Source organism: Chanodichthys erythropterus, chromosome 13 (genome assembly GCF_024489055.1).
Source record: "Chanodichthys erythropterus isolate Z2021 chromosome 13, ASM2448905v1, whole genome shotgun sequence".
Taxonomy (NCBI): domain Eukaryota; kingdom Metazoa; phylum Chordata; class Actinopteri; order Cypriniformes; family Xenocyprididae; genus Chanodichthys; species Chanodichthys erythropterus.
The window spans coordinates 38,966,341-39,109,460 of record NC_090233.1 but is presented as its reverse complement, the minus strand read 5'-3'; the positions used below and the strand labels follow the sequence as shown (position 1 = coordinate 39,109,460).

The window sequence follows — 143,120 nt, the reverse complement described above, 5'->3', positions numbered from 1 at the left end:
AGCATGGCTTCGTTTCAGATAAACATTACAATTCTGTCAAACAGAAACAAAGCACAAACATTTGCTTGACCATCCGCAACAGCAGCACATTGAAAAGTTATTTATTTACCTCCAACTCTTGTTGCAGAACACACAATCCACAGTCTCCCCAACCATTTCCTTATTTTTCTTTTCTTTTTCTTGTTTTCGCTGCAAATCAGCGCACAGGCAATTCGTATTGCAAGCTTCTTGCGAGCAACTGTTTTTAATGATAGTAATAATAACACCGGTCTTGTTTCCTTGTCACATCTCGCGTATGTTTGGTTGTGAAACGTAGTTTGCGTGCCAGACAGAGTTGTCAGCGATTCTTCCTATTGTAAAGTCATGCAGTGTGAAACCTTCTGTCGCCGATCCATCGTGCAGTGTGAACACAGCAGCGACTGAATGCTGGCCAAGATAGTCATGCAGTGTGAAAAGAACAATGACCCGACTACTTTGAAAATCGTGCAGTCTGAACTCGGCTTAAATTGCGAGCGGATTTTTGATATCTCGAACAGTTTGGCCGTAGTGAGGCAACGAATTTATGGTGAGAATAGGGAAACAGGAAATGAGTTATAACTTCTGCATACATTGATTGATCTTTATGAAACTTCAACCTTGTGTTCGTTATAGGATACTGATCACATGGATGTGACTATTGTGAGTCGAAATTAAATTGCCACCAATTGGCAGCAGGAAGTGTGTCACTTTCAAAATGCTTTGAGATCACCCTTATTTTTACCCGTTTTGTTTCAAACTTCATCAGAATAATGTTAAAACATGGCAGATTTAGACCTGTGAAAAGAATCATGATATCTCAAACACTGTTGTCATGGCAGCACATCAAACTTTAATTTTCGTTTTGGATGCTTTTGAGACGCTTAGCATGCTTCAAATTGCATGAAACTCGATACAAACATAAGAGATGTCAACCAATAGACATGGACAAAACCGTAGAAACAGGGGGGGAGGAGGGCCTCTATAGCGCCATCTTTTGACAAAAGTGTGTGTGTGTGTGTGGGTGGGGGGGGGGGGGGACGGGGGGGGGGTTAGTTTAAACTACAGTCACCAAACTTGTTACATATATTGATCTCATTAAGCTTGACAACTTTCTAATTTACAGTCATTAGCTCCGACCAACAGGAAGTCAGATATTTTGGTTTGAATGTGAATTTTTCACACACACACACACACACACACACACACACACACACACACACACACACACACACACACACACACACACACACACACACACACACACAGAGAGACGTAGACTCTCTGTCCAACCCCCCTACCCCCTCCCTCCTCCTCACACCTCACAACAGTCTGTGTGCATGTGTGTATTCCCAACCCTTGATCAAAATTCTGAAGCAGCTAATCAGGTCAGTTCATTTATAGGCCACTGACAACATAGCATTACATTATTAGTTTGATAATTAGGTTAATTCAAATATAAAAATACACTGCAAAAGATAACTTCACACTCGAAATTGAACTATAACACTATATCACTATTGGTGCAGGACTAGTTTTCGAAATGTTTGGGTTACAATTATTATTTTTATAATTACATTTATTTTTAAAATTAATTGTTTATTGATACATTTCAAATTATATAATTTTAAGTAAATTTCACAAGATTATAAAAGTGTCTGTTTAAAACAAACTTGCATAAAGTGAGTAGAAAAAATCTAGACGTACCTTATTATTAACTGAGACTGACATTAAAATTGTCTTTGCAGATTCTGTGATTTGGCTTTATTTTTTATTTTTTTCATTTTATATTTAATCTTATACCACACATATTACAATTAAATGAAAGCATGCTTTTGGTGCATAAGATTGGTGCACAAACAACAGCTCAGGGAGGTCAAAAAACATGAAGAGAAGTGTGAGGATTATTGACCTTATTCCTGACTAGCCTACTGCGTTTCGAATTATGGTTTGGGGAACTTCCATTCAAAAAGACTGAAACTTATCGTTTCAAATCATATGGTTGCCCTACAAATAAAGCTTATCTGTCAGCTTGACTGAATGAGCTGTCAGTTTTTCTTTCATGTTTTATTTTCAGACATCATGAGAATTACGTAACGCTTGGTATTGTAACATAACATGTTATAACAAGAATATCTATGGCAAGAGCTCTTTTTTAGCAGATGCTTTCTATCCTCCCATTTATTTTATTTTGTCTCTTTGCATACCGCTGTAATAGTATGAAAGAGGACAACATATGCTGCACATTTGTGGTCTGTTCTCTCTATATAATTTACAATATATCCCATTAATAATTCACTGGAATGCAGAAAGAATCTCTCGTTTTTCTCCTCAAAGCCTCACGTCTCTTTCCAGGTTTGTTTCACAGGTAAATACAATTTGTTAAAATGGAAATCACTATAATTTAGTATCACGCAATGCTAAAGCTCATGAACATTTTTATTAAGGTAACGTATTACATAATGCATATATATATATATATATATATATATATATATATATATTTATATATATATATATATATAATCACTATAGTATATGTTCAACCCCGTCCATTATTGCTGTGGAAAGAATTACACTTTTTCATGGCCTGTTGAAAGTACTTTGTTGATGCTTTTACACTTTTAAATGTCCTTTTAATGTTCGTTGGTTGAAGGGTGAGTAGAATAATGTCATCTCATTGTACCCAGTTTAAAAAAAAAACCGCATTACTGCGTTCATAGAGTCTATCACTGACTATTTACAGCTTAACGGAAATTACTCCCATAATTCGCGCAAAGCGTCATGGGGTGGTGGAATAAGGTGAATACAACATCAACAATCACAGACATTCGCATTAAGGCTGGATTAGATTTCTTAGAGCACTGTGGAATTTGCACAAATAACAGTATGTAATTTGCTCTAGAATATTTATAGCGGTTGTCTGAGAAAAAACAGACATGGCAGATTATGATGATATTTTGCACTCATTTGAAATTGACATAACATTCTATGACATGAAAGTCATCTCAATTTAAACGATCTCATGGATGTGGCTGTTGTGGTTTATGATCATAGGAGCATAAGCCGCTGCAGTAAATGTGGTGTGAAATTGACATAGTCCTTTTATGTTTAAATGTTTTAAATGCCCATTGCCCGCTGTGCACAGTTGCCCTGAAGCCACCGGGGTGGCAGTGCCACCGGGCTTTGCTGCTTGCAGCTATATTTTAATTTTATTATTTGTATCAGCAACAAGAGTATCTTGCAGATTTATTCTAAAATCTGCAGTGAATCTAGACTTTTTTTGACGATGAAAAAGTACCACAAAACATATTTAGATTATAGTAAAGAAGATTAGGTGCAGTAAATCAGATACACAATAACAGCATTCATGAGTGGTCAGAGCCAGAACTTCTGGCCACCAGATGTCGCCATATGTACCCGAATCATGAAACATCTGTGTAATTGTTGGCATCTGTTAAATTAATAGTAATTTTTTTTGAAGAAGAAGACAGCCAAACTACGACACATACAGTAATCCTTTCTCAGATGAAAGTTAATTTGTTGGAAAACTGTCAACATTGTATCTGTGGTAGGCCTATTTATTTTATTTTCTGTATAAAAACTGAAAGTGAAAGCAGGACTATTGGTAATCCCCTTCAATCTGTTTAAGTTTACAGGAAATTAACAGAAATGTTTTGTGTCTCAACGCACAAAGAAGAGGACAGAACACTGTGGGTCACCGGTACGTATGAAGATCTACATTTTACTTTTAGCTATTTGCTCTTCTTCTCATACATACTGTAGTAAGAGTCCCTGAATATAACTCAAGACATTTCGAATTCACACTTGTAAGACAAAATAAACTTTTCTTGCTGGCAAAAACATTTATGTTTGAAGTGCATGTTATTTTACACCTTCTTCTGGTGTTCTAAATTTTTATAATGTGGATCATTCGTGGTACAATGGCTGTGTCAGTGTCCTCAGTTTCTCTGTCAGCACAATTCTCTCTTTTTTGTTTCTAATCCGCTGACCCTTGTCTACTCTCTCTCTCTCTCTCTCTCTCTCTCTCTCTCTCTCTCTCTCTCTCTCAGGTTTGTCATCTGTGAATGTGGTCCAGGAGGATTTGAGCCATGAATGCTCCAAAGGTAGATTGACCGCGCGAGAGCTCTAAGATCCATCGTGATGTCAGACATTTCGCACATACTATTTTTAGGCACTTTAGGTTCTGACAGAGTAGTATAGGAGGGGAATTAAGCTCTTAGACTTCATTTAGCAAACTATGTCAAGGGGTCTGATTAACTGTGATGCAGTTTTCCACTGATAAGTTTCTAGAGGAGCCTTTATGGGTTAAAGGGTTAGTTTACCCAAAAATGAAAATGCTGTCATTAATTGCCGTTCCATACCCGTAAGACCTTCGTTAATCTTCGGAACACAAATTAAAGGTGCTCTAAGTGATGTCACGCGTTTTTAGGCCAAAACTTTTTTTGTCACATACAGCAAACATCTCTGTCCCATGAACACACTGTAAAAAAAACGTGGTCTCTGTAGTCACCACAAGCTCCAAAATGGCAATAAAAACAAACTGGTGCAGCCTGGACCACGAATCATAACCGACAAGAATGATTTTAAATGCGCATTCATGACTGTTTCAGGAAGCACGGAGGGGAGGAGGAGGGAAGGCTTCTGTTTTGTTTGACAACACTTTGAACGTCAACAGGAAGTTACTCCACCCAGGATCACTTAGAGCACCTTTAAGATATTTTAGTTGAAATCCGATGGCTCTGTGAGGCCTCCATAGGGAGCAATGACATTTCCTCTCTCAAGATCCATAAAGGTACTAAAAACATATTTAAATCGGTTCATGTGAGTACAGTGGTTCAATATTAATATTATAAAGCATCAAGAATATTTTTTGGTGCGCCAAATAACGACTTATTTAGTGATGGCCGATTTCAAAACACTGCTTCATGATGTTACGGCTGGTGGTGTAGAGATGAGGCAGATAACAGATTTCCACAAACATATAAGACTTTAATATAAACAAAGGCAGCGTACACCAAACTAGCGTCTAACATACAACGAGAATGGAACAGGAGTGAATGGGAACACAGGGTATAAATACAGATGACTAACAAAGGGAGCTAAACAAGGTGATGGGATGATAAACAAGACACAGGTGAATCAAATGAACTAATCAACAGAACAGGGAAACTAGGTCACAGGGGAAGACAAACATGGGGCTCTGTAACAGTTCGCCCCCTCCCGAATAGGCGCGTCCTCGCGCCGTAAGAGTCCAGAGGAAGGAGGGAGGGGGTTCTGGAGGAGGGCGGAGTACAAACAAAACAAAAGAAAAAAGAGTCCATAGAACATAACAATGACAGTCCAAGGGGGAGTGGAGGGTGGGAGGAGCCAGGGGGTAGCCAGGAGCAGCAGGAGCCAGATGTTACCCCAGAAGCCAGCCAGGACGAGGCCCCAGGGTAGAGTCGCAGGTGGGAACCATGGTGGAGTCGGCTTGGGGGCAGACGACACCCTGGGGACGACCAACGGAGATGCAGCTGGAGACCTGGGTGTAACTGTAGAGCCGACGAGTCCACGCGCAGCCGATGGTCCTGGAGACCGAGGAGGAGCCATGGCGACGAGCGTCCGAGGAGGAGACGGACCTCCAGAGGGCAGAGGCTGAGCCGGTGGGACCGAGGATGTAGGCGGAGCTGGAGGGAAGGAGGAGCCAGACGGAGCCGTAGATGCAGGCAGGTGGACGACTGACCAAGGCGGAGCCGGAAAGACGAGGGAGCCCGGAGAAGCCGTATGGCCGATGGTATCCGGTGGAGCCGAGGGAGGGAGGAGCCAGGGTGACGCCGAAGTGTCGACAGGCCGAGGTGGAGCAGGGGGCGTGGAGGCTGGAAGTGGAGGCAGGGGATCTTCTTGAATGGATGGAGTGGAGGGCCTGAAGATGCTTGACATCCCCACCTGGCATGTGGGAGATGTCAAGTGGCTGAAGGGCAGAAATGATGGTGGGGCTGAGGAACTGGCTGTGAGACTGGGTGACGGAGGAGGCGGGAGAGGGAGGCTGGGTGGGCAGACAGGGAACTCAGGAGACGGAGATCTGGAGAACACTGGAGATTGGTCCTCTGGAGGCTCAGGAGAATCATTAAAAACAGGAGAATCACGGGAATGGGAAGTCACCTCTGCGAAAAAATCAATTAAATCAGCTGTAAAAATGTCTTTCAGTTCCTCAGCATAGTTGCCAGTGTTAGTCATAGTTTTCGTCGTGGTGGTGTTGTGGGTGGAGCTTTTCTCCCAGCCCTCGAGCTCCACAAGCACTCCCACGACATCAGATGATGTTACCGGCTCACGCACCTGGTCAGAACCTTGCTGTGAGGTTGGCTCCGGGGCGATGGTACGGTCTGATCCTTTCCTCGGTCCTGGCTCATCCATCGCGGTGGGCTGGCCTCCTCGGTCTGCGGTGGGCTCGTGAAACATCTCCGTTGTGACGTTCGTCGATGGTGACTGACTGGCTTCTGGCAGTGGAGTGGGGCTGGCGGCGAAGTCATCCTCCGCGGGGCAGATGGTAAACGGAGAGTTGTTGTTTACCAGCACCCACTCCACGAGTGCGGCGAAGTCCTTCTGAGGACCGCTCCCTGGGAGGCGTGCCCGGGACCGCTCACTAAGGCTGGAGATGTAGAACACGCAGAGCGAGCGGTCTGGATAGTGTGTGAGGCACGCCAACTCCAAAAAATCCAGGGTGTGTGATTCCAGGGAGCGGTCCCTCTGCTCCAGGCACAAAAGGGCAACAGCAGGGTCCATGGTGACGGAGAAAGGGGAAAAAACAAACAAAAAGAAAATCGCCGCAAAAACTGTATGGGTCCGTTCTTCTGTTATGGTATGGTGGTGTAGAGATGAGGCAGATAACAGATTTCCACAAACATATAAGACTTTAATATAAACAAAGGCAGCGTACACCAAACTAGCGTCTAACATACAACGAGAATGGAACAGGAGTGAATGGGAACACAGGGTATAAATACAGATGACTAACAAAGGGAGCTAAACAAGGTGATGGGATGATAAACAAGACACAGGTGAATCAAATGAACTAATCAACAGAACAGGGAAACTAGGTCACAGGGGAAGACAAACATGGGGCTCTGTAACACATGAAGCATCGGATCATAAATGAATCGGTGTGTCGAATCTGCTGTTCGGAGCGCCAAAGTCACGTGATTTCAGCCATTGGCAGTTTGACGTGCGATCTGAATCATGATTCGATACACTGATTAATTTTTGCTCCAATGCTTCATGAAGCAGTGTTTTGAAATCGGCCATCACTAAATAAGTCAGTGTTTTTTTTGTTGTTTTTTTGCCGCACCAAAAATATTTGTGTCGCTTAATAATATTAATATTGAACCACTGTACTCACATGAACTGATTTAAATATGTTTATAGTACCTTTATGGATCTTGAGAGAGAAAGTGTCATTGCTCCCTATATGGAGGCCTCACTGAGCCATCGGATTTCAACTAAAATATCTTAATTTGTGTTCTGAAGATTAACGAAGGTCTTACGGGTGTGGAACGACATGAGGGTAAGTAATAAATGACAGAATTTTCATTTTTGGGTGAACTAACCCAGTTTGGGTGAGCTATAGCTATCATTTTAGTTCTATTTTAGATGTGAAAATTGAGAAAATGTACCCCTAAGGATACTAGTTAGATTAGCCCTGATACATTTTTTTGATTTGATTCAGTAGTTAAATGAATAAACTTATGATGTAACTGTGTGAGGGGTAATGCTTCAGATTTGGGTTGTAAAGTACATGAGTCATTGTACTCTAATACTGCTACTAGAGCATTATTTAAGGAAAATTGTACTTGAAGTACTTTTAAAGCAAAATACTTGTACTTTTATTTTTTTTACCCCTCAGAATGTTATTGGACCTTAAGTTACTGTTGCACCATCAATTAGGCTAAATATTTCACTACTCATTGTGTGTATTAGTGTGTGTGTGTGTGTGTGTATATATATAATATAATATATATATATATATATATATATATAAAATATATATAACTGAGTTTTATCATCTGGTGTGTCCATAGATCTCCAAATAGTGGGTTAGATTTGAGCAGTTTGTTCATCAAAATTACTTTAATGATAAAAATAATTTATATTAATTTAGAAGTGTAAATGTAGTCAATTTATAAAGTTTATAAAAAAAAAAGATTTATACTTTAGCTGGATATGTTAAGTGGAAAAGCAAGTGAATTGAATCTGTTAAGCAGAGCCCCTCTTTATTTTATTGTGTGACCAAATCCCACAAATTCTTTCTCCCTTTTCCAGTGTCCCATTTGTCATCAGTCTGATATCGGCATTCTGGATGGTCAGTGTGCGGTTTGCAGGTCTTGCTCTAAATCGAAACGGTGTGTGTTTCAGTTCTGCTTGGAATGTCAAAGAGAATGGCCACGGGACGCTTCGACCACCGAATCCTGCATGCTGCCGAACTGTGCGCTCCGTGCTGCCCTCCTCAGGGACACAATAATCAGTGACCCAGAAAGCTCGGTGAGAGGATGCCCGTACTTCAGGGCCTGTCCAGGATGTCATGCCCTAATAACACACAATGGTGAGGGGTGCCCTAACATAATTTGTCCCAATTGCAACCAGGAGTTCTGCTTTCGCTGCCTGCGTCCAGAATGCTACGACAATGAGGATGATGAGTACTATGACGATTACGACCAAGATGATCCTGAGCCAGAGCTCTGTGTGATAGTGGATAACACTGAGATCCTTCAACATCTAGGACTGTAGTGGATAAACAACATAACTCTGAATAACTCTGTGAGGATAAACTACTAAAAATAACATTTAATTGATTTAATAATGAGCTAGGGAAAAGATAACTGTATTTTAATTTCTAAAGAGAATAAAAATGTTTTTACTCAAAGTTTTTGTCTTTTCTTTTTAAGCCTCAGGTGCAGAAATAAACATCATAGATCAAATTATCAATATGATGTTTCAAATTAGGCCTTTATTGCTCTAAAGTGAAGCAGCGTGTGTTTCAATTCTGCTTGGCATGTCAGAGAGACTAGCCATGGGACACTTCGACCACCAAATCCTGCATTTTGCCGAACTGTGCACTCCATGCTGCCCTCCTCAGCGACACAATAATCAGTGACCCACAAAACTTGGTGAGAGGATGCCCATACTTCAGGGCCTGTCCAGGTTGCAAATCTTTTGCAGCTGAATTCGAGCGCTGCGTTGAACTTGGGCACACAGTCGCATACTATTTTGAATAAGTATGTTCTATGTAGTATGAATGTGTGTTATATGAATGTAATCTGGACGTACTACATTCACCATGTTGGCCTTATTACGTGACCTACCAGCATCAGTTGCGTCACTTTCTGCCGTTCACAAATCTTCTCCTGTGGCTTCATGGGATAGTAAAGTAAGTGTCCTTTTTGGTTGCTTCTTAAATCGCATACAAACAGTATGCAACAAAAGAAGTATGACTGAATTGACAGTACTCATAAAAGAGTAGGCAAAAGTACCCGGACAACCTATACTTCTGGTGAGATTCTGAAGTGTGTATATGATGGACACTTTACTATCCCATGAGGCCACGGGAGAGGATTTGTGAATGGCAGTGAAGCGACATAACTGATGCTGGCAGGTTACATGATAATGACTATTATATAGTACATACTTTTTAGCGTATATAGTATGTAAGTATGGCATTTCAGATGCAGTCAATGTCATGTGCGAGATGCGAGAATAAAGAGCAACCAAACATGTCCATCTAGCTCATATTTACATGGTAAAACTATGGAAAAGCAGCTCAGTGGAGTGTATAACAACCTTCTGTCATAAATAACTGTGTGTGTGTGGGTGTGTGTGTGTTTCATGAAACAGGTTTTGAAGGAAACGAGGGTAAGTAATTAGAGGATAACCATTGTTGAGTGAAAGATTTTTTAAACATTACTGCAGTTTTACTCAAATAGGGCAAAATACGCTTACCATATTATACACAGGCACATTTTTGCTGTATTTGAGTATTTATGTAATAGTTTTACTATGTCAGTGTGCTAATTATTCAGTACACAGTGAAGTTTCACTACCCTCTGTGACAGTGTTGCAATGACTCATCCAACATAAACTCTATGCCAAAGCCGAGAAATGTGAGTTTCATCGCATTTCCACATCTTTTCTGGGGTATGTTATCAGTCAGGAGGGAGTGGCTATGGATAATGGCAAAGTAAGGGCAGTACTCCAATGGCCACAACCACGAACCCTAAAAAGAGTTACAATGATTCCTGGGATTTGCCAATTTCTACAGGTGGTTCATACGAAACTTCAGTGGCATCAAAGTCCCTTTAAGACAAGTCATTTCACTCGGCGGCCATCTTTGAAACGCCTCTCGGGCATCCTGGGCATCATGCCCAGGGCATCTCTTTGAATAGAGAAACATCAAATTCTCCAAAACTGTTCGCCAACCTTACGATTACGTTTCATATTTGAAATCACCAATGAAATCTGACAACAGCTATCTTATAAATGTTTTATCCAAGCGCTCGAATCATGACAAAAAATTGTATTTTTTTTAGGCTGGATCAAGCTAATGCGCATGCGCAGACCTAAATGCACGTCTCTTCTGCCATGTTTCAGAGGCGTGCGTCTGGCTGTTTCTATAGAAACCGGTGCTTCTAACAGCTGCTGCAGTGATGCGATGACTTTACCAATTAGAAGGCGGGACTTATTCCGCCATATTGCGCATTACACTTTCTCCCATTCAAAATAATACGAGTGACATGTCTTGTGTTATTCTATAGTCTTTGGTGGCATAGTGGATCCTCTAACCTCCATGACAAAACAACACTTCACACGCCTCTCCTGGTCCAACGAGGCTATACACGCTTTTCAAGAATTGAAGAAGCGTTTCACCACAGCTCCTTCTCCATCATCCAGACCCAGAGCTCCCTTTCATCATCGAGGTCGATGCCTCCAGCACAGGCATCGGGGTTATACTCTGTCAACGGCAAGGTAATCCTGCAAAAATGTTCACATGTGCATTCTACTCCAGAAAGTTATCAGCAGCGGAGCGTAACTACGATGTAGGCAATCGGGAACTACTGGCAATGAAGGCGGCATTGGCTGGAGGAAGCACAACACCCGTTCACCATACTTACTGATCACAAAAATCTTGAATCTTGAATTCTGCTAAACGTTTGAACCCCAGGCAAGCTAGATCGGCCATGTTCTTCACTCGTTTTCAGTTCACTGTAACTTATCAACCAGGGTCAAGAAATATCAAAGCAGATGCACTGTCTTGCCAAACGGAAGAGGTAGAGAGAACAGAGAACGAAGAAAACATCATTCCTGATAAGCTTCTGGTTGCTCCTGTACAGTGGGACATCATGACCGAAATCACTCAGATCAATGAACAGACTGCACCAGAATGCCCACCAAATTGCACGTTCGTACCTGCAAACCTCCGAAACACATTGCACCAAGTTCACGATATTCCCAGCTCTGGTCATCCAGGTATTACTGCCACACTTCATCTATTACAAAACCAGTTCTGGTGGGACACCATGCTAATAGACACCACCCAATTCATCAAAAACTGTACAGCCTGTCAGACTTTAAAGACCCCTCATCAAGCACCTGTCGGCCTGTTACAGCCTCTGCCCATTCCTCAATGTCCTGGTCGCACATAGCCATTGACTTTGTCACCGACGTCTCTGAGTCCCGTGGCCATACCACTATTCTCACGGTCTTTGACCAGTTTTTCAAGGCATGTCGATTCATACCGCTACTCACCGCTTTTGATCCCTGCCTGTTTATCGGACTGTGTTTGCTTGCCGACTGCCCTGATCTCTGCCTGTATCCCGACTGTATTAACAGGTCAATTGTTCACAAAAAAGATGGATCTTTAGTAGTCTCTCGAAAATGGTTTGAGTTAGTCGGGTTACTCCACCAGCATGGGACAGTCCAGGTAAAGGTCAGTTAACGTTTGTGCCCCCTTGGAATGGCACCACAAGATGCTGTTCACTTTCAGAGCACAAGCTTCTGGAGGGTGTATAAGTCTGAAGCAGAGAGTTTAGGTACAGGCTTGCAAGCTTGTCTTTCTGTTGTGTAGCATGTTCTGATAGGAATGGATTGATCTTTCCAATGTTGTACTGGGCAAATCTGCAAGTCAGGCAGTTCCAGCACTGTGGTCTGTGAAGTTTAACTGATTGATTATAACACAAAGGATGGATGGCTGAAACCACAAGCACTTCTTTCTTTGCAAGGTGGAGTTGAAGGTAAAGGTCATCCAGGTGAAAGTCGGAAATTTCCATCAAGCAGGCTGAGATGAGAGCAGCTACTGATTGATCATCTGGCTGGAATGAAAAATAGAGATGTGTGTCAGGATAGCAGTAATAAGAAAAGCCATGTTTCTGAATGATTCTAGTTACAATTACAACAAAAAATACTGTACAGAACAGCAGCATGTAAAGATGTAAATAAAAGAGTTTGTTGTATAAGAATAGTACTCTTTCCACACCTGGACTGCAATGCTGCTGTAGATCTCCAGTCTTTCCACATGACCTGAAATCATTATATATATAAAAAAAAAAAAAAAAAAAAAAAAAAAAAAAAAACCATGCCAGGATGTGTTTTACGGAGACTGAGACAATGCAAAACCTCAACCTTCTTTGATCTGGAATTTTTATATCTAACTATCCAATGTATCTTATGATTCAATAATGACAATTTACTCAGGCCATGTAAGATTTTATTTTTATCATCATCTTTTATTATTATTATTATTATTATAAGATTAATATATGCATACTATTCATGTTTGAAAGCTGATACGCTCAGAATATTTAATTTATTATGTTGTTCATATTGTACTCTCATCTGCTTTCCTGAATAGGCCTATAGTAGGAGTTGTACATGTAACAACCCCACCAAATAATAGGGGTAATACACAGGTTCTCTACTGGATCTAAATTAGCCTATATATGGGCTCAATAACCAAGAAAACACAAAGACCACAATATCAATTAAATACAAATAAAAGTTTTATTTTTGTACAATCATAATATTAAAACACAGGGTGACGGCAGGTTAAGGCAATCATGACAGGTGACAACTGACCATGTATTTGAAATTAATGATATTCAGCAAACTCAACTCATGAAAGTATACAGCATCAACGCTCAAGGCAACCTATTCAGCGCAGGGGTTCAAAGGTTGTTGTGAAATACATTCAGTTCATTCATGTGAACACCTGACATGCATAATTTGTACGCCCCCAATATTTGCATATGCCAGCCCATGTTCAAGGCATTAGACAAGGGCAGCCAGTAACGTCTGGATCTGCACAGGTGAATCATCAGACTAGGTAAGCAAGCAAGAACAATAGCGAAAAATGGCAGATGGAGCAATAATAACTGACATGATCCATGATATCAAGATATTTTTAGTGATATTTGTAAACTGTCTTTTTAAATGTTTCGTTAGCATGTTGCTAAATGATGTTTTATGAACGTAGTTCAGGAGGAACAAGTCAAATAAGATACCCAATCATTACATCATCTTAATCATTACATCATCTCAACCAGCTGTCAAAAATCTGTAATCAACGTATCTACCCAATCGGCATGAGTTCAGGCCTGTATATAATCACAGTCAAACTCACCCAAGGATCCTCAACAGTTTCCAGAATCCCTCCACCACCCCATCTCCTCACACTCTCTGGATTACTTCATATAATCTAAAAGGAGGGGGGGGGGGGTACTCTGTGTTCAGGCCGATTACCGAGCTCAGAGCCCTCTCCCCGGACAGCATGCCAAATACGTTTACCAATTAATTTACCTGACTTATTTGTAAGTGTGAACTCGTGAATGTACTGTTAAATGTGGTTAAAGTTACCATCGTTTCTTACTGTATTCACAGAGACAAGAGCCATCGCTATTTTCATTTTTAAACACTTGCAGTCTGTATAATTCATAAACACAACTTCATTCTTTATAAATCTCTCCAACAGTGTAGCATTAGCCGTTAGCCACGGAGCATAGCCTCAAATTAATTCAGAATCAATGTAAACAATATAACAGTATACAATACTCACATAATCCAATGCATGCATGACGAACACTTTGTAAAGATCCATTTGAGGGTTATATTAGCTGTGTAAACTTTGTTTATGCGCTGTTCAAGGCAAGTGCGAGCTCCGTGGCCGTGGAGCATGGGATTTAAAGGGCCACACACCCTGAATCGGCTCATTTATAATGATGCTCCAAAATAGGCAGTTAAAAAAATTAATTAAAAAAAATCTATGGGGTATTTTGAGCTGAAACTTCACAGACACATTCAGGGGACACCTTAGACTTATATTACATCTTTTTTTTAAAAAGTTCTAGGGCACCTTTAAAAATTCAAAACAATGTGTGAAATGAAGCAATGCTAAATGTGAGGTTCTGAGGTAAATATTAAAATAGGGCCTTGACACTCGGGAACAGCCTTTATGTATGTCCAGATCACACACTGCCAGAGCTATCCAAGAGGTCTGAAACAGACAGCGACTTTACAAGATGATGAGTATAATGTGGAAACATCACAAAAGCGAAACAAAACCATGTTATGACATTGGTGATAATAACAAGTAGGCTATAACGTCATCTTGTAAAGTATCTGTCTATTTTTTTTCGGTGCATTCGTGCTGTATTACCGCACAGAAATAAATTAGATTATTATCAGAATTATTTTATTTGACTGCTTTTGAAATTGTTTTAAATCAGGTACATAAGGTTGTTTGAATATGTGTTATATTTGACACACTTCAGGGTTTTGTGCTGCAATATCATGCCTGGTCAAACTGTAAATAAATGAAACTAAACTATCATTTTCTATCATAATTCTAATATTCTAAATAAAAATAACATTCTTTAAGTGGCTGCTGGCATGAAGACTGTCATCAAAACAAAGCTCCAAAGATTTATATTCCAAAGGAATATTTTATTACCTTTTCGAAATAATCTATTAAACAAGGTTATAACAGTTGTGACTCACTGTTAGTGTCAGACAGTTAATGTGATCACACCCTGTCATATAATCAGTTGGAAAGCAATGAAGAAAAAGGTCAGATGAGGTTGTGCTTAAGATTAGTGAGTAAAGACAAAGTGAAAGCTACATGGTTCTGTGGTATTCCCCTTCAGTCAAGCTGTGCTTACAAACAGGAACATACAACTTCAGGCACAGACAAATGTATATGATAGTGTTTATTGTGATCTGCCAGTGAAGAAGGTATTTGTTTGCTTTTTAATGATTTTTTTCTGTTATTATTGTGAACAACTGGCTCAGTGGAAATTGACATTTGTGAATTTATGACTAGGAATAAATACATTTTTATCTCATTGTATTAAAAATTAAGCATTGACTAATTGGCCTTTTCCTGACTGATTTGAAAACTGTGACTGTGTTGAATAGGAATGAGTTCAGTGGCTTAAATAACACCTTATTTTACTCTAAATGACCAGTATTTCTCTGTATGGTTTATGTTTCTCAGTCTATCTATGTGGAACAGAAAAATTTAAACCATGAACAGTCCAAAGGTATAGTGCTTTTATTTTCATTTCATTTTCATTTTATTTTCATGAATTTGTGCAATCTGCCCTGACTATAACACTTTAGGATGGAAATTTAGCGCACTCAAGGGATCAGCACTGAGTGTAAAACTATTTTTTCAAAAAAAGCTGCAATATGTATTGCAATATGTTGCTATTCAAATTATGCAGTAATGCAGTGAATATTTATACACTTCAATCATAGATATAATAATAGGTGCATAATAATATTATAATAAATAACTTTTAGGCACAAATTTACCTTTTGTTCTTTATTTGTTTTTTTTTTTGTTTTGCAGTCCCACTTTTTTATTTAGTGGCCTACTATGTCCTTACATTTAAAATTAATAATTTGATACAATGCACTTATTGTGTACATACATGTTTTTACATTGTATTTATATTTTAAAAACACCTGCATGTAATTACATCCGTAATTAATTTCTGTAATTACATTCATAATTACACTGTTGACCCATCCCTTACACCTTAAACCTGCCCTTACCACCAAAGCTTTCCCTAACCTTACTCGTATCCCACCTCAATAGCAGCAAAAGTGTTTTGCAATTCAATATGAACCCAATAAGTACATTGTACTTATTTTTGATTTAAGTACATAGTAGTTAACCCTTGTGTATTGTTCAAATTTACTACCCTTTCATTATGTTCGTGGATGAAAACATCCACTAAATTAAACTGCTGTAAAAATGTATCAGATAAATATTTTTTTCAAATTTTTTTTGCATAAATCTGTTATCTCTCTCACACACACATATACTATAATATACTGTTATACTCCATATAACTCCATATAAAAGCCAGAAACTAAGCATTTTTTTGCACAAGCCTATCTAAAGGGTTAATGGTGCCACCTGGTGATCAACTGTAAAAATGAGAAATTTTACCTCTTCCCAACAGGGAAAACCACCATCAATCAAGAATGCATGATTATATGGTGACATGGCTTTGCAATCAAAAAATGTCATTATAATGGAAGTCAATGGGGCAAAAACAGCCACGAACAGTAAATGAGGGAGAAAAAAATTAAATCTGTTGCTGCACAAAAACTAACAATGCATCAAAACCAATGTTGTTACTAATCTTTCACATGTCCAAGACTGTGATAAAAGGTAAAAAAAAAAAAAAAAAAAAATCCAGTCCACAATCACTTTTTATATTGAAAATAAGTAATTTTGTGTGTTTTTTTCCCCAAATCAGTGACATCATTTCATAAACTTGGCAATAAAAGAGTAGAAATCCTGGATTTTTTTCAAACATTTAGTAGTTTTGATCAGGACTGAGGTTGATTAACAGATTTATGCAAAAAAAATTAAATAAAATATTTATCTTATACATTTTTTCAGCAGATTAATTTAGTGGAAGTTTTCATCCACGAACATAACGAAAGGGTAGTAAATTTGCCCACAGTGTATTTTTGAGGTTTTGAAAATTTTCAAAGCATTTTCCCAAAATATGTATCAAAATAAGATTTGTCACCAAAAATCATTCCATTTGCTGAAACAGAGAAAGTTGTTAAGACTCAAAAACACCCCATAGTGGATGAAAACATCCCCAACAACACGAGTTAAGGCCACTTAATATGGGACAAAAATATTTCCATTGAAGCAAGCACAATTAATCAATGCATTGCCTTGCCAACCAAAACACAGTAACCCTGTTACTGAATGATTCAGTGTTTTGAACGAATCAGTTGAGAGAATAATTCAGTGACTCAATCATAAGGACAGTGGCTGTGTTCAAAACCGCATACTGTATAGCAGGTAGGCCTACTACATTTGGTTTTAAACTTCCTTCACAACCATTAAAAAGTATGTTCTATATATAGCATGAATGTGTATAGTACTTTATGTGTATAGTATTTACCATGTTGTCCCTGTCATGTGACCTGCGGAGTTAGTTGTATTGCTTCATATTCATGAATGAAAAAAAAAAAAAAAACATTTCAAATGACTGTAACCTTCTGCTTGTAATTTAATTTCATTATTTGTATCAGCAACAAGAGTATCTTGCAGATTGGTTGTAAAATCTGCAGTGAATCTAGACTTTTTTTGACGATGGAAAAGTACCACAAAACATATTTAGATTATGGTAAAGAAGATTAGGTGCAGTAAATCAGATACACAATAATACAATTCATGAGTGGTCAGAGCCAGAACTTCTGGCCAGCAGATGTCGCCATATGTACCCGAATCATGAAACATCCGTGTAATTGTTGGCATCTGTTAAATTAATAGTATTTTTTTTGAAGAAGAAGACAGCCAAACTACGACACATACAGTAATCCTTTCTCAGATGAAAGTTAATTTGTTGGAAAACTGTCAACATTGTATCTTTGGTAGGCCTAACTATTTTATTTTCTATACAAAAACTGAAAGTGAAAGCAGGACTATTGGTATTCCCCTTACAGGAAATAAACAGAAACGTTTTTGTGTCTCAACGCACAAAGAAGAGGACAGAACACTGTGGGTCACCGGTACGTATGTAGATCTACATTTTACTTGTAGTTATTTGCTCTTCTTCTCATACATAGGGGAAAGTGGGGTGAGTTGTGCCAGTTTTTACTTAAAGTGACTTTAAAGTGAGTCCATGGCAGTAATGCCTTCAACTTAAGAATGTACATATATTTCAGGATGTGGTGCATCCCTGAGAACAATAACTGTAGATCTGAAATAAATTGTTTCAGAAATAAAGCTTGGTCAAAAAGTGGTCTCATGGCACAACTTGCCCCTGGTGCGGGGTAAGTTGTGCCTTTGGGGAGAATGCGTTGGGGTAAATTGTGCCAGTCATTTCTGAAGTAAAACAGAACATTTTAACGATATGAACTGTAATGCTATATGAAAACAAGACAAATTCAATAAAAAATTTCTCATTTCAAGTTTATTTAGATATTGTCACCCTATTAAACTGTTGGAATAGGCCAAGTCATATTTTGTAGTTTTTGGGAAAACACAAAAAACTTAAATACACAATATATGATGTTTGTTAATCATTGCAGGCAATAGATTCCTGTTGACATACATAGAACGCTGTTTGTCAATTATGTAACATATAAGAATACACTGCGTTCCAAATTATTATGCAAGTGACATATCTGTAAGATTTCAGTAGAATAAACATTCAGATTTTAGTTTTTCCTAAGAAAATGTTTGTTTGTTTATTTATCCATGTCTTTTTAGATAACTGGTATCAATCTCAGACAAAATAATTTGCTATGGAAACCCTACTTAGAGGTTGGTCCACATTATTAAGCAAGTCACAGTTCTCATGCAATATGGGAGGAAGAAAAATCCTGTTTACTACATGGTCTACAATCAAGAATGTAATATAGTTTAACTGCTAAAATGTAAGAGTACAATTACAAATTAATAATATGTTTAAAATAATCATAAGTTAAACCAGGCCCTTTGGCACAAATCACCCCGGACCCACAAGTTTGAAAAACTAGCATGATCCAGCAGTTAAGAGTTAACATACTGCTAACTGTATAGACTCATTGTGTAGCCTGCTAAAGCACTAAAACATGTGTGAAATGTTTTCAAACTTGTCTATAATTGTTCAGACACTATAATCAAAAAAACCTTGATCATAGAAATTTTACTTCGAAAGGGAAAAAAATGTTTTTTGAGCTAAAATGTGCTTTCCTCTCATGCCATGTGTCTCTCTTCTTTGGAGGATGAGTAAAATGGGTGGCTTTTCAAAATTATGTGGTCACATGACCAATTTCTTCTATGGTTTTCCATAAACAATGGGTGGAACTACTTTCCCCCTGGCACAAATCACCCCACTCTCCCCTACTGTAGTAAGAGTCCCTGAATATAACTCAAGACATTTCGAATTCACACTTGTAGGAAGAAATAATCTTTTCTTGCTGGCAAAAACATTTATGTTTGAAGTGCATGTTATTTTACACCTTCTTCTGGTGTTCTAAATTTTTTTAAATGTGGATCATTCGTGGTACAATGGCTGTGTCAGTGTCCTCAGTATCTCTGTCAGCACAATTCTCTCTTTTTCGTTTCTAATCCGCTGACCCTTGTCTACTCTCTCTCTCTCTCTCTGTCTCTCAGGTTTGTCATCTGTGAATGTGGTCCAGGAGGATTTGAGCCATGAACGCTCCAAAGGTAGATTGACCGCGCGAGAGCTCTAAGATCCATCATGACGTCAGACATTTCGCACACGCTATTTTTAGGCACTTGTTCTGACAGAGTAGTATAGGAGGGGAATTAAGCTCTTAGACTTCATTTAGCAAACTATGTCAAGGGGTCTGATTAACTGTGACGCAGTTTTCCACTGATAAGTGTCTAGAAGAGACTTCCTGGGTTAAAACTTTTAGGATCATTGAGCTATAGCTATTCTATTTTAGATGTGAAAATTGAGAAAATGTACCCCTAAGGATACTAGTTAGATTAGGCCTGATACATGTTTTGTAGTTTTGATTTTGTAGTTGAATGAATAAGCTTATGATGTAACTGTGCGAGGGTAATGCTTCATGAGTCTTTGTACTCTAATACTGTACTGAATTAGGCTACTAGATTAGGTTACTACATTATTTAAGGAAAACTGTACTTGAAGTACTTTTGAAGCAAAATACTTTTATTCCTTTTACTCTTTAGGTAGGGGAGAGCGGGGTAAGTTGTCACACTTTTCACACTGTCTAACATTCACGGAGCTCCATTAGCCTACATCATCATCATAATCAGTCCCATGACCTGGTGTGGTCGTCAGGTCGCTGCGCTGTTGAACATCTGATCAGGTCCCTCCATTTGTCTCGGTCATGTAGTGCCTGTGTCTCTGCAAAGCTTTTCATGGTCCATTCTATAATGTTGTCCACCCACTTCTTTCTCTGTCTACCTCGTCTTCTGCCACCTAGGACGCTACCTTGGAGGATTGTTGTGGACAGGTTATTGGCTCTGACAAAATGTCCGTACACTGTAAAAAATGCTGGGTTAAAAACAACCCAAGTTGGGTTGAAAATGGACAAACCCAGTGATTGGGTTGTTTTAACACAGCAGTTGGGTTAAATGTTTGCCTAACCTGCTGGGTAGTTTTATTTAACTCAACTATTGTTTAAAAATTACAGTATTGCTGACTTAAAATGAACCCCAAATATATTGAAAATTAACATTTATTAATATGTTTAATAAATGAACATTTTAATTTCATTTTAGATTCATTTTAAGTCAGCCATATAGTCATTTTCAAACAGTAGTTGGGTTAAATAAAACTACCCAGCAGGTTGGACAAACATTTAACCCAACTGCTGGGTTAAAACAACCCAATCGCGGGGTTTGTCCATTTTCAACCCAGCTTGGGTTGTTTTTAACCCTGCATTTTTTAGAGTGTACCATTTCAGCTTTTTCTTTTTGCAACTCTGCTGTAAGGGTCGAGGACTCACAGGCATATAAGAAGACTGAGAGGACAAGTGCATGCAGAAGTCTAATTTTTGTTTTTAGAGAGATATTTTTGTCTCTCCATACAAGTTTCAACTTTGACATAGCTGCTGTTGTTTGCGCTGTCCTCACTAAAACTTCTAGTTTTGACCCCTCTTCACTGATGATAGAGCCCAAATATTTGAAATGACTCATCATTTACCATTCATTACCATACATCACAATGGTATAAATGTCATACCAAATGAAAGAAGGAAGTCTTGGGCACATATGTTGTATTCATTACATTTTCATATCTTATCTCATTACGGAGTTGTAGACTGTTGAATAGAGAATGTGCACTTGTGACAATTTGCCCCATCGTCACACTAAGTCGTCACACTAGATTATCTAAAAATAAGAACACAACTACTAAATTGTTATCATTGATTTTAATTTTTAAATTCAAACCAGAACTGGAAATATAAACAATCATGCCTAGAGAATTTGGAAAAACAATTATTTCAATCCAAACAATACACATTTCAATCAAAAACACATTAAGTGGCAAGACCACTTTACTTTGAACTTTAAACTCAAACTTTCTCTGGCTTGCACATAGATCCATGATAACTGAATGGAATGCTGCAAATAACTCGCTTAACATGTTTAATCTCTGAACGTAACTGACTTAACATGTTGAACCTCTTTTTTGAGCATGTTCTACGTGTTTATTTGTACTGTTTATTTGTAAAATCATTGAGACAACTTGCCCCAAACTGACATGTGTGCTAATGTCGGCTAAATCTCAAGGTGAGCTCAACATATCATGTCAGCTAAAGAATCAAAAGACACATTATTGTCTCCTCTATGTTGTGCAAAATAATAACTTTTAACATTCATATCTAACAAAGTTGTATTGCATTGCAAAATTTAAAGTGCAAATCTTTTACTTTTTAAGACAAAAAATAAGATAATTGTGCTAACCTCAGATTAGAGCGATCTTGACCACATGTGACCAGGAAGTTGACTATAGAAGAAGAAGTCACACAAAGTGGCTATTGATTTTTGAGATAGAGCCTCTAGTTTTGGAGTTATGAAGAGTGTGACAACTTACCCCGCTCACCCTAAGGAAAACATACTTTTTTACCCCTCAGAATGTAATTGCACCTTTAATTACATCAATTAGGCGAAATATTTCCATACTCATTGTGCGAGTGTGTGTGTGTGTGTGTATGTATTCCCAGTGTCCCATTTGTCATCAGTCTGATATCGGCATTCCGGATGGTCAGTGTGCGGTTTGCAGGTCTTGCTCTAAATCGAAACGGTGTGTGTTTCAATTCTGCTTGGCATGTCAAAGAGAATGGCCACGGGACGGTTCGACCACCAAATCCTGCATGCTGCCGAACTGTGCGCTCCGTGCTGCCCTCCTCAGCGAAACAAGAATCAATGACCCACAAAGTTCGGTGAGAGGATGCCCGTACTTCAGGGCCTGTCCAGGTTGCAAGGCCCTGCTTACACACAGTGGAATAGGCTGTCCCAACATTGTCTGCCCTCACTGTGATACACACTTCTGCTTCCGCTGCTTGCGTCAATGGTGTCCCGGGACATGGAATATTGATGGCCTTGAGTTTCTTACCCGCCGACTGTCCTTCTCTCTAGATGATGAAATGAGACCATGTAGAGTGGTGGACAACAAGCAGAGTCTTACAGTTTTTGGACTGTAGTGAGAAAGTTATGATTATGAAAATGATGAATGACACTATGCTAAAACTGGCCAAATAAAAAATGCCCAGGGCTATTCTATGTGATTTATAAAGTAATAACTTACTGTTTAACGTTATTGTTACTAACAGAAAAAGGTAAATAAAAAATCCTCACTATTTAATGAATGTATCCTGGATGATTTAGAAATTATTAAGATTATCTCTCTTTTTTTCAAATCTGAAATGCTGATTACATTATACTGTATAACAATATCAATAAACATCTTTTAAAAAATTATAAAATCTTTCTGTTATTACAACAATTTTATTTCTGTAAGGAACAACAGAATTTAAGTTGTTATTCACTGAAAATCTTTTGCTTTTAAAAAGCTGAATTTGAGCGCTGCATTGAACTTGAGCACGCAGTCGCATACTCTCTTGAGTATGTACTTATTTTGAATAAGTAACTACTTCATGACCACAAAAAAAAAGTATGTTCTATGTAGTATGAATGTAATCTGGAAGTACTACATTCCCCATGTTGTCCTTATCACGTTGCCTTCCAGCATCAGTTGCTTCGCTCTACTGCCATTCTCAAATCTTCTGTGGCCTCTTGGGATATTAAAGTGAGTGTCCATCATATGCACACTTTAGACTCTCGCCAGAAGAAGTAGGTCATCCAGGTGCTTATTGGCTGCATCTGAAATCGTATGTCATAAGAAGTATGTTTGAATTGACAGTACTCATAAAAAAGTAGGCAAAAAGTACCAGGACAACCTATACTTCTGGTGAGATTCTGAAGTGTGTATATGATGGACACTTTACTTAGAATATGCTATTTCAGACGCAGCCTTTGATGAGTACTGGGAATTTGGACATATATGTTTTGTCACATACTGTTCGTCGCCTACTGTATAGTACGGAAGCATGCGTTTTTGGACGCAGCCAGTGTCACGCGCTATATGCGAGTCAAGCGCAACTGTAAAACACGTCCATCTAGCTCATATTTAGCTACAGGGTAAAACTATGGAAAAGCATCTCAGTGGAGTGTATAGCAACCTTCTTGATAACCATCTGTCATAAATAACTATTTTTGTGTGTGTGTTTCACAAGACAGAAACTCATACAGGTTTTGAAGGACATGAGGTTAAGTAAATAATTACAGGATTACCATTGTTGAGTGAATTTTTTTTTTAAACATTTTACAAAAATGATGCAAAATACTCTTTACCATATGGCACATTTTTGCTGTATTTGAGTTTAAAATTTAATACAGTTTTTACTATGTCAGTGTGCTAATTATTCAGTCAAACTTTGATTAACAATTCTCTTCAGACAAATTATGTGGCTACCCATCTCCCCCCACCTCATCTCGCTCTGTCTCTCTCTCTGATCAGAGGTAAGAGGCTTGCCGGTTGAAGCTCAGTACAGCACGACCCAATCTGACTAATCTGATTATCTTAAAATGGACTCCAATCAATCATGCGCTAACATGAGACACACACACACAAGCGGGCCTAGTGCTAGTGAGATCAGAGAGTTACTTGTTCCAGTCAGCAACAAGTTAAAAGTGTAGGGCAGGAAACCATCATGACCGAGTGAAAGCCTTCAAGGTTTGTTTATGTGCCTTCCACCTCTTGACACTATTATGACCTTGATCAAGACACTTGTGGTGCTGTAACACATCCTGATGTACCATAAATTAATAGGTAATAAAAAAGCAAATGGGGCCTTAAGGGTGAATATGGAGAGTGAGACAAAAGATATATGCACTTCGTCTTCTTTGTCTGGCACATAAGCATGTGTTGGGTCAGAAGGTGAACTTTGTTTCCAGTGCTCCATTAGAAGAGGCCAACAGCCCTCTGATTAATGTGAGCCGACCACATAGTATTTAATAGGGCTGTGGTCAAAGCTAAGCCAATATTGCCAGTGGCTGCACAGACGTCCTCTTTCTGTTAGGGCCATTAATGGGGCCAGTAAAAGGGAAGGAAAGATTTAACTAGATCAACTGGAGAATATTTTTGGAGTACCCAAAAAACAAAATAACGACTTATATAGTGATGGCCGATTTCAAAACACTGCTTCATGAAGATTCGGAGCACAAATTAATCAGTGTATCGAATCATGATTCAGATGGCGTGTCAAACTGCCAACGGCTGAAATCGTGACTTTGGCGCTCCAAACAGCTGATTCGATACACTGATTCATTTGTGCTCCGAATCTTCCTGAAGCAGTGTTTTGAAATCGGTCATCACAAATCGTTATTTTGTTTTTTGGGCGCTCCAAAAATATTCTCGTCGCTTTATAATATTAATATTGAACCACTGTACTCACATGAACTGATTTAAATATGTTCTTAGTACCATTTATGCCTCTTGAGACGAAGTGTCATTGCTCCCTATGGAGACCTCACAGAGCCATTGGATTTCAACTAAAATATCTTAATTTGTGTTCCGAAGATTAACGAAGGTTTTATGGGTGTGGAACGGCATGAGGGTAAGTAATAAATGACAGAATTTTCATTTTTGGGTGAACTAACCCAAAAAAAAAAGGGAAAAGAAAAGTGCAAAACATACAGCACCGTTCAAAACTTTGTGGTCTGTATTATTTTTTTAAATGTCTTATGCTCAGCAAGGCTGCATTTATTTGAACAAAAATACAGTATAAACAGTAATATTGTGAAATATTATTAGAATTTAAACTAACTTTCTATTTTATTCCTGTAATGGCAAAGCTGAATTTTCAGCAGCCATTTCTCCTGTCTTCAGTGTCACATGATCCTTCAGAAATCATTCTAATATACTGATTTGGCACTTAAGAAACATTTATTATTATTATCAATGTTGAATTCAGGATTCTTTGATAAATGCAAAATTCAAAAGAGCATTTATTTGAAATAGAAATCTTTTGTAACAATAAATGTCATTAGTGTAGTTTTTTATCAATTTCATGCATAGTTGCTACATATTCATTTCTTTCATGGAAAAATCATATTGACCAAAGATTTCCAAACACTAGTATATAACAATGTCCATATATATGTATTATAAATAAATAAAATATATCATATAAATCCTACAAATTTTCCTCCTTCCATTTTTGCACTTGTTTAATAAGCAAAATAACAATTTAAACATAAATTCTCTTCATAAATCTTTTTCTAGCCATTTCCAAAATAATTCTCTTTATGGGACTATATGGTGATTATTGCAATGACCTATCATTGTAACCATTGTAATCTGGCAGTGTGTGACTTCATGTACGTTAAATCATTGGCCGAGCCACTGTTATGTGTCTGAGCTCTATGGCTAAATGTCATGTTTTCAAATGTAATTGTTTATTGCCTTGGGTCATTTCTAATTAAAGAATTTGTATAAATTAGTTTGTATAAATTTGAATTAAGTTCAGAGCACTGCTCCAGTTCTGGAGGACTCCTCAAGGATATAGTCGTAATCTTCACAGGCTTTGACCTTAGAGCGCTTACCACTCCAAAAGCTCTGAATGACTACCTAACAGCTCCCTCTCTCTTGTTTCATATATCTCCATCCTTTCATTTTTTTTTTCCTTTTGACCACAGCTTCTCATAATAACAGCTTGGTGAGCTTGTATCCTTTTATCCAGGAGGCTTTTAAGTGCTTCTGTGTCTGACCCACAAATATCATGCTGAAATGTAGTTTTTATGTCAGCAAGCTATAATAAAAAAAGTGTAATAGTGTTTTGCTATAGGACACAATGTCACAATGATCAAAGGTATCGTGGCTTAGGGCTTCCTGGGAACTCAAATCTCCTTTCACCTGTTGGGCTTTCCTTGCCAAGCTTATAAACTCAAGAAAGATCAAGAAGAAGGGAGGAGGAGCAGGAAAGAAAGAGGGACACATTAACACTTGGGATTTTTTAATGTGACACGAGGACATGTTACACTAATGGTTTAACACCATCATCTTAAACCTCTTGCAGGAGTTGTGCTGTGTGATCTTCATATTGTTCGCCTTTCTGTCCATTGTGTTAACTTGATAGTCTTTTACTGTCACACAGATATATGTAGAGACATTAATATTTGTCCTATTTAAAAAAGTTTTTCCCCAAATTAAATAAATAGTACCTCTGAAAAAATGAGATTTTAGTCATGCCAGTAGCCGAACAAAATCTGTTTATTTAACCTCAACAATGTGGCTGCCATTAGATCACATAACCAGCCAAATACCACTCATTTACTATTATCTGACAATTTTAATTTTGGAATATTAATCATGGTGGACTGTGTGAATAGTGCATTTCGGCTGACTGCCGCATTGGCCCGTGTAACAAAAAAATTACAGAGTGCACCTGAGGAAACAAAATGGAGCAGGACAGTACAGATACAGTACAATCTGTTACATTTGTTGGCTCACTGTTGATCCTACACAGACAGTGGGATCAAATGCTCAGCTTAACTATAAACAATCACGCAACATATTTATTGTAATATCTGTCTCAGTATTGAATTTAAAATAGTCTGCCAACCATTTACAGTAAGACTCTTCTAGAGAGTATAGAGATAGCTAAAATGATTTTAAAAATCAATAAAATGGTTAATGTTTAATGCTGTGACTGAGAGTGGGAAAATATATTTTGGTGAATATTTCAATCTACTTCAAATTGTCAATCAATATGTTACTGGGTCACAAGCTCACATACATACCGAGGAGAAAATGCCTTTTGCCATGTATGTGTGGATTATAGGCTAAAGAGGGTTAAGAAGTCACCACTTTGATTCCCAGCCTGCCCCTCCTTTCTCCTCTGCTCGTTCCTTGTCTCTTGCTATCTCTCTCTCTCTCTCTCTCTCTCTCTGTGTAAATCTGCTTGTTCCCAGTAAGACCCAGGATTCAGAGAGGCTCTTGTTCCATTGGCCTCCCCCATTAGGCTCTCCAGATTGGGGCAGGACTCAGTCCAATAGAGGGCCTCCAGGAACCACAAACCAAAAATCACCTCTCCATTGTAAAAAGAGAAAGGTGGATTTCTACTTCTATACTTTTTTATACTATTCTTTTCAAATACATTTTTTAAAAACTGCTCTTCTATCTGTTTTTTTTTTTTTTTTTTGCATGGAATATATGCCTTTTTTTCACCTTCAAATTGGACTTTTACATTTTTAAATTGGATTTTGTTATTTCTTCTCTGGGAGTGCAGTTCTGGTCTCTCACTGGCTCTTCCCAGACTCTCTGTGTTCTAATGGAACGAGCACTCATCATGGCTCTCATTTAGCCACACACACCAGGTTAGCCCATCTTTTGCTCCTCTATTAAACCATCCTTTATTAAGAGTAAATGTAGTTTTCGATATTTGCTTGAGTAGTCCTGGAGGCTTAGAGAATTAGGATTTCCCTGAGGGATGCCAAGTAATCTTTGGTTCTTACAACATCATTAGAAAGACTGCATTTCATGCTTTGGCTTTTTTTGTGCTTTGTATAAGTTGTATGAGTTTGTTAAATAATTTTTTAGCATAAAATATGCATTGTTTTATTTATCTATGTTGTTTTATCAAAAAAGTAGTTTAGATTATCTAATTTTATTGGGCCTATTTAGTTAAATGTCGACTGTCTGTATTAATTTACTAAAGATGTCAAATGCTAACTATGCTAATTCCATTAACATTCATTTACATACAAAGTTAGGGTTCTTTGTGGTGAAAAAATATTTTCTATTACATTCACTATAATGTTTATGTATGTTCAATCGCTTAAACTAACGCATTACATACTTAACATATCCGGGTAACCAATGCCTCCCCCCAAAAAATAAAAATAAAGTCCAAATGCTGAAAGAATGTGACATCATCAAATTACACTCTAAAAAATGCTGGGTTGTTTCAACCCAAATTTGGGTCAAATATGGACAAACCCAACCGTTGGGTTAAAAAATGCATTTAAAAATTTAACCCAATGGTTGGGTTTGTCCATTTTTGACCCAAACTTGGGTTGAAACAACCCAGCATTTTTTAGAGTGTATATATAAACTTGAACGTACTGAATATATGTATTTAATATGTGTAACCCTGGACCACAAAACCAGTCATAAGGGTCAATTTTTTTTAAAATTGAGATTTATACATCATCTGAAAGCTAAATAAATAAGTTTTCCATTGATGTATGGTTTTGGTTTGTTAGGATAGGACAATATTTGGCTGAGATTTGAAAATCTGGAATCTGAGGGTGCAAAAAAATCAAAATACTGAAAAAATCGCCTTTAATGTTGTCCAAATGAAGTCCTTAGCAATGCATTTCCACTCACAAAAATACATTTTTATATATATTTACGGTAGGAAATTTACAAAATATCTTCATGGAACATGATCTTTACTTAATATCCTAAAAATATCCTAAAATCATTTTTGCATAAAAGAAAAATCAATAATTTTGACCCATACAATGTATTGTTGGCTTTTGCTACAAATATACCTGTGTGACTTATGACTGATTTTGTCATCTAGGGTCACTTATGTCATTGACTATAAAGAGAAAAGAGGTTATGATTAGACAGCTATAAAAAACTTTCCACTATTCTGGCTTCTATATGAAGAGGGCTGTAATAAAGATAGCCGTTTATTGAGCGGCTTAATATTCATAAGAGAACACAAAATGTGAACACAAGCAGTAATTTTCAGCAGCCAATGATCAACTATAATAATAACAGTGGCACATTTACAGTATATAACAGGACATCCCCTTTGAACGTAACAGCAGAAAGCAGCCTTAACAAATCTTATTAGCAACTAGGAATATCTAGAGATTTAAAAAGAAGGCAGCCTTTAGTGTGTACATGTAGCTGACATAACCATATTAACATACCACAATACTTATATTAGCTTTGAAGACTAATTTTACAAATTTAAAAACTAAAAGTGAAATTTTTAAGCAGTTTGTATAAGGCCCAACAATGAAATTTCTTTAGCTGTGATGTGCCAGTTATCCAGTATCACAGACAGTAAATCATTCAAACACAGGAGTAGCATGAGTCTGACAGCAAGGTCCCGTGCAATCCGCTGTAATCCTGAGTTATTTCAGTGCTGGCTAAAGGTCTAAAGAAAGAAAGAAAGCCAGACGCTTAAGATGTGATTGGTAAAGAGGAAAGTTATACAGAAGTAATACATGATGGTAAAGAAAATAATGAAAAATCAAAGAAGAGAAGACTTCTGACAGGTCAAGAGATACAGAGCGATGATGGTGTAAAGAGATAAGGTTGATTAAGATTAAGATTGAATAAGCCTCACGTTATTGGGCAGTTATTATGGCCAGGGCTAATGAGGGCAGAGCTCTTTAATTGTAATCTGCTTTCTGCTTGCTGAACAATGGATAGAGACAGAGAGAGGGAGGAATGGGCAGACAGCCTGGTATAAGTTGTGTGACATTTCACCCCAGTTCCACCTTTAAACACAGATGGCACATGAGTCAGGTGAGGTTGTGGTTGGTCAGCAAGCCCACATTGAGAGATCAGGTCTCTAGGATCACATGGAAAAGGACAGTATGAGAAGAGGGTTGAAGAAGACTTTAATATCCTGCTTCTTGTTTCTCAGTGTCACTTTGGTCACCAAAAAACTCTTAGTAGCAATCCAAATAGCATTTAATTGAGAATTTTCACACTGAAAAGAAGTAATAGATAGATATCATTGTGTTAAAAGAAATAAATATGATGAATATATACATATATTTCATCTTCAATAAAAACATCATCCAGGCAGGAACACTATTACTGCCCCAGAGCAAAAAATAAAAAAGTAATTTGCAAGATTAAAGTTTAAAATAAGAAATGAAGTCACAAAAAATCTGCAAAAGCAATATATAAAGTCATAATAATTTTAGGTGGATATGGGCTTTTCTGTGCATCATGATCTGCTTTTATTTTAATTATTTTTATTTACACTGCTTTACATGTTGTTGTTTTTTTGTTTGTTTTTTAAATAAGTCTCTTATGCTCACCAAAGCATTTATTTGTAATTTATTCCTTTATAATAGAATTATTAATATATATTATAGATATAATATGCCATTACTCTAGTCTTCAGTGTCACATGATTCTTCAGAAATCATTCTAATATGCTGATTTGCTGCTCAAGAAACATTTCTTATTATGATCAATGATGAAAACTGCTTAATATTTTTGTGGAATACATGATACATTTTTCAAGGATTATTTGATGAATATAAAATTCAAAAGAACATAATTTGAAAATCATTTGCTAAATAAAATTTAAAAAAAACTTACTGACCTCCAACTTTTGAACCGTAGTGTAGATCTGTTGACCTTGGAACCATAATGATTTATATGACCCTGATGCTGATGTTTGAGCCACTGTTACACTCTCGCATCACTAATGAATATAGTAAACGATGGTGAAAAGAAATGCAATGTATTGTATATTAATATTCTAATTATAGGAAGAAAGACTAACTTTTTCTGTTCTGTTTCTGTCCCTTGTCTTTTCCCCTTTCTCTCTCGTTCACCAACCCTTTATTGTTTATCTCAAACACAACTGCACACATTTGCTCTATCTCTATAATATACAGTGATGGCTGGTTATTGTGCAGTAGTTTTGGGCTAGTGCCCTTCAGTGGGTAGAACCCAAATCGAGAGCTGAGGTGTTTTGAGCGCGTTTTTAATCAGCCTTCATACTGTCGCTGACAAAATATTCCTATAAACACACAACATCTCTCAGTGCCACCTTTTTTTTCACTGTCCCTGATATTTAACAGTAGAAAAAAAATGGAAATGGATGACCACAGAAACTCTAGCTTTCTTTGCCAGTCCCACCACCCACGATGGCAACCAAAGTCTTCAGCAGGAAAGCAACGACGGAAACCAACCTCAAAGCGAAAAGCAAGAAGCCCTGATGGCCCAGCGAGTCCCGTGTCCTCGACCCGAGTGCTACGCAGCCACAACTGGTGGGGGAACTGTTTTCTCCTTCCTTTAGTCATGCTATCATACTTGCCCTGTGAGGCCTGGGGCACCACCTTCAAAATTGCCATCGTAGGACCGTGGGCGTGCGACCCTATGTACTCCAAAGCCCTGCCAGACCTGGCTGCCCGATTAGCCATTAGCCGCGTCAACAAAGACCCCAACCTTAACAAAGGCTACTGGTATGATTACACACTAATTAGTGAGGATTGCTCGAGCTCGAGAGGCCTGGCACGCTTTGCCGAGCTGGAGGGTTACGGTTCGGCCTTTCTTGGACCGGCAAACCCTGGCTACTGCACTGCTGCTGCACTGCTGACAAAGAATTGGAACAAGGGCATCCTGTCCTGGGCTTGCCTGAAGGCTGACATGAATGAGGAAATGTATCCCACTTTTCTGCGGCCGCTCCCGTTGTCTTCTCGTGTGCTCTTCTCAGTGCTGCGCTTTTTCCGCTGGGCACATGTTGGGATTATAACAGCGGAGAACGACATGTGGGAACAAACTGGGCATGAACTTGCAGCATCCCTGCGTGCTCTTGGTCTGCCAGTTGGCACGATTGTTACCATGGAAGCGGACAAGGAGGGACCACGACGGGCCCTAAAGGCGATACGAGAGACAGATCGTGTGAGGGGTGAGTTCTGCTTGAATTATTCTTAAAAATGAATATTTAAAATGTAATAATTTTTTAGAACAAAGAGGATTACTGAATAATGATTAGAATGATCTGCTTCTATATTCTCGGTTATACTAAGAGAAATTAAATCTGTGATTAAGGATTGAAAATATTATTCATATAAAAGAAATTGTTAGTAATCTAAAACGTTTGTCATCATCCTGTGTTATTGTGTTTTAATAGCTATTAACATCAACTTCTTCTTTTATTTATTCCTCTATTCCTTTTCCTCCCTTTTAAATTTTGTGTGCAGTTGTCATCATGTGCATGCACTCTGTTCTGATTGGTGGAGGGGAACAGTATCAGTTGCTAACCACAGCAATGGACATGAGAATGATTGACAGAGGATACATCTTCATTCCATATGACACACTGCTGTATTCATTGCCATATAAAAATGTGAACTATCCAGTCCTGGCCAATGACACCAAACTGCGACGAGCATACGATGGGGTCTTAACAATAACCATGGACCAAGGGGAAGAAAACTTCTATGAGGCCTTTAATGCAGCACAGGGATCCTATGACATCCGCAGCAGCACACCAGCTGAAGAGGTAACACTGAGTTTGAACTCGTGATATCATTTTAATCAAGCCATATAGGGACAGGGAGAGCAAAAGCAAATGCTATCATTATTAGAAAGAAGCTTTGTCACAATAATGACACTTAAGATGTATTTTATCACAGAAAAAAAGGCTTTTAGAGTTATGTATTTAAAGGTGCTAAAGAGGATGTTTTGTTTTATACATTTTTGCAATATTACTTGAAACTGTCTTTACTAACTAATAAAAGACTATTTATTAGGTGCACTGAAAGTAATAATATTAATATACATCATCTGTGCACGAGGTAGGGCCTTAAAACATCAGCCAATCGATTGGCCCTCTGGCTTGTCAATCACTGCCGTGACGTTCCTTGTGAGAGACGAGCGCGGCTGCACTCTCCAGTAACTTTCCACACTCCACAGGCGCTGCATGCAATGTTTTTGTCCGGAGACAGGAGTAACAACTGCAGATTCAGACATAATAATGAATCCAAAAAACACGACACCGGTGGAAAACACTCGTTTTCCAATACTCGTGCACGAGTTTTGGGAGGCGTTCCTTTGAAATGAGCTGTGAAGGAGGGGGGCTGTTCTTACGCATGCGCTCATTTCAAAAACTCAGTAACAGTCTTTGGATTCTCAGTCGACGAAAAAATCCTCTCTATCACCTTTAATATGTCAAGTCAAGTCACCTTATTTATGTAGCACTTTATACAATACAGATTGTTTCAAAGCAGGAAAATTATGCATTTCGGCTGTTGTTCAGCTGAAGTCAATTCAGTGTTGATTGAGTTCTGTTGGAAAGATCATCAATTATTAAATTAGTTCATTTCATCTATAAAGCAGTTCTGCAAACTTATAATTATATCAAAATTATATCATCATCCAGCCCAGTTTCGTTCTCATGTGACAGCGTCAGGACAGTCAGATCAGAGATCAATAATATTGCTGAATATTAAGTGTCCGCAACTAAGCAAGCCAAAGGTGACAATATGTACATAATTTGTGTATGCAAAGACAGGTTGGTGTTTTGTCTCTAAATGATTCTTATAAAACAAGGTTATTATAGTTAACTAAAACCATAAAAATTACTTGAAATCAAATAAATGTTACCTGAAATCAAATAAAATATTAAGAAAACATTATATGTTGTTTACAGCTAGTTGTCAATGTAACATTTTCATTTTGTTTAACTTGATGTACTAAAATAAACTGAAAAATTAACAAAATGGAGAATATAAGAATAAAAACATTCAACAACAATAACAGACACTTATTAAGTTTTTCATGGTATGAGAAATTGCTTAGAATTACGATACAAATCACCTGTATTTTTGTGTTGTTGTCTTTTTCTTTCTTGGCAGGTTTCTCCATTTTTTGGGACCATCTATAACATGATCTATTATACAGCCATGGCTGCAGAGCACAGTCGTGCTGCGAGTGGAGGGCGCTGGGTATCTGGTGATGCACTGGCTAAAAACAACGGTGGATTTGAATTCAATGGCTTTAACCAAAGGATATCAGCAGGCACTGATGGAGAAGGAATGCAGGCACGCTACGCTGTCCTGGATTCAGATGGCTCTGGCTCCAGCCTATACCGCACGCACGCCCTGGAAGCGCCACACACTTATGGAAAATATGGAGGGTTGAAGTACTTGGGGAAATCGATTCATTTTGCTGGAGCATCTCCGAGAAGTGACTCAAACTGCTGGTTCAGCCCTTATATCACTTGTAGTGGAGGTGAGAAAACAGAACTTCATATGCCACATGAATTTCATTACATTACATTTTATGACATCAACATCACGACTCATTCTGTTTCTCATTATTTCTTTTTGTTTCAGGCCTAGATGGAGTGACCCTTTTATTCCTCTTCTTGTTCGTTGTGTTGGCAGGTGGAGCAGGTGTCCTTTTTCTCCAATTAAGGTATGGATTGACTTGCTTGAGTTGTAGCAAATCACCTTGTGTTGAACAAGTTTATAGTATTACTGATAAACAAATAAGTATATGAGTGTGTTTGTGTGTCCAGGAAACAGGGTCAGGTGGGGATATTAGGAGCATTTGGTGGAGGAGGTGTCGGAGGCCCCTCTAAGATAGTGCTGACACTGGATGACTTGGTCTTCATCAATACCACACTCAGCAGGAGGGTCAGTCTCTCTCTCTCTCTCTGTCTTGCTCATAGACTTTATCTTTATCTCACTCACTTTCCATTTCTCCCTCTGTGTTTGTCTGTAGAAGCTAAATGAGGAGAGTATGATAATAATTTAAGATAATTTCAGTTTGTGCTCTGCTGCGAGTGTGATGGTAATAAATATGACAGGAATGAGTCTTTTCATAAAAATTACTCTCTCTCTCGTTCACAGATTTTTGTCGATGCCTCTCTCATTATCAGTTTTTCTCTATGCTCTCTGTAGAAGCTGAATGAGGACAGTATGTTGAAGAGTCAACTAGATGTTAAAACCCCAGGCCACTCAGTTTCTGGTCGCAGTTACATTACGTCGACTCCTGAAACGTCCAACGTTGCTGTATTTGAGGTGTGTGGAATCTGCGTTTTTGTGTACAGGTATAGATACGCCTTAGTAAGGTGTTAGCAAAGTGTTTTGGTTTTATATTAAAGCAATATCACATAAACAAGAGGGATTTTGTACTGAATACCAGAAAGTAATGAGAGTTTCAGACTAAATTTGACCAGTTAGTTCATATGAAAATAGTTCCAAAGGAAGCCTAATGCACCAAACTGGAACAGCAATTTGAGAGTGATTCAGCGGCTTTAAGTGTTAAGTAATCACTCCAGGTTTTTAAAGTTTTACTCAGGGTTTTCCATTTTCTACTCCACAGCACACCTGCTTAAAAAATCCAGCATAATCCAGCATGTATAGTACTGGTCCAAGCAAAACCGGCTGGTACCATCCTGGTGACCAGCAAACCAGCATACAGGTCCCAGCATGCAAAACATATCTTGTGCTGGTGACCAGGAGCTGGTTGCATAAAATAATAATACAAAAAAAAAAGTTTTACAAGGTAGTGATCAAATTTCTTTAAAACTGTTCATAACTTTATCCAAGTCAGATACATAAAAACATAGATTGGTCTAATTAGATTCCAAAAAAAATAAGACTGATTAGCCTTAACTAACTGCTTGTTAGTCATACTAGTTCTTAAGGCACAGTCTGAACATAATGGCTATGTTTATGCATTTGGTCCCAGCAGGATGTGCGCTGATTAAAGCAAACGCTAATGTTACAACTTTCAAAAACCTGTACGTTATTGCAGGCAAACTAAGCTTAAAATCAGATAAGAGGACTGTGGTATAAAGTAGCATTTATATTATTATGAACAACATACAGCAATTATTTGTGAATCAGATGTTGTGGAAATGTATTAGTAGTCTGCAGAATCTGCCGAAAGTTCTGCAGATGTCCACAGTAGACTTTTGCGAATGACTGTATTTCACAAAATTTTGCACATCACTTGTCCCTTGCGTGTTTATCAAACTATACACTATACTATGATAATTATATTACATTATAATATTATATAATTAATAAAACAAACATACCAATAAAAGTATAGTACTTGCAACGCCATCTAACCCACTTACAGTACCGTATTTAAATTAATTCCATAGAATTATAAATATTTTAATCTCAATTCAGTGTAGCAAATGTGAAAAACAAAGTCAGGATATTCTGTCTGAGCATGTGGTTATGTGTTCAATTGTATTATTCTGTGTTGTCAGGGTGACTGGGTCTGGCTGAAGAAATGTCCCTATGGAGATTCTGTTACAGAAATCAATGATAGCACACAGGCCACCTTTACCAAGGTAAGAGAGAAAGTGAGAGAAAAGAAATGAAAGTTCTGAAAGGAAACCTGAATGCTACTTTACCTCTGTACCCTCTTTTTTCTTTCTGCTCGCCTCTCTTTCTAGCTGAGAGACATGCGTCATGAGAATCTGAACTTGTTTCTGGGTCTGTTCTTGGATACTGGCATATTTGGCATTGTTACGGAGCACTGCACCAGAGGCAGCCTGGAAGACCTGCTCAACAACGAGGAAATGAGACTGGACTGGATGTTCAAATCCTCTCTCCTCCTTGATCTGATCAGGGTGAGCAATTGAAGCAATGGAAGGAAAGTTTCATTAACAAAGGGTTGAATGAATGCATAGATGAAGAGATAAGTAAGAACAACTCAGTAAGAAGAAGATGATATGGATGAAAATGTAGTTAAATAATGAATTGTCAAAAATGTCACCTACTTCCATCTCTTCATACATCTCTGTTACTTTCCTCTCAATGCCTTCTTTATCTTTACCTGTCAGGGAATGAAGTACTTGCATAATCGTGGGGTTATTCATGGACGCCTGAAGTCAAGAAACTGTGTGGTGGATGGTCGCTTTGTTCTGAAGGTTACAGATTATGGCTTCAACGAAATCATCCACTGTCAAAACATCATCTTGGAGGACAGCAAACCGGAGGGTACGTGAAATATATGTGGAAAGTGCTATGAGAACCAGGATATAGAGGCTCCTTTCCTCTTCTTTGCTTTTATGTATTCAGTCTTTCTAATTCACTCCGATCTCTGTATCTTTCTTACAGATCAGCTTTGGACGGCTCCAGAGATCCTGCGGAATCCTAATATGAAGAGGAAGGGGGCGTATTCAGCAGATGTATACAGCTTTGCTATTATCATGCAGGAAGTGATCTCTCGCTGCGCACCCTTCTGCATGTTGGATATGCCTCCTGAAGGTTAGACACCATCACATACCAATTCATAAGTACTTACCACTCCCGTTTACACTTTTCCATGTTTACCATGGAAAAGCAATGATTTAATTGAGCTTGTTTGGAGCAATTCAGATTTGAATACAGTGAATAAAAGTTGTGTATCTGTGTGTGCAGAAATCATAGATAAGGTGCGCTCTCCTCCACCGCTGTGCAGACCAACTGTGTCTGTGGATGAAGCTCCGCTGGAGGTGATTCAGATCATGAAGCAGGCCTGGACTGAGGAGCCTGACAAGAGACCCACGTTTGAGGAGATCTTCAGACAGGTGCACCTTCTTCATCTCTCTCATGCGCACACACACAAATTCTCATGAGACCAGTGTCTGAAGATCTTTAAACCAAAGATCCTTGCATCACTTTGCATCATCCTTGCAACCACATAATGGTTTTTATACTGTACAAACTCTATTTTCTATCCACCTACACTACCCCTACCCCTAAACCTACCCATCACAGGAAACTGTGCACATTTTTACTTTCTCAAAAAAACCTAATTCTGTATGATTTATAAGCCTTTTGAAAAATTGGGACATGGAGTCATGACCTCATAAGTCACCCTCTTCTTGTAATACCTATGTCATACCCATGTCATTATACAAATTTGTGTCATGATGTCACGCGCACACGCACACTTGTTGGGTTGTTTTATAGGACCAAAGACATAATTATTTTTATACTGTACAAACTGTATATTCTATCCTCTAACCATAACCATAACCCTATCCCTAAACCTACCCATCACAGAAAACTTTCTGCATTTTTACATTTAATATATATATATTTTTTTACATTTAATTACAAAAAACACTGCTTAGTATGATTTATAAGCTGTTTTCCTCATGGGGGCCAAAAAAATTTTTGATACTGCCATCTTTGTGGGGTCATTTTGTCCCCATAACATAGGGTTACTGTTACGTCCCTCGTTAATTAGATGTAGTTTGTCTAGGAATATTATCAGACATAACAAAACAGTGGCAATGTGTGTATAATGGCAGTAACAGGATGGCAAAAAGAAAAGGGACAGACAAACCAGCAATTTCGTTGCAAAGGTTTAATTTCAGTAAATATAAGTGAAGTAATATAATAATAATAATAATAATAATAAAGTAGATATTTACAATATATACAACGTAACAAGAATAAACAAACAGCAAAAGATCTGGAGGAGAGGAAGGAGTGAGAGAGTGGAGCTTAAATCAAAGAACTAAGTATAACAAAACAAAACTAACTAAAGTTAAAGGGCTAAACTAACTAACAAAAGAAAATGCAGAAAGAAACATCTTCAACGTTCAAAACGCTATAACTAAACCACGCTGTCTAACCAAACAAAACATACAGAAATAGCACCACTCGTTAAGGCTAGTGTGTCTAATACATATTTCTTCTGCGTGTGTAAATGTAGGTCGCGACCTGCTTACCTGACTCGCAACCTCTCCAGCCAGGCTACATAGCTTTAAAACAGAATATGAGATGAAGGTTTCACGGGTCAGCTTTGAACCGGAACATGAGATGAAGGTTCCGCGAATACAGCGGTCATAAACAATCGGCATCCTAGATAAAGCATGTATCGAACACACGAGCACAAACGAACATAAGCACTCCCAACACAAGAGAAACTGACCCAACTGCAAGATAATAACAGCAGTAAAGTCGCAAACACTGATCAGTCTCTCAAACTGGTCTCTCGAACGAGAAAACCATCCTCACAGAGAATGTCCTATCTCCCCAACCCAGAGTCTGTTTTCGAGCTGCCGCCATTGAAGTTTTAAGCTGCTCACAAGCCGCTCCGTAACCCGCGATTGGTAGCGCCGATCCCTGACGTCAGACCCTTACGCCAGCAGATTGACAGACGGATCGTCCAATCAGAAGTCACACCTGAAATGGAGTACAGACACGCACATATATGCAGCGACATGAAAAAAAACAATTACATAGCGCAGCGTACGTAACACTCTCCCCTTAAAAACTTAACATAAAGCAGCTTCATACTCTAGATAAAGTATCAGCAATGATATTTTCTGAACCCTTTTTATGCTTTATGATCAAGTTATAATTCTGCACAATCAACGACCAACGCATAAGACGTTGATTGTGATTGTACATTCTACACAAAAACACCAAGGGATTGTGATCCGTGTACACAATAACAGGCAGAACAGATGAACCAACGTAAACCTCAAAAAACTGTAAGGCCAGGATCAAACCTAAAGCTTCCTTCTCAATGGTAGAATAATTTCGCTGATGTCGGTTGAATTTTCGAGAGAAGTAACAAATTGGATGCTCAAAACCAACGTCATCTTCCTGGAGAAGAACAGCTCCCATGCCTACAGCACTAGCATCCACTTCCAACTTAAAAGTACGTGTAAAATCTGGGGCAGCGAGAACAGGTGCACTAGTCAGCAACAACTTTGCACTGTCAAAAGCATGCTGACACGCATCACTCCAAATAAAAGCATTTGATGGGCTTAACAAACTGGTCAAAGGATGTACTACAGTTGAGAAATTTCGGCAGAAACTTCTGTAGTAACCAGCCATTCCTAAAAACCGACGTAACTCGTCTTGTCGTTGGAACGGGAAAGTCAGCAATAGCAGATACTTTGGCACTAACAGGACGGACTTGACCTTGACCTACTTCTTTGCCCAAGTAAGTAATCGTTGCTTTACCAAATTCACACTTGGCCAAGTTAATTGTCAAGGAAGCGTCAGCTAACCTTTTAAAAACTGTCCCGAAGAACAGTCAAATGCGCAGACCAATCAGACGAATAGATAACTAAATCATCTAAGTATGCATTACAGTTCTGAATTCCTGACAGTACAATGTTTACGAGGCGCTGAAATGTGGCGGGAGCATTTCGCAGCCCGAACGCCATAACCCGGTACTGTAGGAAGTTATCCGGAGTAACGAAAGCTGAAATTTCGCAGCTCGAGCGGTCAATGGCACTTGCCAATACCCTTTCAGCAAATCTAATTTCGTCACGAACTTAGCAGAACCCAAGTTATCTATACAGTCTTCCATCCTAGGAAGAGGATAGCTATCTGGTACAGTCACAGAATTTACTTTTCGATAATCTGTGCAAAACCGAAATGTGCCATCAGATTTCGGTACAAGAAGGCAAGGTGAACTCCACGGACTGTAGCTAGGTTCAGCCAAGTTGTTTTTTAACAAGTAATCCACCTCAGACTTCATCACAGAACGCTTGATATTGTTCACTCTATAAGCATGTTGTTTAATAGAAGAACTGCACGTCACTTGGATATCATGCTGTAACACATTAGTTCGAGTCGGAACATCACCAAACAACATAGGAAAATCTCGAATTAGTCTCATAATATCCTGTTTCTGTGACCCAAGCAAATTATCAAGGTTTTCTGGCAAGCTTTTTAAAACTTCAGAATTTGAAAGTCTACCACACGTTGACAAATCATTACGAAGTGTAACACCATCGTCAGTATAACACTCACCAGGAGATGGCAGCAGAACCTCATCATTCACTGCAGTGGAGTCAGGCACAGCAATAGCAGCAACGGCTAAAACCTCCGTAGGAACAGCGACTGGCTTTTCTTGTTCCTCCAAAAATTTCTCAGGTACCTTACGAGAACAATATGATTTCAACATGTTAATATGACATGTTCGAAACTTTCGTTTGCGATCAGGCGTGTGTATCACAAAATCAGTCTCGCTCAATCTCTTAGATACCCTGTACGGACCAGAAAAACGGGCGGTCAAACTGAACCAGGTACTGGTAACAGTACTAAAACTTCGTCACCGGGTTGAATCTCACGCACAACAGCTTTCTTATCGTACCGTTTCTTCATGCCCTCCTGAGCAATTGACAACGATTTTTGTGCAAATGAACACGCATTATGCAATCGTTCCCGAAATCGGCTGACATAATCCAGCACATTTTGTTCGGTTGGCTTTTTGTCATTTAACATCCTGTCCTTCACGACTTTTAGCGGACCTCGAACTGTGTGACCAAAAACTAAGTCTGCAGGACTAAATCCCAGAGATTCTTGAGTTGCCTCACGAACTGCAAATAGTACAAGTGGTACTCCCTCATCCCATTCTTTCCCAGAGCTTAGACAATACTTTCTCAACATCGACTTTAACGTCTGATGGAAACGTTCGATCGCACCCTGACTTTCAGGATGGTAGGCGCTCGAAATTCGGTGCGTGATGCCCAAGGTTTTCAACACTTGTCTAAAAACATTAGAAAGGAAATTCGTCCCCTGATCTGTCTGCACGACTTTTGGCAACCCAAAGGTGGAGAAGAATTTAAGCAAAGCTTTAATAACAACAGGTGCAGTTATTTTTCTCAATGGAACAGCTTCTGGAAAACGTGTCGCAGAACACATAATGGTTAACAAAAATTGATTTCCTGCCTTGGATTTCGGCAACGGACCAACACAATCCAAAATTATGTGTTCGAACGGTCCGCAAATGACAGGAATCGGAACTAACGGAGCTGGTGGAATCTTTTGATTCGGCTTACCCATCACCTGACATTCATGACAAGTACGGCAATGCTGAGATACATCTCTCTTCAAGCCAGGCCAAAAGAAATGTTGGAGGATGCGGTTATAGGTTTTTGTCACGCCTAAATGACCTGCTAACTCGTGATCATGTGCCAAACTCAACACTTGTTTGCGGTAGGCAGTAGGCAAAACGATCTGGCACACAACCTCCCACTCATTCTCCCCATCTGAATTAGGACGCCATTTCCTTAACAGTAGCCCATTTTCAATCACGTATTTTACAAAACTGGTTTTATCAGAGTCTGTACTTTCAGCAGCAGAAAAACATTTAGTCAGTGACACGTCTTCTCGCTGTGCGATCTTAATCCGTTCATGAGAAAACGGTTCAACTAACAATTCAGACTCAGCGGAATATTTATCATGCTGAACATCATCCGCGCCCCTTCTGATCTGACCCTGAACTTTCTTCAGTGAACACCGGTGACATAAAAGTGTCAGACAGAACAATGTCATCTCCAATTCTGCGTTTTTGCGCACGAGTAACCACGCTAGCAGCAAATACATCTGGAAAATGATCAGCGATGTCATCCGCATGGATAAAACAGTCAGGTTTATCAATAACTTCTGGCACAGGTGACACTTTACCTCCTGCCAAATCATTTCCAAGAATGAATGCCACACCTTTGACAGGAAAAGAAGAACGTATACCCACCCTAACGAAACCTGAAACCAAGTCACTCTGTAAGTGTATCTGATGCAATGGTACCTTAATTACGCCCATTTCAATCCCTTGCACTAGTACACTTGACCCACAAGATGTCTGTTCCGACAACGGAAGTACATCAGATATTACAAATGATTGAATTGCTCCCGTATCCCTCAAGATCTGTACCTCTTTCTGCTCCTCAGGTTTACCATTTACGGAGATTAACCCCTTCATCAAGAATGGCTTAAACCCTGCATCAATTTCATCCTTCTCTAGAACAGTTTCAGACCCAGCCTTCACAAAATTAACAGGTTTTACCTGTCCTTGCTGGTTTTTACGTTTAAGCATCAGGCAATCAGAAATAACATGCCCTACCTTGTGACAATAGAAACATTCTCGTGTTTCTTTATTCTGTGGGGAACTACTTTTACTACGGGTATTCGAATTTTGAGTTGAAGCCGAATTCAGTGCTTTCTCTGGCCGACCTGAAACAAACACACTCTTATGCGTTAACACATACTCATCCGCAAGAATCGCGGCTTGTGACAATGACGTAACTTTTTGTTCATTCAGGTATGTGACTACTCGTTCCGACAAACAATTCTTAAAATCTTCTAAAAGCATTAGTTCTCTCAACGAACTTAAATCTTGCACATTGTTAGTAGACAACCATTTATCAAAAAGAACTCCCTTCTCCCGGGCGAATTCCACAAATGTTTGCTGAGCTACCTTCTTATGGTTCCTAAAGCGTTGCCGATACGCTTCAGGTACCAACTCATATGCACGAAGTACAGCATTTTTTACGACATCATATCGCAAGCTTTCCTCTAAAGATAGCGCAGAGCAAACTTCCTGTGCTTTTCCAACGAGTCGACACTGTAGTAACAGACACCAAACCTCTTTCGGCCAATGAAGTGCAGCAGCTACTCGCTCGAAAGCAGCAAAGTACGTGTCCACTTCGGATTCTCTAAAGTGAGGCACCAAAGCGATTTGCTTACTAATATCGAATGTAGTGGTCGAATCACTCACAGAATTTGCCGAATTTACTGACGCAACAACAGGGCTAACAGGATTAAGCCGCGCAGTTCGGTCAGAGACAGCCTTCGCTGACTCTAACTCGAGCTGTCGCAATTTTACCTGCGTCTCTGCCTCAATTTCCATTTTACGGATCTCTAAGCGTAACTTCATTTCAGCTTGGCGCGTCTCAGCTCGCTCCTGCACTTCCATCTGGAGTCGGGCTATGCGAACCTTAAGTCGCGCGTCACCCCAGACTCTACGGAAGACGGAGACAGTGGGTAGAAGGGCGGTAAGACAGCCTTGGGCTCGGCCTCCGCCTCCACCTCAGCATTCTCACCTGTTGCCTCCTCCAAATTCCCCACGCTAGGCGTACGCTTTTCCACAGCCGAAGTGTCAGCTCGCTCACTTTCCGCATCTGGAAATAGAAACACTTTTAATTCGACCAAACGTTTCAAAATCTCATTCTTAATAATACGCTTTAGAGACTGCCTCACCACAGGAATGCGATAGTGGTCAGCTATCTGCAGCAACTCATCTTTTCTACATCGCTCAAACACTTGCAAAGTTGGATTAGCAACAAATGATTGCAAGTCAAAAGTACTCATTGTGTCCAATTATCACTATACACTTCACAATGCACCAAACAATGCCCTTTTCATTGCCATTTCCTGCACCATACAAAAACACACACATACAACTATCCTCCGAGATATTGAAAACAATATAAAAACTTGAGATCCCTTCCCCAAAAAGAGAAAGGGATCCCGGACGAGCCCCCAAATATGTTACGTCCTCGTTAATTAGATGTAGTTTGTCTAGGAATATTATCAGACATAACAAAACAGTGGCAATGTGTGTATAATGGCAGTAACAGGATGGCAAAAAGAAAAGGGACAGACAAACCAGCAATTTCGTTGCAAAGGTTTAATTTCAGTAAATATAAGTGAAGTAATATAATAATAATAATAATAATAATAATAAAGTAGATATTTACAATATATACAACGTAACAAGAATAAACAAACAGCAAAAGATCTGGAGGAGAGGAAGGAGTGAGAGAGTGGAGCTTAAATCAAAGAACTAAGTATAACAAAACAAAACTAACTAAAGTTAAAGGGCTAAACTAACTAACAAAAGAAAATGCAGAAAGAAACATCTTCAACGTTCAAAACGCTATAACTAAACCACGCTGTCTAACCAAACAAAACATACAGAAATAGCACCACTCGTTAAGGCTAGTGTGTCTAATACATATTTCTTCTGCGTGTGTAAATGTAGGTCGCGACCTGCTTACCTGACTCGCAACCTCTCCAGCCAGGCTACATAGCTTTAAAACAGAATATGAGATGAAGGTTTCACGGGTCAGCTTTGAACCGGAACATGAGATGAAGGTTCCGCGAATACAGCGGTCATAAACAATCGGCATCCTAGATAAAGCATGTATCGAACACACGAGCACAAACGAACATAAGCGCTCCCAACACAAGAGAAACTGACCCAACTGCAAGATAATAACAGCAGTAAAGTCGCAAACACTGATCAGTCTCTCAAACTGGTCTCTCGAACGAGAAAACCATCCTCACAGAGAATGTCCTATCTCCCCAACCCAGAGTCTGTTTTCGAGCTGCCGCCATTGAAGTTTTAAGCTGCTCACAAGCCGCTCCGTAACCCGCGATTGGTAGCGCGATCCCTGACGTCAGACCCTTACGCCAGCAGATTGACAGACGGATCGTCCAATCAGAAGTCACACCTGAAATGGAGTACAGACACGCACATATATGCAGCGACATGAAAAAAAACAATTACATAGCGCAGCGTACGTAACAGTTACCAGGACCACACATCCACACACACGTTTACTTAGCTATCTAAATGGGGACATTGCATAGACTTTTATTGTTTTTATATAGAGCTTGTTTAAATGTGAACTTAAATTTTATACTGTTTTACAAATGAGGACATGCACAAAGGAGATTTTGGGAGATCTTGTCTGATTTAGCTTATTTTGGGGTAAAATTTGTCCCTAAAATATGGTTAAGTAGGTACACACACACATTCTTAACTCAAATGTGGCTGAGGAGCTTTAAAATATTTTTTAAATACTTATTTGAAATGAATGTGTCCTTTAGTCCATGCGTGTCAGCTTTGAGGTCATAGTGTACTAAATGTTTTTAACATAAAGCAGATATATTTAAAAGGTAAAATTGTAAGATCTTTTCCCGAAGAGGAAAGCTAACAAACAAACAAACAGAGGGGAGAAAACAAACAACAACAAAAAATCTGTTGTCTGTATTTTTCTTTCTAACTTACAGTTTAAGAATGTGAACAAGGGAAAGAAGACAAATATCATTGACTCAATGTTAAGGATGCTGGAGCAGTACTCCTCAAACCTGGAGGATCTGATCCGAGAGAGGACTGAAGAACTAGAGGTAGAGCGTCAGAAAACTGATGCTCTCCTAGCTCAGATGCTGCCCAAGTGAGTCCCACTTCAGATTTCACCCTTCTTTTCCCAATATCTTCTTCTTTCTTATAATGCCATTTTGTCTTTCAGGTCTGTGGCCTTGGCATTAAAGACGGGGAAGCCAGTAAAACCAGAGCACTTTTCAGACGTCACACTGTATTTCAGTGATATTGTGGGTTTCACCACCATCTCTGCTCTGAGTGAACCTATCGAAGTGGTCGATCTGCTTAACGACCTCTACACACTCTTCGATGGGATCATAGCAATCCACGATGTCTACAAGGTCTGCATAAGCTTTATACACTTATACTGTTGTGGAAATAGAGTAGATTCTTTCATGATGCTGATCTCATTATATCAGATTTAGAGGGGTTTTGCTGCAAATTCCTTTCAAATTTTGGTACACTCTCAGAAAAAAAAAAGTACAAAAGCTGTCACTGCGATGGTTTCCTTTCAAAAGATGCACCTTTGTACCTTATTTAGCTCTAAAGGGTGCATAATAATGCCCTGAAGGCACATACAAGTACTTAAGGTGTACACATTAGTAGCTAAATGGTACATGTTTATGCTTTTGTAAGGTGTTGGACCATTTTTTCTGAGAGTGCATAAAAAAGGGGAAATAAAATATTTGTTTCTTGTAATATTTTGATGGAATAAATGAAAATAATAAATTATTTATATAACATGAGGTAATTTGAGGTCATATCTATGGCACATACGAACAGTTTCGAAATTTTAATATGACATATATCAATAGGTAGAGACCATTGGTGATGCATACATGGTGGCATCAGGAGTTCCAAACCGTAATGGTAACCGTCATGCAGCAGAGATGGCCAACATGTCTCTGGACATTCTGCACTGTATCGGAACATTTCAAATGAGGCATATGCCTGACGTCAAAGTCAAAATCCGCATTGGACTCCATTCTGGTAAGAAACGCACAATGCACACAAACAACTACACCAATAACGTTCAAAAGTTTGGGGTCTTTTGCCTCTGAGATAGGATAGTACAGGAAACTAAGTGGGACAGAGAGGGGGACAGGATCGGGAAAGATACCCAAGCCAGGACTCGAACCACACTACATGTTGGATCAGCTTCAACGGGAGTTTTTTTATGTTCTTGTAAGAAGTCTCTTGCTCACCAAGGTTGCCTTTTTTAAATAAAAAACAGCAATATTGTGAAATATTATTCCAAATTTAAAATAATGGTTTTCTATTTTACTGTAAAGCACTTTAGTAGCACATTATGCCCTTCTCACAAAGATAAAAATCAAACATAATTTCCCGTGGACGTAATTTTCATTGCCAAAAATGGTGTAGTCTTACATCACCGAACTGAACGTAGTGCTAAATGTAAATACGTTTTTACACTTGATCCTCTGATGGTGGTGTATTTCTAGAACAAGTGAAATGTAAATCCACGGCATCATCCAATTAACAGATTCATCCAATTAGTAAGCATGGTTCTGGACCTTTCCCCCACCCCACAACTCAACATGATGCTTGCACAAGTGTGACTGACACAACGATATATAACTCTTGAAATTGAATGCAGTTGCTAATGTGCTAAGTTAATATATATATATATATGTGTGTTTGACAGGTCCAGTGGTGGCGGGTGTAGTTGGGTTGAAGATGCCTCGGTACTGTCTGTTCGGGGATACAGTAAACACAGCCTCCCGAATGGAATCCACAGGATTGCGTGAGTTTACCTAAAACGTTTGTGTTGTATATGTATATAATACATCAGCACGTGTCTGACAACTAACAATGCAAGCTTTTGTGGCTGTCTCTGAAGTCGTGATTCCAGGAATTTGTCTTTGGCTAAGGATCAGTAGTTAGTACTTTGTGTGTGTGCTGATCAGTGAGTGCATGTCAGTGAGAAGCTCAGAGGGCTTAAAGTGCAGAGTTCCCTGTAAGCTCTTAAGAGTATAAGCCAAATTAGAAAGAAAATTCTGCTTTAAAGCTAATGTCCTCTTAGAACTCAGCCTTCGCTATCACCCTGAACTGTCTCACCTTTAATCAGACCTTCTGTCACATTTATCCAAGAACATTTACTTCACGTTTCATGCTGCAGAACACAGAAAAAATGTGTGAAACATGAATTAAGATTTGCTAATGCAATGCCATTCAAAAGATTATTTAAAAAAGAAAAGAAAAAAGAAATCAATACTTTTAAGCAAAGATGCATTCAACTTAACAAAAGTTGTATTAGTTCCCACCAAAATATTAAGCAGCACAACTGTTTTCAACATTGATAATAATAAAAAAAAATGTATCTTGAGCTCCAAATCAGCATATTAGAATGATTTCTGAAGGATCATGTGACACTGAAGACTGGAGTAATGATGCTGAAAATTCAGCTTTGCATCGCAGGAATACATTTTTAAATATATTAAAATATCAGTAACACTTCACATAAGGTTCATTAGTTAAAAATTAGTTAATGTATTAACTAACATGAACTAACCATGAGCAATACATTTGTTACTGTATTTACTAATGTTTGTTAATGAAAATACAGTTGTTCATTGTTCATGTTAGTTCACAGTGCATTAACTAATGTTTTGATTTGCATTAACATGATTTTAAATTAACATTAACAAAGATTAATAAAGGCTGTAAGTGCAGTTCATCATTAGTTCATGTTAACTAATATAGTTAATTAATGTTAACTAATGATCCTTATTGTAAAGTGTTACCAAAATATCAAACAGTTAATATAATATTTTAATAATATTTCACAAACTTTTGAATGGTAGTGTACATTTTAGCGTTGAATTAGCCTGCCTCAGAATTATTGTAAATATTGTACAAAAGAAGGCTTTGTTTGAAAATCAGGTTGTTTCAAATTAATCTTAAATAAAAGATTAAGGATGTTTTCATCATAAATTAGGCCACATAAGATCACAAGTTTAGTGCTGTGTGATTTCATCTACACAATGAAATTACTAGAACACAGTTTCCCAGATTATCTGAAGGGAACAGGAAAGCGACATAACATCTTGAGTGATGTAACATGCATGCCCAGTGCGTCATACTGAAATGACTCAAAGTGAACTGTCAAGAGTTAGGGCCATACTGCCATCTAGTGGTTTCTCAAGGAACGCCATTACCTTCAAGTGGAACTCTAAATAAAGTACTTGATGACCCGAGTCTGTATGAACTCATAACAAATCAGTGTGGTTAATGATCAAGTGATACATTTGTAAAAATGTATTATGATTAATTAATTAATTAATTAAAAAAAAATATATATATTTTCTTTTTTGCTTCCCCTACAGCTTACAGAATTCATGTGAACCAGAGTACTGTTGATGTCCTGAACAGCCTCAAACTTGGCTATAAAATAGATAGTAGGGGCAGGACAGAGCTCAAGGTATACACACACACGTTTGTTTTTGTGAATTGTGGGGACATTCCATAGGCCTAATGGTTTTTCTACTGTACAAACCGTATTTTCTATCGCCTTACACTACCCCTACACCTAACCCTACCCATCACAGAAAACTCATTCTGTATGATTTATAAGCCTTTTGAAAAATGGGGTCATGAATTAATGTCCTCATAAGTTATCCTCTCCTTGTAATACTTATGTCATACCCATGTCATTATACACATTTGTGTCCTGATATGTCACACACACACACACACACACACACACACACACACACACACACACACACACACACACACACACACACACACACACACACACACACACACAAAAGTGCTTTTTATGTCTGATGAGTTTTATTAAAATTACTATATTCCTAATGATCTAAACGGTAAAATAAGCAATTAAATATTTTTTGTGTGAAAGTGATTATATAATAAATGCATATTTCCACAATTACTATTATTCTGAATACATTATTTGAAATGTGATGGGGGGAAAATCTATAATATATAATATATAACTATAAAGGCTTGTGACTTTCAGGGGAAAAAAATTACAAAAATAATTTTTCACTGTTGCTTGTATGTCCACCATATTTTTTAGCAATTCCAAAGAAACACCCAGGGAACACATACTACATTATACAGTACTGTACTGTACTAAGTGCCTCGTAAATGTCTTGAAGCCTCTCATGTGAGCTTCTCTTATTCTCTAACAGGGTAAAGGTGTAGAGGAAACATATTGGTTGGTTGGGAGGGATGGATTTAACAAGGCACTACCTATACCACCAGACCTTACTCCTGGGTAAGAAAGAAACCACTTCTCTCTTTATGTACATTTTTAAGATGATGTCTGTAATGTAGGGAATGATCTAAACATGTTGTGTTGATATGCTGATATATTTCTTTCTGTTGCCACAAAGGGCGAGCAACCATGGTATCAGCTTGGATGAGATTCCGACAGACAGGCGGCAGAAATTCCTGGATCGACAGAAGAAGATGGGGTAGAGAGGTAGAGAACAGAGACGTTTCACTGATTTCAGTTTTCTGACGGATGAAAGTGTTTACAGTTCACTAATGTAGTTGCTGTAGCACCTATACCTACAATACGTGACTTGAATGAAAAAAATTCAAGTTCATTTACTCACCCTGATTCTTCTGTGGAACATAAAAAAGATATGTTGAGATCCAGTGTTAATTTGGACACCATTTAAATCCTGTTGTGTTACATAGAAGAAAGAAAACCATACAGATTTGGAAACATGAGAGTGAGTAAATGATGATAGAATTTTCTTAGGTGTCTGTCCCTTTAAGTCCTGCAAATTAAGGTTGTTCAAACTTTTGTACTCATGCTGTTCTGTTTCTGTGCCTTCCAATAGGTTGTGATGCTCATGTTTCCGTACCAGCCTATCGAATTTAGGAGAAAGTGGGGCAAGGGGATGAAAGGAGTGGATTGAGGTGTTCAAAAACCCCTCAACTACCCTTTTCTACTTGAATCATTCCTTAAAAGAGTGGAAACCTCACTAGGACATCTGACAAGAAGCACAAACACTTGAACTCTGAACACCAGTCCATCAAAACCATCAGCTCAACAAGATGGCATGTACCAACTGCTATGGATGGTCACAGAGAACTATTTTTTTAACTGTATCGAGTTTATATTGCAGTTCACCCAATATTAAATGAAAGACACTGCTGAGATCACAGCTCATCAAGACATGAACATGAGAAGAGCAACACATGCTTCATTCATCTCTGCAGTTATGTGATCCCTCCAGTTAATCAACTCCTACAAAGAGATGTCTTTTCTTTATTTCATTGTTTATAAAACAATGCTAAAACAACAAATTGATGGTGTATGGTATAATGGCACCTGACAATTTAGTTATAATTCTGTGGAAATAACAGCAATAATATCCATGTGTCGGAATTACTTGAAATACTGTGTTGAATTTAATGGCTAGGAATATCAGGCTTTATTAACTAGGTGTTAGTTCAAAAAATAACTTCTTCACATTCTACACATTTTCTTTTTGAAAATGCTTTCATTCAGTTTCATTTCATGACTGTTTGGCCTTTATTAGAAAGTGAAATGCAGTCAGAGCAGTTTTCATGGCCAAGAAAACATTTGGTCCCACTTTATATTAAGTGGCCTTAACTACTATGTACTTACATCAAAAATAAGTATACTTATTGGGTTCATATTGAATTGCAAAACACTTTTGCTGCTATTGAGGTGGGATACGGGTAAGGTTAGGGAAAGCTTGGGTGTTAAGGGTAGGTTTAAGGTGTAAGGGATGGGTCAACAGTGTAATTATGAATGTAATTACAGATGTAATTACATGCAGGTGTTTTTAAAATATAAGTACAATGTAAAAACATGTATGTACACAATAAGTGCATTGTATCAAGTGATGAATTTAAATGTAAGTACAAAGTAGTAAAGGCCACTTACTATAAAGTGGGACCAAACATTTTTCAAACCAGATTATATGGCAGACAATAACTTGCTATCATTTGAGTAGCTTACCTCAATTGTCCCTTTTGAGTAAGAGATAGTTTAAAAAGGAAATTTGTGAGCTGAGACACAAATTGTCAGGTTTATAACAGCATGGCGCATTATCCTGATACTCGGCACATTCCATGTCAAAATCTGCTTCAGAGTCCTGAAATAATACCAAAGAAAATGTATCAGAGATTTATCCAAAGATCTTCTCAGCACTATTTTGCCTGCTCATACTCTCTGACTCAGTAAATATAGTACGTGTCCCAAAAGGGTCATTATTTGAAATAATGCCATGACGGAGAGAATTTTAAATGTGTGGTCTGGATATCTTCATTAAGATATGAGTGTTCTGGTGCCTGTGGCTGTCCAGGATGACGTTCTGTCACCTGATACCTAAACCACAATCAGGGGAGCTACAGTCACAGCAGGATGTAGCTGAATTTCAATTGCAAATCTCACCATTTTATTCTGTTGTCTGTGATTATGTAAATAAAAGCTGGTTTTAGTGAGTGTGCAGATTCTTTCTTAGTGTATACTTGTGCTTATTTAGCTCCATATCAGTAAGTGAATCCTCATTCTATGTAAATCTGAATTACACAGTAAGTAGCTGAGGTACCTCTCCACTACTGGAACTTCAAAACTGTATAAAATAATAATAATTTTTATCAGCAACAAAAAGGTTATACGGTTTTCTTATCATATAGTTTGTTTGTTTGGACAGTTTCAGATAACATGTCAGTACAAAGTCTTCTTCCAGCACACAGGAGTAGCAAATCTACAGACACGGATGTTTCTCCTACAATGAACAAGAGTTACAGGTATAGTGAGGATGTCAACAGAAGAAACAAAAGATCCTAGTGTTAATTCTACCAAGATGGATTACTGTTATTTTAAACATTTAATTAACTTGTGTATCCGTGTTATGATAAAAGGAGGACAGACAGCTCTGTTTTGCTTGCATATGTCAAGGCTAATATGACTGATTGATAAAGACGCACGGAGGATTGGGTGTCAACTCGCGCTCGGGTGACTCGAGTAAACGGAGTCTGAGCTGAATTATAATTCGCCTAGAACTAGGACATGTTGGCTCCGCCTACTTATCAAAAACCATCTCGCTGATTGGACACAGAAACGTAAACGAGGCGGAGTCCATGGGTGTGTCACGGAGCGTGACCAAACTATGATTGGCTTTCGTCTCCCTCTATCAGAATCCGAATAGCGGCTCCTAGAGCCAAACCACATTTTACACATTCAGGAACTGTCTCTGGTAAAGTGTCGCTGATACTAACACAGGATAAATAATATTGTGCTGCCTTGGTCATTGTTTTCAAATCGAAGAAGTTTAAATGGTCCGTCAAGAAACAAAACGCCTTAATTTGACCATAGATCAACAATTTCCTTGTTTTATTTGAAATATTGTGGAAAATGATAAGGGTCTTTCTTCTTTGAAATAAGACGAACACAATTCCGATTAAATCGACGGAGAACTCACTTGACATGCACTTCACGGACTTCCACGGAGTACAGTGACATAAGGTAAACATCTGGAAACATTGAATGTTTCAGTTATATTCAAATATTTGATCAAACCTGATATTTCTTCATGTCTGAATTGTTGTCGTCACCTTGTATTAGCTACTTTATGTCTGTTTGTAACGACAGCTGCCTGAAAGTGCTTATTTTCTATTGTGCTGTCCATGACAGGTGTAATATTTTACAGGGCAATACGTGGCTTAATAAGAAGTCACAGTTATGTGTATATAGACAGACTGACTCATCTTTCTGTATTAGCTCGTTGTGTCTGCACGCGCATATTTTTCGTTGGCTTGCGCTCTGTTCTGCTGTCACGCGCGTGTGAATGCTCTGTTTGTCTACATGTTGCGAGGGCGCATCTAACTGCTTGGCAGCGCTCGGGCTCTCAGCTTCAAACTGTGCGAACCGTCGCTCTTCCCCAACCCCCGTTGCACTGCTCAGGCAGCGAGGGCGGGGCCAGCCCAAATAAATGTGGGGAGGGGAAAAAAACGAAGACAACAAACCTTAAAAATGTAGGCCACGGCGCGTGACCCAGTTCCTCATGAACAACACAGCGAGTGTGAATGTGGAGCACGGTTATTATCCCCCACGCCCGGCACGGTTCCAGGGCGGGTTCTACTGTGTGTTTTTCTCTGTGCCAAGCAATGTTCGGGGGCCTTTAGACTTATGAAAGAGAAGAAACAAGTGTTACATTTATCCAATTGCTATTTAAAATGGTAACTTGTATCGAAAGTTTTAAAGTATTTTTGCATGCCTCTTCATGTTTTTATTTTCTCTGTTTTTATTTCTATAAGTAAAAGAAATTAGTAAAAGTGCTATGTTTTTAACATTTTATATGTATACAAAATGTTTTTTAAAAAAAATCTTACCTATTTTACTTATTTTTTTGCCTCATTTGTCCAAACATACATTCATAACATATATATATATATATATATATATATATATATATATATATATATATATATATATATAGACTTCAGATGCAAAAGCCTCTAAGTGCCATCTGAATTTTTCTTCTAAAATAAGCATTTTTATCAAGCTTGTATGTTTACGTTCAGTTATTTCACTTTAATAGCAATGAAAATGACCTATTAATTGCCATTAAAGTAAAATTACTGAACATAAACATACGAGCTTGATAAAAAATGCTCATTTTAGAACAAAATTTCAGATGGCACTTAGAGGCTTTTGCATCTGAAGTCTTCATATAAATAGATATATAAAGACACACGGAGGATTGGGTGTCAATATACAGGAAATATTTACAACTGAAGTTGTTTCACTAGGCAGGCTCATTTCTTGCCTGGGAGGTTAATCTTTTTCCCTAATCTTAAATCAGTTTTGTGTTTTTTCTCATACAATAGATAACGCTTGGGGTGTGGTTGTGAGAGATCAGAAAGAAAAGAAAAAAAAAGAATTTTCCATTTATGCATATTGCCTGTGGGATGACCAGGTGGTAAACTACATCTCTTCACCTGTTGATTACACATGGGGAGTGAGCCAGTGTCAGTTTCAATAGGTGTGTGTTGTGATCTGAAGTCAGGGTGGGCTGGGCTGCTCCTATAGGCTTTTGTGTGGTTTTGACCATAATGAATACAGAAAGAGAAGATTGTAGTGTTGTGTGTGTGCGTGTGTGGCAGATATTTTGTTTTGGGCCCCCTGGAGAAGGCGATCAGTCTGAAGCTGACCTACTTTTCTCCTTTACTCCATACCTGCAGAGCTATTTATACCCATGGCACAGGGCTACAGGAGCAACTCAGACCATCTCTCCCCTCTCAAACTCACACATAGACACTTTCTGCTCACACACATATATGTACACATCTCCTGCCATCTTACAGTTTTTATATGGTTTTTTTATTATTATAATTTTCCAAGTCTGGCCTGTGGAGAGCAATCCAACCCACCCACACAATGTGAAATCCACACCCCCTCAGGGGTGCAGTGAGGGTGAGCTGTATTCCTTTAAAAGGGTCTGGTCCCAGTGTGCATGTGAAAGCCTGTTTCACATATCAAAGCATGTATGCCTAATGAATGCTTTTCTGTTTAATCTGTGTAATAAGGATCAACCCACATCTGTAATTATTTGTTTGTCCCAGAATGTTTGGAGACTGAATTACTTTTGTTGAACCATAACTGGGTTACTTATCACAAAAGAAAAAGTCACGTTGATTCTTGCTGAGTTGCTCAGTGAACAAAAGATTCTTCGACAGAGTATTTTCAAGTTCACCCAAGTGCAAAAATGTTCTTTGTGCAAATTTGCAGAGTTGACAAACAAGAAATCTACTTGGTTTGAAAGTAACCTCTGTGTGTATGTGCATCACTACAATACTGTCAGTAAAAAAAGAAGTAAACTTTATGTTAAACTTAACGCTTAAATTTTGCTAGTGACAGCACATTAATGCTGTCGACTCAGCTTAACTTGTATTGAACCCAGAGTATTCCTTTAACAAGGAATAGTCCAGTCTTTCACAATCTTTGGACACTTATATTTCATAAGATGTTTATAACATTTTATATCTCTTTATGGTCACAGGAGACGAAAACACCATTGTGCAGTTAGAGGGATGGAGGACAGGAGGCACCTGCCTCCAGATGGAGGTGGCAATCTCAAGCGCTCCGCCTCGGCAAAGTGCGACACGGAGGATAAAGCGGTCAGGAAGGAGCAGGGTGACCCAGAGACCTCGACACAAATGCGTGTGAGGAAAGACGATCTCTGTGATGTTCCTCGCAAGGTGCCTCGTTTCCAGTATGTGGATTTCCCTTCCCTGCACCAGTGCATCCAACAGCTTTCGGTGCCTCCGCTGAATGGTTGGCTGGGATCCTGCTCGTTGGCAAAGGCAGCAAACTATAGGCCCGCCAGTCCTGAAGAAAAGGTGCCCAAGTTTAAATATGTGGACTACCCATCTCTCCACCATTGCATTCAGCAGCTGTCCGTGCCTCCGTTAGAAAGCTGGAGTGCAGGGCTGGTCAGCTTTAATGCAGAGGAGAGACAGGAGGGGTCTGGATTGCAGAAGAGGCCCTCTCAACCTGGGACTGTGAGGAAGAACCAGAGGAATGAGGCAGGAGATAAACACAACGAGGACAGGAGTAGAGTTACATCACTTCCTTTCCCAAGAGACACACACACTTCAGTCTCAGGCAAGCAGGAGAGACCTCAACATGACTACACCTTAGAGGTGCCACAAAAGTCCTGTGCTATGAAACCAGAAGCTGGTTTGCGATCAGATTGTGGCTCCAGGTTGGAATCTGGTTCTGGATCTCAGAGCAACACAGCGGTGGTGAGAAATGACAGGCCGTCCGTTATTAGCATGGTGCACACGGATAAGCAGAAGCACTGGACAAAGGCAGATCACCTGGAAGAACAATTGAACTCTCCGGAATCGGTCGGACGGGTACCTTGGAATACCCTCCCAGAGTCAGTCTGCCCATTCTGCCAACAGATGTTCACAAACCCCGAGCAGTTCAGGGCTCACCAGAGGAGCCATAAAGATAAGGTGACTAATGCTTACTGTTAAATATATCAAATGAGTCAGTGATAACATCCAACACACTTTGTCACTTTCTTTTGTGACATACACTATATTCTCTATATGGCACCACCCAAAAATGAAAATTATACAATTTACTCACCCACACAAAATTTTCATTTAAGGGTAAACTTCCCCTTAGTTTTAAAGGATTAGTCCACTTTTAAATAAACTTTTCATGATAATTACTCACCCCCATGTCATCTAAGATGTCCATGTCTTTCTTTCTTCAGTCGAAAAGAAATTAAAGTTTTTGATGAAAACATTCCAGGATTTTTCTTCATGTAGTGGACTTCAATGGGCACCAAACAGTTGAAGGTCAAAATTAGTTTCACTGCAGCTTCAAATTGTTCTACACAATCCCAGACGAGAAATAATGGTCTTGTCAAGAGAAACAATTACTCATTTTCTAAAAAAAAACAAGAAAAAAAACATTTTAACCAGAAATGCAAAATTCATCTTGAACTAGCTCATCTTGAACTAGCTCTCTTCTTCTTCTTCTCTATTAGAGTTCCAGCAGTGTAGACCCTGATAAGTGTATTACTGCCTTCCACAGGTCAAAGTTTTGAACTAATTTTTATATGCAATATGCTAGTTCAATAGTATATAACAATTAGTTCAAACTTTGACCTGTGGAGGGCAGTGATACACTTAGCAGTTTCTACACTGCCGGAACTCTAATAGAGAAGAAGAAGAGAGCTAGTTCAAGATGAGCATTTATGGTAAAAACTATATAATTTTCAATTTATTTCAGAAAATGAGCGATGGTTTCACTAGATAAGACCCTTATTTCTCACCTGGGATCGTGTAGAACAATTTGAAGCTGCAGTAAAACTAATTTTGACCTTAACTGTTTGGTGTCCATTTAAGTCTACTATATGGGAAAAAAATTCTGGAATGTTTTCATCAAAAACTTTAATTTCTTTTCGACTGAAGAAAGAAAGACATGGACATATTGGATGACATGGGGGTGAGTAAATTATCAGGAACATTTTATTTAAAGGTGGACTAATCCCAAAGTAGTGTGTTACTGCATCTTGCATTCAGCTTCAGCAATTTCTCATTCAGCATCCATTATTTCAAATTAATCACAGTGTCTTCTTATCTTCACAGAGACCAAATTGATGTGCAGAAGTACTGAGTGACAGCTGCCTTTGCAAACAGTTAATGCCACATCATATGGAATCTCATCTTCAGAGGCCTTCTTGTGACTGCCTTTAGTGGGGCTCGCTGGCAGGACTATAGGGAGATCAAAGACACTCTAAACACATTAGACAGTTTGGGTTCAGACCTTAGGGAGAATGCAAGCCTTTGTCTTGATTTATGGTGTGAAGTCTAAAAAGGCAGAAACTGGCAGACAGAAGCACAAGCATACAAGATGCATGCTTGTTTGCACACACACCTAGGCGTGTACACTTGCAATGATGCTGACACACACACACACAGAGAGAGAGAGAGAGAGAGAGAGAGAGAGAGAGAGAGTCTTATTCATGATTTAGAACAGGTCAGTATTTACTTCCCCACAAGGACCATCAGACATAATGGGGTTTCAGCTCAAGACAGGAGATTAGAACCAGATTTGTAGTCTCTTCCACACATATATCAGTGTGTTTAAAGGGGCGGGTGAAGCTCGATGAACTGGTACATAAGAGGATGAATTTTATTACATATGTGTTCCCCACACTGTGTGCATGGTGGCAGGCTAAATATTTAGCTTTCGGTGCCTACAAAATAATGGCTATTGTTAATAATGCACAAACAAACAAACAGGCTTGTTAATGATTTGTTACATTAGCTTTTTATTGTTTTGTATTTTTTTATGTTTTTGGAGATTAATGTCTATAGTGGCTTTGAGCTGGTAGCTTTAAATATATATATAAAAAATGTACTGCTTGTTTTCAAGTGTTTAGCTGTGTGAGTAAAAAAATTTCATACAGAAACAAATGTTTGACTTTTCAGTACAGATATGCCCTGTGCCAAGAAAACCTGTTGGGCAGGTTACCTCTCGGCTTTAATGTTTTAAGCTTTATGTAAACAAAAGAGCTAAACAACTACAGTAACAAAACTCACTATTTATATTTTAAACCTCAAGTCTAAATGTTATAGCCTATATATATATATATATATATATATATATATATATATATATATATATATATATATATATATATATATATATAATAGCATAAAAAGTGTTTTATTTTTTGTTTACTTAAACTTTTAAGGTACATATAGTATTTAAATTATAGTGATGTTCTGTCCAGCTAAAATCATCTGTTCATAATTAAGAACTATACATTCATAACTCTTAGTTTAAGACAAATAATTTACATTTTATCAGATTTAAATCTGGTCAGCATGTAAAAAGAAACAGTAACGATAATTGTCTTTTTATGAATCTCACAAACCGTTCACAAACCAAATACAGATTTACATAAAGGAATCCCTCTTTTAATTTACAAATAGACAAAGGATTTCAGATATGGTTATCATGTCATAAACCTTCATAGTAATTTCAGGGGGATATTCCAGAAGCAAGGTTAATTTACCGTCACATATAGGCTGAACTCTCGGTTAATTAACCCAAAACTTGCTTACTCGAGGTTACAAAAAAGTGTCCGGGTTCAGCCAACCCACAGCTAAGAGTATAGAACCCAGGAGGCGACACTCTGATACTTTTTTGCTAACAGCCACTAGATGGCGCTCCGGTAGTGCGGCCGCCATTATGGGGTGAAAATATTTTTTTACAGTCTATGGTGAAAATACTAACTGGACCATAGAGTCCTTCACATCTTATACGCACCCAAAATCGGACTTTCACTGCCAAATCAGAAGCGCAATAGAACATTTTTCAAATCAAGCCATCAGTAAATTTTATGGCACCTACAGTAAATGCTGTATTGTCGTATATATGTTTTTATTTGACAAGTTGTGGAATCCAACCATTCATCCATCTAGTTAGCCTACTTTATTGAATATTTCCATTTTATGCAACTTTACAAATTTATTAATAGTAAATAAATAATTAAATAAATTTAAGATCATCGTGTTTGCAGCGAACAATATATTTCAGACCTAGTGGAGTAAAAATAGAATATATATATATAATTCTATTATTACTCCACTAGGTCTGAAATATATATTTGTACGTTTTAAAGGATCATGCTATAAACATAACGATCTTATAATACATTATGCATTGCTGTGTCCAAAATTCCAAATTTCCAAATCTTTTCATTTAAAGGTGCCCTAGAATTGAAAATTGAATTTACCTCGGCATAGTTAAATAATTAGAGTTCTGTACATGGAAATGACATACAGTGAGTCTCAAACACCATTGTTTCCTAAAACATAACACCGACTGTGACAGTTGAGATCATTGATATGTACGCCCCCAACTTTAGCATATACCAGCCCATGTTCAAGGCATTAGACAAGCCAGTATTAAAGACCCCCTGTGGTGAAAATCAAATTTTTAACTTTGTTTGTATGTCTATGTGGTGTTTTTAATATGCATTAAGACAAACCATGTGCAAATTCATAAGTCAGCACCATTGCTGAGTATTTTATGTTTGGAACTGCAGTAAACCAAAAATCCGCGGTTTGAAATCGGTGGTGGTTGTGACGTCACAGACTACCTTGTAACCAATCACAAGAACGTGCCGGCAGGCTTTAGCATATCATTAACTATGACTGTTCCGAAGCAGGAAAGTCTTGAGAAAAGCCAGGTTATCCCGGTAAATTTTCTGTTGATATGAAAAATTGTGTAGATTTATCAATATAGCGAGTCTATTACGATGTTATGATGAACTATATGTCTTTCTCCACTGACGTTCTGAGTTGTTCAAAGCATTTGTAAGGATATTGATTGCTAGAAGGCAGCTGTCTGACTCTGACTGGGATGAAGATTGGGAACGGTGTGTGTAACATTAGCAACACATTATTAGCTGTTTGATAGTCAAGCAAAAGGCTATTTATATTAATTCATATTAATTAATGACAGAACCGTCGCAAGGGCTGTGCCAATGTGCGAGCGCATCGGGCAGCTGACTTGAAGTAGGCTAAAGCCAATAAAGTTCATGTTTTTATCCTACGAAATACTTTAATACTATAAAACATAGTTAAAACATTATTGCTCTGAGCGTGTGCATGTGACCGTGATTCATGTGCATATTCAGTCAGTGTGGCATCGCACGTCAAGTTCTGAGAGAGCTATTCAGTCCATTATAAATTCTGATTTTGGCCGCCTCTGGAATGGATCAAACCTTAGATACCTGATAACTTCAAGTAAATATGCTGGAAATCCGTGCTTATTCAAGGATGTGCATTTATTTCATGTAGCCACAACACAAACATCAAATTGCCTCATCGTCACTGCAGCAACAGTAGACTCTGAGCTGGTGTGAGTGAGTGGAGGCGGGGCTAATTTGCATATTCATTGATCCGTGTATATTAAATGAGGCAAGGTTGTAGAGTTACATTCAAGCTATTTTAAGGCATGAAGAATTGTTTTTCTCTTGAATTTTTTTTCAAATATGTCATTTTGGTGATCAAAGATGAGTTTTAAGGGATAAAAAAATAATCGACTACAGGGGGACTTTAACGTCTGGAGATGCACAGCTGGATCAACAGACTTTATACAGGTAAGCAAGCAAGGACAATAGCGAAAAATGGCAGATGGAGCAATAATAACTGACATGATCCATGATATTTTTAGTAATATTTGTAAATTGTCTTTCTAAATGTTTCGTTAGCATGTTGCTAATGTACTATTAAATGTGGTTAAATTTACCATTGTTTCTTACTGTATTCATGGAGACACTTGCAGTCTGTTTAATTCATAAACACAACTTCATTCTTTATAAATCTCTCCAACAGTGTAGCATTAGCCCCGTTAGCCATGGAACACTATCAAACTGTGATTTTTGAGCTCTTAGACGGCACTGCATCACATACAGGAATGCTACTGTAATGGAAATCACAACATGGGCTCAGGAATACTTCCAGAAAACATTGTCGGTGAACACAATCCATCGTGCCATTCGCCGTTCCCGGCTAAAACTCTATAGGTCAAAAAAGAAGCCATATCTAAACATGATCCAGAAGCGCAGGCGTTTTCTCTGGGCCAAGGCTCATTTAAAATGGACTGTGCCAAAGTGGAAAACTGTTCTGTGGTCAGACTAATCAAAATTTGAAGTTCTTTTTGGAAATCTGGGATGCCATGTCATCCGGACTAAAGAGGACAAGGATAACTCAAGTTGTTATCAGCGCTCAGTTCAGAAGCCTGCATCTCTGATGGTATGGGGTTGCATTAGTGTGTGTGGCATGGGCAGCTTACACATCTGGAAAGGCACCATCAATGCTGAAAGGTATATCCAAGTTCTTGAACAACATATGCTCCCATCCAGATGTTGTCTCTTTCAGGGAAGACCTTGCATTTTCCAACATGACAATGTTAAACATACTGCATCAATTACAACATCATGGCTGCGTAGAAGTAGGATCCGGGTACTGAAATGGCCAGCCTGTATTATAGAGTCATGAACTTGGGGGCGGGGAGCACGAGCATTTAATTATATATAATTAAGCATTTAATTATATTTAATCATATTTAATTATGCCCCAAAATAGGGATTTAAAAAATTGAATAATAAAAAAATCTATGGGGTATTTTGAGCTAAAACTTCACAGACACATTCAGGGGACACCTTAGACTTATATTACATCTTGTGAAAAAGGGTTCCAGGGCACCTTTAATAATTATCGTTTATTCACTGATGCTAATTATTTCATAAGTTCACATATGTATTTTATTACAGAAATTATAGCATAGAAAACGTCCTGTCATAAAAAGGAAAAAAAAAGCAGTGTTTTTTTTTCCATGTTTAACCTTCTTTCTGGAATTCCCCAGGACTTTCCAGAACTCAGCTGTGGGTTGTTCCTGAAAACAAATACTGTAAACAAAACACTTTCATTTCTACACGGAACAACAAATCGACAACACAGCACAGATATTTACAGTGAGAATTTTTTCCTCACTCAAACAGATCAGATGAAACGTACTAGAAGAACCAGGAAAACTTTGAAAAATGCTGGTATGAACACAAATAAGGAAGAGCCGCGAAGTGTGAGACAAACAGTTATACGGTGGGGTGCAAGAAGAAAGACAACAATGGGAGCTGGTAATTGTTTTGTTTATTAATTTACCATTCAAAATGTACAACTGATTATAAGTTTGTTTAAAAATATATCCACGATCATCAAAAAATGACTTTCACTTTCACTTTGTCCTGAGTAAAGTACGACGCAACATGCCTAACAAATGCTTTAACCAATTTGCCAATAACTGTTCTGTAGGTAATTCACAGGAGTACAATCTGACTGATGATCTTGGCCAGGAGGGAAATATTTTAAAGGTGAGAACACCTTTTACATTAAACACATTCTGTTGTGAGCTTATAATTATAATGTTGCATCATACCAATCTAATATAAATATCCCTAAAAGCAGTTTAAAAATTGCAGTTGAGCATAAAGACAGTAAAGCCTCGTGCTGGCAGTGCTATTGGTTAAGTCATTGGATTAAAATGATCAAATTATTCATTGTATCTTCTGTCTGGTCTGTAAAGGCATGTTCTCCTCCCTCACAAACAATATCACTAGTGGATAACCAAACCGTCAACACTTCTGCATCTCAAAAAGATGGAAAAAACTCAGATCCCACAAACACAGTGAGCACTGCATATTAACTTCATTTAATTGTCATCAACTATAGTCTGAACCAAAACCATAAGAGTCAAGATGATGCAGATGTTTATTAATTAGCACCCATGTCTTTTCCAAAGTGCCCGGTTTGTTCCTCTGCACTGAAACCTGCATGTATAAAAGGGCCTACTACTAGTGGACTGCTTCACTGTACTCGATGCCCGACCACTCAGCTCCTGTGTGGCTCCTGCCACTACCCCTGCACTTCTGCTGGCTGCACCAACAAGCTGTGCCCCCTCGTCTCCACACTGCTAACCTGTGAAGTGGTATCAGATCCAAAGAGTAAAGTGTACGGTTGTCCAATGTTCAGAGCCTGTCCCAAGTGTCACAATCTGATTATGCATGAAAAAGGATGCAAGTTTGTAACATGCACATCATGCTATTATAGGTTCTGTTTCATCTGCTTACAAGATGACTGTAGCAAGGACACAGCAAACTACTGGTCACTAACTTGCACAAAGCAGAGAGCAGAAAGACAGAGATTTTTATTGCCACAATCCTGAACAGGGATTCATCATAACTATTTTCGAAAATGCAAATCCAAGATTTGTCAGTTGCTATACAGAAGTGGGCAATAACTGAATTACTTTCACAAACTGATTCAGGCTACAAAAGTATAATATAGCATTGACCCCATACCCCTGTACTTTGAACCTATGCTTTGCCTAACATCTGACCTGGACTTCGGTTAGCAGACATAACAACTCAAGTATGGAAATTATTATTAAACGGCACATTCTATACAACACAACGTCAATTAAGTAGCACTTGTTGACACTAGAATACTTGCATCTGTGTAAAATATTGTTATTAGTAAAACTGACTGTACAATATCTCTTGCTAGGACATTGTGCCACTCTACTTCTTTTATACCTAAAAATGTCAGATATATTGTCATATAAAATTGTATGGTACAATATAGAATCCATACATGATTTCATTTAAAGTATTTAAAGGATTAGTTCACTTTCAAATGAAAATTACTCCAAATTTTACTCACCCTCAAGCCATCCTAGGTGTGTGTGAGAAATATTAATAAATATCCTGACACATCCAAGCTTTATAATGGCAGTATGCACTACCAAACGAGTATGAGCTGAAGAAAGTGCCTCCATCCACATCCATCCATCATAAACATATTCCACATGGCTCCAGAAGGTTAATAAAGGCCTTCTGAAGCGAAGCGATGCGTTAGTGAAAAAAAATATATCCATATTTAACAAGTAAAAAAAGGAAAATATCTAATTTCCACCAGACTGCCTTTTCGTATTCAACTTAAGAGGAAAGTTTCATAAGTTGGTGTAGGATGTAGCGCAAGCATTTATTAATATAATGCCAATTGTATACGTATGAAAAATGAAAGTCATATTCACCTAGGATGGCTTGAGGATGAGTAAATCATAATTTTGATCTAAGAGTGAACTAATCCTTTAACTTTTTGTTCATTTTTATATTACTTATTATTTTACTGCTTTTTTATTTAATCTTATGATTGTGGGGTTTTAAGGGATATTTGTCTGTACAAGTTAGAGATGAAAGATCAAAGATCAAGAGATTTAACATCACAGAACGATGTTGTGAAGCAGTAATTTTCCATTGCATTGGTTTGTTATAATTTGTGGTGGTCAGACAAAGTACAGGAAGAAAGTCCAGACAAAGACTGAAGTTCAGAGGAAGTCTGAGAATTGAAACTTACGGAAGTTGAATTATTCAACAAACCTTGTTAATTTTTTTTATCATCACTTCATCTCCTGCTTTCTGCTATTTCATGCCTCTGTCAACCTCACAGACAAGACTTATAGTTTTGTTCACCAGACAAAATACCGTTTTGATAACTGATTTTATGCATCAGAATTTAACTGGTTTGGGGTATCAGACTGCTGGTCGTTTTGGCGACCAGACAAAATGAATGTCTTCTGACGCAATCTGGTAGAAAGACTGGAGCCAATATTTCTGGAGTGGCGATTCAGTCTACTGGTCATATTAAAGACTTGCACAACAGAGTACTGATTCTGGGTCCTATTGTCAGGCACTTTAAATCATAGGGAAAGAAAGACATTTTTGAAAGGTATTAAGGATGAATAGTGGATATTCATTTGACAGATGCCTTTCATTCAAAGTAGGGACATTCTATTCAGGGATGAATGTAGGAATATTATCTTAGGGACAATTCACCTAAAAATAAAAATTCTGTCATTCCACCAAATTAAATCTGTTCATCATATAAAGTAATCATATCTCTTAACAAGATTTGAATGAAACTGCTTGATTTTGAATTTGAAACTGCTTGATCTGACAACCGCACCGCTGTCAGAGCGCGTTCTCGCACAAACTCGCGTTCTCACACAAACCGATCTTTTTTTGTCTTAGGACATCACTGTGTCATCACGAGCCGCAGGGTTTAATTTGGATTTGTCTATGCAAGTTTTTTCAACTCTTAGAGTTCCCATTCACTCGCATTATTTGACTGACAGACGACAACGGTTACAGTTAAAAATCATCATTTGTGTTCTACTGAAGAAACAAAGTCACCTACATCTTGGATGCGTTGGGGGTAAGCAGATAAACATCAAATTTTCATTTTTGGGTTAACTATCCCTTTAAGAGCTGCACGGATCCAATATACTGGTACACAATTTTTATTTCTGTTTACGTTTATATAAGATATAACTGAATATGTTTACAAGGATACTCACTGAGACTTTTTGATATAATTTAGTGTGAATTAGAAGAAGTTAAAGAGAACTCAAAACAGTTTGTGTTGCCGGAAATAACGTGTTCTTTGGATGTGTGCGCATACAAAACTTTTCACACAGTGAGTAGAATTGACTTCTCTATCGCATCTCCTTGCGCTTGAATGTTTAAATTCACAAGGTTTAAAAACAAGTGCAAAGGATAAACTTTTGTGAAGATGCAGTACTGGCCTGATCGGGACAGTGACAGTTTCGTCAATTGTCCCAAGCATTGTTCACGCTAGCCCCAGGCAGTCCTTATTGTCAAGCCCTGCTGTATTTTGTACATTTTTTTTTAGCAAGTATTTGATCAAAATCAGGTGACAAATCAGTGCATCTCTAGTTTTGAAAATTAACCAAAGTCACCTGAACATGGTTGACCAAATCTTGACAGAATTTTCATTTTTAGGAGAATTATCCCTTTAATAACCTTTTGGCTTTTGGAGTGACCCTATATTGGATTTGACCTCCAACACAAGACTACCATAAATAGTGCATTTATACAATGGTTGTCATGAACACTGATGAACCTTCAGTCCACCATCATTTCGAAACTTTTTTCCACATTGACCGCAAACATAAGGTTTCTCTCCTGTATGAAGGCGGAAATGTCGCTTGAGTGTCAATGCGTGACGAAAGCGTGCGCTACAGATAGAGCAAGTGTATGGCCTCTCTCCTGTATGGATCCTCTGATGGATTTTGAGATGGTGCTTACGGTTGAAGTCTCGACCGCATAGGCTACAATGATAAGGGCTCCGGTTGGGGGGAAACGCATGGTCCCCGGGACTCTTATAATGGTTGTTGTGGAGCTTTGGGAAGTGGGTTTGTTGGCCTGAGCTTGAGGATGACAGGAAATCTAGGCCTAGAAGCAGAGAAAAGTGAAAATTACATGTAAAACATCTTGTATTATGGCATATACCTGTGCTTAAGTTTATAATTGTACTCAGTGAAAATTAATATAACCCTACTAGCATGGCATGTTACAGTAGTACTAACCTAGGGGTTGGTTGGTGGACTGGCAGTGCAGGTTTGAATGGAAGCTCTCTGAGTGCAAAGGCTCAGGTCTCCAGTCTTCCAATAGTCTCGACTGAGCCAGAGAAAGGCTGTCTGAGTTGGGCTCCTCCACTACAGAGAGGGACACTGGGATTGCGTCATCATAACTCTCTTCTTTCTCCACCTTTACAGCCACTTCAAGGGATGACCCCTCAATTGTAACTGTCCCAGCACATGTCTGGTCAGTTTTGGTCATATTGTGTTGATCATTCTTGATGTCTGAGAAGAGAGTGTCTTAAGTTTCATCAATCCTGTCCAAACCATGCACAGCGGCAATAACAAAGTATTTGACATCAGAACCCGGAAGAGTAATTCGCCACTGGTTCCTTCAAGATTTTCCTATGGGGTTTTATAATGGGGTTTTTTGGTTTATTTATAAGATAAAGCCTGTAGTATAACATAACATAACTAGACTATACTCTGATGTTTTGTTCTACACTGTAAATTACACACACCTATAGTGAAAAAGCACATTTTGAAGCAATTATGTTCATTTTTATGTTCTTATGTTCATTCAACTAGATAAGACCGCTGAAGGTGTGCGTGTGTGTGCAGTGTATGTTGTAGAACAAAGCTTCACAGTATTATCAAGTTATTTTACCACAGGCTTTATTTTAATCATAAATTGAAAAACCCCATTATAGAATCCCATAGGAAAATCTCGAAGGAACTAGTGGAGAATTAGACTTTCGGGTTCTGACGTTATACCTGCACCGCTCTATAGATGTAAATTTACAGTAAAAAACTGGCAGTAGTGGTTGCCGTAAAGAAATACTGCAATTACGGTATTATGGGATGACATATTGGTTCCTGTATAACCATATATTTCATTAAGCAATATAATGTTAATAAATCAACTATCAAAATTTGCTTTTTACCTTATAGGGTTGGTTCAACCAAAAATGAAATTTCTGTCATTAAAGGATTAGTCCACTTTTAAATGAAACGTTCCTGATAATTTACTCACCCCCATGTCATCCAAGATGTTCATGTCTTTCTTTCTTCAGTCGAAAAGAAATTAAGGTTTTTGATGAAAGCATTCCAGGATTATTCTCCTTATAGTGGACTCCAATTGCCTCCAAACGGTTGAAGTCAAAATGACAGTTTCAGTGCAGCTTCAAAGGGCTCTAAACGATACCAGACGAGGAATAAGGGTCTTATCTAGTGAAACGATCAGTAATTTAAAAAAAAAAAAATACAACTGTATATGCTTTATAAACACAAATGATCACCTTGCACGTGCTTCCGCTTTCTGTATTCTTCAAAACGCTTACACTGTATGTCCTAAGCCTACCCTATTCAACTTACGGAACGAACGCAGCGCCAGTTTCGTTTTTTTTCCATAAGTAGAATAGGGAAGGCGTAGGACATATGCCGTAAACTTTTTGAAGAATACAGAAAGCAGAAGCACGTGCAAGGCAATAATATGTGTTTATAAAGCATACAGTTGTATTTTTTTCAAAAATGACTGAACGTTTAGCTAGATAAGACCTTTATTCCTCATCTGGTTTCGTTTAAAGCTGCACTGAAACTGTCATTTTGACCTTCAACCGTCTGGAGGCCATTGAAGTCCACTATAAGGAGAAAAAAACCTTAATTTCTTTTCAACTGAAGAAAGAAAAACATGAACATCTTGGATGACATGGGGGTGAGTTATTTATCAGGAACATTTCATTTAAAAGTGGACTACTCCTTTAAGTACTCACCCTCATGTCGTTCCAAACCCACAAGATCTTGATTGATCACCAGAACACAAATTAAAATATTTTTGATAATTTTCGTCAAATATTATATATATTTTTGATGAGCTTTCTGAACCACTCACAGGCAGCAACGTCATTGCAACTTTCAAGGCCCAGAAAGGTAGTAAAAGCATCATTAAAATAGTCCATGTGACTACAGTGGTTCAACCTTGATGTTATGAAGCGAAGAGAATACTTTTTGTGTGCACTAACGAAGGTCTTACGGGTTTGGAACAACATGAGGGTAATTAATGACAGAAATTAAATTTTCGGGTGAACTTAACTAACCCTTTAAAATGTACTGCTAATAACCATGATAATACATAATACATAAAGTGGTACAATAGAAAGCCACATAACGGATCAGATCAGAGTTCATCGCAAGTGACCTATCCATAAAACATGGCCAATATTTGTTCAAGGTAAACTAAAATAATGCAATAAACATTAACCAAGTAACAGAAAATACCTCTAAAAAAACCCTACTGTACATTACTAATAACAAAAATAAGAAACAAAACTAATTCAAATATAATTATAGGTGATTTCACGCAGTACAATTACATATGATGTTATTTAAACCATTTAAAGTTATGGTACGTATATATGGTAAGGTAACGTAGTTAACCAAATAACAGGTTTAACTATGTCATTTTTACTGTCTTTTCTGTAAAAATTACAATTTTTACAGTGTGTAACTTGTAAGCACGTGTAACTTGAGCACTGTCATAAAGGGGTATACGGGTACGACTACACAGTTATGGCTAATAACAACTAAATAACTAAATAAACAAGGATATAGTAAACATGAAGTCAAAATGGGCCAATAGTTACAAAGGCATCTTGTTATTGCGCAGTCGGGCATTTTAAGTGATTTATAACTTTAATTTATGCATTCGTCTTTAATCATCAAATAGCTTACCATTTGTCTCATCTAATCTATAGTGGGTTGATTCCTCAAGTGAATCCGAGTTTAAAGTCTGAGCGCACGCGCCTCCATTTGGGTTCCCACAGACTGATCCTCGCTGGAATATATTAGTTTCCTTGGATCCACATACCTCATAATCATGTTCCGAGTCCACATTGGGCTCGGTTCGTTGTCCGACGTTAAGGGTATTTAACTGCCGACCCCCACGCTGAACCCTGCTGCAGCTGATAGGAGGGTTTGTCACCAACTGATTGCTACTACCGATGGGAAAGTCTTCGAGTCTCCGTGACTGTTGATCCAGGCGACCACACACAGTAGAAAGTTGCGTTTCAGCTGTTTGCAGCCTAAACTTGAGCGCACTGTTGTCCCGCAGAGCCTCTTGAATCTTGCCCTGCACATCTCTGAGCGCTCTGTCAAGCAGTCTGGTGATCTCCGCAACGGCGATCTCTACTGCAACACCGAGCGCGTTTCGAAGGGTCGCAGTCAGTTCATCTTGAAACGAGAACGACACCTCAGCAATCACTGCGGGGCTTGCAGGACCACCGTGTACCTCCATTTCGTTTCTCGTTTAAAATAACTTTTCGACAATATTCTAATATCCTAAGAGGACACAAAGCGCATCGCTCACCGGATAACTCTGAAGTGGCGAACGTTTAGTAGCTGGCCAACCAAATCATTCCCTTCGTTGCTTGCATTTAAAACAACTGAACACTTGTAGCCTACTTATTTTTAGTCAAACCATTTCAACCTTTCGAAAAACAAACTAACTAAATACATAAAAAAAACATATTATTCACTGTCGTTAACAGTGGTAAAATGTCAAATAAATAAATAAATAGAACAAAACTCCGGAAAAACACACAGTTGTCCGCGTTGTTTATATATATATATATATATATATATATATATATATATATATATATATATATATATATATATATATATATATATATATCTTGCACATTTACACATTTACATTTTAAGAAAACTAAAAATAGGATAATACTAAAATAGTAAAGTTTTCCGTCTTTTTAAAGTACTATTTAAAATTATGAAAGTATTTGAAAAATTTTCACAAAGTCATGTATAAATAAAGGAGGGTTTACATTTCTTTAATTTACATGTGTGAAATTGATATTAACCAGACAAAATTATCATGTTCACAAGGTCAGAAATCCAGGAATTCAATATATTTTTAAAAAGAATGTTATTAATTTTTACTGAAAGATATTTAAGTTGTCCACATTGTTATAGGGGAAAGAACACACGAAAAAAAATGATTTAGTTGATTATATATTGATAGCTATTTGTAAATGAAGTAATTTGTATTTTTTTTTCTAAATTATTTTTGGACATTATCATAATCATCATCAACATTTCGAGGGACCGGAGTCCACTAGAGGGCCTCAGAAAAAGTAGCAGGCTAAGCATAGAGAAAAAAGAAAAACATCATCCCATTCCAAGAATAGATATCAGGAAAATAACTGAGATGTCAACCCGATCTTTGTGAGAGTCTCTGAAACTTTAAAAATAAAAAAAGACTGCGGTCAGATTCTTTGTTTAGTCACTCAAAAGGCTTTTTAGGTGCGTTCTGCCTTTTGTACATTCACAGTGTACAAGCCCATATATGTGAAGCCAGTTTGGAGCTATGGTTTGGTTTATCATATCTGTCAACAAGGCCAGGGTGTAGCAGAGCCTAATAAAAGTAATAGAGGACAGAGAAAAAAATAAGATACCAAAAAGAGTTGTTTGTGCACTTAAAGGTGAAAGGATGTTTTGTTTTATACATTTTCGCAATATTACTTGAAACTGTCTTTACTAATGGATAAAAGACTATTTATTAGGTGCAATGAAAGGAATAATATTAATATACATCATCTGTGCACGAGGTAGGGCCTTAAAAACATCAGCCAATCGTTTACGTGATCATCGTGACGTTCCTTGTGAGAGATGAGCGCAGCTGCTCTCTCCAGTAACTTTCCACACTCCACAGGTGCTGCATGCACTGTTTTTGTCAGGTGAGTCCGACATAATGAATCCAAAAAACACGACACAGCGAATGCCGGTGGTAAACACTCTTGTTCCAATACTCGTGCACGAGTTTCTCATGACACCTGGCCAACAAAGAAGCAAGATGAAAATGGACACAAGTGACATGAAAACGCTTAGCTTGTGATTAAAGAAGGGGTGATACATTTTAAGATGAAGGTTATAGAACTACTGTTCTTTAAAAGTGAGGTAGGCATTTTCGGAGATGCTAGCAATAGAGGGTATGCATCAACGTCACTTTCCCGCCAAAAGCACGCTCCCTCAGCTGGACTGAGTGGCAAAAGAACCTGCTGCGTGACTGCTGGATTTAATAGGCGAAAACACGAGTAAAACAAACGAAATACACTAAAGGTTGGACTCCAAACAAAGTGTTCCTTAAAACTTTTCAAATAAACCAAATCCATGGATATCGACATGCAGCCAGGAGTCGTGTTTCCTGACATGTGCCTGATTTCGACGCCGGGGAAATAGCCTACATAAAGCAAATCTGCCTGTGAATATTTTATATAACTACAATATAGGTTTACATCCGAGTATTCACTTTTATCAATGTTATATCGTCATATTGTCCAGACTAGGGCTGGGGGATATATCGCATGTGATTGTGACGCGCATTTTGTCAGTAAAGCCGGTTCCCTGATTACCGCTAAATCGCCATCACCTGCTTTCAAATGGAGCGGCATTTAATAGACAGAGCCGTAGTTCACTGACAAGCCACGCAATATCACGTTCATATCGCAGATGAATCGTCTTCGATAATGAACGCGATATTGCGTGGCTTGTCAGTGATCTACGGCTCTGTCTATTAAAAGCCGCTATCAACTCTGACTCATGCAGATTTTTTTCTGTATTGATAGTGTTGACATAGAAACCCATAAATCCGGAGGATGTGAACAGTTCTGGTTAGAACATTACAGAGGTTACCATCTCTTAATTACGGTTAAGACATTGTATAACATAAAGCTTAAGCTTGTTGTTTTGGTTCAGGAGGAAGTGTAAAAGGTGGCTGCTGTTTTTTTTTTTTTACTGCGCCCGGTGACTGTCCGTCTACAACTCTGCAGCCTCATGGAATGTACTGATGACATGTGATGTCTGCGAGAGCAGGGTGCACGGAGGTATGGAAATACTACATATTATGTTGACAGGCAGGAAGGACCGAATGCAATGACTGGACAAATATTTTTTGGTACTGAGACTTCCACAAAAGATGGGCATATATGTAATGTATATATATATATATATATATATACACACACTGCCCTTCAATAGTTTGGAAACACCCCTGGCAAAGTGTGGTTTTGGACGATATCAGCATAAATCCTTATAATTTTTATAATACATTACAGTAACTTGACATTATCATTGAAGACCAGCAATAATAATTTTCAAGTCAGACATGCTCCTTTGCCAGCTGTGATGCGTGTTACTGGTTTAAACTTGGCCCAGGTTTGTAAAAGATTTTTGGGTAAGCAACCCTTAATAGCTTCAAACAACTGATTGCCAATTAAGTTTAGAATACAATGAACCAATTAGGACCCAGTTTAGGTCAGATAGCTGCTAATGGTGGATATTTTGAAGAATCAAAAATTTAAGTTTTTTTCTATGTATAAACTTTATATAATACAATATGTTTTCGTAGTTTGTGTTGTCCCTTATCAGTGCAAAATTATCACAAATTAAAAAGGATTCATGCCAATATTGTCCAAAACAATAGTGGGGCAGTGTGTGTGTATATATATATATATTATACTACTTCTACTATTCATTTTATCAGGATGTTTAGAGAGTTTGTATAAAAGTGCAAAAAGTGTGTATAAAAAAAAGCTTTAACAGCACTATGTAAAATGACAAAATTATGTATTAAAAAATAATGTAACAATTAAGTTTTATTCTGTTTATTTTTTCTCAATCTTCAAAGGTATGTTATGTTTCCTGCACTTGAACTTCAATGGCATTTTAGATACACCTTGAGTTCTCATTATTTTATTGCAGTTTAAGTTTTAATACACAGTTAAAACAAGCACAGTTCTTGTAATTTCATCAGGAGCACAACAGGAAAAATGATAGAGTGTGTGTTGGAGGCGCTTCGAATATTGACTTGGAAAGTGGGGAACCTTGCACTGGTCTATATCCTGTCTTATTGATCGTTTTTGGCCGAAATATAAAGTGGCTGTTTCATGTTCCTGTTGTAGATAGATTATTTGTATGCATTTAAGCAAACTGCAGAAATGAATTTTGCATCATCATCAATCAGCATTAATATTAATCTAATTTCTTGATACAGGTGAAAACTGTCAAACGAGTTTCGCCTTATTGCACTCACACAAAAAAATTGCAAAAGCCAACCAACAGGTGTCGCAAACGGCTCACCAAGCATGATGCACTAGCGCAAGACACTTGCCAATGACCGTAGAGAGGGGGATTCCGCATTTAATAATTAAAAAAATGCAATACTACGTGAAAAGCAGAATCATGTGTATATTTTCCTTCTAAAAATAATTCTGAAAATAAATGCATTAAATGCGTTCCCTCTAAATTGCCATATCCAAGCTGGCAATTTCAAGAAACCCTTAATGTATGATATAGAAAAAATTGTTGATTAAACGTAGAGGATGTTGAACTATATTTTTCAACGAATCCATATACAGACAACACTGAAATCAATGCAGTCTCAGTTCCGCACTGTGTACATGAACTGGCATTGACGGGTTTACCAGCCTCAGACGTGCAGGCAGAGGGGGGCATCCGAGTGTGCGGGTAGAGCTGTACAGTAAACAATTTTGGTAAGCTTGCAATGATACACAGCAGAACTGCATGCTAGTGCAGACGTCGCATGCCGCATGTGCACGCCTGTCAGTGGAGCCTGGGTGCACACAACCATACAAGCTGGACCAGGAGGAAAACAATCTCAAGCGCTTATTTGGGCTCTCCTCGAGGGCGCGTGATTACATGATGAGAGAGAGAAGAGAACTGCTGCTATCATGAACGAATGTAAAACATACCACAGATTTTAGGCAGGCATTGGTGAATAATAAAAAAAAAAACAAGCAACTCGCCCTGCAATGGAGAACCAGGCGGCGATGGAGCAGCAGAGCTACGAGGACGTGCGGAAAAGCGGTTATCTCCGCAAACAGAAATCTATGCACCGGCGCTTTTTCGTTCTCCGGGCTGCATCGGAGCAGGGCCCGGCCAGACTCGAATATTATGAAAACGAAAAGAAATTCCGTAGCAAGTCACCAGTCCCAAAGAAAGCAGTGAACCTAGACTCTTGCTTCAACATCAACAAACGGGCAGATTCAAAGAACAAGCATATGATAGTGCTGTATACCCGCGGGGAGAGCTTTGCCATAGCCGCGGACACCGAGGAGGTACAAAACGAATGGTACCAGGCCATGCTGGATCTACAATGTAAATGTGAGTCAGAAATTATGTTGTACCCTTGAGTCAAATTCGTCAATGACCTGTCTTTCATATATATGCTGCAGCATAGATCTTGATGATTGTAGTTTCTTAACCTGCCCATCAACGTGTTGATGATGGGAGACCCCTTGGCTTCAGCGGATCTATATTTGCAAAGCTGTTTGGCTTCAAATGCACGTTCTACCCCACCCGTCTGTTTAATGTAGCCACCACACCTGGAAATGTGGACGCACGCGGTATTAAAATAGCCGGATAGATTACGGTGCATGCTTTGTAGAACCATTCAGTGCATTCATAAATAGTCAAATTAATAATTTGAATTTAATTGAATTATGTATTGAAAATAGAGATGTAAAATGTTAAATATTCTAATGCTCTCATCACTAGACGGAACCACTACAGCGCGTAGTGCGAGAGTGGCGCATTGTGCAACGCTGCTGCAGCGCTCAGGACTGTTTTTGTTTTTCTACACATTTGTGCATGTTGTAGGCTACGTGTAACCTACATTTCTGTCATAGCGATTCCACCGGGGAGGGGAGCCGCGGCAGCCGTGCGTGTTTATTGGAATACGGGTCTCCTCTTGCCCCATCCTTCGTGTTTTGGTAGAACATGATCCCCCCCACCCCGCCGCTGAATGAACCGTTCACCGGGTTGAACAGCAGGCCATCAGTGTGATGATATGGAGACATTAGTTGCCGAGCAAGCGATTCTATAAGTCTTCCTCGGTTTAATTAATGTCCTTAAAGGCTATAATGGATTCACTTGGTTGTAGTGTATGTATCCAGCAACTGCACGGAGAACATATCTTACTCCATTTTTACAAGCACGCTACAAAAAGTGCAACATTGCTCAGATAAATGGCCAAATCAGTTACAACCATTTATATGCACAGGGCTACTTTCTCGTGCATAACTAAAAGCTATAACGTAAATGTAACAAACTTTTGCCCTTGTGACCCCCTCAAAACATGTAAAGGTAAGGACAACTTTTATTTATGTATTTCTTTTTCTTTTTTTCAAAATCCACCCAACTCTACAGATCAAAAGCTTTAGGGAAATTAAAATGTATTTCTTTCTTTATTTTTTGTTTGTTTACTTCTATATAGGGCTACATACAGACATACACCACACACAAGAATTTGCATGTGGTAAAGTAGTAATAAAACTAAATAATTTGTGAATTGCATGTGTGTGTGTGTTTGTGTGTGTGTGCGCTTATTTAGGATAATTGATTGTCCCACCAGAGATAGTATGTTTCATTATATATAATGAAAATTATGCTAACCAACCCTGTTTTCAACTAATAAAATAGCATGTTTTCATGCCATTCTTTTAAGAAGATGACTTTGGGTTAAAAAAAGCAACATCATCTTAACATTTTGCTCTAAATATGGTGAAAATATACTAAAATATAGTATTTTAATGAATTGTAATTATAATATAAATAATTATTTGTTTCTGCTTGTAAAATTCTACCCCAAACTTGATGATGATGAATGCACTCAACAAATGATGTAACCAACAAGTATATATATATATATATATATATATATATATATATATATATATATATATTAGTGTGGCTTAATAACACAAAACTTACTTCAACTTATAATGTGCTGTGTGGAAACATACACATTGTTTGTGACAGTTCTATATTTAAATGGTCTCTATAGACACAATCAACTGTACTGCATACTTTACAATTTCTTTTAAATAAATGCATGTTTATTTCACTTTTCTATTGTGTTCCTATCTTTTATTTTGTATCTGTAGGTAAGACTCCTGATGAGTGTGGCAGTGGAGGAGACTGTGGACTGCCTTCCCCTGGCCCTGCCTTTAAGGAAGTCTGGCAAGTTAAAGTCTGGCCAAAAGGTTTGGGCCAGGCCAGGAATCTAGTTGGAATCTACAGACTTTGCTTAACGGACAAAACAGTCAACTTTGTCAAACTAAATTCTGATGTTGCAGCTGTGGTCCTCCAGCTGATGAATGTGCGACGCTGTGGCCACTCAGAAAACTTCTTTTTCATTGAAGTGGGTCGTTCTGCCATGACAGGTCCTGGAGAATTCTGGATGCAAGTAGAGGATTCAGTGGTGGCGCAGAACATGCATGAGACCCTTCTTGAGGCCATGAAGGCTCTGAGTGAAGAGTTTCGTCAAAGAAGCAAGTCCCAGACTGTTGGTGTGAGCTGCGGAGGAGGAACTGCTTCTAACCCTATTAGTGTACCTTCTAGACGACACCACCCAAATCTACCACCTTCACAGGTTGGTTTTTCCAGACGTGCTAGAACGGAAACACCTGGAGCATCAAACACCAACACATCTCCAACTCCACGGCACGGATTCTCTAGGTCACGGACAGCCAGCATTGGGGCTCGTACAGAGGATGGAGGGGGCAGAGCAACGGCACTCAGCACAAGTCCGAGTCTCAATGGTTCATCTTGCTCAACTACCCCAACCCTGAGACCTAAACCCACACGAGCACCTACTCCAGCAAAAATCACCCTCAGCCTAGCACGATACACTCCTAACCCTGCACCTTCCCCAGCCCCCAGTCTCTCATCCAGCTCTGGTCATGGGTCAGAATGTGGGTTAGGTGGAGCTGCCTTTGGAACAGTGCCCATCTGCACTTATGCTCGAATTCCTCAGAGAGTGTCCATGTCAGGATCACCCAGTGATTATGGTTCCTCGGATGAGTATGGCTCCAGCCCCGGAGAGCACTCCCTGCTAGCCACAGGGTTCCCTGGTGCCCTTGTTGAAGGTGGAGCCAGCTATATCCTGATGGGTCACAGAGAAGGGTCTCACAAACGTGTTCATGGACGCAGGGTTCTTCGTCGTTCATCTAGTCGTGAATGTGAAGCTGACCGCAGGCTGCTCAGCAAGCGTGCTTCCTTACCCCCCACCTCTACCCAGGAGCGTTTGGTCCCACACCGCAGGGAGGAGGAAGAAGAGGATGAAGAAGACTATGCAGTGATGTCACGCAGTGCAAGTAGAGAGTCTTTTACTTCACGCCGAGGTTCAGGGGGTTCAGCTACAACATCATTGGTGCAGGAAAACTCAGCAGATAAAGGTGTCAGTACTAAAGGTGGGCCTGAAGACTCCTCAATTGACAGTGGCTACATGTCTATGTTACCAGGTGTTACAGCTCCCCCTGCTTCATTGTCACTATCAGTTTCTGGTTCAGATGTAGTGCCAAAGGGTGGAGATGAATACATGGCCATGACCCCCAATAGTAGTGTCTCACCTCCTCAGCACATCCGCCTACCCATTAATGAGGGCTACATGATGATGTCTCCTAACAGTAGCTGTTCACCGGACTTACATGGCCTGAGTGGATGCATTTGGGGCAGCAGGGGCAGCATGGAGAGTCGGGCAGGCAGCGACTACATGAACATGTCCCCTATTAGTGCCAGGTCAGCTTGCAGTACTCCTCCATCACACCCAGAGCAGCAACCACTGCAGCCAAAGATGGTCTATTCTTATTTTTCGTTGCCACGTTCATATAAACACACTGCCCTCTCAACCCGTTTTGAAGATGATCTGGACAGGGTTTGTATTGGTAGAGGTGAAGCTGGAGGAAAGGTTGTTTACCATTGTGGAGGGGACACACCTGTGGGCTCAGGTGGTGGTGGACAACTCTCTCTGTCCTCATCCTCTTTCTCCTCTAGTTCAGCTAGCAGTGAAAGCCTTGAAGACAGGTCGTTGTCTCTGTCTGTTGGTGGAGTGGGAAGAGCAACCAGACTAACCACAGGACACAGGGTAGGGGGAACTCACCCCATAGTTTCAGCCCAACACCATCACCAGCAGAAATGTGGGCCAGGTTTTCAGAAACAGGGTCATTTACAGCCAAGAAAGGACAAGATGTCCAACTTTTTTGTGGATATGTCCAAAGCCAATACGTTGCCGAGAGTCAGGGAGACTTTGCTCCCAACTGCATCCCAGAGCCCTGGAGAATATGTGAGCATTGTTTATCAGGGTGAGCGAGGAGGACATAATAAGGTGAGGACTACAGCTGAGCCAGGAAACTCCATGGCACAAGGACATCAAAGAGCCTTTCACCGACCACAGCCTTGTCAAAGTGGATCTGCCAACCTTCCCCGGAGCTTCTCAGCACCCCTCTCCACCTCCATTTCTTTATCTTCTGAATATGTGAACATGGACTTGGGTAACTCACCTTCTTCTCTCACTCCTCTGTCTTCTTTTAAACCCACCCCAAAAGTCAGAGAGGAGATCAGCAGAGCTCCTCAAGTAAAACAAGAAATAGAAATGGGACTCAGGAAGAGCAGCGTGACAGGCTTGACATCTACAGATATCACTGCTGCTCCTTTTACAGACTATACTGAGATGAAATTTGGATTGGATGCAGATAAAACATCCATGTCCCCTAAACCTGGCCAAACACCTCTGCCATCCTCCATGGAGCAGGAGCATAACATGAATTATCCTTCACCCAAAGCTTTTTCAAATGTGGATCAGGGTGCCCGTCTAGTGAGGGCAGAATCATCAGCAAGAAGGCGGCATCGCTCTGAGACATTCATAGCAGCTCCAGCTCTCCCCCTCTCCCCCTCTGCTTCCCCTTCTTCTTTTTCTGAAACACCACATTGTGGTCCACCACGACAGCAAGGATTAGAGAGTAACCTTTGGTCTAATAATCAGCCACCCTCTCCACAGTGTGCCAGCCCTGGAGTAGCAACTCTTCCTGCTGCTCAGGCATCTTCCTTAACCCTGGAGCAAGGCCTCAACTACATTGATTTAGACTTGGTCAGTAAGGAGAATCAAACCAGTGTGGATGGACCTTCTGGCCCTCACTCGTTTTTCTCTCCTGTAGTAGGAGGGTTGAGTGGGGGATTGGGTGGAGCAGGAGGAAACACCACCTCCTGCATCAACACATATGCCAGCATTGATTTCATCAAATCAGATGAATTAAGAGTTCATCAGAGCAGCAGGAAGGACGGCAAAGGTAAAAGCATTGTACACTACAAAACTTTATTTGCTCCATTACTGAAGGCTACTTCATATGTTTGCCTTTCCATACTGTTACCATTCAGCTTTTCAGAGTATTAATCTTTGGTTGTTTTTCTGTCCTAACCAATGTGACTACTGAATATGATCAAAGGTGTCACCTCTCATGATCAGTGGTATCACAGAACATTTTTAGAATCCTTATCTCCTTATTAGAATAACAATGGTTATAAAGTAACAATATTCCTTTATCAGTATATGATTCTAACATTCATTCAAGACTCATGCAATTATTTTTAAAAATTGTTATTCAGTGTATTTTCGCTTGAAATTGCGAAATCTTTCCTGCTGAGGCTCACAGTGATGGTAATGGGATTATCAAGGGATATTTTTGGGCCTCTCTCCTCTCTTTCTTTTGTTATAGAACAATAGTAAATATTGTAAAAGGCTTAGTTCTATTTGGGCTGCTCTCTGCCTGTTTCCATTTGTGAAGTGGAGGTGGAGTATAAGAAGAATCTGACAGCTCCTGCGTTATAGTATTAACCACAGATCATTTAGGTTGTTGGTTTTGAGTGTGTGTTTGTTATAGTTTATGAGTGCATGATAAGGGTCGTGTGAGTACAGACATATGTGTGTATGTGCGTGGATTGAGAATATAGCATATTTGTGGCTTATCTAAGTGTTTATAAGGGATACCTCTGAGCAGCCCTGTATCCGCATATATATTTAACTCACTGTGATTGTAGATAATTATGGCTACTTAACTTCAGTCTTGCTGAAAATGTTCCTGAATGTGGTTCTGCTTCTACTCATCTCTCTCCTCTTTTCTCTTTCTCTTTTTCCTTTCTTCTAAGTCTTTCATCTTGACCGTGTATATCTCTCTTTTGGTAACATATAGACAGACTTTGCAAGAATGTATTACTCTAACCTTCTAAACTTTTTTTAAATGTTTCAGCTAGAAATTGGGACTAAGGACATGATTTTGCATACTGTATGTAATTCACTTTACGCTCAGTGACATGCCATTGACCACAGAACTGGTGCATATAGCTGTCTTAAAATGGCTTGTCAGATGGGTGGCAGGCTTCAGGTCAGTGTAATCCAGTGGTTCTCAACCCTGCACTTTCTTGATCCCTGGTCTGCATAAAGTTGAATGCTCACCCAAAATGTCTTAATTAAGCTACTGTGTGTAATTTTTTGATGTTAAATGCTTTCTCCTATCTTAGCTGATGTGTAGAAAGAGAACTATATTGATTTCCTCAAAAAGTTTAAACACTATGGCTCTGTGATGTGTTCAACATTGCTCTGATTGTTTGAGGAGTCCAACATAGCAACATTGACCCTACCAATGGTTTTGAGGGTGGGATTACCTATTTGTCCAAACAGCAGATGGACGAAGTGTTTTGTAAATAGCCATTTTATTTGCAATTCCATTTGGTGCTGCAAGTGGCACAGAAATTGCACACTGCAATTTGATTTTTACATTTTTTTGTAGAAAAAGTGTGTGGTGCTTCCAGCTTGCCCATGCAAAAGTTGCTATCACTATTGGGTGTTGCTAGGGCATTTGTATGCAGTTGCTAAAGTGTTCTGAATGTGTTTTGCAGTGCATGCACCACTAATTATTTTGACTAAGCGTCCTATCTTCCATAACTCGCATACCTAAAATTTGCTGAACAAAGATTTAGCCTCATCCAAAAAAATCAGTGCAATTTAGTTCAGTGCTGAGCTTGTGGAGCATCCTGAAAACCATCTTATGTAAATTACTTACCATCATGGTGGAAAGTGAGCAGGGTTGATTCAAAAACAAGGGCAGGAAATTGTACAATATGAGTATAAAAGACAAAGAAATGTTTTTAGTGGTTGAAAGAAAGATGACACCAGAGAACAAAAGAATAGACTAACAGAGAGTATGTGGCCTCAGAGAGACAGTAAGGTTGAGACTAGATAGAGAGAGAAAGATTAACAGAGACAGACAAGGAGTCAAAGCGTCAATGCAGGTATTGTGTGATTCAAAGTGACGCTCTGAAGGTTTTACCTCATACAAACCCAGTAACAACAGTGGTGCTAAGAAGTAGGGAATCTGCTCCAACCCAAAGCTGTCTAGACAAGCAGGTTGTTGTAGGTCAGAGGAGCTGTAATCTAGCTGACCCATCAGCAGCCCAGAGGAGAATACATTCCTTTTCAGTGGACCTGAAGGAGGGCATTTACTCACACCAACATTATTGCATGGCAATGTATCTGTGTCTTTTGTGTATGTGCAGTGATTCATTACATTACTCAAGTAGAATTATCATTAGTTAAAAAATGGAGAAAAAAACTCCTATTTGTCCTCAGTGTACCTTTTCCCAGTAACAAACCCCTCATAGGGCTAAAGTTTAGAATTGGTAGCTATGTTTTGTCTGCATGCCTATTTGTTGTTAAAGCACAAATCTTTGCTCTCTCATAAGCTGCTTCCATGTGCTGATTTTGCACCTTGTGGTTTCTATTTTTTTGGTTGTTTTGTTGAATTATATGAACTGCATTAGAGGGTTTTTGTTGTCTACATCTGATCCTGCAACCTAATTGGACCCGAAGAAGCAAAATCCACTGAATAAAGGATCAGTGTAATTTTATCCAAAGGCCTATTCTGCATCTCAATACAAAGAGTGTAGTTATTACAAACTGTCTTGTCAATATTTTTTACAACATTTAAATAAAAGGTTTCAGAAATCTGCAACTTTCCTGACGTATCTACTATATTTTAAACACATTTTTCACATTTTTAAACTAGGGTCAGTGGAACAGTTTAAAGAACAGTGTTAAAAATTTAAAAATAAATAAATAATTATTATCCTTAATAAATAAGTAAATAAATGAGTAAATAAATAAATAGTGCATCTAACAGTACAGAACTATGAGTAGAAAAAAATGTTATAAGTATAACTGACAACTAAGGAAAATCCCAAATTCAGTATCTCAGAAAATTAGAATATTACTTAAGAATACAAAGAAATTTTTAGAAATTTTGGCCAATTGAAAAGTATGACCATGTAGAGCACTCAATACTTAGTTGGAGCTCCTTTTGCCTAAATTACAGCAGCAATGCAGCGTGGCATGGAGTCGATCAGTCTGTGGCACTGCTCAGGTGTTATGAGAGCCCAGCTTGCTCTGATAGTGGCCTTCAGCTCTTCTGCATTGTCAGGTCTGGCATATCGCATCTTCCTCTTCACTATACCCCATAGATTTTCTATGGGGTTAAGGTCAGGCGAGTTTGCTGGCCAATTAAGAACAGGGATACCATGGTCCTTAAACCAGGCACTGGTAGCTTTGGCACTGTGTGCAGGTGCCAAGTCCTGTTGGAAAATGAAATCTGTATCTCCATAAAGTTGGTCAGCAGCAGGAAGCATGAAGTGCTCTAAAACTTCCTGGTATATGGCTGCGTTGACTTTGGACCTCAGAAAACACAGTGGACCAACACCAGCAGATGACATGGCACCCCAAACCATCACTGACTGTGGAAACTTTACACTGGACCTCAAGCAACGTGGATTGTGTGCCTTTCCTCTCTTCCTCCAGACTCTGGGACCCTGATTTCCAAAGGAAATGCAAAATTTACTTTCATCAGAGAACATAACTTTGGACCACTCAGCAGCAGTCCAGTCCTTTTTGTCTTTAGCCCAGGCGAGACGCTTCTGACGCTGTCTGTTGTTCAAGAGTGGCTTGACACAAGGAATGCGACAGCTGAAACCCATGTCTTGCATACGTCTGTGCGTAGTGGTTCTTGAAGCACTGACTCCAGCTGCAGTCCACTCTTTGTGAATCTCCCCCACATTTTTGATAGGGTTTTGTTTCACAATCCTCTACAGGGTGCGCTTATCCATATTGCTTGTACACTTTTTTTCTACCACATCTTTTTCTTCCCTTTGCATCTCGTGTGTTTGGACACAGAGCTCTGTAAACAGCCAGCCTCTTTTGCAATGACCTTTTGTGTCTTGCCCTCCTTGTGCAAGGTGTCAATGGTTGTCTTTTGGTCAGCAGTCTTCCCCATGATTGTGTAGCCTACAGAACTAGACTGAGAGACCATTTAAAGGCCTTTGCAGGTGTTTTGAGTTAATTAGCTGATTAGAGTGTGGCACCAGGTGTCTTCAATATTGAACCTTTTCACAATATTCAAATTTTCTGAGATACTGAATTTGGGAATATATAAATATATATATATATGTATACATATACCAGTGGCGAGCGGTGACTTTTTTTAACCGGGTATGCTGTGTGGTGCGTCATGTAAATAAATGTGGCCAATGCAGTTACGTTGAATGGGTTTATAGCTAATATGCAAGACGCTCACGTTCTCTCTAGACAATGTTAGTTTACTCATTTGCTTGCTCATGACAAATAGCAACACAGCGAAAAGTATTTCTAACATGTTGGAACTTTTATTGAGAGTAGCCCATATTTACCTGTTCAGACGTGCCTTCACAAGCACCTGTAAGAGCTTTTGTGACGTTTGAGTCGACGAAGGCGCAACATGCGAAAGGTGTGTTTGCAAAATATGCTGTATTTTTGTAATCCGCTAGGTGCCACTAGTGTCACAGAAATGACATACTTCAACGTATCAGTTTAGGACACAGATCTAAATCAGACATGACAAATAAAAAACACCATGGCGTCAATTTAAATGTATGCCAGAAGTACCTTTTTAAATTAATAATTAAAAAAAAAAAATTAACAATTAGTATTAGCAGCCTATTATAAATAAATAAATAAATAAAATGTAATTATAATAAATATAAACAGGCTATAATAAATAAAAATATCAGTAGGCTATTCTTTAAAAAAAAAAAGTTGAAATTATGCAAACACAAAAATGATATCGATTAACATCCTTAATTTAAAAAATTTTTCATGAAAAATCTCTATGGGGAAAATTAAATACTATGAAAATAGTTTTAGTTATGATTTTTTTCCCCCATTTGGCTAAGTTTAGTTAGTTTTGTATCAAATACAATGTGATTTTCGGTGATAGAGATCTCGCAGCAGCTATTTTTTCCTCTTGGGCGAGCGGTCCACTCATAGCTTATTCTGCCCATGTAATTTGCAATAGACCAGCAAACCAATGAGAACGCGCGACAATGATGACGTTCCATAACAAAAGCGAGAAGGCGCAAAAGCTGCTGCAGATCAGCTTACCCGGAAGTCTCCGTAACTGGCAGATTTAGGGAAAATTACCGTCGTTTGGCAAATAAATTAATTATGGACAGTTACATACGCATTACCAATCATGTAGGCTTTATGGTACACATCAAACAAGGGATTTAATAGTAATTTATAATGTTAATATTAGTTGCCGAGTCCACGAATGGCTTGGGTATGCAGAGCATTCGCAGCTTATATGGACCGCACGCCACTGATATATACATGATGATAATGATCATATTTGGGGGTCTGTGGCATCTGATCAAAAATTCCTGATCTAGCAGACTGTCCAGGCTGCTTTTTTTCATAAAACAAAAGTGAATAGTTAATGTGTCAAGCTTTAAAGGCACAATATGTAAGATTTTTGCATCAAAATATCCACCTGTACAGTGTTATGTTCAGTGTTTTTTTCACTTGTATAATTGCATTATCCCAAATGTTTCCAACAATGTTTATATCCAGAGAAATTATCCGTTTTAACCAGTGTAATGTCCCTCCTCATTGCATCGCCTGTCATTGGCGTTATCATCGGTTTCCGCTTGCCAAAGAAACTATGGCAACTTAGTGAATCTCATGAAAAATGCATTAGTAGTAGATGTAGCTGTAAATAAAGTGACATGTTTGAGTAGTAATTTAGCATTAAACATTACGTTACTTGCAGCTAATTCATTAGAATTATATAAAATCGTGATCAAACGTAACGGTTATAAAACTTTATTAATGAACATGATTTCTGAGTCCCTTCTGATTGATTTTCATCTGCAGTGGAGGTGAAGGCAACAACTCCCATCATTCCCCACTCCTTCACAACATCATCAAGCTACGCCATTGTTATTGTTTTGAGTTTGCGATCTCTAGCTGTGAAAATTAAATACTGTGCCTTTAAAACTGAAATTTAAGTTAGTTGCTGAAAATCTCATATTTTATCTTTGCAATCTCTGCTGCCATTATCATAAGAATGTCTTTGTTTTCCTTTTATTCACTAACTAACAGTCGGCAACTCATTCTGAGACTCTGGCCTTTGAGTTTAAGTACAAAGGCCAGAGTCTCAGAGTGAACTAAATGCATTAAAGGTGAAATAACCCTTTAATGCAGTTGTTTTTTGAGTGTACTATTAATATACATGCTTGACCATTGGAAGGATATAGTTTGCAGTTTTAAGCCTGGTTTATTTTGGACTTTTGATTTTTCCTACGTCAAAGGAAGACTCATCCGTTTCGTTTCCTTAGTGATACTAATGAGAGTGTTGTTCGTTTTCTCCCCCCTGCTTGTTTTTCTTTCTCTCTGTCTCTGCTTGTCAGCCAAAGTAAGCTCCCATCCTCTCCAAGCCTTTAATAGTAACATACACATACATACTCATTAGGGTCGAGGTCTGCAAAGGTGTAAAATCTAGATTGACAGTCACATGCCCTCAACCAACCACCTGTTTCTGCTGCAGCTCTAGTTACTACTGCCATTATAGTTATAATACACCATTTTAAATATTTATGTTAAAAAAATATGCATCATCTAATGTAGATCATTTATGAAGTTCCTGCTCCTCAAAATCTTTGTGTGGCCAATACTTTCAGCTTCACCTACATGACTTATTTTTTCAAACCAGTTTACCACAAACCCTGCCCCACAGCTGATTCTAAAGATTTCATTGGTCATGTCAGTCACAGTGCTGATTGCCTACACAATGCTGAAACAAATACTAACCCCTAATCATAACATTAAAGGGATAGTTCACCCAAAAATGAAAATTTAATGTTTATCTGCTTACCCAGTGCATCCAAGATGTAGGTGACATTTTTTCTTCAGTCGATCACAAATGATGATTTTTAACTGCAACCGCTGCCTTCTGTCATTCAAATAATTGCAGTAGATGGGAACTTCATCTATAAGAGTGAATAAACCTTGCTTAGACAAATCCAAATGAAACCCTGCGGCTCGTGACGGCACATTAATGTCCTAAGACACGAAACGATCGGTTTGTGTGAGAAACCGAACAGTATTTATATAATTTTTACCTCATTTACCTAATTTTTACCAAATTTTACCTAATTTTTATAAAAAAAAAATCACTCTCACGGACCTTCTCCGGGACTGTTCCTGGCTGGTGGAATGACCTACCACGCTCTATCCGAGCAGCCGAGTCTCTAGCCATTTTCAAAAAAAATGCTAAAGACGTATCTTTTTCGTCAGCACTTGACCCAGTAGTAGTAGCACTTACCTTGACTAATATTCTTCTCCTATCTGTGTATTTATTTATTTAAAAAAAAAAAAAAAAAATTCGCTATGAGCACTTTACTGACATAACTGTGACTTCACTCAGCACTTACATACTGTTGTTCTCATGTTGATTTAATTGATTCTACTACTCTCATTTGTAAGTCGCTTTGGATAAAAGCGTCTGCTAAATGACTAAATGTAAATGTAAATGTACCTCCAATACGCCACTATGTCCAACTCCGTTCAGCTTCCGGTGAGTGAGGTCAGATCGCGCTCTGACAACGGAAGTGATGTCTGACACTCATTGAAGTCCATGGGCGAGACATCACTTCCGTCATCACAACGCGTTTTTTGACCTCACTAGCAGGAAGCTAACGGAGTTGGACATAGTGGTGTATTAGAGGTAAAAATGATATAAATACTGTTCGGTTTCTCACACAAACCGATCGTTTCGTGTCTTAGGACATTAATGTGTCGTCACGAGCCGCAGGGTTTCATTTGGATTTGTCTAAGCAAGGTTTATTCACTCTTATAGATGAAGTTCCCATCTACTGCAATTATTTGAATGAAAGAGGGCAGCGGTTGCAGTTAAAAATCATCATTTGTGATCGACTGAAGAAAAAAATGTCACCTACATCTTGGATGCACTGGGGGTAAGCTGATAAACATCAAATTTTCATTTTTGGGTGAACTATCCCTTTAATCTTAGTACAGCATTAGTAGGACATCCGAACATGACGCTTGCTATTCAGGCCAAAGAGTTCAATCTTTGTTTCTCATGGTCCGAGAGTCCTTCAGGTGCCAATTGGCAAACTTAAGGTGGGCTGTCATGTGCCTTTTACTGAGGAGTGACTTCCGTCTGGTCACTCTACCATACAGGCCTGATTGGTGGAGTGCTGCAGAGATGGTTGTTCTTCTAGAAGTTTCTCCTCTCTCCACAGAGAAACACTGAAGCTCCGTCAGAATGACCATCAGGCTCTTGGTCACTTCCCTGACAAAGGCCTTTCTCCCACGATCACTCAGTTTGGCCAGGCAGCCTGCTCTGTTGGTTCCAACTTCTTCCATTTACAGGTGATGGAGGCCACTGTGCTCATTGGGACCTTCAGTTCTGCAGAAAGTTTTCTGTACCCTTCCCCAGATCTATGCCTTGATACAATCCTTTCTCGGTGGTCTATAGACAATTCCTTGGACTTCATGGCTTGGTTTTTGCTCTGACATGCACTGTTAACTGTGGGACCTTATATAGACAGGTGTGTGCCTTTTCAAATCATGTCCACTCAACTGAATTTACCACAGGTGGACTCCAATCAAGTTGTAGAAACATCTCAAGTATGATCAGTGGAAACAGGATGCACCTGAGCTCAATTTTGAGTGTCATGGCAAAGGCTGTGAATATTATGCACGTGTGATTTTTTATTTATTTTATTTTTTTCGTTGTTTATTTTGAATGGATTTGCAAAGATTTCAAACAAACGTCTTTCACATTGTCATTATGGGGGTATTGTTTTTAGAATTTTGAGAAAAATAATGAATTTAATCCAGTTTGGAATAAGGCTGTAACATAACAAAATGTGGAAAAAGTGAAGTGCTGTGAATACTTTCCAGATGCACTATACATTGTTTTTGTAATTATTTTAGCAATATTCTGTTCTAGTAAATACATAATTAATTTTTAGTAATTAAGTTATCCAGGAGGATTTTAGAACTTGTGCTTGTACCTTTCATGATGGACAGTAAGCCAGTGAATTTGTGAATTCACCTTTTGAAATCCTAAAATTAGATTTCAGTCTAGACACTCAACTAACATCACCATAAGAGATGGACAGAGGGAAATATGTTACTATTTATGTCTATATATGTATGTATGTATGTATGTGTTTGTGTGTGTCTGAGAGAGAGAGAGAATTTGTGTGTGTGTGTGTGTGTGGGTAGGTGCTTGTCTGCAGGGAGATTATGGTTAACTCAAGTGGGTGTACCGAGAGCAGAGCCAATTGATCTGTCTGCTGTTAACAAACCATCCACACACATACTGTCACACACAAACACTCACTCATGTGTATGCACTCAGAGCAGGAGTGGGTATAGGCATAGTTAGACTGAGAGTTTAGAGGATGAGAAAGAGAATTGTAATGCATGTGTTTAGACTACTGATATTGTAAGGTTGCGAGAGAGAGAGAGAGAGAGAGAGAGAGAGAGAGAGAGTTGGATTCATTTCATTGCTCTAGAGAGTCCGTGGCATTTAATACAGTAAGGTGAAGGTGGCAGCAGGCCAGTTCACACACATATGCAGCAAATTTGTGGGGCTCGTCTAAAAACCATGAGATGGGCCACACTCACAACTAGTGGTCACAAATGAGCATTTCTATTGGGAGATAAAACATAATTGCTGATGGAGACAATGATGTTAGTTTGAGCAATATTCTTTTGTTTTCTTTATTTTTTCTTTTCTGAAAATCAGTATTTTCTGTTATTTAGAAAGTGTAATTTAGAAATGTGTCTTGACAATGATTTCTGTCAGCGAGAATCAAGTGTGTGAGATGCATTCCTTTCTTGTAATTGTTCCTCTGTGCTCTCTTTTTTTGTTGAAACCAAGATACTTCTTTTCAGGATTTTTTGATGAATAAAAAGTTAAAAAGGGCAGTGTTAATTTTTACGTTTTTTTAAGTTTTACATTTATTTGAAACAAATGTTTCTGCTTCCTATGATCATTTTAAAGGCACAATATGTATTTTTTGCCGCTAGAGGTCGCTCATTCAAAACAAAGGCTTAACTTGATGATGTCTTGATTTCACGGTGTTGTCTTCACGTCTACAACCGGTGGAAAAGAATATGATGGGACTCGGGCAGAAATCATTTTCATGGATGAGCTAATATATTAAAGATTTTTTAACATTACTGTAGTGTGGCTGAAGGCTTCTTCCGGTCAGGGGTATGTGGGGTAACGCAGCGCTGTTTTATTATATTAGTTACATTTGTGTGTTTAAAGTTGTTATATTGCTATGTGCATTTGCTCGGTGGCTACTATGAGTCACTTGATGCACGCTGAAGTAAAGCTTGATCGATATTAGGCATGGTAAATCATGGTACTCGCGGTAAATCAAGAAAACAAGATTTAAACAATAAGACTCACTGTGTTGAGCTATATAACATGATTAGTTTTCTGTCGATGAATGTATCCAAACAGTTGCTCACCTGTCTAATAAAAACATAATATATTAAAGCATTTTTGTCGAGGGTAATGTGGGTATGATGACATTGATAGGCGACGCACGGACATGGTCCGTGTTCTGGTTAAAATTGCTTATTTCTCTGGATTTAAACATTCTTGGAAACATTTGGAATAATGTAAGTCAACAAAATATATAACATTGTTCTAGTGGTTTTTGGATATTTTCCAAAAATCTTACTTATTGTGCCTTTAATGTATTCTCGCTGAATAAATGTTTTAAAGCTGCAGTCCGTAACATTTTTTTGATTAAAATTGATCCAAAATCAATTTTTGAATAAGTACATAACCAGCCAGTGTTCAAAACGATCTCATTATCTTAGCTCGATTCACAACGGTAAGCTTGTAATAATGTTTTATAATAAGAGCGACATGGTGGATTTCCGCAGGAAATTTGAGCATGCAGCAGTTCGTCTCTGCGTCATTAAGTCACGTCCGTAAACGGAAAAAATGAGTCCCGTCCAGGCTAGTTGGTTTTATCACGTGAGGATGCTGCCGGTAGCGGATCATTTATAGACTTTTCTCACAGCAGCTGAAATAATTAAACTTATCATTTTGATGGTAGAATGTAATCCAGAAAGATCCAAATGACAATCATCAGTGACAACTGGAGATTCACCCGTAGTCAAAAAGCAAAAGACTTTGGACTGTGGAGTGGCTACAGAAATTGAAATCTACAGGTAACGCTAATATACACTAAATACACAGTCACGCAATGCTAATGTTGTTAACATTAACAATTTGAGAACAAAGTATAACAGTAATAATAATTTGCATGGTTTGGCATGATCCGATCTAATCGATCATTAGTTTTAATCATCATTGGCAGCGCAATTTATTGTAGGCCTAATGCCTTTTCCCTTTGTTGGTCAGAACAAAAGTGGCAAAAATGTTACTTAATTGTTCAGATGACATTTTCCAGTGAAAATTCTTATATTGGTCATACTTTCAAGACGTAGAATCTGTGATTCTGAAGTACAGTATCCACACCGGTGTAGTAACTGACAGCAAGCATTAGATTAATCCGCGCTGACGAGCTGTGCCGATGCACAACGCACGTACAGATAACTGTTCCGCATATGACTGCAATTGCAGGTTTCAAACAGAGATGGCGGCAAAGAGGAAAAATCGTGGACTGCAGCTTTAAGTATTAAGGTTTTTTTGTTTTTCTTACTGACCCCAAACTTCTGAACGGTACTGAATATATAGGCATCTTAAATGCAACTGTTGTAAACACAAAGTAATATAATTTGCTCAGTGCACATGTATTCACACACAATCAACAACCTGTTTTTTCTCTCTCTCTTGGCCTTTCAAACTTGTGTCACACTCTGCTTGGCAAGTCCTCTCTCACAGATCCATACAACATTCTCTATCACAATTTTTCCTTACACACACCTCCCAAAGTACATAAACAGATCCAAACACATGGACACATGTTTGTCTCTTTCTCTCTCTTTCTCTCTCTCTCTCTCCACTAACACATATACACAGACACACATTTCTCCCAGTCTCTTTGAGTGTGTCTCTCTCATTTCTGTTCTCTCTCTTTGGCAATGACTCATGACTGTGTTGGTCTGTTAGAGAGAAGAGGAGGGAGCCACCAATTCGGGATGGAGAGAAAGTATGGGGATGTTGTGATCTAGATCAGAGTAAAATGGTTTAGTAGTTTATAGTCATCTGGGTGTGTTTCTCTTTTACTCAAGACCTTTCACTCCTCTTCCAAGTTCCAAGTTGTTGCATGGGGAGACACACTGTGTGCATATGTTTTTATGTATAGAATTGATCTATTCACTTTTTTTTAGCATATCAGTGGTGGGACATTCTCATAGGTTCCATTTGTGTTCCATTTTAAAATAATCATGCAGAGAGATTTACTAAGGTTTATGCTAGTCAATTTACTAGTATTTGTGCTATTATTTAATGGCCAAAAAAGCATGTCTTAAACCAGAGGCTAATTTGCCCTGCTCTTGTTAGATTGCATTGGATTATGGATTTGATCCAGCTGCGTCTGTGTTCTTTGCATTCATTAGGTCATGTGCAGAACATCCAGCCAACGTTCATGTCCCCATTCATCGCCATTACTTTTTAAAGGTGCCCTAGAACGTTTTTTTAAAAGATGTAATATAAGTCTAAGGTGTCCCCTGAATGTGTCTGTGAAGTTTCAGCTCAAAATACCCCATAGATTTTTTTAAATAAATTTTTTTAAATGCCTATTTTGGGGCATAATTAGAAATGAGCCGATTCAGGGTGTGTGGCCCTTTAAGTCTCGTGCTCAACGCCCCAAGAGCTCGCGCTTACCTTAAACAACATAAAAAAAGTTCAAACAGCTAATATAACCCTCAAAATGGATCTTTACAAAGTGTTCGTTACGCAGCATGTCTAATCGCGCAAGTACAGTGTTTATTTTGATGTTTACATTGATTCTGAATGAGTTTGAGGCTATGCTCCGTGGCTAACGGCTAATGCTACACTGTTGGAGAGATTTATAAAGAATGAAGTTGTGTTTATGCATTATACAGACTGCAAGTGTTTAAAAATGAAAACGGCTCTTGTCTCCGTGAATACAGTAAGAAACGATGGTAACTTTAACCACATTTAACAGTACATTAGCAACATGCTAACGAAACATTTAGAAAGACAATTTACAAATATCACTAAAAATATCATGATATCAATGATCATGTCAGTTATTATTGCTCCATCTGCCATTTTTTGCTATTGTCCTTGCTTGATTACCTAGTCTGATGATTCAGCTGTGCAGATCCAGACGTTAATACTGGCTGCCCTTGTCTAATGCCTCGATCATGGGCTGGCATATGCAAATATTGGGGGCGTACACCCCGACTGTTACATAACAGTCAGTGTTATGTTGAGATTCGCCTGTTCTTTGGAGGTCTTTTAAACAAATGATTAGGGCTGGGTACCGAACTCGATACTTTTTAGGTACCGAACGAACTGCCTCGATACTACCGAGTATCGAAAAGTGTCTTGTCATTCGGTACCAAATTTCGGTACCTCAGAATGGAGCCGAGGAGAGGGGCGGAGAAATGCTTTCGCTGTCTCGTTGAGGAGCAAGTAACGTTGCGCTACATTGTTATTTATATCTAAATATATAAAACTATACGCGCGAGAGAGACCCTATGTGCGAGAGGGCGAGTGAATCAACGGTTTCGTTTTCAGTTTATCTCCGAATGGACGGGTGAGAAACGGCTGTTTATGTGAGCAGCCGGTTCACTACAGATACTGTTAACAGAAAACAAAAGTGTAGCACTGCCTGCAGAAACAGCGGAACGCGCAATGTTTTTTGTAGTCTAAGGTACAACACACAGCAGCTTTACATCAGCGTTCGTCCCTCAAGTCTATGGAAACACGCGACCGGTTCGTGACGGCCTCTAGTTCGCCTGCACGAGCACAGGCTCTGCCTCTGGCTCCAGAACGCGAACAATTCTGCTGAAAAAGAGGTATCAGCGTCCTCCTGATACTGCGGATAATTTGCGGGTCGGGCCAAGTAATAAAAAAAAAAAAAATAACATTCAAATTAATTGCGGGTGGATGAGAGATGAATCATTAATGTGTTGATTTTAATAAAGACACAGAACTCTTATTTCACGGTAAGACGCAACGAACTTGCGTCACTCTTACTTCCACTTTGATCTTGTTAATAATAATTAATTTTTTGAAGAACAATTGCTGAGTGATTTAAAAAAGAGCCTCACATACTTAATTTTTGCATTGAAAACTAAACTTTATTAAAACTATTTGCACTGATTTATTGTGTTGGGTAAATTTTTTTAATTTGTGCTTTTTTTATTCCCCGCAGTGGCTCAGGAGATGAGTCTTTGAGTCTGAAAAAAAGTCAACAAAGTTAAAATATAAAACCAAAGATTTTTTTGAGGTTATGTAATCTTGTTTAAACATATTTTATAAAACTGGTACCGAAAAAGGTATCGTTTAGGTATCGGTATCGAAGTCAAGGTATCGGTATCGTCTCGGTATCGAAAATTTTTGAACGATACCCAGCCCTACAAATGATTTATATGAGGAGGAGGGAAAAATGGTGTTTGAGACTCACTGTATGTCATTTCCATGTACTGAACTTTTGTTATTTAACTATGCCGATGTAAATTCAATTTTTGAATCTAGGGCACATTTATATGATCAAATGCTAGGGGTGTGAATTATTGACTTGACAGTGAATCAGCCAATCATGCTTTGGTTTTTTGTTAAATGCATTTAAAATGAACAACAACAACAACAAAAATACAATTCACAGTGGTTCAATTAGATTTGAGAGTGAGCAGAGACTATATTCAGAAAGTTTTATGATTGCATTTATTTGATTCTTAATCTTCCTATTAGACTTCTAATGTATCATAGGCAATAAAGAGAATAATTACAAAATTTGTTTTCACTAAATTTATTGCACCAAAAGTAACTGTAAAGAAAAGGCATTGCCTATATTTCCTGAATTACCTAAAATGAAATAACTAGAGGTGGCATTAGGGTGGCAGAGAGATACTGGAATCTAAAGACCTTTACCGTCATGCTTAGTCTTAAGGGTAAGTAATGATTAATCATAATTTGTATTTTGCAAGACAGTAACCACACATTTAGGATTGAGCTAATTTAAGAATCAGCCCTTGGAAAAACCCACATTTTTACCACTACGCGCATTTTCACTTTATGGAGGTTACAGACCTGGTACTTAGTAACATTTTAGATAAAATATTAAATCTTCTTAAAACTTGAATTCTCTAGCACAGTTTCCTGAGAATTCATGCACATTTTGGCAGGGTTGAATCATTGACATGTAAATTTACAGTGACTTTGACAGGGAGGAATGTTAGCAGTGTGAGCACTGTGCGTTGCATTTGCAGTGTGTCAATTGTGTGTGAGGTGCCTCTCACTGGAGTGTTGGCCATTCACATACTGTACTACATCTTGGACTGTGACCATCTCTGGCCTTTTTGTGCATATAGACGTGTCTGTGTGTGTGTGTTTTTGTGATTTATGAGGACACAAATTTGTATAATGACATGGGTATTACACTGGTATTACGACGTAAACATGAAATATGAGGTCATATTTAAAATAGCTTTAAAAACATACTAAACAATGTTTTATTAAAATATAAAAATGCTGAATGTTTTCTGTGATGGGTACAGTGGTGCTCAGAAATATTGGCACCCTTGGTAAATATGATCAAAGATGACTGTGAAAATAGATCTGCATTGTTTATCCTTTGATATTTAATTCATAAAATGAGTAAAAATCTAACCTTTCATTGAAGAAAAAGAATTGAAAGTGGGGGGAAAATCACATTATGAAATTGTTTTTCTCCAAAACATGTTGGCCATAATTAGTGGCACCCCTAGAATTTTTTATGAGTAAAATATCTCTGAAGTATATTCCCAGTCATATTTAAAAAAAATTTGCACACCAGGGTGATCATAAACATGAAATTGTCCAGCCATGACTTCCTGTTCCACAGGAGTACAAACCTGAGGAAACACAAAGGCCAAATTCCCTTAATCATTCATCACAACAAGTAAAACCAAAGAATATAGTTCTGATGTGCAGCAAAAGATTGCTGAGCTTCACAATATAGAAAGTGGCTGTAAGAAAATAGCTAAAGCACTGAAAATAATAATAAGTTAATAATAATAAGAAGTTCCAATCAACTAAAGATGTTACAAATCTGCCTGGAAGAGGACGTGTGTCTAAATCGTCCTAATGTGAAGTGAGTAGGAGAGTTTGAGTGGACAAAGAATCTCCAAGGATCACAGCTGGAGAATTGCAGAGATTAGTCGAGTCTTGAGTCTCAGAAAGCGATAAAAAAAGATCAAACAGCACCTTCATCCCCACAAGTTGTTCAGGAGGTTTTCAAGAAAAATCCTCTGCTCTCATCCAGAAACAATCTCCAGCATATTCAGTTGTCAGACACAACTGGAACTTCAAACGGGACCAGCTTCTATGGTCAGATGAAACTAAAAAAGAGCTTTTTGGCAGCAAAGCCACCAGATGGGTTTGGTGCACACATGGATAAAAAGTACCCCATGCCCACGGTTATATATACTGCTGGATCTTTAATTATGTGGGCCTATTTTTCTGCTGGAGGTCCTGGACATCTTGTTCAGATATATGGTATCATGGATTCTATCAAATACCAACAGATAAAAAAATCAAAACCTGACCACTTCTGCTGGAAATCTAATAATGGGCCATGGTCTTCCATCAGGACAATGATCCAAAACAAACATCAAAACCAACACAAAAATGTGTCACAAAATGAAGCTTCTGCCATGGCCATCCTAGTTCTCTGACCTGAACTCTAAAGAAAATGAGTGGAGTGAACTGAAGAGAAGAAGCACCAACATGGAGCTGGGAATCTGAAGGATCTGGAGAGATTCTGCATGAAGGAATGATCTCTGATCTCTTGTCAGATGTTCTCCAAACTCATCAGGCATTATAGAAGATGACTCAGAGCTGTTATCTTGGCAAAAGGAGGTTGCAAAAACTACTGAATAAAAGGGTACCAATAATTGTGGCCAACGTGTTTTGGATATAAACATTTATTTCATAATGTCAAGTCAAGTCAAGTCAAATTTATTTATATAGCGCTTTTACAATTGGTAATTGTTTCAAAGCAGCTTTACATATTAGAAGCACAGAAAAAAAAAGGGAAGTGGTTAAAACTGTACAAACAAGCGTGGTAATATGTAACATATACAAGATGGTGCTACATTAAGCCAATGTCGGCTGACTTCCAGGGGTGGAAAAAAACCCCTAGGAGAAAAACCCAGCGTGTTAACACTGGGAAAAAAGTCCTAGGAGGGAAAAAACCCCTTGGAAGATATATATATGTAAATGTATATGGAGATCAAAATCTGAATTGTACATTTTTATTATAGAGATTAAAAATCGATTATATATAAATATATGTAAGCGGATACGGGGATCCTGGGCTACGTTGTAGTCAGGTCCAGACGCAGGTTCTCCATCTGACCTGGATACGGCCTGGATCCAGCACCCGGCAAACCTCAAGATAATGTGACTTTTTCCCCACTTTCAATTCTTTTTTCTTCAATGAAAGGTTAGATTTTTGCTAATTTTATGAATTAAAGATCAAAAGGATAAACAATGCAGATTTATTTTTACAGTCATCTTTGATCATATTTACCAAGGGTGCCAATAATTCTGACCACCACTGTAGGTTTAGGGGTAGGGGTAGTGTAGGGGGATAGAATGTACAGTTTGTACAGTATAAAAACCATTACGCCTGTAGAATATCCTCACTAAGATAGCAAAACAAACCTTTGTGTGTGTGTGTGTGTGTGTGTGTGTGTGTGTGTGTGTGTGTGTGTTGTGGGGACCAGGAATACTGGCAGTAAAAAGTACAGAAATAGAGTACTTTGATATTCTTTAAACGTGCAGTGAAGAATGAAAAAATGTGGAAATCCCATGGGACCTGCTCAGTGATGCTTTTATACTGGGAATAGAGAAGAATATAGACAGAAAGAACAGAGACTCTTGAGTAAACAAAATTAAAAAAAATCTAAGTGATGATCAGTTTCTAAGGACTATTATACTTACTGTCTATTCAGTTTCTTTTTGAGATTTTTCAAGTGCTTGTTTCTCTGCTTGAATCTTGAATGTGTGTGTGTGTGTCTGAATCTTTTCTCACTGTCTCCTGTCTGTAGACTAAACTGAAAGTGGTTTGGTGCCTCTGTGACTATGTTATCCTCTGGTATGCTGTTTGTTATAACATTGAGACTAAGAATATGAGCTGGCACCCATATCCTCCAATGAGACACCTCAAATCTGAAGGAAACTCTGAGAATAATTTTGTGTTTGCTGCCTTGAGATATTAAACAGTCAGATATCAGATTTTTTTTTTTTTTTTTAAATGTAAATAAAAAACCATAAACCCAAATCTGGACTAGTGAAAACTTTCTGGCCAAGTTTGCTAGTTGAGAAGTACTAGATTTGGTAAGAATGAATTTGAGAGGATCCTGTGGGGCTGTTGCATTTGTAAAGGTTGAGGTTTTTCAACAAATCTTAACCTGTACTGCCTGATGATACATCCAACTGTTGATCTAGTAATCTGGAACTGTAATGACACTCCACTTAAACCTCATATATTCTTTTATTTATGTTTATTTGATCAAAAAGAAAAAAACAATACTTACAATATTTTTAAATGTAATTTGTTCCTGTGATGGCAAAGCTGAATTTTCAGCATCATTACTCCAGTCTTCAGTGTCACATGATGCTTCAAAATAATTCCAATATGCTGATTTGGTGCTCAAGAAACATTTTTTATTATTATCAATGTTGAAAATGGTTGTGCTATTAATTTTTTTTTTTTTTTTTTTTTTTTTTTTTTGGAAACCATGAAACATTTTTTCAGTATTTGATGAATTTTTACAGTATTCATTTATTTTATCGCTCATCTACAATGGACATTTTTTTATGTAAGGTCATTTATTGTAATTATGGGTCATCAACAAGCAGTGCTTCTGAGATTTCAAAAAAAATAATAATACTTTTAAGGTGCCTAACCGAGTATCTCTGTCTCTTTTTCTTTTTGCAGATTGTTAATGTACTCCTGCATTCAGTCCAGTCAGCACTTGTCCTTCCTGCGTGAATGCGTTTGTCTGTGTGTGCACCTGATGTGATCAGAAAAATGGTGCGATTGCCCACATCCCTCAGCAGTGGACAATTAACTGCCCTTGCCTCATAACAACATTTACTCTCATTAATTGTCATTGGTTCAATCAAAATAAAATTTGTGCCAAAAGACTAAAGGTAATTTCCGCCAGAGATCACTGAAATGGACGTGTCCTTCAACCACTTATGAAGGGCCACTGCCAACCAGGAGCCAATGATATTCCTTTTTTCCTCTACCACAAACTTTCAATTATTGTAAGAGAGATGTTAAATAGTATGAACGATAGATGAAAAATATATATAGCAGACATAGTATTACTGAGAATAAATCTATCTATCTATCTGTCTATCTATCTATCTATATATATATAAATACAACGTTTTTTATAAAAGTGCCTCATTTTTGATTGTAGCCATTTTTACACAGGTCTCAATGTGCTCTGTAAAAGAAAATTGCTTTAGATTTGTTTTGTTTTGTTTTGTTTTGCTTTCCCGTTCCTTTGTGTTCGCTATGCTGAACAAAGTCGAAAAACAGTTACAGTATAAAAGAGTGAAGAAAAACTATTGGATAGATGGAAGAGCTTTATTTGCTATGGATTGTGTATTCAGATTGCCTTACTGTGCTGTATTTGTGTATGTGTAAGTGCGTGTGTAATCAGTCATCCAAGCCTCAGCCATGCTGTGCCTCGGTTCACTAAAAAAGATTTGGACACACACACACACACACACACACACACACACACACAGAGAAAGAGACTGCATATGCTATAACACTGTGTGATTTAAACTTTAGTGAATGCATCTGCTCCTCAAGATAAACATTTATATCATCCACTTTTTTCTTCTATTAATCTGAGCATGGTGGCATTAGATGGCTGGGAGCACAAAATCTGATGACTGATAGGGGTCTGATCAGTAAAACTGAAACTGCTATTGTGACTGTGTGTGTGTGTGTGTGTGTGTGTGTGTGTGTGTGTGTGTGTGTGTGTGTGTGTGTGTGTGTGTGTGTGTGTGTGTGTGTGTGTGTCCATGGCCTATTGTCCTTAGTCATATAACCAGGATAGTGTATTATTGTAGTATTTCTCATCCCCAGTTTACTACGATCACACACACTCACTTTGATATCTCAAACTGTGCCTCTCTCAAATGCAGCTCTGTTATCAGCAGACTGTACTGCTATATAAATTTAACACACACACACCAGACAGCAGATATCTATCAAATTTCTCTGTCTGACCTGTTGACGATACTCTGACTGGTTTTTACACTCCTGCAACTTACCTTTTGCACACACACACACACGCTTAATTTTCCCTGTAATAGTGAATGTGCTCCAGTTTCCTCTGCTTTTCATTATTTTGTTCAGTTACACATAGAGCCAGGTCTTTTCATACCATCTGGGCAGTGCTGTCTGCCTTTACGTAGCACGTTCTCCTTTTTAAAAGATTATATATATATATATATATATATATATATATATATATATATATATATATATATATATATATATTTTTTTTTTTTTTTTTTTGTGTGTGTTTGTATACATATATATATATATATATATATATATATATATATATATATATATATATATATATACACTACCAGTCAGATTTTGTAATGTTTTAAAAGAATTCTCTTCTGCTCAGAAGCTTCATTTCTTTGATCCAAAATATAGCAAAAACAGTAATACTGTAAAATATTATTATAATTTAAAATAACTGTTTTCTATTTTAATGTTTTAAAATGCAATTTATTCCTGTGTTGGCAAAGCTGAATTTTCAGTCTTCAATGTCATACGATACTTCAGAAATCATTCCAATATACTTTTGAACGGTAGTGATAATGTTACAAAAGTTTTATATTTCACATAAATGCTGTTCTTTCTATTCAGCAATCTGTATATTAGAATGATTTCATGTGATACTGAAGACAGGAGTAATGAAGCTGAAAATTCAGCTTTGCCAACTCAGAAATAAATTGCATTTTAAAATATATTCAAATAGAAAACAGTTATTTTAAATTATAAAAATATTTCACAAAATTAATGTTTTTGTTGTATTTTGGATCAAATAAATGAAGCCATGGTGAGCAGAAGAGACTTCTTAAAGAACATTAAAAAATCTTAGCGTTTAAAAACTTTTGACCGGTAGTGTGTGTGTGTGTATATATATATATATATATATATATATATATATATATATATATATATATATATATATATATATATATATACACACATATACATATATATATATATATATATATATAGTAGTAAACATTTGAAATGGATCAAATTAGTTCATCAAAGCTGTCCTAAGAACTAAGTTGTCCTAAGAAGAAGGTTTTAGGACAACTTTGATGAAAGGTTTTCATCCACTTAAAAAGTTGACTACTATATATATATACATATATATATATATATATATATATATATATATATATATATATATATATATATATATATATACAGCTGTTTTGACTTACAATCAATGGATTCTGCCATTTTCTAATGAATCTAGAGTTTGTGTAGTGTATGTAACTTGCAAAAAATGTCAAAATGATCCTGTTTTAGTGCCAAATTCCTAACTGACACACTACCATTGATCATGCACTGAGGAAAATAATCGAAACATGCTTTTTAATACCAGATTTTTAGTAACCAATATTTTTCTCTTTTGCCTACACAATCTGTGTATTTTTTTATCACTTATTTGCTAATGTAAACTCATATCTCACATTGTACAACAGCTGCCTTCAGTTACCAGAAATCAACATGAAGCCTTATAGTGCTTATATGAATGCCTTTTCTATCATGTAAAAATAAAAGCCTCCTTAGGTTATGCTTATTATATACAGGTTCATTTATAAGTAAGACATGACATTCAATGCAGTGTTTCTAAGTGTTTAATAGAGGTGACATTTGCTTACAGTGTTAATACTCATCATCCACATCACTTATACAGTGGTTGTCAATGATTACCGATAACATGCATACCTCCCTACTGAAATGATCACATACTTCATAATCTGTACTAAGGATTAAAACAGAACAAACAGGTGGTGATTATAATATGTGGTGGGCTTAATAATGTCCCCTTAAGAGTTTTAACCTCTGTGTTTACTTCCAATCCTGAACAGGACATATGCCTTTTTAAATCCACCTCATGGATAGACCATTACAAAAACAAAGAAAGCATCAAATCGTGTTTGTGTGTGCGTGTTTGTCTGTTTATGTCGGTCCAGTCCAACTGCAAAGTGTGTTTGGCTACTCTGTTTTACACCATGTCTTTTCTTTCCTATATTTTGACTGCCTTATTGTCTTTATTATGTCTTATTTAAAACACGGCAGCTGTAAAAGATGCTTTTTATTCTAGAACAGTGGGAAGTTTGAAGATTCTGCATTCTAGCAGTGGGATTTTTCTTTCTTCAGACTGACAATTTTATAGAGTGGTTTGGTGTATTCAATTGTATGTTCCCTGACTTTCTTTCCAGAAAACATTAACATGGTATTAAGTGATGTAGAAATACAGCCAAGGTCATATGTATACTGTAGGTAAGGACTATCTATATATAGTTCAGAAGAAAAAAAAAGAAACTAAAAAAAAAGAAGAAAGTAATCCTTTATTGTCTATAAGTACCTGCAAGTTATTGGGAAAAAGGGTCTGATATGCACAATCAGGGGTCTGTGTAAAGTTACAAAGTTGATCTGTTCTTCTGTATATCTAATGCTATGAAACATTCAATGACAATTGTGTATAAAGGGGTTTTAATAAGAGAATTATTAGGCTGTGGGCTACTGTATAGTTCTGTGAATAAGGGGAATACTGGGCTCGGGTGGGCATGGGAGACTGTATGGAATGGATAATAGTAGAAATGTCTGTTAAATTCAGAAATTCATCAATGATTATTGCCTGTGATTAAGACAATGTCACTCCAATTTATGGAAAAAAAAAAGATGAAAAAAAAGGATGAGAGAACTGAAATATGTGTCCAGTGTCTTTTTTATTATCAGATTGTCGTCCATGTTGGAAAGGTGTGTGAATTTGCGCGTGCGTGCATGTGCTTGGGTTACTGAAGTCTAGACAGATACCCGCCTCTTAAATGACTTTCAAGGATAACCCACCTGCCAAGCTGCATAATCATAATAGGCATGAGTGTGAACATGAGCGCGCGTGCGTTTGTGTGTGTCGACGTACAGGCTAGTCCCCATTTACGAGACTTTGAGGCGGCCATTACTCCTTGAAAAAAAACATCACATTCCTCGCACGGAAAGACATGAACCTTCACATGCGTTCAGTGTGTGTGTGTGTGTGTGTGTGTGTGTGTCAAAGTTAGGCCTCTGAGGACACCGTGTGGTTAGTGTGGGGTAAAACATCAACAACATAGCTGGGCCATTCCACCGAATCGGTGCCATTTCTGTCCCCAGGACATTTTATGTACAAATATGCATGAAAATGAACTCTAAAATATATTTTATTATTAAGCAAAGTGTCCTTAACATTAATCTAACTGCAAATTTAAAATATATAATTTAAAACATTATTAAAAACTACTGAGAATAGTAAAAAAAATAGCATGTGTTACATGTCCCCGCTAACTAAATCTAAACTTTATCATGAAATATAATCATTAAAATCTTGCAGAAATCTTATTATTTTTGCATTGTTGTGTTACTCCATATACCATCTATGCTAAACAAAAATAAATTTCATAAGAAATCCATAATATGTTATATAAAATACACATTTTAGTTGTGTCCCCAGGTTTTCACTCAGTCCTGTTACCCTCACACATTTCCCCCTCTAAAAAACTTGGAACATTCCACAAGACACATTTTCAACAGGAAGTTGCATCATCTGGATCTTACGCAGGCCATAAAAAGACCAAAAGTAAGTTCTCTCATTTTAATTTCTGTATATTTGGTGAAATTGTAACTATGACTGAGAAGGTCAATCTCAACGTACTGTCCTGTTACCTAAATTATTTCTTTGATGTTATTTGTTAATTTTAAAAATATTAACTTAGGTAAGTCACTAGTATTTGCTTAGTGTCCTCATGATATCAGCATGTACGCCATGTGTCCTTATGTCATGTATTTTATCATTTTTGCTTAAAAACTCAATCCTGTTACTTTCAGTCCCGTTACTCATATGAAAAATAACAGGACTGAGTTAAGAGTAACAGGAGTGAGTAGAGTCCTCTGTTTTGTTATTTAATAATGTGAATATTAGCTGATATAATACTATTCACCTGTATCATGAGTTTTACAGTTGAAATTATTTAAATTGTCTATTTTTAGGATTAGTTTTACAGTATGAATGCCATACATTGCAGGGAGCCAGTCCACCACAACATGACTTCATCTTTTTGTCTTTCTCTTTCTTTTGTAGAAGATGGAGAGAACCTATACTTTGCAGGTGCAAGAAACACACCCATGGCATGCTGCAAGGGAAGGAGTGAAACACACACCAGCAACCCTATCTTTTTCCCCTTTTTTGTCTTTCCTTCCCTCCCTCTCTCTTTTCCTTGCTCTCCTTCTTTCTCTTTCCACCTCCTTCACTGTAATGTACTACTAGCACATAGAACATCCCTTCAACACAGAAATCTCACTCACACACATACACACACGGCCATGAACACACTCTTTTTCTCACACACATACACACACATATGGACACTCAGTCCTGTTACCCAGCATTCATTCCTGTTACAAAGTACTCAGTCCTGTTACTAAATTTATTTATTTTTCTAGAAAAATAAAGTTAAACCAGTGTTTTTATCAATTTTGTCAGATCCATCATTTACACAATTGCTAAATAAATTAAATTGTTTAAAAACATATAAACTTGAGGCTTTTGTCTTCTTTTAAATGAGAAAATTGTTTTGCATTTTTTATTAAAATACATCTTGCCTTAAAATAAAGTGATTTTTTTGTCACAAATATCAGTTATTTGAACACATAATCAACCATTTCTTCAAAATAAACACTTTCTTGAGGTGAATACAAAGGAATTAACTCACATGCTTTTAAACATGATTTTTAAATGGCATGTGAGTTTTGTATATAATTTTGTATTATATACATGCATATAAACCACGCGCAGTATTAAAGAGACAGCTCACAACAATGGGTCCAAGTAAAGTGATTAATGTAACATAAAGATATTATACATATTTATATATTTTGCTATTGTATTAAGTGACACTTTCATAAACTTTTCTATACTCCTCTGATTATATGATGGTAAATGTTACAATATCATAGCACAACAACAGTGATCAGCATGATCATATCTCATAAAACAGTGTCGGAAAAGTGGATTATCCTTCACCTGAAATGTTTATCTTTTCAAAATGAAATGCAAGGCAAATGTTGGATCACAATAATTAGGAACCACAGTTTCCACAAATCCCTTCACTCGATATGTTCTTTTTTATTCTGGATGGCAAGGGCAGTGACTGTAACATTCAAGCATATTTTGCAGTATTAAACATGTATTTATACCGATTTCATCAGGCTCTGAAAATTTGTCAAAAAGAACCCAAAGAATGGCCTTCTCAGCTGCCATAGTTGCAACTCTTGCATCATCAGAACAGGGTTTTCAATGCACAGTCGTTTCCGTTTAAAAAACGTTTTGCAATGTTTTGTCGGGGCTGAACGCAGCCATGATGTGTAATATTCATTGTTCGATTTACGTATTACAAGTAACGCAAGTTATGTAATCTTTTTCTTTTTAAAAACTACATTTTAAATAAAGGGTAAAGTAACACATTTTAAATTTACAACAAAATACCTTGTGTTACTTTTTTCAAATAAGTAACACAAGTTATTTTGTTTTCCCTTTTATTGACACCTCTCCTGTCCCCATGATGAGAGAAACCCTGAGTAAGGTACGGAGGTGTTGTGTGAACTGTAAACATATAGGTTATTGTAGTTCTATCTAGACTAAATGTGAGCATGTGAGCATTGAACTTTCTTCTCCTGTCCTGTTCTGCAATCCAGAATGGCAGCACAGCTGAAAGGTTTGTTTGAGCTGCTCCCTCTACACTACAGGCATGAATTTGCATTTCCTTCAGCCTGAGGCTTATTCATTTCACTTTTGGTGTGAAAGGGCCTTAACATTTACCTTTTTTTTTTTCTTCTTCTTCTTTTTTTTTTTTAATTACAAAACAAACAAGCAAACCCAGTTAGTTTTCCAACCCTACAGTTACAACCCAAATTCCTGAAATGTTGGGACGTATTTTAAATTTGAATAAAATGAAAACTAAAAGACTTTTAAATCACATGAGCCAATATTTTATTCACAATAGAACACAGATAACATAAATGTTTAAATGGAGAAATTTTACACTTTTATCCACTAAATGAGCTCATTTCAAATTTGATGCCTGCTACAGGTCTCAAAAAAGTTGGCAGTGGCACTGGGGCAACAAATGGCTGAAAAAGCAAAAAAAGCTGGAAACCTATATCAGGCAAGAATGGGACCAAATTTCAACACCAAAACTCCAGAAACTCATAACCTTGATGCCCAGACGTCTTCACACTGTTTTGAAAAGGAGAGGAGATGCTACACCATGGTAAACATGCCCCCGTACCAACTATTTTGGGACCTGTAGCAGGCATCAAATTTGAAATGAGCTCGTTTTGCACATAAAATTGCAAAATTTCTGTTTAAACATTTGTTCATGTGATTTAAAAATCTTTTAGTTTTCATTTTATTCAAATTTAAAAAACATCCCAACATTTCTAGAATTTGGGTTGTAGTTCTGGTCTTCGAATTTGATTAAGACAAATTTGAACTATGTTTGCTGACTATAAATGCAAATAAGTTGGCAACCAGTGAGAATCGCTTTTGCAACATGCCACTTTAAAATCAAGCATAGTGGTCCTGTCCCACATTTGGAGTTTGAAGAGTTTGAAGATCAGGGTAAATTGTATTTAATTTGTCTTCCGGGAAACATGCAAGTATTAAATGAAAAAAAAAAAAATTATATTCATGCAAAATAAGAAAAATTTGGACCTCTTCATCCTGTTCAAAAGTTTTCACCCCCCGACTCTTAATGCATCTTTTTTCCTTCTGAAGCATCAGTGAATTTTTGAACCTTTTTAAATAGTTGTGTTTGAGTCCCTCAGTTGTCCTCCATGTGAAAAGATGGATCTCAAAATCATTCAGTCACTGTGTGGTTCACATACGTTTTCTTGCAACTGTACATATGTATGAAGCATTTAGTTTGAGTATCCTTTCTCCAAACCGCTTGTCCTGTGTAGGTTCACAAGAATGCTGGATCCTATGAGTAACCTCATGTGTCCAATAATTAAAAATCAAATGTGATTCATATGTCTTTCAGTCCATGTTCTTGTTGCACACAAAATAACAAATTCACTTGTTTACATATTTCTATATTTATAAATGAATAAATTCTAGTGAACTAAACATTATGATTAAAAAATTCCTAAACTACACAAAGATTTATATATTCTGTAATGCATCTGTGTAATCTTGATTGTTGTCATCATCTTCTGTAACAGCAGAGACAGAGGGTTTACTATGGCGATCTGAAACCTCAACAGAGCGACCTCTACGAGTTAACATCTCCACAAGCTCTGTTGCATGTGTCTGCTCAGTCACAATCTTCAGTGTAAATCTGGGTGAGTTCCCCGAGTCTGCAGCATCAACTGGAATAATCTCTATTTCTGCCATTTTCCTTGAGAAGTAGAGAGCGAGGTCAATCATTTTGTTAGAGAGAGTTTTGCATAATAGTAATGTTAGAGGTCCTCAATTCTGTTCTTGGAGATCCAGTGATATTTAAATACATGTGGCCAGTTGCATAAACATAGCCATTATGTTAAGACTGTGCCTTAAGAACTATGACCAACTAGCAGTTAGTTAGGTGTAATCAGTTACTTTTCAGTATCAAATTAGACTAATCTACTCTTTATGTAACTGACTTAAAGTTTTGAACAGTCTTAAAGAAAAGAAAAAAATTGATGACAAACTTGTGAGACTATCGTAGCAGTTTATGCAACCGGCCCCTGAACTAGCTAATTAAGATCTTCAGGAACACTTGATGATTATAAACAGATGTGTTGGACCAGTAACACTGGAACTGAACTCTGCAGGATCACCAGGAACAGGGATGAGCACCCCTGATTGGGTGTGGTGGGACTGATATTGTGTTTTTGTTAAACATATCTCTGTGTGTGTGTGTGTGTGTGTGTGTGTGTGTGTGTGTGTGTGTGTGTGTGTGTGTGTGTGTGTGTGTATTAGTACTCTGTGGGTCTCTGTATGTGATGTCGTCTCATGAGCCAGCATACAGCAAAGATGACCAGCAATAGGAGCAACAGCAACACCACAAACACGATGAAAACATCAGAGTTCAGCCACTGTGACAGAGAACCTCCTGATTCCATCCCTACAGCGCACAGACTAAAGTCGTTTGGATGAGGAATAAAAAAATATACTCATAAACACTGTCTGTCACGTTTTGATGAAATTTAAATTTAGTCAGTGAAACATATAGCCTAATGTAATTTGAACAATAACTATGAACGTTACATTATAAATGGCTGAAAATTGTTTGATAGAGCACGATGTTTGTATAAAGTAAGATATAGATAGATAGATAGATAGATAGATAGATAGATAGATAGATAGATAGATAGATAGATAGATAGATAGATAGATAGATAGATAGATAGATAGATAGATAGATAGATAGATAGATAGATAGATAGCTTAAGATATGTACGTTAGCCTATAGCATAGGCCTACCTGAATAATGGTCTGTCCTGTTATGCTGTTTCTTCTGAACGCCTCAGTTAACGTGCAGTCATGGCTATGATGAAATATATAAAACGATAAAAACCATTGATAGAAACTATAACATTATTTTAATTCAAATTAAAGTGTGAATACCAGCTTTATGTTACTAGATAGATTTACGTTTTGTTATTGTTTAATTGCAACAACGGTTAAAACAGTTCAACACTTCAAAACATTACAGGAAGAGGGCGCTACAACCCAGAATAAAACTCTCATGCACCTTTAGGACTTGCTGACTGTTCCTTGACAAATGTTTGCATGAAGCAGTCAAAGTTATTGTAATCCGTTTAATTTTTTATATATATATATATATATATATATATATATATATATATATATATATATATATATATATATATATATCCGTTAAATATTAGTATGCTAAACAGAGCTAAAGAGGTTTATTCTTGTCACTAGACTGGCTATTTTTCTCTGTGGCTATATTTTTTTCATATCTATTTTTCACTTGAGGAAATGCACTTTTATACAGATAGCCTAACTCTTTTTCCAGCCTAGCGGCAGAAGCAGGAGAGGAGAAATGAGAAAAAGACGGTAAACCAAGAATCATAAGAATTTATTGAATAACTTTAGTCATACCCAAAGATCTGCCTGATTCCATTTACCTAGAAATGAATTCATCAAGTGTTTTGAAAGCAAGAAAAAAATAAAAATAATAATACATTTAAAAAAAAAAAGAAAATCATTGAAAGATTTGAAGGGAGACAATCTCTTATCTTTAACTTCTGAAAGACAATACAGTTATTCAAACAAACAAAAAACAAGATAGATCAAGTACAACATAGCCTATGCATATTTGTTCTCTGGAAGCTGAACTTTGACCTGTGAAACTGTCCCAAGCATAGCCTACATTCAATTTAAAAAGATTAAATTCAAAATTCTTGGCCAACGAAAGCACACAGGGTTATCTGGATCACTGCAAACTGCTGGAGTTACAAGGACAAGTGCTGCTTGAGAAGATAAGGATCATCAGTAAAGTCCAATGTCTTCAGAATCTCGGAATATGGGTTTTCCACAAACAAATCCTTCTCCACGATCCGTATTATCAGAAGAGGTCATGATGCCACACTTATTATCGTCACCCTGAGGCACAACCAGAACAGTCAGAAATGTATCAAAATGATGTTCACAGAATTGTGAATTGAAACACAATTCAGGTAAGAATACTTTATAATTTTATTGATTTTAACAAATAAAAGTATTTTACTGAAAAACAAAAAAACAAACAAAAAAAACAATTAAGCCCAGAAATGTTTCAATATTTTTTAGATTAATTTTCTCATCTTTTCTAAACATTTTTTTTCCACACACACACACACACACACACACACACACACACACACACACACACACACACACACACACACACACACACACACACACACACACACACACACACACACACACACACACACAAACAAAACCCAAAGAGAATCGCATTTTACAGAAATTTGTTTTCCAAGCTCTGAAGTTTTACAACCTTCCAAAATTATAAAAGCTTTTCAACCATTTTGGTAATTGCTTGTTCAGACAAAAAAAAAAACTTTCACAAATATCTTAATGGTTTAAAATGTAAAAATCAAGACAAAAAAAATTGTTCAAATTTTTACCTCAAATGAAGAATCACCATCTCCAGATCCGTCCGATAAGGCTTTTAAGACCAGAAACTGCTTTCCATTGGTTCTAGACATCAACCAGACCTGCCCATGTACACACACAACATTCACTTTTAATTCATTAACATTTAAACAAATTTAAGTAGACTCTCTCTGCTACACCTACTAAAGATTTTAATAAATAATAACCAAATAATAACCAATTTATGAGGTAAAATTACCCCAGATTCAATATTGTCAGCAAGGGTTGAGGACAGGAACATGAAGATGATGAATTAGATACAGGTGCTGGTCATATAATTAGAATATAGTGAAAAAGTTCATTTTTGTATTGTAAATTATTTTAAAAAATAAACTTTAATTTATACTAGATTCCCTACATGTAAAGTAAAACATTTCAATTTTTTTTTTTTATTATTTGTTGATTAGAGCGTACAGCTAATAAAAAAGTCCAAAATCCAGTATCTCAAAATATTAGAATATTTACATTTGAGTTTCATTAAATGACCATCCCTAGAGTATAAATTGTGGGTATCTCTTGTACTTTGAAACCACACTAATGGGGAAGACTGCTGACTTGGCAATGGTCCAGGAGACAATCATTGACACCCTCCACAAAGAGAGTAAGTCACAGATGGTCATTACTGAATGTGGTGGCTGTTTACAGAGTGATGTATCAAAGCATATTAAATGCAAAGTTGACTGGAAGGAAGAAATTTGGTAGGCAAAGGTGCACAAGCAACAGGGATGACCACAAGCTTGAGAATACTGTTTAGTAAAGCCGATTCAGACACTTGGGAGAGCTTCACAATGAGTCAAATGAAGCCAGAGTCAGCGCATCAAGAGTCACCACACTCAGACATCTTCAGGAAAAGGACTACCAAGCCACTTCTGAAACAGAAACAATGTCAGAAGCATCTTACCTGGGCTAAGGAGAAAAAGAACTAGACAGTGAACAGTGGTCAAAAGTCCTCTTTTTAGATAAAAGTAAATTTTGCATTTCATGTTGAAATCATGGTCCCAGAGTCTGAAGGAAGACTGGAGAGGCACAGAATCCAAGCTGCTTGAAGTCAGTGTGAAGTTTCCAAAGTTAGTAATGATTTGGGGGGCCGTGACGTCTGCTGGTGTTGGTCCATTGTGTTTTATCAAGTGCAAAGTCAATGCAGCCATCTTCCAGGAGCACTTTATGCTTCCATCTGCTGACAAGCTTTATGGAGATGCTGATTTCCTTTTCCAGCAGGACTTTAGCACCTGCCCACAGTGCAAAAACCATTTTGAAGTGGTTTGCTGACCATGATATTACTGTGCTTTATTGGCCAGCCAACATGCCTGACCCCTGAATCTATGGGATATTTTCAAGAGAACGATGAGAAACAGTCGATCCAACAATATACAGATGATCTGAAGGCTCAATAGTGCCTCAGCAGTGCCACAGGTTGATCACTTCCATGCCACACTTCACTGATGCTGTAATTTGTGCTAGGAGCAAGTCATTTGCTGTAATATGTGCTGCCGACCAAGTATTGAGTGCACAAATGAACATACTTTAAAGAACTTGAACTTTTCTGTTTTGAAAATCCATTTTTTGATTGATCTTAGGAAATATTCTAATATTTTGAGATACTGGATTTTGGACTTTCAAGAGCTGTACGCTCTAATCATCAAAATGTATATAAAAAATGTTTTACTTTACATGTAGGGAATCTAGAATATATGAAAGTTTCATTTTTAAAAATAATTTTTAATTCACGATATTCTAATTATATGACCAGCACCTGTAAATGTACTAATAAGCTTCAACAATACATACAATTGCAGGGAACAGAATGAACACAAGCACTAACATAACGTAGACCGGAACAACTGAGAACCAGTGCTGTCAAATGCTTTCAGTTGAAAGTAGCTACTGATTGCTGAATGTCACTAGATGATGTGATTTCACTGATTTATATAAATATAAATAATTGAGTGAGATAAGAATCTAGATAAGGTGTGTCCAAGAAATTGCTAGATTTGTCACTAGGCTTTTGAAAAAAGTCTCAAAAGGGGTGAGGGAGTCCCTAAATCTTGTGACAAAATAGCTAAATTGGCAACACTACTGAGAACTGAAACTGAGTGGCATAAATACTAATGGGGTGAACACAGCTGAAACCAATGACAAATCATATTAGTAACCATGACGACAAACAATGAGTGGAAAACACAGGAACCAAAGAATACTAACTAAAAGTCATGAAAGTGCAACTAATAAGAACAAACAACCAAACATCCCTGACAATATGAACCTATCAAATGTGCAACCCAGTCTCAGAATCAGACATCATCTTCATAAGCTCTGTAAATAATAATGTAATTACCATTTTAATTCTGTTTACTCTCATGTACAGTAATAGTGGTAATGGAATACTGTGTTCACTTTATTATTTGATTGTTAAATAAATAATTAATTACAATTAAATAAATTATTAATTAAATAAATAATTACATTATATTTTATTATTACCATTTATTCATTTTTAAATTTTAAATACATTGTTAAATATTGTTTTTTATTCCACTGTACTGCAGGTATTGTTTGTTACTGCACTGTTTTCCATACTGTTTTTGATCAATTGCTAATTCTTCTCCTAAATAAGCAAAATGAAATCAATATAGTGTAATTATGCAGAAAAAGCAAAAAAGAGAGAAGTGGATGAATGGCTGCTGTACTTTGTTATGACTAGATAACACGGCAAGGCTGGCATTCCTCTTAGAGCAGAAGCTCTCGGCAGCGTTGCAGTTACTGTCGTCACTCCAGAACAAATAAAACCTGTTGTCATAGAGAAACCACACTTCTGAAAGAAAACAAAGGACATTCAGTTAGTATCTGTTGACAGAAATCAAAGAAATTATGAATATTTAAATAATCTTACATATATATATTTTTAAATTGCTTTGCATTAGTATTAGTTTTGTGAGTTGCATCCAGGACAGGTTTAAAACAAAACCACACAAGAGCAATTTTAAGTTATTTTAGTTTATAAGATGATGCACAACAGACAAAATTAAAAATAATATATAACACATCAGATATAATCTGGCAAAGAATGTGTGAAACGAAACAGTTTATTCTTCAGATGTTTCACACATGCTGACAATTAGTTAGCAAAATTAGTTTAATTTTTAGTTTAAAAATTTAAACTAACCTTTTTGTCCTTTTATTAGTTGTGTTTCTTTGTTGTGAGAGTCTAAGGGGGTGGAAACACATGATATTCATAAATATTTTGTCAAACTACATTTAAATGTACACATTACTGTCGCAAACCATTTTTCCGATTATTATTTAGTACCTCGATACATTTTAAATGCTGTCATGAAACTTACAATTTAGGCCCACAATGATGAGGATGATGGTTGAGATAAGAATGTTCACAGCAAACAGTAAAAACACATACTTCCTTTCATAACGCTCTGTTAAACAGAGATTAATAAAGATTAATACAGAAACACTGATTGTAAACTACATGAAAATGTTGCTCCATGAATTCCCATCCTCTGTTGTCTTACCTGGGAACAGTCTTGTACCGTTAGTTCTTTGGTCTGCCGGTGGGTACTGAAGAGTTTGATAAATGTCTTCTGTTTTAACAGCATCATTTTTCTGCGTCTCCCTGTTTTCTGTGTTTCCCTCACCCTCTTCATATTCATTTAGGCACACAGAAAAATGCTGCTGCAGCTCCATCACACTCTCAAACTATACCATACGTACAGTTACAAGAATCATATATCACACCCTCTGAGACTGAAAAACTAGTCGTGATGCTGTTTGCAGTTGTGTTGACTAACGTTAAGTGCAAACCTACAGTATATTTCTCTGTGCTGTTGGTTTCCTTTTCTCTTCTGCACTTCCTTTCCTGTCCAAAGTCAGACCACATTTCTCCACATCCCTTGCTGATGGTATAGCTTACTTGCATTTGCATGCAGCAGTGCATTCTCTGACTATACAAAAAGAGGATGCAGTGGGTTGTAAGTATAACTTGATGATCATAAGAAAAAGCATTTTTTGAATGTTACACAATTTGCAAAATGTCAAATAAAGCAGAAGGGAAAGCAAACATCAGTCTTTACTCCGCTCACACGGACAGCAATTAAATTCTGCAGGTCACTGAGCTCTTGATTTCTGAGCTCTTGATTTTTTACAATAGCAGGAAACAGGGCTGTCAACTCTCACACATTAAACATGACTGACATTCACAAAATAGACGCTGCTCTCACACCACATCCATTTTCTCAAGCAGTGAAAAAACACAACTGAGCTCTCTAATTCAATTATTACTAAGAATTACAATTACAGAGCTCTCTAATTCAATTTTTAATAGTAACAATTCCAGTTGGAGAGATCAACAAATGATCAAAACAACAAAAACAAATTGGTTTAGTCATATGTCTCCATTGACTTCCATTCATTTTTAATTACAGAGCTCCACAATTGAACTTTTGCTAGTAAGAATTCCAATTAGAGAGCTCTTTAATTCAATTCAGTTGTTGCTAGTAATAATTACAGTTAGAGAGCTCTCTAATTTAATTTTTACTAGTAAAACAAAACACACTACGGTGCATTCACACCGTTAACGTGTTTCATTTATGCAGGAGAGAAGAGAAATCAAATCCTGTCCGGATAGTAGGCTATGGGATTGCGGTCATGCATACTTTTAGAAAAACTGAATCAAACCCTGCTTTTTGTGTGTATAGATAGATAATGTAGAAAAACTTTCCCCCCTAGCCCTGAATCCACTGTGGTTGGTTCTATTTGTTTTTCAGGGCATAAATCCAATTACAAAATCAGGTCGTTATTTTTGGACATTGTCACTTCTATTCCTTTCTCCATTTCTTATTGGAATAACCTTTTTGATGATATTAAGTGGTCATATGTTTGGTCACTCCCTCAGAAATTCTTTCTAACAAATAAAGTTAAAGAAATATCCTATAAAATTATTCAAAGATTTTATCCAGTTAAGTACTTTTTACAGAAATTTAGAAGTGACATTGATAGATCCTGCTCCTTTTGTGAAGCCTCTTCTGAAACTGTTGATCATTTGTTTTGGGAATGTCTCTTTACTTGGTCTTTCTGGAATAATATTGTTGCTCTGATTGTCCAAAATGTTTTTTGTAACTTTTCTTTATCATATACACACATTCTTTTGGGGGTTTATGTTAAAGACAAGAATCTACGGGGGTTACTAAAAGTTCAAAAATTGGGACCCTAAACACCCAATTAGGGTTCATTTCTTGATTATTTTGTAGAAAGCCAGTGTTGTCATGTAACCATTAAAGTTTGCGTGCTCTTTATCAACACCAAACTACAAATGTTCTCCTACTTATGTTTTCCTATTATATCATGACGAATTATCATTAAAGTCACATGTGTGTCAAGCCAGTCAACATTAAAATCTTTCCATATACCCTTGGTTGGGAATAGTCTCCAAATATAGCATACTAGGTCTATTACCCAAAATATTACAGGAACTGAATATGGAACCGAATATTTCAGGAACTGGATATATTGTAACACCGGAAGTAAAACAGCTTTATATGATGTCATGAAAGTTGCGCCAGTTGCCTTTGCCTTTTTAAAAAAGATCATTATTCTCTTAAATTATTTAGATTACATATACTCTGTGTATACTGTAACTTATCTGACCATCAAGACCAGCTCTTTGAATGTTTAGAGTGAGTTTCGGTTTAATTTCTGTGTTGTTTCGTTGACTCTGCTGCTGTTGGCGCTCATATTTCACTGTAAATATAACCATCGTCATTTAAAATATGTGTTGTCAGGTGTAAATTCAGCCTTAGTGCGCGTTCATAAAAATATTTAGGCTTACGTTTTAAATCTGAATATTGTTTTTTAGATCCAGAGACTGAATTTGCCTGTAAATGGAAAGTGAAATACACACCGAGTGGAGTTCGGCTTTAGATGAAGACTTGCTTCGGTAAGTACAAAACAGCTTACAGTGCATTTTTAAAGTGTTTCTATTTGGAATTGTTCAGCAGTACGGCTGTCCCTGTTCTCTCGGCAGCGACCCCGTCTCTGCAGTGATTCCGCCGGTTCCTTCACTGTGGAGCTCATCAGCAGCCGGGCCCTGGTCCACTGAGAGCAGCTTCCCAACAGTATTCAACCAGTATGCTGAAGAGCAAGATTACAGCACTTATACACCCAGCAATGAAACACAGGGCCAAACCGTACAGGTCTGAAAAACTCCTAATGATACATTTCACAAAAGTGATCATCTAAATGTAGTTTGATTGTTATCTCCACCATAGACTGAAGAATGGACAGAGGAAAGATCTGCAAACACAAACGAGGATTGGGAATCAGATATGGTAAGTTTTCAGCACCCTACTGCAGGCTCTCTTTATGACCACGGTCTGTGTGGGTGTGTGTGCAAGCACCAGGTTTGTAAAACAAATAAAATAAAATTAAAAAATGTGCTCACAAATATAGTGAAATATAATGAAAAATGGCTTGTTAGGACATTCGATGTGGTCCTTGCGATCTGAAATGCTGAAAATATGATTTACTTTAAATTTTACACAGGGTTGAGCAAAAATGTTGATGTTGAACTTTAAACCAACATTTGTTTGTGTGTGTGTGACATTAGCCTTGTACGTCTGGATAGAGTAACCCTGTTATTGTTCTTTCGAGAGATTTGTTGCACAAATATCATACTAGTTTTCAAGCAAATGTGAATTAGGAAACAATTCAGCCTTGGAACCCTGTACTGTTTGTAGAGTTTATGAATGTCTTACTGATGTTTTTGGAAATGTGAATTTGTGTACAGTGGTTTTCAAATATCTGAGAAATTGAAAATGTTTCTATTTTGTATTTTTCTAATTTTACTTGATTTTATTTAAATGTGTAATTATATAATATTAACACAACAAACATTTATACATTTGCATGAATTGACTGTTTCAAAGAGCATCCTGTTTTAATGGAAGAATATCCTTTTATGAAAGGAGTACAAATAAATTATGCAATAGAAAGTGAAAAGCATTAGTATAATATTCTTTTTAAAAGTTGATATATATATTTTTATATCCCTTTCTCTTTAGCGTGCTTTAGAAGACTGCAGTATTGAGTTGAATGAGCAGTATGAGGCTCTTGCGACGCAGCATGCAGCAGAGGAGGAGAACCACAATATTTGTGTCCACAGTCTGGAAAAAACAAGAGATGACAGAAATCATCAGTACCAGGTTTAGCATCACATCTGTACATCAAAAACCACCAATATATACAGGTTCTGACATTTACATCATTTGAATAACAAAAAAGGTGCTTAAAATCTCCCTTGAACTCAATAGGGATGGAAATACTTTGTACAGTGTCCTTGTCACAACCTCTGTCATTACTCTACTTTTTGAGCCTGATTTTCATTGGTATTGAAATTGTTTTTTTTGTTTGTTTGTTTTTCATTTTTACAGGGTTTTATTGAAAAAATTGAGTCTTTGCAAATTAAATTGGAGCTGAATAGCAGCAAGACAACACGGAAAAACTTTATGGTAAAACGGCAAGAGCTTACTGCAGAGAAAGATCGAATGGAAGAGGAGAAAACAAGGTAAACAGACATTAAAATATTTATGAAATTCAGCTGTGTACTGTGGGCAGAACATACAATATCAATTAGTTCTGTATTCTTTTTGTTTGTGAAAGAAGACTTTTAGGCTCACCAAAGCTGCATTTATTTGATCAAAAAGTCAGTAAAAATAGTAATATTGTAAAATATTGTGATATATTCTATTTGAATATATTTTAAAATGTAGTTTATTCCTGTGATTGCAAAGCTGAATTTTTAGTTGTCATTGCTCCAGTCTTCAGTGTCACATGATCCTCCAGAAATCACTCACATTTTGCTGATTTGGTGCTCAAGAAACATTTCTTAATATCAGTGTTGAAAACAGTTTTGCTGCTTAATATTTTTGTGGAAACGGGTAAAAAAAATGTTCAGGATTCTCTGATCTTTGAAAGTTCAAAAGAACAGCGTTTATTTCATAGAGAATTCTTTCATAATGTTATAGATGTTGTTACTGTCCTTTTGATCAGTTTTATGCATTCTAAAATATAAAAATAATTATTTATTTCAAAAAAATTGTAGTGTCCATAAACTTTTAAAGGGTAGTATATAATATTGCAAAGAACTTATTCATTGAATTTAGAGATTTGTATGTGTTTTAGATTGGCTCAGGATCTGGAGGACACAGAAAAGAAACTCAAGATGCTGATTGAAGAACAGAGTCAAGAGAAGTAAAAAATTCAAAACGTAAACAGAGAAACACAACCAAATGTCTCAGATCCAGAGTGTTTATCTAATTTTTGTGCTTGTGTTTGTGGCAGGTTCTCCTGGGAGCAGGAAATAGCTGACTTGAGGGTGGAAATGGAGACGCTGTGCAGACAGGCAGAGCAAGCCAGTCAGACCGTTCTTCAGGATGAGGTAAATCCTGCACCTCCACAGCACGTCTTCTAGAACAACTGGTTTGGCCATGGGACCCACATTTTCCCATGGTCATTAAGTTGCAACTCAACAATCAAATTTATTTCACAAAACTCTGTGACAGACACACAAGTACAGTCCCAAACATACACACTTAACATACACATGAATTGTACAAATATGACTAATACCGATAAATAAATAGGCCTATAAGGTATAAGGCTATTAAATAGCAGTTCTGTCCCTGAATCGAGACAACATGTTTTTCTCAGGAACGATGGGTCGCGACCCACAAGTTGAGAAACACTGTTCTAGAAAACTCAGATAGTGTAGTGAATCATGTATATTATGGTCTGACTCTGTATTTGTTCATGTGTCTGTGTGAGCAGATAGCTGCACTTGAGATGCAGAAAGAGCTTGCGCTTTCTCAAGTGGAGGACTGGATTGCAGATGCTGAAAAATATCTTAATTTTCTCAGGTACTGTTTGTGAATTAATGTGTTGACAGGTATGTAAATACAGTCAGCATGCTTAAAGGTGATATGATTTCTTTGTTTTTTTTTTTTGCTTAATCTGGACAGATTAAATCCTTCGCAGCAGCACCTTCACCAGCAGCAGAAATGGGAGCACAATGTGGCAATGGTCCGCGGGAGCTTGGTAGGATTAAAGGTGAGGGGAGGGGCTGATACCAGTGTATTACAGGTGAACAGGGTTTGCAGCTTCTCTCACTTTTTCTCTTTCGGTTTTTCTTTCACAGAATAAGTTTAATGAAAACCATCAACTTCTGCAGAGAGGTGAACCGTTGGACAGTTTGCCCTCAGTCCCACTCCCATTACTTCCAGCAGTGCCTACAGTGAGTGTCACTTTATTCATATATGGCCTACTGTTCAAACGTTTGGGGTCTGTAAGACTTTCAGTTTCTGTCTCACGTGATTCTTCAGAAGTCATTCTAATTTGCTGATTTGTTATTTAAGAAACCGTTCTTATTTTCATCAATGTTGAAAACAGTTGTTAAATGCATTTTCCCCCCTGGAGTCTTTGATCAATTGAAAGTTCAAAGGAACAGCATTTATTTGAAATAGATATCCGTTGTAACGTTGAATCTCATTAATCTTATAACCTTTTATAAATGTCTTTACTGTCACTTTTGATCAAACTAATGCACCCTTGATGAATAGAAGTATTAGTTTCTTACAACAAATCTTACTTAATTGAAACTTTGGTAACACTTTACATTAAGGTTCATTAGTTAACATTAGTTATCATGAACTAATAATGAACTGCACTTATACAGCATTTATTAATCTTTGTTAATGTAAACAGTGTTTATGTTAATGTTAATTTCGACATTTACTTATACATTATAAAAATCTTGTTAACAGTTAATGCACTTTTGAACTAACATGAACAAACACTAAAAAAACTTTAATGAAGATTAGTAAATACAGTAACAAATGTATTGCTCATGGTTAGTTCATGTTAGTTAATACATTAAAGGTGCCAATGAACGTTTTTTTACAAGATGTAATATAAGTCTAAGGTGTTCCCTGAATGTGTCTGTGAAGTTTCAGTTCAAAATACCCCATAGATTTTTTTTTATTAATTTTTTTAACTGCCTATTTTGGGGCATCATTAAATATGAGCCGATTTATGCTGTGTGGCCCTTTAATTCCTGTGCTCTCCGCCCATGGAGCTCGTGCTTGCCTTAAACAGTGCCTAAACAAAGTTTACACAGCTAATATAACCCTCAAATGGATCTTTACAAAGTGTTTGTCATGCATGCGTCGGATTATGTGAGTATTGTATACTGTTATATTGTTTACATTTGATTCTGAATGAATTTGAGGCTATGCTCCGTGGTTAACGCCTAATGCTACACTGTTGGAGATTTATAAAGAATGAAGTTATGTTTATGAATTATACAGACTGCAAGTGTTTAAAAATGAAAATAGTGACGGCTCTTGTCTCCGTGAATACAGTAATAAACGATGGTAACTTTAACCACATTTAACAGTACATTAGCAACATGCTAACGAAACATTTAAAAAAAAGATATTTTACAAATATCACTAAAAATATCATGATATCATGGATCATATCAGTTATTATTGCTCCATCTGCCATTTTTTGCTATTGTCCTTGCTTGCTTACCTTGTCTGTGCACAGATCCAGACGTTAATACTGGCTGCCCTTGTCTAATGCCTTTCATAATGTTGGGAACATGGGCTGGCATATGCAAATATTGGGACGTACACCCCGACTGTTACTTAACAGTCGGTGTTATGTTGAGATTCTTTTAAACAAATGAGATTTATATAAGAAGGAGGAAACAATGGAGTTTGAGACTCACTGTATATTTCCATGTACTGAACACTTGTTATTTTACTATGCCAAGATAAATTCAATTTTTCGTTCGAGGGCACCTTTAACTAATGTTTAACTAATGAACCTTAGTATTACCGAAACTTTTTAAACAGTGTTACTGTTTTATGGCATATACTGTGCTATTGTAGAATTTATAAAGTGGCTGTTTTACCACGGCTCGATTTGTATGTATATATCTTTTGGTTTGCATCAGGCAAAGTCCTAATTAAAAGTGTTTTTTTTTTATTTGTAAATATCACTAGTTTATTTAAAAAGCATTTCTGCAGTATTTTGTAATGTATAACATACCAACTACCTCTAATATGGGGACGCATCATCTTTTATAAACTTCATGTTCTCTAGAGTTGCTGCTCAAGACGAATACTGAGTTTAATTGTATTATAATTATATTGCATAGTTTAAATCTGATGTAAATAATGTATATTTTTGTGTGTGTCATTTTCTTTTATCCTTGGCTTTCCGAAGTTGGAGATGATAATCAGTCCACTTCAGAATCCTGCTTCTCATCCCATTTTCAACAGTGGTTCTTCAACTACCACAAATTCTCCTCCCATAGTTCATTCCCAATTCCACCCCTCAGTCACACCACCAAAAAGAGCCACACCGCCAATTTCAGCCCCGTCTCCTCAAAACACACCATATGTACCCATCAGTATAGGCCCACAATCTGCACACCTCACAAACATGTATCCCCCTATGACAACTCATGCACCTGCCCCTCAAATACCCATGCAAACTATCTGCCGGCCTCAAACGTCATCCCATACTCCCGTCACGCCAGCCCCACATATCCTTCCACCGACACACGTAGGTGTTCCAGGTGTATCCCTTGCACCCTCAGTTGCTCACGGAGCCAGTTTTCATCCCCAAGCTGCAGTGCGCCTTCCCCAAACGTTCATGCAAACCGCGTCTACACGTAACTCCTCTCCCCAGCCCTTCCCCTCCAATTCTGCACCGGCAGGCAAACTGGATAAGCTTCTAGAGAGACTGGGCTCACATTTCCCACAATGCACAAGGTATTGAGATTATACACTGTTATATGATAAGCTTGGTTATTTCCCAGTACATTTTTAGCAGCCAATATAATTTTGTTTTTTTTATTTTGATTATTGTCAAAGAGTAAAGATTGCTTTCTGAAAGTGACCTCTCTGTTTCTGTCTGTTAGAGATCAGTTAACACGTGTTCTACAGCAAATCAAGAGTGAGCGTGGTACTATGGCTGGCATGTCGATGGATGATGTTACTCAGCAGGTTGCGCAGAGACTTGCGCAGAACCAAAGACCGGTGCGATGGCACACTCCTCTCACTCTTCCTCATTTTGTGTTTGTTGTTACTTTCCTTCTGTGCATTGCTTTATATAATTTTGAACTTTATCACTGTCATTTTAGCCACCAGGACCTATAGCACCTCCGTCTGGAGCTAGAGCCTTTCCTGCTTCAGTCGGTCCGATCCAGCGTCCCGTAGCCCAGTCACCGCATCCCATGCGGCCTCATTTCCGTCCCCCGGTCGCTCAGGTTTTCCACACAAGACCCCCGCAGGTAGAATTCAGCTTTAAACCCCTTTCCTTAAATCACATTTAACAAAATACTCTGGACTATAGGGTAGAGTGGGGTAAGCTGTGCCATATTTTACTCAAGTAGTCCTTTTAGTAAGGAGGAATGATACAAAGGTTAAACTAATATACCTAATTCAGGATGTCTGCTATCAGATAAAATAAGGAAGCAGAGTCATAAAAATAAGACTTGTTAAGAACAAATTGCCCTATGTTACAAGAGGATGTTTTCGCATTTCAAATAAAAGTATTGACAATAAATATTACTACTCTATTTTACAGTACAGTTTACGGCATATTATTTCCTAAAATATATATATAAACCAGCCAGGATTCATATAATTTGAATTTATTGAATAACATTTTTGTTTTTAGAACCATATTAACAAATCCCTTTTCTCTGTCAGTCCTCTATGCGGAAATTTTGTTTGATGTGTCAAAATCCTGTGGATACTGGAAGCCAGTACAACACAAACTGCTCCCATACAATGCACAGAGAAGTGAGTGTGTAACGTTCACAAAATATACATTTAGGCAAATTATTTTTGCTTTGTTTTCTAATAACTGTTGTTTTTTTTCTTTTTCTTTAGTGTGTCAGCGTTTGGCTCAAGACCAGTAAGAATAACTCCTGTCCTTTCTGCCCATCTAAATGAGGACTGAGAACACTCTGAGCTTTTACCTGCAAAATTGAGTGGAATGATTATTTTAATAGTTATAAGTCACTTGTGAATTTTTTATAATTCCATACATAATTCTATAATAACTATCTGGTTAATGTTATAAAATAAATTTGATCCATTACTGGTCAGAGTTTATTATTATTATTATTATTATTAAGGACAGTATGTTATTACACTAATGTGTTACTTTGCTGATCGGTGGAAATCCTTCTAATATGAATTGTGCTTTTTTCAGTATTCCGTTTTATTCCAAAGATTTTCAAATTTACCCTGAAGTATAATTCTATTATGTAAGCTTTTCTAAAGGTCATGTAACATACACAACAACTCCAAATTATAAAATGTTTCTTTCACTTCAACTTTTCCAAGTGTTACAAAATTACTTAACTGGAAAATGTTGCTATTATATATTTCTGTATTTTATTAAATTAAGGATCAACAGAGGCCTTTATGTAGAGAGTTTTATACATTAAACATAAATTGATTAACGTCTTTGTTTTGAGCGTTATCACTGGTAGTCTGTCTTTTAAAAAAAGATTTATTACTAAGATATAAAATAAATTATAATATTGTTCAAAAATGAAAACTGTAATGTGATCGTATACCATGTTGTTTCAGAAGGGAAGAAAATACTGACTCAAAGAAATAATTTTTATGCATTTTATTTGTTTGCATTGTTTTAACTTGAACATAATAAACATTCATCACACAACCCTTGCACCTACAATCCTTACATCACCAAACACAAGAAAATCTGTTCTTTGCTGTTGTCTGAGGATCAGAATGTGCAAAGTCCTTGTGCATTTTTATGCCTGGATGGCCTTGGAGATGGTGTCATACACCTGTGCAAACGTGGCCTTCACATTCTCCATGTAGGGCTCCATGCGGGCCTGGAGGTCCTGGGTGTGTGGGGTGATCTTCTCCTTGGCGTCCTCGACAGCCTTCACCAGCTGTTCCTTGTATTCCTCAGCATAGGGGGCGGCCATGGTCCTCAGCTCCTCCAGACGCTCGGTCAGCTTAGTGCGCACAACCTCGATCATGGGCCCGAGCTTGGACTTGGTCTCCTCAACGTTGCTGTCAAACATCTGCTTCATTTCATCCAACAGCGGCTGCAGCTTGGCACGCATCTGCTCGGCATTTTCACGGTTCAGGGTGGCGTACTCCTGGTAGAGGGGCTCCAGCTTCTCACGGTACTCGTCAAAGTGCTTCTGCAGCACCTGGTGCAGCTCAGCACGGTGGGGCTCCAGCTTGGAACGGATGTCTTCAATGTCGGTCATGACGCGCTCGCGCAGCTGCTTGGTGTTGTCAAGGAACTGGTTGGAGAAGTTCTCGGCGTAGGGGGTCAGAGTCTCGGAGGTGGACTGAGCATATTCCTGAAGCTTAGTCAGGCTCTCTGAAAGTTGCACCCTGAAGAAAACGGAACATAAATTTAGAAAACTCAAACACAAACCGCTTCAGTTAAAGCTGGAGGAGAAAGCCTGGAATCGTAGATCTCACTGTGCTCATTTATTAAGGCCTGCGGAGAACTGGCCTCCTGACTAAACCTGGTTTCTTCTACTGTCACCTGATGAAGCTTTGATTCGTTGGGTTCTTGCCACTGCCATCTTTCTAGAACTGTCTGTGGCTGAATTTAACTTGTTTCATAATGGATGAGCTTTGCAGCATTTACACAGTTATTGAACTGAATTGAAATCCTTGAATTGAAATTGAACCTTACAGCTGAAATTAAATTGGTTTTATAATGAATGAATTTTACAACATTATCTCTTATTTTTCTGAGTGTGTCAAGCTGCTTGGAAAACATTCTTTATTTTATAAAGTCTTGATTTGAAATGATGAGATACAGAAGACACGATAATGTATTTCAAGAATGATTGAACTGAGAAGGGACAAAAAGGCATTTGGGAGAAGTAAAAAAAACATGAACAGAAGATTAAGACATGAAAGAGCAAAGGACAAAAGAGTGAGAGACATGAAAAGTAGAGGTCATCACGATCAGGTGTGCCTTACTTGTATTGCTCATAGTCGGTTCCATCCAAATTGTCAAGAGCCTTCTGAGCCTGCTCCTTGACCTGGGTCAGGTACACCAAGGCTGCTGACTTGTAGTGCTCCAGCTGGGAGGGAGCATCAGCCTGCAGGAAACGGGCCTGGGAACCTAAGGAGACATACAAAAAAAGCTTCAAAAACCAAAGACTATTTCAAGCTCTTTAATTTATGTGAAAAAACGTATACATTGTCAAATTGTTGCTGTAAAAACCGAAGCATTTACAAAATCATCAAATTTTTAAGTGGTTGAACTTTGAGTAAAGGTAAAATACTAAAGAAAAATTAGATGACAAAGTGAAATGTGAAGCAAGGCATGTTACTTACCCACAGCCAAGAGGAGAGTCAGTGCAAGAGCCACAAATTTCATGGTTGAGCCCTGAAAAAGAATACAGCTATTATACCATCAAAGGACTTTTGAACATGGTCTATACAATATATATATATATATAATGTAGAAGAGCAACATTGAAATATTGTGTTTAACTGTGTCTATGCTTATATCTATGTTCTCTTTGTTTCTATCTTTACTCCTGCCCTCTACGTTCTGAATTGTCTTGATCCAATCCTCTTCTCCTGCTGGTTTGAGCTCTTACCTGAGTGGTGCTGCTCTGAATGTTCGAGGACGGACAGCAGAGGCAAAGGTCTTATATAGGGCAGGAACAGTGCATGTGGAGTTGGAACCCTGTCCTCTTACACATCAGCGGTTCAAAGGGTAGGTGCAATAATGCCTTTAAGATATCTGTAGACTTGTCAATGCACTGTCAGTCTCACAAAACACAAATTACATGTAAAATATTCCATGATAGTATTTCTGTCAGATAAAATCTTTTAAGTCATTTTTCAGTTATTGATTTTAGTTACATTTGATAAACCACTGTGAATCAAAATGCAGATGTTTAATTGCATCTAAACAATGATTCTGAGGACAAATATTTAATTTTTTTCCCCTAATACACTTCAGCATTGGGGCTGGAAACTCTGAATTTACTAATGCCAATTAAAGTGATAAAATTCTGCAATTACAGAAAGTTATAGCAACATTTTTTGATTATTTTTGATGCTTTGTAGCTAGTTACAGAGCAATCAGGCATGTATTAGTTTGTGATTAAGCAGTTTGTTTTTGTACTCAGTGAATTCATGTGATTACATGTCAGTGTCATAACAGATTTGGCAACGTGTAGCAAACCTTGATCTCCACCTCCTTCTGCTACAAATCAAATTTTATCAACTGCCAACCAAACAAAGACATCAGCAGGCAGGGGTCATTGATCAATCAGTTATCTTTGTCCCCTTGATTTACTCAACTGTTCACATTCTTGAGTAAAATTACCATGATTAGCTTATTATAAGTGGGATTTTGACTGAAAACCAAAAACATTTCAGTTTAGTATTAATAAATGAACCATAATGCTGATTTAATTACAGAAATGAAATGATGTGTAAAACATTGTTCACTAAAATTGATTTTATTGGATATATGTCCTAAAACCTTGACTACTCTTCCTTCACTACAAAATTTAAGTGCTCGACATTTTAAATAAGAAATTATTCATATAATAAATAAATAAATAAATATATATATATATATATATATATATATATATATATATATATATATATATATATATATATATATATATATATATATATATAAACCTTTAATATTATACTGATAATTTAAAACCAAATTTTTATTTCATTTTATTTAAAAAAAGAAAAATGGCCAAAATACACAAGTGTACATCTTTGATGCCCTCTCTTTATGATCAACTCAATTTGACTTTTTTTTTTTTTTTTTTTGTACTTTGAAACAGACTTTACCACCTCATCTGTATATGGGCAAGCAAAAAGGGTCAAAAAGTAGGTTCTGAACACTATATGCTAACATGCAGAGGACGGGGTTATCTGAATAGCTGAAGTCTGTATCATCAGAAGAGAGCTCCATCTGAGCTTGTGTCATCATCAGCAGTATCTTATCACTGTGTCTGTCAGTTCATGCAACTTGTATGAATCCATATCAGAACCCCTATATAGATATATTTCAAGCAGAGCATGTCATTGCTCTGTAGAAACTTGTGAACTGATTTCCAGAGTTACATCTCATTAACCCATTTTTTTCTCATTTTGCAGACTTTACATTTATTATTTTATTTATCCTTATTTGGATGAGAGCAAAATATTATGAACATTATTACATGATTCTGCAGTAGGTTATTTTCACAGGTTGGTGCGTTATGTCTCCCTCTACAGGTTGAATGTCTATTTTTTGCATATACTGGAGCAGATTCGAAGTACATAATTAACTATCATGAATGGTATCGAACTGTATTTGCCTCCAGCATGAGACATGGTCCTCCAGTGTCTTTTCTTGTTATACAATGCGCTATGATCTAACATTCTTTTATTTGAGAAAGCTCGATCATTGAATAGTTAATCTGAATTAGAGCTTGGGTTAAATGCAGATTAATAGGATTAGTTTGAAAGAATTATGCTAGCATTGTGTACAAATGCTGTAAAAAGAAAGAAACAAGCATGACATATAGACGGCACATGAAAGAAAGTGTACACACGAGCTTAGATTCCTGCTAATTTATTGGAATCCTTGCATCTGAAGCATGTGGCAGCTGTGCCGCAGTAATAGTGCTCGCTTTGCGGACCATACAAATACTTATAGATCTCTTACACTCAAACACAAAATCAATCACATACACCAGCACCAGCTACATAAGCACTTGCACAGAGTACATTAATACTAACAGATAATATTTATATATATATATATATATATATACACAGTACACACACACAAATTATCACTTCTTCTTGCCCATACTTACTCATACTCAACCCTTCACATAATATTTTACAGATCTCTTGGACACATACACAAAAACATGGGTGTAACGGAAATTAAAAATAAAAAAATTAACACTGAAAACCTTATGGTTGTGCATTAGACGCTTAAGACAAGGAGCAGTCTCACAAACACACACACACAAGGAACGATTTGGTTTGACCACTCCATTCTTAATGTAATATATCATATTTGTGTTATTGGGAATATGAAAGGGCAAATGAGAAAGAGGAATTTTCAGATGCTTCTGTGCCAACAAAAAAACCTTGGGAATGGGAATAAGACATAAGCAGATATTTCAAAGGCATGATTTCTCTTGTGTGAACTGAATCATCGTAACACCGCAGTGAGCGTGACCGAGTGCATGTATGAAGGCACGGAGAAGCTGGCAGAGTAAGTGCTACTATTAAAGGTTGTTCAGACTGTGACAATGGGATTTTGAAGAGATTCTGGTCCCACAGCAAAGCAACATTCCCTAAGAAAATCTATTTGTCACAAATATTTCTTATATATTCTTCATTCTCTTACTGTTGTCTATTATGCATCTTAGATACAAATACACAGTTTATACTTTATATAAAATTGGCCACTGTCTTACACCCCCTTGTTTGCTGTTCTTTTTGCACTGTTCTTTTCAATGTTTTGTTAAATTAAGTATTTTTAGTACATTTTCAATATCCAACATTTCTTAACCCTGCCTCTCCAGTGATTGACCAATGTGGTGCCATTCTTAAACCAGTGAGGCCCGCCTTTCCTGAGGCGTTTCCTCCAACAGTTGAAGCAGCAGGTCATGAAGAGACGTCGATATGGTCCTGTACGCACTAGCGGTCAGATGAAGGAAGTCGAACATGTCTCGAGAGGAAATAGTCCCATCTGAGTGGACAAAACTACCTCCCACATCAAGTAACTGAACTGGGCCGAGTCGAGGAAGAGAGGCACGGAGTAAATTGTTCACCGATGCATTTTTCTCTCTCAGCGGGTTAGGAAACTCTCCCCTTGGCAACAGGCCCTGAATGACAGGAATAATGACTGATCAGCTTTGACAAATGAAATGAGACTGAACTTCTGAGAGTTGATACTCTGTATGCACATTAATTACAACACTACAAATCTCATATATACAGTGGTGTGAAAAAGTGCTTTTTTTTTTTTTGCATGTTTGTCACACTTTAATGTGACAAAGATAACACAGGTAAACACAACATGCAGTTTTAAATGAAGGTTTTTATTATGAAGGGAAAACAAAATCCAAACTGACATGGCCCTGTGTGAAAAAGTGCTTGCCCCCTAAACCTAATAACTGGTTGAGCCACCCTCAGCAGCAACAACTGCAATCAAGTGTTTGTGATAACTTGCATTGAGTCTGTTACAGCACTGTGGAGGAATTTTCGCACACTCATCTTTGCAGAATTGTTGTAAATCAGCCACATTGGACGGTTTGAGCATGAACCGCCTTTTTAAGGTCATGCCACAGCTTCTCAATGGGACTGAGGTCAGGACTTTGACTAGGCCACTCCAAAGTCTTCATTTTGTTTTTCTTCAGCCATTCAGAGGTTGACTTGCTGGTGTGTTTTGAATCATTGTCCTGCTGCAGAACCCAAGTTCGCTTCAGCTTGAAGTCACGAACAGATGGCCGGACATTATCCTTCAGGATTTTTTTGGTAGACAGCAGAATTCATGGTTCCATTTATCACAGATCCAGGTCCTGAAGCAGCAAAACAGCCCCAGACCATCACACTACCACCACCATATTTTACTGTTGGGATGATGTTCTAAGCACTTTTTCACACAGGGCCATGTGGGTTTGGATTTTGTGTTCCCTTCATTTAAAAACTGCATGTTGTGTTTACTTGTGTTATCTTTGATTCATATTTAAATTTGTTTGATGATCTGAAACATTAAAGTGTGACAAACATGCAAAAAAAAAAAAAAAAATCAGGAAGAGGGCAAGCACTTTTTCACACCACTGTAGACAGTGATTAGGTAACTCACCAATACAATAATTTTGGACTTGGTGAGGCGAGACAGAAGTAATTGTGCAATGGCCAGTATTCCTCCTGCAACTTGATCAGCAGTGTGCTCATGATTATTGGTTCCTACCCATAAAACCACCACCTGTGGACACAGTTGAAATTGGTGAACGCACATTTCGCTTTTATGGTAAATATTGTTAAAATTATTTCCAACAAACCAAACTCTTCCTCACCTTGGGTCTGATGTTCTCCAGTTCTCCATTCTGTAGTCTCCACAGCACATTAGAGGTTGTGTCTCCACCAATCCCAAAGTTCAGAGCATGGAGAGGTGAGAAGAGTTCCCTCCACACCTGAGACCAGCAACGATTGCAAACCAAATGTAACAAAGGTAAACCAAAATATGAACATTTACTTAAAAACCTTTAAATGCTTATTATTATTAATTAATACCATACAATAACCTGCAACAGACACAAAACATATCAGGTGTACAATAAAGTGTGCAAGCATCCCTTTAAATGGATAGTTCACCCCAAAATGAAAATGTTGTCATCATTTCCTCACTGTCAAGTGGTTCCAAATCTGTATGAGTTTCTTTCTTCCGTTTCTTCTATTTAAAAAAAATGTTGGTAATCAGACAGTTGATGTCTCTCATTGACTTCCATAGTATTTTTTTTTCCTACTATGGAAGTCAATGAGATACATCAACTGTCTGATTACCAACATTCTTTAAAATATCTTCTTTTGTGTTCAACAGAAGAAACACACACATACAGATTTGGAACTACTTGAGGGTGAGTAAGTAATGACAAAATGTTTATTTTTGGGTGAACTATCCCTTTAAGTGTCTATCCCCAATACTATCCCTTTTAGTATAGTATTGTAATACAATACTATTGCACATATAAAAACCAATAAAAAAACGAACATGACATACAAGTTTAAATAATTTTCTTAGCAGCTCAAAGACTACTGTAGTTACCGTATGTAACATACATGCATGCATACAGTGGGCTCCACAAATATTGGTACTCTTGGTAATTGAGCAAAACTGTTTGTAAAAATTTTGTCTTGCCATTTTGTTTTGCCATCTGATTGTTTTTGCCATTTATCCTCTTAGTCTTTCGTTCAAAATATTCACAAAAATCTAACCTTTAATTAAAGTCAAATTACGTTTTACATAGTAAAAAAAAATTATTTTCAACTTTATATTTTGTGTAGTTCAAGATTTTTGTGAATATTCTGAATTAAAGACAAAGAGGAGAAATGTCAAAAACAAATTCACAGTTTTGCTCATACTTACAATATTTGTGGAGCCCATTGTAGGTTTCCCACATGACTGTTGTTCAATTACACAGCGTTGCAACAGTCATTATCCAAAAACATCTGACCACTGAATGTCAAGAATGAAAGTCCAATCAGAATGAAATATATACAATTAAAAATTTAAATTATACTTGAATTTCTATGACTGGCTATAAAAACATGTAAGATTTCATATAGTGCTTACAAATATTTATAAAAAAACACACTAGTTTATATTAATATTTAAGTTCATAATATAAATATAAAAAGTTATTATATTTCAGCTTGCAAACCAGTTTAATATTTTTAATTACTTAATACCAGTTTTACATGTTTAGTTCACTTCAACATTTTGCACACACTTCTGGGGCCGTATTCACAAAACATTTTATCTTACCACTAAGAGTTCTCCTAAATAGCAGTAAAAGTTCTTAGCTAAGAGTTTTCTCTTAAAACCCATTCACAAAGCTGCTGAGACAAACTTTTACTAAGGAATAGAAGTCTTAAGCTAAGAGTAAGGGCGGGGTTGACCTTGTTGCTATGGAGTAAACACACAGTGATTGGCTGATGGAGGAGTCAGCAATTTAATCATATAAATATTGTAGAATGAGGTGTCATGTTTCCACATTAAAATAAAGGTTTTAAAATACAAATGTTGCCCTATTCAAAAAAATATTTTTTAATAAAAATGTTGCCATATTGTTGCCATAAAGGTTTTAAAATGTAGGCTAAGTGTCACTAATTAAACTAGTATACAGTTAATTGTGGACCGCCTCTTGGATGTCTGCATCTCAACAGAATGCAGAATTCAAACGACAAATTATGTTTTATAAACAAAGTTTGGGAAAAACACATTCAAATGGTCTATCTAATCAGCTCTAGATACACAGATGAGAGCCGACTCGCCTATAGTTACTTCGACAGTTTTCTGTCGAACCCCGCTCCTCACTCTCAGCTGGGAGAACTTTGGGTTTGGGCTAAATTTCAAGCTCGGAGCCCTCGATCCCCTTGGACAGCACACCAAATACGCTTATTATATATCGATTTTTTATCTATTCAATCATTTGTAAGTGTGAACTCATGAAAACCATTGCCACAGGTAATCAGACAATATTTATTTATTTATTAAAGATTTATTTTTGGCGTCTCATCGTAGATTCAAATCTATAAATCAAAATGTATTGCATTTATGAAGAAAAGGTTCAGCACCCAAGGCTCTATTGCTATTCCCTCAATGGTGTACAGTGTATTTGGGTGGATTAGGACTGTTTGTGATTTGGTCTTAGTGATTTAGGAGTCCTCTTGACTACTCCTAACGTTTCACAGAATTAGGAGCTTAGTTTTAGCGCTAAAATACTTTGTGAAATACTCTTAGCAAAAATTTAGGACTCCTAAAATTAGGACTGACACGCCCATTATTGATGTGGGAGTTTCTCCTAAATCGTCAAGTTAGGAGCTACTTTTAGCCTTAAGATGTTTTGTGAATATGGCCCCTGTTCTCTAGCACTGCACTACTTTTTAAACTGTATTTGAAATAACATCCACTCAATCATAACAAATACTAAATTAATTCTGTTAACTCTTTTACATAGCAGAGTAAGGCCTTAATAACACTAGACAAATATCTTCAAAATGTGAAAAAGATTAGTATGCGAGCAGTAATAGTATTTCTTGGATTCATTGCTTCTGCTATTCTGATTTGTATTTGGATAGAAAAAGTGTCTTCTTAATAGTAACCAAATAGTTCTCCTTTTTATGGTTTGACTGAATTAACGAGTTCACAATCACCTCATACTGTTGCATAAGCTGCACCATTGAGTCCCCCACAAACAGAACATCGGGCTCCGCATCCTTGCACTCCTGCACAAACCGGTTGTGCTACAACAACACAGAACAAATCCAAGCATGTTACACAAATCCTTAAATCAGACTGAGGTGTTTTGAAAGAGGAAATGATTCTGCACAGCTCAGATGTTACAAGTATGCACAATCGCTACAATCTTTCACAATTGAGCACACCTGTGACATCCAGCGTCCGTCTCCCTGCACGTCGATCACGGGCGCAGGTTCAGCGGCGGGATTCTCCTCAGCGCTCATTCTCTACAACACAAACACAGGTGGTACAAAACAACAATACTAATGAGCTGCCGTGCTGACGTAATGGAAATGAATGGCAATCGTTGACTGAGTCCAAATTTCGTAACTGTAAAATACAGCTGTCAATAATATTCACTCCGAGCAAAATACAGAGATTGAAAGAGTAGTTTCGCGCATCAAAACGCTAGTAACGCCGCACAAAGAGCGCGTGTTTTGCTTTTAGTTCTGAGGATGATGAGAAGGATGATGATGGACCCGGATGAAGCCAACACACAGCAGAGGGTGTGCGGTAAAGATTAACGCTTCGCATATGTGCTTTAATGACTGCTACTGACAGGGATGATTCAAGTAATGTTTAGCTAATGGTATAACGAGGAAGAATGAATCAACAGCCGGGAAAAAAGGAAAACACATTCCCGGGTGCATCACGCACGCACACACACACACGCCCGTCTCTATGCACGCCTCCTCTTGACTAACCTGGCTACAGTGTTTGCAAATCCCGTCTGCAGTGAGTGAGCTGCGGGCGTGTGCAGCAGGGCAGGGCTCCCTCAATCACGTACAGCAGCACCGCAATCGACTGACTGACTGTCCGGGGAAGATGCAGACGAATGTTTCTGCAGCCGCGCACCTCGACTATGCTTTTTTCCAGCTCTACCTTTGAAAACAATGCAACCTTAACTGGCTTAGTCCACACAATAATATGTTTAATGTTTTAATTATGTGGGTATATAGCGCGTGGTCTTTTAAAGAAATCACAGTAAATGTTTGGGTTATGTAAACCGAATAGCATCCAACCAACCGCCTTCCCACTTCCCTGCGCAACCGCCCTCGCACTTTCTGGAAGCCTCACTTCCGCCTACAGCCATCGTCACACACTTCCCATTCAACGCTGTCCCGCCTCATGAAGGCAAAATATAGGCGAGATATGTGACTGAAATATCCGTTATAATATCACAAAAGCAAGAGTAGGGTTGCCAACTTCAGGAAAATTAAGGACAGTGTTGGTTTGTATAGTAAAACAAGGGACGGTGTAAATTCAAAATATCTTTATCACACTGTCATGTCTGTGTTTTGCTAGAATTCAGTGCTAAAATGGATACAATTGTATTGATTAACTTATTAATGTAGCCTAATTTCATTCTAAAAAAGAATTTTAATTTAATGTTGTTCTTTTAAGTGCATGTTGTAAGTTTTATTTTTAAAGTAGCATTTTAGCTTTTTAACAAACTCAATTGCCATTGTAATGTGCAAATAAACAAAAAGGCTTTGATAAATCAAATTTTATAAACAGAGTAACTGATTAAATGTATACATTTACTTGTGTGTGTTACTTTATAACGCTACTATTATAACTGATATTTTATACATTTTATGTAAGCAGTGTGTTATAAAAACCTCATTGATTTACATTACAAGCTGAGAATTTAATTTTATTTTGTGACCATATAAATAAAAAACATCTGCACCAAACACAACCGCTGCCATCTGTCAGTCAAATAATAGCAGTGGATGGGAACTTCTACTCTAACAGTAAATAAACTTGCTTAGACAAATCCAAATTAAACCCTGCGGCTCGTGACGACACATTGATGTCCTAAGACACGAAACAATCGGTTTGTGTGAGAAACCAAACAGTATTTATATCATTTTTTACCTCTAATACACCACTATGTCCAACTCCGTTCAGCTTCCGGTTAGTGAGGTCAAAAAACGCATTCTGATGACGGAAGTGATGTCTCGCCCATATACTTCAATGAGCGCGAGACATCACTTCCGTTGTCAGAGCGCGATCAGACCTCGCTAACCGGACGCTGAACGGAGTTGGACATAGTGGTGTATTAGAGGTAAAAAATTATATAAATACTGTTTGGTTTCTCACACAAACCGATCGTTTCATGTCTTAGGACATCAATGTGTCGTCACGAGCCACAGGGTTTAATTTGGATTTGTCTATGGAAGTTTTTTCGACTCTTATTGTTCAAGTTCCCAATCACTCCTATTATTTGACTGACAGACGGCAGCGGTTGCAGTTAAAAATCATAATTTGCGTTCGACTGAAGAAAAAAAGTCACCTACATCTTGGAGGCCCTGGTGGTAAGCAGATAAACATCAAATTTTCATTTTTGGGTGAACTATCCCTTTAAATATAAATTTGCATAGTGCAAAACATTTGACTAGACATATTGAACTCTTGACATCACACAAAGAACACAAACTTGTAGCCGCAGGTTTGTATGAAGCATTGAGAGAGAGTCGAGTAGGTTTATTTTCACATTTTGAATATATTTGTCTAGTGTGATTAAGGCCTTACTCTGCCATGTAAAGGAGTTAACAGAATTAATTTAGTATTTGTTATGATTGTGTGGATGTTATTGCAAATAAAATTTTAAAAATGGTAAAACTTTCTTTGCACGAGAAAATGCCTTATCTATTTATATTATTCAAAATTACACGATGAAAAGCCTTGTATGTGCCTAAATAATTGAAGTAGCCTATAATTGTAATAATGGCGTCACTTGAACGAGAAGGCTGAAGCTGCACTGCACTCAATATTGCACAAGATGGCAGCAGAGTCGATACACTAGGCTTAATGTGACACCTGATTTTAGTATACTTTCTGTGACTGCACATTTTTCAGGAGTATCACAAGTAGGGTAAAGACGAAATATCTTGTTAAATTCTCGATTAAGTAATTGCACATGACCTACAACTGTATGTAACATTTGTCATAGCGCAAGAGAAAGACAACTGAAACGAAAATCCAAATACCAGTAGAAAACAAAACTGTGTTTCGACATGCAATGACATGCAGTGCCTACAAAAAAGAGGGCAAGTTACTGTACTTATGAGAAACTGTGTGCACTGACTGTCTCACAGGTTTTGTTGACACCTTTTAAATGAGAAAACTCCTCCTCTTTTCACTCACGGATTTTAAGTGCAAACAGTCCAGTGAGCGGTTTAACATGGCCGCTGTGCTCAGGAGTTCCGAAGTTCAACCAATACTTATATATTGAGTGTATACAAGCTGTTTTAGATATATAGTTAACAGTACATTACTATCAAATATAGGAGCTCTGGTAGCTTCTCTACAACTGTTCTTATGAGCCGAATCTGGATTTACCTGTTTTGTGCGCTGTGCGCTCTGGTCTTGTCAGGTGAGTTTCTTACTTCCTGGATCCACCTTTAGTTTTGGGACTAAATATAATATGTTTGATTAACTTGGTGTGATTTAATATTTAACAAGTTATTATTTGTGGTGTTAGACTCTCTGCCTGCTTCTTTTGTCAATTTGAAACTACTGTGGTAAATTTATAGCCTACTTTAGGCAGTCTCAGAGTTACCTAAACCAGTTGGATCTTTAACAGGCAGGTATATGGTTTAACAACGACTAATTTTTAGTGTTTCTGCGGCACTTATCACAAGCTTACCAGATTTACACTGTGCTGTCGATGATAAAATAAGATTATACGAGATTAGATTGATCCTTAGGGAGTTAATGCAGGCATTACAGCAGCTTGAAGTGGACAGCAGGTGGAGTAAGATTAACGATATAGTTCAACGACTGGAAGAAATGCAGTTTTTTAATAAGAATGAAATCTAAAATGCAATAGAAAACACAAAATATACTATTCTATATGGTGAAATGTATTTACATATAGCCTACTATATGTACAACTGCAGTGAATACAGGGTGACCTAGTGATTGGATTTAATGGTTGGAATGACTGCAGTCTCAGCTTAAGCAGAGTTAAACACCCTGATCACAGCAGGAGCAGGGAAAGCTTTACCTTAATGCTTTATCAATAGATCAGGGTAGTTAGAGCAGAATATATCCCATGTGACTGAATGATACTGTAGATGCTGATTCATCATTGCCAACATACTGTATAAATAGTTTAGATGGTGAATATTGTTAGCTGGAAAGACTGAAGATCAGCTTTTTGAAAAGTTTATCATTAGATTGAACTGACTCATTTTTTATAAATATGCAATTGTGTGCATATTTGTGTAAATAACATGGTTAATCTGATTATGTACTATTCTAATTAGGGATTGTTCTGATAAGAGAGTTATGACATGAATGTGTCTGCTACGTGCACTCATTGAATATCTGTCTATCTATGAAATAACATTACAGCTTTCTCTTTGGTTGAAGGTGACAGTGAATGTACATTTTAATGGCAAGTTTAGTGTAAGAATGTAAATGTTGTTGGAATTAGCTATTTGTGTGTTAGTGACAGTTATATACTTCTCTTAAAATCATGTTAATCCATGGGTACCAGGTGTATATCGGGTGGAGGGAATGGAGGTGATTACATCTTCAGAGATGGAGGCAGTCAATGGGACAAATGTACGTCTCAAATGTACATTTAAATCTACCCATCCACTTTCCGAAGAAAGAGTCTCTGTATCCTGGAGCTTTCAGCCACTAGGAAAGACAGCAGCAGAATCGGTGAGACTGATTGAGTGTGAAGTTAATCTTTAAAGTGAACCCTTTAAAGGGTTAGTTCACCCAAAAACGAAAATTCTGTCATTTATTACTTACACTCATGCCGTTCCACACCCGTAAAACCTTTGTTAATCTTCGGAACACAAATTAAGATATTTTAGTTGAAATCTGATGGCTCCGTGAGGCCTCCATAGGGAGCAATGACATTTCCTCTCTCAAGATCCATAAAGTTACTAAAAACATATTTAAATCAGTTCATGTGAGTACAGTGGTTCAGTATTAATATTATAAAGCGACAAGAATATTTTTGGTGTGCCAAAAAAAACAAACAAATAACGACTTATATAGTGATGGCCGATTTCAAAACACTGCTTCAGGAAGATTCGGAGTATAAATGAATCAGTGTATCGAATCATGATTCGGATCATGTGTCAAACTGCCAACGGCTGAAATCTTGTGACTTTGGCGCTCCGAACTGCAGATTCGATACACTGATTCATTTGTGCTCCGATGCTTCATGAAGCAGTGTTTTGAAATCGGCCATCACTAAATAAGTCGTTATTTTGTTTTTTTTGGTGCTCCAAAAATATTCTTCATTTGTGTTCCGAACATTAACAAAGGTCTTACGGGTGTGGAACAGCATGAGGGTAAGTAATAAAAGACAGAATTTTCATTTTTGGGTGAACTAACCCTTTAATGCTTGACATATTAAATTATAGTCAGCTTTTTTTATTTTATGATTTAAAAAAATGCAATAGTTTGAGCCTTCACACAAAATCTAAAAAAAAGTTTTGTTGTATAATATGTGATACATCAGGCATTTATTGCTCATAAAGTATAATACAGAAGAATATGGAGCTCACACCTGAGGTGGAAAAAAATACCTCAATTTTATTTGCAAAAACATTGATGCATTTGCTGATATTTATATGGCCAAAAGGAAAGATTAAAGTCTGATAGCTTCTAATGGAAATCAATTAGATTTTTATAGTGTAACAGACTACTTGCATAAATTGTATATAAATATAATTTGTCACTCTATATCTCCCAACAATATGTCTTAGTAAGATGATATTTGAATGCTTAGTTTTATGACAAGCTCTAGTTTTGTGAGGGAAAATTTTTGAGGTGCAACAGGTTTTTCAGCAATGTTTTGATCATCTTAATAATTTAGAGGCCTTTTTTAAAATTTTGCATATCGATTGTGATACAGTAGGCTTTATAGGGTTAATATATCTGAAAATCTTTTTTCATTATTGGGTGAAATAAGGCTGTGTACAGGACTCTTCAGTCCTTGTTCTTTTCAAAAGCCCCCTTTTTTACTTCTGCCCCTTGTCATTTATTCCTCTCTTCACTTTGGTACCCAGGTCCTTACCTGATTTCAGTGGGCCATACACCTTCCTTCTTATTTAACTTTCAACATTTCTCTCTTAGATTTTTCACTACCAGGGAAGTGCATATCCCCCACCAAAAGGCCTGTTTAAGGATCATGCTGTATGGTCTGGTGATGTAATGAAAGGTGACGCATCCATCACACTGCAGGATGTGCAGTTCAGCTTTAATGGTACCTACAGCTGCCAAGTCCGCAATCCACCCGACATCCAGGGCTTTGCAGGCGAGATCAGCCTCAGAGTTGTTCAAAAAGGTGAGAGTAGTTGCTGTGAGACTTGTTTGAAAAATGAGCTTAAAAAATCATTTACTCACCCTTCCAAAACCATATAGCAGTGGAGGTGAAGGTTATATAAGCAGGATGTTGTGTTCTTTCTTTGATCCCAGCAGCTGAAGGACGGAAGTATCTAATCAACCGGGCTAGAATAGCAGATAGACTTCTCTGAGAGTGTTATCATACAGACAACAAGCGTATAAGAGTAACAATAGTGAGTGGTATTCAGTTTGCTGGCCATCCTCTGATAAAGTTTCCCACACTCGCTATTTGAAGAGATTTTCTCATCCTCCTTATTTTTAGTTTCAGTTTCAATGTTCATTATTGGAATACAATTTTGCCAAAGCATCAGTATTTACAAAAAAGCAGTGATTGGAATAATGAATGAATTAAAAAAAGATAGCAGTACTGGTAATAATAATAACAACATTAAAATTTACAATTTAAGGAATGAGTTTTCTTCTTTTCTTCTTATAGTTTCATTCTCTGAAATTGGAATTCTGGCTATAGCTGTGGGTGGATCCATTGGCATCGTTCTCCTCATCCTCATCATCTATATTATTGTGCGGGTATTCCGGAGACAGGACAGTGACATGGATGTTGAGATGGAGGACCACGGATCAAAGGATCAAGTATTGTGAGAGGGAACACCTGACTCTGGCTTTTAGTGAGGAGTGAAACGTAATAATAACATATACCACAGTATTCTCTAACTGTATGAAATAACACAATACCTAGATGTCAGATCTTACTTTTTACTAATGATAATTTTACAGAGACTTTTTAGTAATCATTTACATTATTTTTTTTACATTTTGTTTGTTGACTTTTTTTAATGTATGAAAACAAAAAAAATGAAATTTTTTATACTTAAAGTGAGATCATCTAGCCTTTTATTCTTAAAAATATATGAAATACTAGTTCAAATATGTATATAAAATCTGACTTCATGGACTGTTGCTGCCTATAAGTATGATTGAGAATTTTTTGTCACTCTTCATTCTGTGTTTGTCTGTTGCACTGTTTTATGGCAGTTTGTGCGGTCACACATGTATGTGATGTTCTACATATGCGATCTACATAAGCGCTTTTGTGCATGTGTATGCCTGCATACATGTGTGGATGTGTTTCTGTGTATGAACACATTATATGTGGATCACAAATCTGTGTGGCAAAGAAAACTGTTCATTTAAAAGAGCAATACAAATGTTAAAACCTTTTGCAAAACATCAGTAAAACACTTTGGAAATATGGATGGATCAAAGAGGAACTGCATGAAAAAATGATTGAACATGTTGTACTTGGACCTTGATTGTTCTTTCTACTGCCCATCTCATTGCATGAACCTCAAATCTTCAGGGTTTTGGGATTCTCTGTTCATCAATGCTGCTCATTAATCCATCCTTTAATCCTAGTTTAAAATGAAATACTGTGATCTCTGTTGATCACAATTTTTTTTCTTGTTGGTTTTGTTACATTTTACACAAATGTTTATAGATTTTTTTTTTTTTTTATTGACATTTTAAAAGTAAAAAAAAAAAAAACTTTTTTTGAAAACCAATTGTGGATGTTATTTTCTCTTTGAAATTTTGACGTGTTTTTTTTTTTTTTTTTTACACCTACTGCCAGTCAGGACTTTTGTGAGGCTAAAATTTTAAATGTAGCTTTCCTAGTTTTGGTTGTTTTCAATAAATTTCCAGATTTAAAGGGGGACTCAGTAGTATTTCAAATACACTGCTTGGAGGTTAGTTGGGCAGATACCAACAACAAACGTCTAAAGGCTGATTTAGGGTGCGTTCACACTTGTAGTTCGGTTCGTTCGGTTCATTTGTTCCGAACCAAAAAAGAAAAAAACATTTAGTCCTGGTCCGATTAGCGTTCAGATTGGCAATTTTATCACCAAACCAAAAGATACTGAACCTTAAAGGCATAGGGATACATTCACAACCTGATTGGTCGGATTTTATGAAGTATTGCCTATTTTGAGAC

The 143,120-nt window shown here is 37.5% G+C and overlaps 11 protein-coding genes and 2 long non-coding RNA genes across 19 annotated transcripts; 8 read left to right on the top strand and 5 right to left on the bottom strand.

The window, feature by feature from the left end:
* The first annotated feature begins 3,293 nt into the window (after positions 1–3,293).
* On the top strand, positions 3,294–8,920 carry si:ch211-284e13.9 (uncharacterized protein LOC566600 homolog). Of its 5 annotated transcripts, none has more exons than XM_067406454.1 (4): positions 3,294–3,739; positions 4,089–4,142; positions 8,335–8,553; positions 8,656–8,920. In XM_067406454.1, the coding sequence occupies exons 2-4, from the start codon at positions 4,128–4,130 to the stop codon at positions 8,797–8,799; spliced, it is 378 nt and encodes a 125-aa protein (XP_067262555.1). In that variant the 5' UTR covers positions 3,294–3,739; positions 4,089–4,127; the 3' UTR covers positions 8,800–8,920. The 5 variants fall into 5 exon arrangements, with proteins under 5 accessions (XP_067262555.1, XP_067262553.1, XP_067262552.1 ...); XM_067406452.1 differs by having other exon boundaries at positions 3,306–3,586; positions 3,675–3,739; positions 8,335–8,920; XM_067406451.1 differs by having other exon boundaries at positions 3,306–3,586; positions 3,668–3,739; positions 8,335–8,920.
* Positions 8,921–15,158: 6,238 nt separating this feature from the next.
* Positions 15,159–20,565, top strand: LOC137033947 (uncharacterized). The gene is made up of 5 exons (XR_010896888.1): positions 15,159–15,288; positions 15,551–15,596; positions 18,037–18,102; positions 19,694–19,747; positions 20,240–20,565. It is a non-coding gene; the product is annotated as an uncharacterized lncRNA (long non-coding RNA).
* Positions 20,566–31,431: 10,866 nt separating this feature from the next.
* On the top strand, positions 31,432–51,831 carry gucy2d (guanylate cyclase 2D, retinal). The gene is made up of 19 exons (XM_067406732.1): positions 31,432–32,259; positions 32,555–32,856; positions 34,211–34,586; positions 34,691–34,772; positions 34,876–34,993; positions 35,261–35,380; positions 36,586–36,669; positions 36,775–36,951; positions 37,165–37,321; positions 37,442–37,591; positions 37,745–37,893; positions 46,139–46,302; positions 46,378–46,570; positions 47,045–47,219; positions 47,896–47,994; positions 49,577–49,671; positions 50,411–50,496; positions 50,615–50,703; positions 51,071–51,831. Exons 1-18 carry the CDS (start codon positions 31,440–31,442, stop codon positions 50,697–50,699), a joined length of 3,432 nt encoding a protein of 1,143 aa, XP_067262833.1. The 5' UTR covers positions 31,432–31,439; the 3' UTR covers positions 50,700–50,703; positions 51,071–51,831.
* A 1,597-nt stretch (positions 51,832–53,428) lies between these two features.
* si:ch211-284e13.6 (uncharacterized) lies at positions 53,429–59,195 on the top strand. The gene is made up of 3 exons (XM_067407562.1): positions 53,429–53,733; positions 56,270–57,230; positions 58,377–59,195. The coding sequence occupies exons 2-3, from the start codon at positions 56,301–56,303 to the stop codon at positions 58,386–58,388; spliced, it is 942 nt and encodes a 313-aa protein (XP_067263663.1). The 5' UTR covers positions 53,429–53,733; positions 56,270–56,300; the 3' UTR covers positions 58,389–59,195.
* A 3,997-nt stretch (positions 59,196–63,192) lies between these two features.
* Positions 63,193–67,224, top strand: LOC137034894 (uncharacterized). Its single transcript, XR_010897004.1, has 4 exons — positions 63,193–63,445; positions 63,621–63,679; positions 63,892–63,993; positions 64,108–67,224. It is a non-coding gene; the product is annotated as an uncharacterized lncRNA (long non-coding RNA).
* A 19-nt stretch (positions 67,225–67,243) lies between these two features.
* Positions 67,244–71,328, bottom strand: si:ch211-284e13.5 (uncharacterized protein LOC793850 homolog). Its single transcript, XM_067406556.1, has 3 exons — positions 70,477–71,328; positions 67,756–68,031; positions 67,244–67,621 (listed from the first exon to the last, which is right to left on the bottom strand). Exons 1-3 carry the CDS (start codon positions 71,036–71,038, stop codon positions 67,272–67,274), a joined length of 1,188 nt encoding a protein of 395 aa, XP_067262657.1. The 5' UTR covers positions 71,039–71,328; the 3' UTR covers positions 67,244–67,271.
* A 4,265-nt stretch (positions 71,329–75,593) lies between these two features.
* Positions 75,594–86,985, top strand: si:ch211-284e13.4 (insulin receptor substrate 1-B). Its single transcript, XM_067408237.1, has 3 exons — positions 75,594–75,945; positions 77,727–80,909; positions 86,852–86,985. Exons 1-3 carry the CDS (start codon positions 75,594–75,596, stop codon positions 86,983–86,985), a joined length of 3,669 nt encoding a protein of 1,222 aa, XP_067264338.1.
* A 21,688-nt stretch (positions 86,986–108,673) lies between these two features.
* Positions 108,674–109,614, bottom strand: si:dkey-111e8.4 (uncharacterized protein LOC793802 homolog). Its single transcript, XM_067406028.1, has 2 exons — positions 109,475–109,614; positions 108,674–108,908 (listed from the first exon to the last, which is right to left on the bottom strand). The coding sequence occupies exons 1-2, from the start codon at positions 109,612–109,614 to the stop codon at positions 108,674–108,676; spliced, it is 375 nt and encodes a 124-aa protein (XP_067262129.1).
* A 1,026-nt stretch (positions 109,615–110,640) lies between these two features.
* On the bottom strand, positions 110,641–117,786 carry LOC137034153 (uncharacterized). The gene is made up of 8 exons (XM_067406813.1): positions 117,647–117,786; positions 115,500–115,635; positions 115,207–115,390; positions 115,024–115,110; positions 114,846–114,887; positions 114,370–114,494; positions 111,655–111,744; positions 110,641–111,127 (listed from the first exon to the last, which is right to left on the bottom strand). Exons 2-8 carry the CDS (start codon positions 115,626–115,628, stop codon positions 111,014–111,016), a joined length of 771 nt encoding a protein of 256 aa, XP_067262914.1. The 5' UTR covers positions 115,629–115,635; positions 117,647–117,786; the 3' UTR covers positions 110,641–111,013.
* rnf214 (ring finger protein 214) lies at positions 117,215–125,249 on the top strand. 2 transcript variants are annotated; one of them, XM_067406810.1, is made up of 16 exons: positions 117,215–117,366; positions 117,546–117,626; positions 117,714–117,882; positions 117,958–118,017; positions 118,750–118,890; positions 119,119–119,252; positions 119,870–119,938; positions 120,029–120,125; positions 120,515–120,603; positions 120,706–120,793; positions 120,882–120,977; positions 122,975–123,525; positions 123,675–123,792; positions 123,897–124,046; positions 124,468–124,560; positions 124,651–125,249. In XM_067406810.1, exons 2-16 carry the CDS (start codon positions 117,571–117,573, stop codon positions 124,711–124,713), a joined length of 1,974 nt encoding a protein of 657 aa, XP_067262911.1. In that variant the 5' UTR covers positions 117,215–117,366; positions 117,546–117,570; the 3' UTR covers positions 124,714–125,249. The 2 variants fall into 2 exon arrangements, with proteins under 2 accessions (XP_067262911.1, XP_067262912.1); XM_067406811.1 differs by having other exon boundaries at positions 117,215–117,432.
* Positions 125,250–125,386: 137 nt separating this feature from the next.
* apoa1a (apolipoprotein A-Ia) lies at positions 125,387–127,453 on the bottom strand. The gene is made up of 4 exons (XM_067406812.1): positions 127,380–127,453; positions 127,111–127,162; positions 126,751–126,895; positions 125,387–126,147 (listed from the first exon to the last, which is right to left on the bottom strand). The coding sequence occupies exons 2-4, from the start codon at positions 127,151–127,153 to the stop codon at positions 125,547–125,549; spliced, it is 789 nt and encodes a 262-aa protein (XP_067262913.1). The 5' UTR covers positions 127,154–127,162; positions 127,380–127,453; the 3' UTR covers positions 125,387–125,546.
* A 1,942-nt stretch (positions 127,454–129,395) lies between these two features.
* Positions 129,396–135,807, bottom strand: pafah1b2 (platelet-activating factor acetylhydrolase 1b, catalytic subunit 2). 2 transcript variants are annotated; one of them, XM_067407518.1, is made up of 6 exons: positions 135,496–135,807; positions 134,938–135,018; positions 134,707–134,796; positions 131,847–131,963; positions 131,633–131,755; positions 129,396–130,649 (listed from the first exon to the last, which is right to left on the bottom strand). In XM_067407518.1, exons 2-6 carry the CDS (start codon positions 135,013–135,015, stop codon positions 130,371–130,373), a joined length of 687 nt encoding a protein of 228 aa, XP_067263619.1. In that variant the 5' UTR covers positions 135,016–135,018; positions 135,496–135,807; the 3' UTR covers positions 129,396–130,370. The 2 variants fall into 2 exon arrangements, with proteins under 2 accessions (XP_067263619.1, XP_067263620.1); XM_067407519.1 differs by lacking the exon at positions 135,496–135,807 and having other exon boundaries at positions 134,938–135,257.
* Positions 135,808–137,960: 2,153 nt separating this feature from the next.
* Positions 137,961–142,824, top strand: mpzl2b (myelin protein zero-like 2b). Its single transcript, XM_067407341.1, has 4 exons — positions 137,961–138,173; positions 139,302–139,471; positions 140,903–141,113; positions 141,609–142,824. Exons 1-4 carry the CDS (start codon positions 138,119–138,121, stop codon positions 141,770–141,772), a joined length of 600 nt encoding a protein of 199 aa, XP_067263442.1. The 5' UTR covers positions 137,961–138,118; the 3' UTR covers positions 141,773–142,824.
* The last annotated feature ends 296 nt before the right edge of the window (positions 142,825–143,120 follow it).

What these genes read in the sequence shown, in the direction of transcription:
- apoa1a (XM_067406812.1), bottom strand. Translation starts at nt 127,153, where the DNA reads ATGAAATTTGTGGCTCTTGCACTGACTCTCCTCTTGGCTGTGG. An exon ending in GACTCTCCTCTTGGCTGTGG is followed by an intron (nt 126,896 to 127,110) that starts GTAAGTAACATG and finishes ATGTCTCCTTAG; the next exon opens with GTTCCCAGGCCCGTTTCCTG. An exon ending in ACCGACTATGAGCAATACAA is followed by an intron (nt 126,148 to 126,750) that starts GTAAGGCACACC and finishes CGTTTTCTTCAG; the next exon opens with GGTGCAACTTTCAGAGAGCC.
- pafah1b2 (XM_067407518.1), bottom strand. Translation starts at nt 135,015, where the DNA reads ATGAGCGCTGAGGAGAATCCCGCCGCTGAACCTGCGCCCGTGATCGAC. An exon ending in ACGGACGCTGGATGTCACAG is followed by an intron (nt 134,797 to 134,937) that starts GTGTGCTCAATT and finishes GTGTTGTTGTAG; the next exon opens with CACAACCGGTTTGTGCAGGA. An exon ending in AGTCCAAAATTATTGTATTG is followed by an intron (nt 130,650 to 131,632) that starts GTGAGTTACCTA and finishes CCTGTCATTCAG; the next exon opens with GGCCTGTTGCCAAGGGGAGA.
- si:dkey-111e8.4 (XM_067406028.1), bottom strand. Translation starts at nt 109,614, where the DNA reads ATGGAATCAGGAGGTTCTCTGTCACAGTGGCTGAACTCTGATGTTTTC. An exon ending in CACATACAGAGACCCACAGA is followed by an intron (nt 108,909 to 109,474) that starts GTACTAATACAC and finishes CTACTTCTCAAG; the next exon opens with GAAAATGGCAGAAATAGAGA.
- si:ch211-284e13.6 (XM_067407562.1), top strand. Translation starts at nt 56,301, where the DNA reads ATGGAGGACAGGAGGCACCTGCCTCCAGATGGAGGTGGCAATCTCAAG.
- rnf214 (XM_067406810.1), top strand. Translation starts at nt 117,571, where the DNA reads ATGGAAAGTGAAATACACACCGAGTGGAGTTCGGCTTTAGATGAAGAC. An exon ending in GAAGAACAGAGTCAAGAGAA is followed by an intron (nt 119,939 to 120,028) that starts GTAAAAAATTCA and finishes TGTTTGTGGCAG; the next exon opens with GTTCTCCTGGGAGCAGGAAA. An exon ending in GGAGCTTGGTAGGATTAAAG is followed by an intron (nt 120,794 to 120,881) that starts GTGAGGGGAGGG and finishes TTTCTTTCACAG; the next exon opens with AATAAGTTTAATGAAAACCA.
- LOC137034153 (XM_067406813.1), bottom strand. Translation starts at nt 115,628, where the DNA reads ATGCACTGCTGCATGCAAATGCAAGTAAGCTATACCATCAGCAAGGGA. An exon ending in CGGTACAAGACTGTTCCCAG is followed by an intron (nt 115,111 to 115,206) that starts GTAAGACAACAG and finishes TCTGTTTAACAG; the next exon opens with AGCGTTATGAAAGGAAGTAT. An exon ending in ATGGTGATTCTTCATTTGAG is followed by an intron (nt 111,128 to 111,654) that starts GTAAAAATTTGA and finishes GTTGTGCCTCAG; the next exon opens with GGTGACGATAATAAGTGTGG.
- mpzl2b (XM_067407341.1), top strand. Translation starts at nt 138,119, where the DNA reads ATGAGCCGAATCTGGATTTACCTGTTTTGTGCGCTGTGCGCTCTGGTC. An exon ending in GTGCGCTCTGGTCTTGTCAG is followed by an intron (nt 138,174 to 139,301) that starts GTGAGTTTCTTA and finishes CATGGGTACCAG; the next exon opens with GTGTATATCGGGTGGAGGGA. An exon ending in GAAAGACAGCAGCAGAATCG is followed by an intron (nt 139,472 to 140,902) that starts GTGAGACTGATT and finishes TTTCTCTCTTAG; the next exon opens with ATTTTTCACTACCAGGGAAG.
- si:ch211-284e13.4 (XM_067408237.1), top strand. Translation starts at nt 75,594, where the DNA reads ATGGAGAACCAGGCGGCGATGGAGCAGCAGAGCTACGAGGACGTGCGG. An exon ending in GCTGGATCTACAATGTAAAT is followed by an intron (nt 75,946 to 77,726) that starts GTGAGTCAGAAA and finishes TTGTATCTGTAG; the next exon opens with GTAAGACTCCTGATGAGTGT. An exon ending in CAGCAGGAAGGACGGCAAAG is followed by an intron (nt 80,910 to 86,851) that starts GTAAAAGCATTG and finishes TTTCATCTGCAG; the next exon opens with TGGAGGTGAAGGCAACAACT.
- gucy2d (XM_067406732.1), top strand. Translation starts at nt 31,440, where the DNA reads ATGGAAATGGATGACCACAGAAACTCTAGCTTTCTTTGCCAGTCCCAC. An exon ending in GTTGGATATGCCTCCTGAAG is followed by an intron (nt 37,592 to 37,744) that starts GTTAGACACCAT and finishes CTGTGTGTGCAG; the next exon opens with AAATCATAGATAAGGTGCGC. An exon ending in CCGCATTGGACTCCATTCTG is followed by an intron (nt 47,220 to 47,895) that starts GTAAGAAACGCA and finishes TGTGTTTGACAG; the next exon opens with GTCCAGTGGTGGCGGGTGTA.
- si:ch211-284e13.5 (XM_067406556.1), bottom strand. Translation starts at nt 71,038, where the DNA reads ATGGAGGTACACGGTGGTCCTGCAAGCCCCGCAGTGATTGCTGAGGTG. An exon ending in TAGATTAGATGAGACAAATG is followed by an intron (nt 68,032 to 70,476) that starts GTAAGCTATTTG and finishes CTCTCTTCTCAG; the next exon opens with ACATCAAGAATGATCAACAC. An exon ending in GTCCACCAACCAACCCCTAG is followed by an intron (nt 67,622 to 67,755) that starts GTTAGTACTACT and finishes CTCTGCTTCTAG; the next exon opens with GCCTAGATTTCCTGTCATCC.